Source organism: Dysidea avara, chromosome 12, assembly GCF_963678975.1.
Source record: "Dysidea avara chromosome 12, odDysAvar1.4, whole genome shotgun sequence".
Lineage (NCBI taxonomy): Eukaryota > Metazoa > Porifera > Demospongiae > Dictyoceratida > Dysideidae > Dysidea > Dysidea avara.
This window is the reverse complement of record NC_089283.1, coordinates 7,653,341-7,797,519: the sequence shown is the minus strand read 5'-3', so window position 1 is coordinate 7,797,519 and position 144,179 is coordinate 7,653,341. Positions and strand designations below refer to the sequence as shown.

The following is a 144,179-nucleotide window of genomic DNA, read 5'->3' as shown; positions in this document are numbered from 1 at the left end:
CGGATCCAGGGGGGGGGGGGCTTTGGGGGCTGAAGCCCCCCCCCCCCCCCCCTTCATATTTAGGCTTTACTTGATCAATATGCTGAGTATTATAATGAAATTTTGTCATAGCATAATTATATCTATTAATCCAAAACAGCCAGCTGTAAAAAAAGTGTGCGGCCCTCAAAAAGGCTATGGTGAAAAAAGATGTGAAATCCAAGGTGACGGCCAAGAAATGGCTGTGATGGTAGGTTAATGGTAAAAATTTTAATAACAACAATTCAGGTGAATTTTTGTGCCGCTTGGTCTTGGCAAAAAATTCATCTAAATTGCCGTTATTAAAATTTTTACCATTAACCTACCATCACAGCCATTTCTTGGCCGCCACCTTGGATTTCACATCCTTTTTCACCATAGCCTTTTTGAGGGGTGCACACTTTTTTTACAGCTGGCTGTTTTGGATTAGATTTCACTTCTTTTTGTATTTGTATACCCCAAAGCCGGCCTATCCGGCCATAGGCCGGCTTTGGGACTTTTTAAAGTAGTGTAGTTAAAGTCTAAGTAGCTAAAGTCTTTGAGCAGGCTGTAGGACCAGGTGTCCTACAGACCTTCAGCACTTGTGCTGTAAAGCATTAATAACCTGTCTTTTTTTCTTTTCCACAGGAAGAAGAAAAGATGAAGCAGATGTACTTTAAATATTTCTGATTTTATCAGTAAATGTACAAATTATATATATTTATTACAGAACTCTCCATGGTGGTTTCTTTGTGACTGAACACTCTACAAAGTGACTTCTTCTTGCTGCTCTCTCTATTGGGTGAATTGTTTGTAGCTGAACAATATACAAGTAACTTCTTCTAGTTGATCTCTCTACAGGGTGGTTTGTTGGTAGCTGAATTCTGTGCAGGTGATTTGTTTGCAGCTGAGCTCTTTACAGAATGGTTTCTTTGTAGCTGAACTCTCTACAAGGTAACTTCTTCTAACTGATCTTTCTACAGGGCAATTTGTTTGTGGCTGAATTTTCTACAGGGTGATTTCTTTGCAGCTGAACTCTCTACATGGTGGTTTCTTTGTAACTGAACTCTCTACAAGGTAATTTCTTCTAGCTGATCTCTCTACAGGGAGATTTGTTTGTAGCTGAACTCTCTACAGGTGATTTGTTTGCAGCTGAACTCTCTACATGATGGTTTCTTTGTAGCTGAACTCTCCACAAGGTAACTTCTTCTAGCTGATCTTTCTACAGGGTGATTTGTTGTAGCTGAACTCTCTACAAGGAAACTTCTTCTAGCTGATCTCTCTACATTGAGATTTGTTTGTAGCTGAGCTCTATACAGGTGATTTGTTTGCAGCTGAACTCTCTACATGATGGTTTCTTTAGTAGCTGAACTCTCCACAAAGTAACTTCTTCTAGCTGATCTTTCTACAGGGAGATTTGTTTGTAGCTGAACTCTACAGGTGATTTGTTTGCAGCTGAACTCTTTACATGATGGCTTCTTTGCAGCTGAACTCTCCACAAGGTAACTTCTTCTAGTTGATCTCTCTATAGAGAGATTTGTTTCTAGCTGAACTCTCTACAGGTGATTTGTTTGCAGCTGAACTATCTACATGATGGTTTCTTTGTAGCTGAACTCTCCACAAGGTAACTTCTTCTAGCTGATCTTTCTACAGGGTGATTTGTTTGTAGCTGAACTCTCTACAAGGAAACTTCTTCTAGCTGATCTCTCTACAGGGAGATTTGTTTGTAGCTGAACTCTATACAGGTGATTTGTTTGCAGCTGAACTCTCTACATGATGGTTTCTTTGTAGCTGAACTCTCTACAAGGTAACTTCTTCTAGCTGATCTCTCTACAGAGAGATTTGTTTGTAGCTGAACTCTCTACAGGTGATTTGTTTGCACCTTAACTCTCTACATGATGGTTTCTTTGTAGCTGAACTCTCCACAAGGTAACTTCTTCTAGCTGATCTCTCTACAGGGAGATTTGTTTGTAGCTGAACTCTATACAGGTGATCTGTTTGCAGCTGAACTCTTTACATGATGGTTTCTTTGTAGCTGAACTCTCTACAAGGTAACTTCTTCTAGCTGATCTCTCTACAGAGAGATTTGTTTGTAGCTGAACTCTATACAGGTGATTTGTTTGCAGCTGAACTCTTTACATGATGGTTTCTTTGTAGCTAAACTCTCTACAAGGTAACTTCTTCTAGCTGATCTCTCTACAGGGAGATTTGTTTGTAGCTGAACTCTCTACAGGTGATTTGTTTGCACCTTAACTCTCTACATGATGGTTTCTTTGTAGCTGAACTCTCCACAAGGTAACTTCTTCTAGCTGATCTCTCTACAGGGAGATTTGTTTGTAGCTGAACTCTATACAGGTGATCTGTTTGCAGCTGAACTCTTTACATGATGGTTTCTTTGTAGCTGAACTCTCTACAAGGTAACTTCTTCTAGCTGATCTCTCTACAGAGAGATTTGTTTGTAGCTGAACTCTATACAGGTGATTTGTTTGCAGCTGAACTCTTTACATGATGGTTTCTTTGTAGCTAAACTCTCTACAAGGTAACTTCTTCTAGCTGATCTCTCTACAGGGAGATTTGTTTGTAGCTGAACTCTATACAGGTGATTTGTTTGCAGCTGAACTCTCTACATGATGGTTCTTTGTAGCTGAACTCTCTACAAGGTGACTTCTTCTAGCTGACCTTTCTACGGGGAGATTTGTTTGTAGCTGAACTCTATACAGGTGATTTGTTTGCAGCTGAACTCTTTACATGATGGTTTCTTTGTAGCTAAACTCTCTACAAGGTAACTTCTTCTAGCTGATCTCTCTACAGGGAGATTTGTTTGTAGCTGAACTCTCTACAGGTGATTTGTTTGCACCTTAACTCTCTACATGATGGTTTCTTTGTAGCTGAACTCTCCACAAGGTAACTTCTTCTAGCTGATCTCTCTACAGGGAGATTTGTTTGTAGCTGAACTCTATACAGGTGATCTGTTTGCAGCTGAACTCTTTACATGATGGTTTCTTTGTAGCTGAACTCTCTACAAGGTAACTTCTTCTAGCTGATCTCTCTACAGAGAGATTTGTTTGTAGCTGAACTCTATACAGGTGATTTGTTTGCAGCTGAACTCTTTACATGATGGTTTCTTTGTAGCTAAACTCTCTACAAGGTAACTTCTTCTAGCTGATCTCTCTACAGGGAGATTTGTTTGTAGCTGAACTCTATACAGGTGATTTGTTTGCAGCTGAACTCTCTACATGATGGTTCTTTGTAGCTGAACTCTCTACAAGGTGACTTCTTCTAGCTGACCTTTCTACGGGGAGATTTGTTTGTAGCTGAACTCTCTACAGGGTGATTTTTTTTTGTATCTGAACCTTCTACATACAAAGTGACTTGCTCTAGCTGGTCTCTCTACAGGATGACTTGTTTCTAGCTGAACTCTACCGGGTGATCTGTTCATAGCTGAACTCTCTACAGGATGATTTGTTTACAGCTGAACTATCTACATGGTGGTTTCTTTGCAGCTGAATTCTCTACAAGGTGACTTCTTCTAGCTGAACTCTATAGGGTGATCTTCTCGTAGCTGAACTCTCTGCAGGGTGATTCGTTTGCAGCTGAACTTTCTACATGATGGTTTGTTCATAACTGAACACTCTACAAGGTAACCTCTTCTAGCTTATCTCTTTACAGGATAACTTGTTTCTAGCTGAACTCTCTACATGGTGATTTGTTGGTAGCTAAGCTCTCTACAATTCGATTTGTTTGCAGCTGAACTCTCTACATGGTGGTTTCTTTGTAGCTGAACTCTCTACAAGGTAGCTTCTTCTAGCTGATCTCTCTACAGGATGACTTGTTTCTAGCTGAACTCTCTATAGGGTGATCCTTTCGTAGCTGAACTCTCTACAGGGTGATTTGTTTGCAGCTGAAGTCTCTACATGATGGTTTGTTTGCAGCTGAACTCTCTACAAGGTAACTTCTTCTAGTTGATTTCTCTACAGGGTGACTTGTTTCTAGCTGATCTCTCTACAGGGTGATTTGTTTGTAGCTGCACTCTGTACAGTTTGATTTGTTTGCAGTTGAACTTTCTACATGGTTGTTTCTTTGTAGCTGAACTCTCTACAAGGTAACTTCTTCTAGTTGATCTCTCTACAGGATGACTTGTTTCTAGCTGAACTCTCAACAGGATGATCTGTTCATAGCTGAATTCTCTACATGGTAGTTTCTTTGTAGCTAAACTCTTTACAAGGTGACTTCTTCTAGCTGATCTCTCTATAGGGGGATTTGTTTGTAGCTGAACTATCTGCAGGGTGATTTGAACTCTCTACAAGGTGAAGTTTTCTAGTTGATCTCTCTACTCAGTCTGGATGACTTGTTTCTAGCTGAACTCTCTACAGTGTGATCTGTTAAGTTTCTACCTGATCTCTCTATAGAGTTATATCTTGTTTGTATAGCTGAACTCTTTTACATGGTGGTTTTTTGATTGGTTGCTGAACTCTCTCTCCACGGTGACTTGTTTGTACTACAGAGTGACTTGTTTGTAGCTGAACTCTCTACAGAGTGACTTACTTGTAGCTGAACATTGCATAAAGTAACTTGTTTGTAGCTGATCTAGATGAACTCTCTACTAGGTAGCTTTTTTTGTAGCTGAACCCTTTACGCAGTGACTTGTTTGTAGCTGAATTCTCTACAAGTTGACTTGTTTATAGTTGAATTCTCTTGAGTGTGACTTATAATGTTCTGAATCTCTACAGCAACATATTTGTAGCTGAACTCTCTACAGGATGACTTGCTTGTAGCTGAATTGTCTATACGATTAACTGTTTGTAGCTGAACTCCCTACAGAATAACTTGCAATGCCAAAGAAATTCTATAATGGAGTAAGTTATAAACGTAGCTGAATGCTTTATTAGGGTGACTGTTCTATTAGAGTATCTCGATCTCGCATATGCTACACGTAGTTGGCTTTGGAATCATAACTCAGTGGTTTGTAATCCGATTCTTCTGTACTACTGCAAGGACTTTCTATGATAATTATTCCAGCTACACACCGATTTTCAGCTCACTGTTCTAAGCGGTTTGGCTGGTAGGCATAAAAACTAACAGTTTTTTATTCATAAAAGTCGATCGCGTAATTGTGACATAGATTGGGTTTTGTGTCATATCTCGATGGCCTTTAACTGGATTCCTTTCAAACCACAAAAAGGCACTCCTACGATAGTTACTCCATCTACATAGCAATTTTCAGCTCATTCCTTCAAGCGGTTTACCCTGTGGGCGTGACAGACCTTCGACCTTATTTTACGCAGATAATCGGTCATAACTCCGTGAATGTTCATCGGATTCCTACCAAACTTAGTACTGAGATTCGCCTTAATGAGCCCTTTAAGTGTGCCAAATTTCAGCCCGATCCAAGTACGAATTCGTGTTTTATTGCGGATTTTGCAAAGTGTGCGAAAAGAAGAAGAAGAAGTAGAAGAAGAAGTAGAAGAAGAAAAAAACGAAGAAAAAAAACCCAAACTTTGGCCGCTCGTATCTCGGAAATGGCTGGAGCGATTTTCTTCACATTTGGTATGTGGACTCCCCTACCTCGCCGGCATTTCTGTAGCAACTTTAGTTTTAATAGGATAAGGAATCACGGAGCTACAAAGGTGTGAAAATCGCGTTTACTTTCTTCCTGTAAATATACTCACGGTGTGGCACGCCGGCTACTTGGGCCGCACGACACACTACCGTGTGTCTTGATGATCACTAATAATACAAATACTCATAAAACCACCTTATAAACATTTTCCAAGGTATTATCAGTGGATTTATACTAAAGTTTATGCAACAAGGACCCGGATCAGCATTGGAGGTGTAGAAGATCGAGATACTCTAATAGAACAGTCAGCTAACTACTCTAGTAGAACACTGTTCACTGGAAACATGTAGTTGGTTCTGTTATGGAATTTTTCCAAATCTGCCTGCACCTATACATACAATGTAGTGCATTGGTCTGTTTAAAGGGTTCCATTCATCTACTTGTGTAGTTAATATGTATGACAATACTTAATTCAGGTACACAATTTTCATTGAAAATGCTCTCAGATTCAATCTTGTATTGTTCAAATTTCAAAATTTTCCACTTTCAACATTATTATTCTAATATGCACCTATTCAGTGTTGTACAATTGTGAAAGGGGTGCATCATGTACTTGGTTGCCTGTACCTACCCAAACTTTTCCATTAGCAAAATACTTCAGAGTCAGAGAGCCATACCTATAATCTAAAGGCAGTATATAAAATATCTACAGGCAGAAAGTATTGTGAATTTTAAGTGGAAATGTCTCCAAATTGCAGTATTTTAGCATCTATTTTTCAAAATTTTCCTGGGGGGGGAGGGGGGGCACCTCTACCCAAGAGATTAGTACCTTGAGTTAGCCCCCTCCTTTTATAAATCCTAGATCCGCCTCTGCAGGGTTACTTGTTTGCAGCTGGTCTCTATAGGTTAACTTGTTTGTATAGATGAACTCTATACAGGGTAGTTTCTTTGTAGCTGAACTCTCGCCACAGTGACTTGTTTGTAGCTGAATTCTCTAGAGAGTGTAGCCAAATTCTCCACAGGGTGCATGACTTGTTTATAGCTGAACTCTCTTCAGTGTGACTTGTAATGTTCTGATCCTTCTGAATCACTACAGCGATATATCTGTAGCTGAACTCTCTATAGGGTGATTTGCTTCTTGCTGAACTGTCTATAAGATTAACTGTTTGCAGCTGAACTCCCTACAGAATAACTTGCAGTGTAATAGAATTCTATAATGGATTAAATAAATTAACTGAATGCTCTATTAGGGTGACTGTTCTATTAGAGTATCTCGATCTCGCATATGTTACACGTAGTTGGCTTTGGGATCATAACTCAGTGGTTTGTAATCCGATTCTTCTGTACTACTGCAAGGACTTTCTATGATGATTATTCCAGCTACACACCGATTTTCAGCTTACTGCTCTAAGCGGTTTGCCTAGTAGGCGTGAAAACTAATAGTTTTTTATTCATAATAATCGATGACACAGGTTGGGTTTTGTGTCATATCTCGATGGCCTTTAACTGGATTCCTTTCAAACCACAAAAAGGCACTCCTACGATAGGTACTCCATCTACATAGCAATTTTCAGCTCATTCCTTCGAGCGGTTTACCCTGTGGGCGTGACAGACCTTCGACCTTATTTTACGCAAATAATCGGTCATAACTCCGTGAACGTTTATCGGATTCCTACCAATCTTGGTACTGAGATTCGCCTTAATGAGCCCTTTAAGTGTGCCAAATTTCAGCCCGATTGGAGCACGAATTAGTGTTTTATGGCGGATTTTGCAAAGTGTGCGAAAAGAAGAAGTAGTAGAACTAGAAGAAGAAAAAAACGAAGAAAAAAACCCCAAACTTTGGCCGATCGTATGTCGGAAATGGATGGAGCGATTTTCTTCAAATTTGGAATGTGGACTCCCCTACCTAGCCGGCACTTCTGTAGCAACTTTGGTTTCAATCGGATAAGGCATCACGGAGCTACAAAGGTGTGACAATCGCGTTTACTTACTTCCTGTAAATATATTCACGGTGTGGCGCGTCGGCTTCTTGGGCCGCTATGCTACAGGTTTACTTGTTTCATATATGTAGCTAATACTGTATAGTATGTAGCCAATACTGTATAGTAGTTATCAGCATTCTTACACTAACAACTATAACCCTAACACTCTATAGGGTGGTACTAAAAGACTTGTAGCTACATGTAATTATCAAACACTGAACCAGACATAACATGTGACTGAGCCAGCATTTTGCATTCTGTTCTAATATTATAGCTAATCAGTTGTTTCAAGCAGTTTTTAGCACATTGATGTATACATGGTTGTAATACATACATCTTTTATGAAGTTATATACTACATTAAGTGCTTTTGTCTGCAGATAAATTCTGGTCTTATAAGAACATAAAATCTCATTGGCAAAAGCTGTATGGTTATGACCAATTCCAGTTCCAGTATTAGTTCCAGTACTTGATAAAGTTTCTTTATAGTTCTAGTTCCAGTCTTGAAGAAAGTAAAATTATATCCAGTCTTAAGAAAAGCAAAATTATTGTTCCAGTTCCAGTTCTAGCTCTGGAACTGGAATAAAAAGGGCAGAAACTGGAATTATTTTAGTTCCAGTACTGAGAACTGGAACAACACTAGTTCTGATACACACAAAGAACAGTGGCAGCTCATCTCGTGGTTTTGTATGTTGCATCAATCAGGGAAATATAGTTTCCATACCTAATCAGCAATTCTTGCTGCCAAGCTACCTGATGAACCCACAATAATGATTCACTGGAATTAGGATCATCTTGTGACTGTTGGTCACTACATGGCCTGAAGAAAAACTTTTCGTTCTGTTTCTCATTTCTCCATCGAGCAACCAGTTCTTGTAGATTTACCTGATCTAGCTTTGAGAATTGCAAACCAAGCCTGGCCTTGTACATGTGGTTTCGTATGTCAGTTGGTGTAGGGTAGTATGTACGGTTGGTTTTGTCAGGTAGCTGATCCCTAAATTCTGCTTTCACAAACTGGTCCAGATAGCATTGGACTTCTGCAACATCTGAATATCCTTCCTTCACTAATTCTTCAATTTTTTGCTGCTACCACTGGACTGACCTTCTGCACCACTCCTGCAATAGGTCCAATGAAATGTTTCTGCATGGTGTGCTTCATTTGTTGGTAGGGAGACATAAAACCTTCTAACACTTTCAATGTCAGTACCTTCTGCAAGTGCACTCTTAAGAGAGTGTAATTTGTCTTCCTTTACTTTCCGCATTGCCCTAGCAGACAACCCATCAAGTTCAACACAAAACTGTGGAAATACTTTAAATTCTTTTATGACTACATGTGCTGGACAACCAAACTTGCGAGTCGATTGCAAGCAAACTCTATCAGACTTGCGTTCATACTTTTTAAAATAATGCCTACCATGCTGGCAATCTAAATACTGAGTCCTCACTATTGTAAAGGGTGTATTATTAAACTCTGCAACTGTATCACCAAATTTGTGGGTCCAATAGAGCTTTGAAGGCTTCATCTGAAAATGTAAAATACAAGCATGATTATATACTCACCATAGAGTGTAACATAAATTTCATTTATGAAACCTAGTGGCTAAAATACTTCTTTTTACCACCAGCCCTAACCTGAGACTGGAATTGCATTACTTGATGAAGTGCCAAGTAACATAACTATCATACATTACAGTTATTATTACAGGACATTAAAAATATATTAATGATGATGTTTAAACACTTGGGTTTTATCAACATGCATGCTACACAGCACTATAGGACACTATGTCACATTAGTTGTCCCTGTGGGTACAAATGTTTTACAGCACATTGAAGGGAAGACTCACTGAATAATTGAGCCACATTTCTGTCAAAACCACAAACAGCTTCAGTGTTTTGCATCATTAATTTCAGTATACTTACATGATGGCACAAGTTCTTTAAAAGTAATATCATTATACATGCTACATAAAGCAGTGCTGGTATTTAATGCTTGGTCTCTGTTCCCGACATTAAAATGTGGGTCCTGCATGTAGGGCAGGTACCAATGCTAGTATGTATATAGTTTAACTTTGTCTAATTTTTACAACTAGCCCAATCATTGTTTACGACTAGCCACTAGCTTTTCAGCCCCTCATGAAATCCAGGAGCTAGGTACATAGGGGAACTGGGCCCTCACACCTCTGAAACCTGCTAACTTATTTTCCAACTCCATCACCAAGATAAAATCATGACAAATAATTCCCTACCATTGATGGGTCATTTTCCTTCTCTCCATCACCATAACTCTTGTTTGCTGCCAGCATCATTTGTACAGCCATGGGTGATTGAAGTGCGTATTCCCCATGTGGTGGTAGTAGCAATCCTATGTGATTGTAACACTGGCTCTAAACGATCCACAAATCCACTGTAGTAGTTTCCATGTTTCTTTAGCCCAATACACCACTCTATCACATTTAAACTTTGTCGCCACTAGACCTTACGTGATACCAGCAAGATTAACTCTAAGGAGAAAATGTGCAAGATTAACTCTTTTATACAAGATTATCCACAACCTAACCGAAATACCTAACAGCTACTTACCAACATTATCACCTGTCACCATTACAAGATCTAATCATGAACAAAAATTCCTACACTATCATACATCAATAGACAACTATAAATACTCATTTTTTCCAAGAACAATACCAGAATGGAATGGACTACCACAAGACATCATCAACCAACAAACTATTGACAGCTTCAAACAATTATTATACAATCACTTTTGATTTTAATGTACATTAGCACTTATGCCCCAGGCGGGCTCTGCTAATTAAACAATATAATAATAACCAGGTGCTTATGCACGATTTACAGGCGCTTGTGGTTAAGTGACGTAATGTCATGAACAGTTGTGAAAAGAGCGATTCCCGATCTAGTCTCGTACCTATATAGTTTTGATATCCATTAAAGTGCATTTTAGTGTGTCAGCTAATTACTGAGTACCTCAGATAAACTGAAGAACTATCCGAAATAGCTAGTTAAGTTGGAGAGAGAGATGGAATTAGTTTGGTGTGCAGTCTTACTGTTTGCTTTCATCTCGGCAACTTTCGATGTTGAAGCCGCAACAGTCTTGCTTGAGCGACAGGTTAGAGAGGTCTCTGTGGATACTAATGATGCCAAGAATAAAACCAAGAATGAAACGGCATGTGAACTTTCACCAAAAGAACTACAATGCTTGCGGAATGCCTCGGGATCCGCCGCTGACGATTACGGCGATTATGATGATGACTTAAGCGGAAATTATGAACCTTGGATGGATTACTACTGGTATTCCTTGTTCAATTCCAGCCTCGGTTTTGCTCACTTGTGTTCAGACTCCATCTGCTCGAATGTCATCGTTAAGGAAGTAATCCCAAAGTGTAAGGTGAATTACCATTCATTAAATGCATGGTATCATAGATATTTGTATATCATACACTGAATAATAAAACCACAATAGTGTATATATACTGGGAATTCAAAGCTACTCAGAGTAAGAAACAGGGTGTGTGGTCCGAATAATCTCACATGGTCATGAGTTTGACTTCATCAGCTATTGATGGCCTTCATATGTACGTGCAGGGCTACATAGCTATATATAATATTATAATCCTCAGTATACGTGCATCTTTCTGTGACATGCAGGTATAGTGTCCCTTGCATGCATGCATGGATATGCATAGTTAAAAGTCTGTGTGGTGTAGCCCGCGGCTACTCAAGGATTAAGCTACTTGTGAATTTGGGGTACATGTATGCATTCAGAGTAGCTATAGCTACATGCCAGTCAAGCATAAAATCCCAAATTACAAATCACACAAAGCCACACTGACACTATACTGCCTGCACATGAATCTGGTTGCAATTGTTGGGCTGTGAAATACTAATTATACTTCATATATAATAGCAAATGACTATTTGCCTTGGCAGGGACCTGGATTGACCAAAAACAGTGGTGACACTGGTTTTTACTACCTACTATTCAACCAACTCATGCAGTAATTTTTCACTAAGATTCTCCTGGGGCCCATGACCAAATTTGCTAAAGGGGTCTTTCACACACATCGAATTCTGTGAACTTGGAAGACCATAACTTAATTGGTGGTCAAGAAAGATACTAAGCTGAAATTTACACTATCCATTACCCTATGTTAGTGCCCACTACTGACCAAATTTCAAGTCAATAGCTTTTTCCAATCTTAAGTTATGAATTTTTAAAGTTCATAAATTGGATGTGTGTGGAAGACCCCTTTTTGTAAATCGGTCACATACCAACCCAATATGATGATTTGCATTATTATTATGCATGTGTATATGCATGCATCATTGAACTTGTATTAGCATGCATAATCCTACTATACACAAGTTTTATAAGTTTGTTCTTAATCTGTAATGAAGGTGATCCAAAGAAAATCTTAGCTACCCGGTAGCTAATTGATTCCCCTATTCATGGCAAACACGGTGGTGCTAATTTCTACTCCGTACGCAATTTTGTTCATACATTTTAGTGTTTAATTTATTTTCCCGATACTTGTGTCTACCTGATATGTCCACCCTCAGTCGCATAAATCATCTTTAGGGTATATACCTTGGTTGATGTACATAAATGCTTACATACATATATTGTCAAACTACAGTGTTTCTCTGATAAATTAAGCTGATGACTCTTCACACAAATAATTATGAAATGAACAAATAACATGAAACTCTGTTTCATGTTATTTATGTGAAGAGTTATCAGTTTCATTTGTCAGACAATAGCAAACAATATATGAGTATATGAATGGGATAACATACTGGTTTTCATTATGGCAATGTGTTCAACATGTGAACTCTAAAGAAGTAAGTACTTTGCATTGTTACTAGTGATTGGTTATTGTAGCTACATCACCCAGGTAACAAATGATCTTTTAACCACATGATTTACAAGAAAATTATGATACAGTTAATACTCTAGCCATTGTGTTGATATGAAGCAATACATTTAATCAAGTCATGCCAGTAGCAATGCTATAGATTACTTTACAGTACCAAGTACTATATCATGTGAATATGGTGTGTGTGTGTGTGTGTGTGTGTGTGTGTGTGTGTGTGTGTGTGTGTGTGTGTGTGTGTGTGTGTGTGTGTGTGTGTGTGTGTGTGTGTGTGTGTGTGTGTGTGTGTGTGCTTACCTATTGATGGGAGGTCTGCGTTACCCATCAATCAGTACCTGGGGTAGCAAACACCAACTAACCATGTCTTGCATAGTGGGTGAAAGTCCAAGTGAGACAATATACGGGTTTTTACTCACATTGCTTCACTCTCTATAGCCAGCTGTTAAATGGATGGGGACCTGGAGGCCTGGTGTCAACTAGGGAAGCAAAATCCCAACTGTCCTTGTCTTGTTTAGCAGTGTTGGGGTTAGTGTGAAACTTTGGGTTCTGCAGTCTCTCTTTGTGAGACTTGGACAGCCCTTCTGTGGGTTACTATTATAGTCCTGCCCCAGGAGGATTTTCCTGCACAGACTCCAGTTCTTGAGTGCATGGTGCATAGGCATCCCAGTGATGGCTTGCTGAACTAGAGCATGCGTGTGCATGTATGTAAGCACGTTATGTATGTCTATATTGCTATTATACTTACATTTATATTATATTATGACAGCTATACAAGCTACATATGACCAAATTTTGGGTAATGTAATAAACCTTGCAATAAGCATAACAAAATCTTATTGCTTGCTTTAAACCAATGGTTTGACTTTATAGTTTTAAAAGGAAATAGCTTTGGATTATTATATACCTACTAGTCTTGCAGTTATGGAACCCCTAGAGGCATATATCCACCCACTTTAGTGCACTGCATGACACATCTCACTTCAGTATGTAATGCATGAAGAAGGTTGTGTCAGAGCAAAATATTCCTGATGCCATAAAACTATACTTGCCTAAGTTATTGCATTTCTTACAACAGACTTTTATTGAGGATAGCTTAATATATGAATACAATGGCACTGACATTGGAAAACTGCTTGCTAGTGGTACTGACATTGGAAAACTGCTTGCAGTCTTCTGTACAAGGGATTCCAATGGTGCTGCATGCTACAGTCAGTTACCTGAGAATATCTTTGACATGGTAAGTGATGATTGGTTTATTTGGTGTCAATGAATTGTCCATATATACCATGTAGTTTACACTTTGTGAGAGTGTAGTGTCTGAAGGAACTTGTGGACAACATTGTGAACAGGTAATGTGTGTATTAGTGTTCAAGTGTCATTTATCATTAAATATGTTGCTTCTTTGTGCAATATTGCATGGAGCCATACATACACTACATATTATAACATTATGAATTGCCTCCTCTTGTACTATTCGTATAGCTCCAAAATTAGCCAAATTGTGTACTTTTCATATAACTATGAAACTTTCCACATACATAGTACTCCTAACAATATGTATTTCAGATGTAGTGCTATCACAGATTTGACCGTCATGGCCATTTGTACAAAAGTTTGATTGTGTGTGTATGTTTGTGTGTGTGTTTGTGCGTACATGTGTGTATTCTTGTGCTGAATGTATGTAGCTGTCTAAGATAAGCATATGACTGCATCAGATATATAGCTATGTAACACTTTCACACCTTCGATCAAAGGAGCCGCCCAGGCTACGTTTCATATGTAGCCCAGCTAGCCGGGCTACATACGAAATTTAGCCGGTCTACAACTGGGCTGTGATTATATAGACGTAGATGCCAAAATCGATTGTGGGATCGAATAATACTCACGTGATTAGGATGTGCAACTCTGATTTCGCCATGAAAACTAGTGTTTCACCGATATGCATTTTTTCACATTTGCCGATACCGATTTTTTTTTTGGGGAAGGCCATACAAAATAATAGGACATAACACACGTACATACTGAAAACTACACCATACTACGACTTATTACAAAACTATATACTTATTACTACCTACGTACTTAACTTAACCAATGTCAAAGTCAGGAAATTCGTCCTCAGCAGTAAGCGAATACTGGCGGAGTATCATTTTCGCATTGTACCTCCACAAAGTCACAGACAGTTGCTGGAGAAGTTGGCGCCTAGCAAACTTTCGAGGTAAACCGTTTCTAACAGTTGTTCTGTCAGCTATGGATCCTAGAATTGATAGGGCATATGGTGACCAAACACCAAAGGTCTCACATACAAGAGGGATAAAATCTCCTCCATTATCATTCACAATGTCCTGGTATTGGTTGTCCTTAGCTATCTCACCAACACTGCCTATTCCTGTAACCGATATGCCGATACCAATTTTACCGATATTCTTCAATTCTTCAGAACAGAGGAGGAGGAGCAGAAAATCACCTAAAGTTTATGTGTATAAACTGCATTTGTAATGATAATGTAATCAATGTAATTAATTGCGTGGGCGACTGACTTTTACAATGTTTTATACAGTTTTGCTACTATCTCCTTTCATGGAAAAGGAAGCCAAGTAGTTAGAAAACAGCTAAGCCAGCTTATCAAACAGTGTTTTTAGTGGGACTACAGACCCTTTGTTAAGAGTGATCAACTAATTGCGTGGGCGGTCGATAAATTTACACAGCCTATTATAGCCTTGCAACCATACTTGTGTAAACAAACAAGCCAAAACAGTTACAAAACAGTTATAGCAAACAACTTACTGTTACATTCACCACCTTCTTTACTTTCACCTGTTCATTGCCGTCAATTTAACGATTGATTGTGGGTTTCGGTTAATCGGCAAATTATTTCCCTTCCTAGCCCATACCCATACTTGTAAAATTAGCTAATATCGGTTGTTGCCGATAATTCAACCGATTATCGGTGCAACACTAATGAAAACCACACATGTGGAAAGCGTTTTGTTACCCTCGCCATCCTACGAGTTGAAACGTTGGGTTAAGGTGAAAACTAGTGCTATAGCTTATTCATTCGATCGTTTCCGCACGTTTTCGAATATGGACACACCCCCATTACGAAGCTACCCGGAGTAAGCACTCTACAAGCAAGCTTACCTGTCTAGGCCTTTAGTGAATTGCGTAGTTATCCCATAAACGATTTCAATAACACTGATTAAAACATTAAACTCGCGTTACGGAAATTCTCCGTAATATCTCTACCGTTTATCATAACCGAACGTAACCAGAACGTACTAGCTGCTGACCCATAATCGAAAATTTTAGGTGTGCATATATAATACATCCAGTGGCTACACTCATATTGCTTGGGTGGTTGATCACCCTGCATAGGCTATCAGCCTAAGAAGTGTTACATATTAGTTGTAACACGGGGTATTCGGGCTTTGCCTGTATGTATGCCCTCGGACATACATATCAGGCAAAGCCCTGATGCCGTGTTACAACTATTACATATAGCTTTGAATTCATTAAATTAAGTCTTTTCATGAATGAGGAGATATGTACATGTAGTGTCATCTACTGTAAGTGCTTGTACAGTGATGTGTTGCAAACATAAAAGTGCTTATTAATTACAATGGCCATGCACTTAGCTTGAGCAAGTAGTTCTTGCTGGCCAGCACATATACCATATGCAAATTTGTTTGATTGATCAATTACAGATATTCATTGATCTGGATGAGGCTTGCTTGTTGCAATTAGACAAAAAGTGCCTGTGCCTTCAATTCAATTTCATCCATTTATATATGGTAATGGTTACTCTATTGGAGAATTTGTGTTTTGAGTAGCTGTGATATATCCTGCATTATTGAGTTTGGACTTTTATTATGTTATAATTACAATATTGTGGCACAGTAATTATTGACTACCTTTGTATCCACTTGTAGGTTTTAAAGTCCAGCTCTAGTTGCTGCTTTTCAATGTTGTTATCCGTACTGCCAGAAAACATAAGGTGTGTGCATGTAGAGTTCACATTTACTCAGTTTTTTTCCTGATTTTTGTATCACTATAGATCTCAAGTGACACGATGGCGATCAGCATGCAATGTTAATGGTAGATTGTGTAATGTTGATGATGACTCTAATTCAAATGGTAAGATCAATGGTTTTTCTATGCTTGTCAATGTGTTTGGTAGCAGACTCAGTTATGGTCCTAGATTTTCATTTCAAAACCTTGTGACTTTGAGTAACAGTGATGTTATAACTGCTTCAACAAAATAATGTTAATATAATTTCTACATGGACCTTGAACATGTAATAATACAGTCCAATAGGAACATTTATGATAAATACCTGTTGTGGATTTAATCAATCAAAACTAGCTTAAGTCATGAGCTGAAACCTATACCACTGGGCTGAAAGAGTAAAATGTAATATTATGTAAATGTATACAGGTCATGCATTCATAACACTGGTAGCAAATTTTTTACATAGACCATTATGAAACTAAGGTGATAAGCAGTCATGGCTCCTGCAGAATAGCTTTTACCATTTTTGCACTGTGTAAGCGTGACACCAAAAATGTTGCAAAAATTTTACATAAATTGAAAAAAAGTATCATGGCTCCATACTATCAAGGGATGCGTGATTAGACAACAGAAATAATTGCAATAAAACCAGATTAGACTCTGATATTATTTTTATAAAGTGGATGAAACTCACTGCAAGCATGTTGTACCTGGACAATGCAGATCATCTAATCCAGTTTCATCACTGGTAGCTACATACGTAGTTGTTGTAGTTGGGTAAAATAGTAATCTCTGTGCTGTTTTTTTGCCATACATATTTCCTTTATATTCTGTCCTGCTACGTCTATAGTATTTTGCTGCTTTCTTAACATTTCTAGCTCTCCATGTCAGCCTCTTGTTAGTGTAGTGTGTTTGCTTTCTTCATGACATGTACTGTAAAGTTGGGTTGTTAAGTGCATGTGCTTATAATTTTCGGAGAAAACTTTTTGTAAAAATCATACTATCTGTTAGGTGCATATGGCTAATAAATAATTATGGTGAGTGTATCACGGAATCACTACGCTGTAATAGAGTAGTTAATAGTTTATGTTGGTAACCACGCCAGTGTGTAAGGATATTTGACTACATTTCGAAATCTTTTGTGATTATCGAGATTATCACTATCCAGATGGCTGATTTGCTGTATAAATAGCGAAGGGAGACCTCAAGGAAGACGTAAGCGCTTGAGGAGACATTAATTTTTCAGTATTTTCAGCTTTTCTTGTCGTTTTGCTGTGTGTAACTTAATTGTCACATTTGACCATGTGCGCTTATCAACCATGGTTAATTACAAGAAATGTGTATGCGCTTAACAAACAATATGTGCTTAATAGATACATGCGCTTAACAACCAGACTCTACAGTATTCAGAGTAACCTAAACACTAACTTCTAATGGAGTTGAATTGCTTTTACTAAACAAAATTTTCTATTTACTGGCTGACCAACTTACTAACTAGCTTATATTCATGGCTTAGATGAGGGATATCACTTATGCAGTGATAGTTAATGCTGCAGGCTAATTTCTTCTTGCTTTTGCCAAACTGCAGCAACAACTACAATGTACGTATGTATCATGAACTTATCTTTGTCCTTCTTTGTGATCCATTTTTTTATACAAGATAGTCACACTACTCATTACATGCAGCATAAATACTTGTTACAACTTTGATCCTCGCTATTTTGGCATTTCATTTGGCCACATTATAACTCATCAATTGTGTGACTGTATACAACAAAACCAGGCTACCACACACACATCCAATTGAGCTTAATCAACTGTGACTTGGCTACTTAATTAGTATGCTATTGAAATAAATTTTCACACTTTTTTTCCATGGTATTTTGAGTTATCAAGTCGAATTTTGTAATGGATGGCATGTTTCTTCTACATTGAGTTATGGTCTTTCACATAGTCATATAACTGGATGTGTGCGGGAGCCTACATGGTTTTGTTAAATCCAATCACAAAATAATCAACATACAATCATGCACCACCATTACTGTATATTGTATGATGCGACATGAGTTTACCCTATATATGACAAAAGAACGGAGACCAATATTCATGGTCACTACTATAATTTTTCATAAAGCAAGCCATATATCTAAACCATTCCATCCTCCTGGTGAAAAAGTGATAAGTTTATATTTTACAGTATAGTAATCATACAGTATGGTAGTACTGTATAGTAGGGATCATTAAGGTTTGGGCTTCTCTGGCCAAAAATGTCAGCCTCATGCAATTTTTCCTTCATGAATCAAAGCTTGATAGGAGTTATGACCATACCCAATAATGTCTGAAAGATCTCAAACCTTTCCAACAAGTTTCTGCAGAATTTAAGAAAACTGGATTTTCTGCTGACTGATAGGGATGCGTCCCACCATCAAAATTTTTGGCATAATAGGTGGGTAAATCGATGAGCCAAATGTTGGCATAATAGGTGCAACTTTTGTGAAGTGGACATAAAAATTGCACAAAAGATTGAGATACTCTAATAGAACAGTCACATGCGATATAATATCAACAACACATAGCTAATTGTTATGGGGAGAACAAGTGGTGATTGAGATACTCTTGTAGAAAGTCACACATGTTAAGTAATTCTAACTGGTCGCTTGCTATACACTGTAAGAGCAAGTGCAGATCGAGATGCTCTAATAGAACAGTCACTGTAAGGTGAAATTGTAAGTTGCACTCGGAAATGGCCAATTAACAAAGATCAATGTTGTGCAAAATATCTAGAAATATATAATAGGTGAAAAATGAAGGCCGGATTTGCTGGAAAGAAATTAAAAACAGGACCTGGTGGAAAAAAAGCAAATTGTCCCTACTGACTTACAGAAGTCTGCTTTTGCTGGCAAGCCCAGTGGTGAACTGTTCAAGCAGTTTGGGTCTTAATGGCCAACCTGGGGATGGCTGTATGTAGCTGTACAACTTTGTAGTGTTAAATAAAGACCTGTGCTGTAAATTTCCTTTTATTTTTGAGACCTGAATTTGGCCTACTAATCCCTACACATTCCTCTTTCAAACTTGAGTTAAAAACTATCTAAAATGCTGAGAAACACAGCTGTTGACTACTTGTACAATGTATATCCTGAAAGGTAAAGAATTGGTGTAAAACATGTTAAAATATGGTACACACGGCATTTCTTGATACTTTAAAATAGATGATAAAACCCAGTACTAGTTTTCCCAAACTAGGTCACAAATCAAGTTTAGTATCTGACCTACACTGACAGCTTCTGTGTATATAGAGAATTGTAAGAGGCAAAATAAACCATTTATCAGATAATAATCTTATATTTTGCACAGAAATCAGAAATACATCCAAATCATTGTAGCTTATTAATGTTTGTAAAACTTTTAATATCACTTTGAAGAACACATGTTCACTGACACTTGATTAAACTGAGCATGTTAAAACAAAATATAATTGGGGCAGTGAAAATTACAGCTGACTTGGGGTACCATAATTTGCTTTATTTTTGCACAAAAAAATTTGTGTAGAAATATTTTCGTACGATTTACGTGAATGACTGCTCTATTAGAGTAGTTCGATCTTAATGTAAAAAGTTTTGTGTAAGAAATTATCGTACAAGTTTTGCATACAAAATTATTTTACAGTGAAAAAAGCAAATTATGGTATATACTAGAACTAAAACTGCAGTTGACTTTGATTTGTGGGTATATTTAATGAATTTGCAGTACACATTATCCTTTTGTGAAATTAATACTACTGTAATGTATGATAAAGATTTGGTGTAGATGTATGCACTATATGTAATTTTAATTTTCTGTGCCTACACAGGTGACAGTCTCACAACTGTTATTCGCGCTGCTGCTGGTGGAGTGCTCTTGTTGGTGACTGTGATTGTGATTATAGCATTAATAGTAGTGGTAGTGATGACTAGGAAGAGATCCTATTGTAACAGGTCTAGGACACAGTGAGTATTGTGGAATGTAAATCACTATAATTATTTGGTATTGCGTCGTGTGACCCAAAAAACCAGTGTACCACACCAGTATGTTTATTAACAGCATAATGAGATGACCTGTTCATTTTGCTTTGTCTGTTACACACATATAAAAGTTGTAAACACATTGTTTGGTTTGCTTGAAACTTAGCACATGCAAGAAGCATTCTGTAAGGCTTATCTCAGTACCATAATTCTGCTTGCTTTTAGAATGGATTAGGTTAGGTAAACTGTATCTACTTCTGTATGTGCTCATCTTTAAATTAATATGCTGGTATACTGTTCAGCAAATTATCCGTACGAAGTCCAAATTGTTACATAGCAGTTAGTTAATGCAGCCTCCAGCATGATGGCTAAATCTATGAGACACTATAATTCTATGCTATTCATTGAATTATAACAAAAATGATGACCTTTTCACACAGTTTGGCTGTTTTGGTAGATATGCAAACTACCAGCTTTTGTGCTTGCTTTTACCACTTTTGCGTTTTTGATTTGATTATGATTTTAGAGTACTGTATGCATACAGGTACAGAATAGTTACAGTCAATAGTTTTGGGAGTACAGTACTGAAGGTCCACTAGCTCTGGGATAGTGCATGGCCATTATTGTTTTTTTGTTTCAATGGCTGCTAGCCTTAAGGTTAGTGGACCTATAGTACTGTACCCCCAATACCAATGATTGCAACTATATACAGTACATACTGTATCTGTATATATGCAGTTCACAATCAAATATCATTTTCTTTTTAGAGGAATAGCAGTTTTCATAACCAAGAAAAAAATATTTTGATGTATACATTTTTATTTTCTACTATAGTGAGTACTCTATTAGAGTATTTCAACCTAACATTTTAAACAACTTGCGTATCTTAGCTTTTGGGGTTGCTGTGAAGGCATATTTGGGTTTGATTATGCCTAACCAAGTTCTCATGAAGGACAGGTGAGGCTGGTTTTTTAGTGATGCTGTTGGACAAGAAAATCCAAACCTTCATGTTACCTACTACACTGTGACAATACTACCATACTGTATAGCCTTGGAAATTATAATATTTGTTTGCATGCATGTTGTGCATGCTGTAAAGGAGCTGAAGATGTGATATGGTGGTACATTGGTTATAGGATGTCGATAAAAAGAGATGACTCAGATGTCACAATACCTCTGACTGATAATGAAGATCCTGATGATTAAACCTCAAAATACAGTAACTTTTACTTGTTTTATTTCTGTATTGATACATGCACATAATTCTAGCAACTTAGAACAAAGAATTCTTTTGATGTGGCATACTTACTGTAGGTTAGTATGCTTTAAATAAAGTAAGCAAACAAGGTAATAATAAAGAAATTGTAAGTTCGATTATAGAAATAAAAAAAGGCAAAACAATATCTTCAGGTGCAGGCGACCTCTCTTGTTTCACTAAAGTTTTTAAATAGTGCTTTAAAAAGGAATCAACAAATAAAATAATAATTCCCATATAATTAGCAATACTGCAGTGGATCATTAACCTCTCTTAACATACTCCATGAGTTTAGGAAACAATAGTAAAAACTTCCATAGTATCGAGGACAAACATTTTGGCCCCAACAGGTCTGACCATACACATTTTTATCTTTGAAAAATATTTATCAAATATAGGCTGGAAAAAAAGTGCCTATTATTATAATAATAGAGAGGTACATTCCACTGTAAACTAGAATGGCTAAAATGCAGATTTTTATTTGCAATTCAGGTAATTATTCCATTTGTTGAAGCACTTACGTTTCATTGTAATAGCTTATAATTTTATCATAAATTTGTAACAGATCATCATTAGTGAACTATGATGTTGCATAACAAGAAGAATAGTGCCAGATAGAGATGCATCGATATATCAGGTATCGTATCATTTTAAGACAATATCGCTGTATCGATGCAAAGTTAAATCGTATCGATATATATCGACATATCGTGGCTTGTTAACGTGGCTGACAATCAAATTGTTGTACATTGTGGGGTTAAACTGAGTAGTATGTAATGCTTCTCAAAGAAAACTAAACCCACTTATTTCTCTTCAAAACAAAAAAAAGCAACATTAAAAAACAACATAGACCATTGCTTAGACTCCATTTTGTATTACACAACATATCACTATATCGTGATACACCAGAGGCAATATATCGATACATCTACACACTGTATCGTTGCATCTCTAGTGCCAGATATACATAAATGTATTTTTTTTATTATTATTAGCACTTTACAGTGACCAACACTGAAGGTCTGACAGCAACATGTGCTGCAGCCTTAGGATTACCTAACCTAATTTCAAGGACTTAGACCTAGTGACTTGACTTACTGACTGACAAGGTGTAACAGAAAAGGGGCCAAAGTAAGGAAAAAAATCCCTCCAACCCCAGGATTCGAACTGCAGGTCACCTACATCAAGACATGCACTCCCTATACCAAATAATAAGCTATGTCAGCCATTTCATGTTGCTTTTGACTACTGTTACACTACTACATACACAGCCCTGCACATGGAGAATAGTACATTTTTTATTTCTTATTGTGTGAACTCGCAGGATTAGTATAAAAACATACAATTAGTTATAGTCTATGAAGAAGAGGTGAGCAGATTATCTTTAAAAAATTAGGTTGTCCAGTTCAACTATTGATTGATATAATGCTTTCCATGCATTTTGATGGTTGAGGGTAGTGCTGGGCAATTAATATTTCAATATATTGTCAATATCGCGATATTGAACTACACAATATATCAAATCGAGGTAAATTATAGAGCCACAACAATATCGTGTAAACAATATAATCGCCTATATCGCCTATACTGCCTAGTTAAATCTGGCTAGTGCAAGGGCTAGTGGTTGTGTTTCTTGTTGTCTGGCACCATTTCACATTCTATGATATAATATGATGCAATAATGTGTTATGTAATGTTACTAGTCTCAGAAATTTAATTATACTCAATATTTAATCATATCGTGAATATAAGCTTGTCGATATATTGAATAGCATTATTTTCAGTATCACCCAGGACTATAGTTGAGGATAAAGCGAATTCAGATATAGGATGTTGGATAAAGGAATTGCAAAACATGAATCATGTCTATATAGTCAGTGATTGGGATGTAAAGGTTATGGAGGTCTCAGCCAGTCAATGTAATATTTTGTAGAACATTAATGCTAGCTTTAAAAAAGTTTCTACTTTGTACAGTAACCTATAAGGAACAAACATACTTTGACTGTAGTAGGCATGACATGACAATACAGATTATTTCTGTTTAATTTTTGTTCTGTAGTACAAGATGTCATTAATGTGCTACCGCAAATTGATACCTTGCTAAGTAGTAAAAAAAATTGACACAAAAAATAAATAAAAGCAAGCCCATGATGCAAGTGTTGTAATGTGGCATGTCAAAAGACACCATTGGCTAATGTGGAAAAAGCCATTAGTATATAGTATTGCGCATGTATGCAAGTTAGTCAGTTAGTCAGTCAGGATTACCACTTTATTCACATGGCACATGAATGTGAAGAGATATGTTATTTCATGTTTAGTTTTGTAAGGAATATAAAACTGGGGAGCCTACTATACACTTTTGCACATGATTTCTTACTGAAAACTAACAATGGTGATGCATATTTACATGTAGTTTTAGCCAATCTGATTCATGAGTTTTAATAGATGTAGACATTTACATGTTCTTGTGGCTCTTTGTTGAATATACTTGATGAAATAAGGTTTAACCTTATAGTACTTTGTATGCATGCTTTACCAAGGCAAAAATGGCACAGTTTATCATTGGGATTTTCTTTAAAAGCATGATGGCAGGCGGTCCTTTTACATTTTTCATTGTGAATATCATACCGATTTGCTATTATACATATGAGACATTACCTTAGACATTTAACTGCATCTACACTATAATAATACAGGTAAGCCTTGTAATCACTATTAAAACAGTGGTAGAGGAAGCCTAAGGCATGAAAAGTTGGGAGGGGAGGCTGAGTATAGCTATTGTGGCTGCGCACTACTCTCCTTCTAGGAGGTCTTGGGGCATGCCCCCCCCCCCCCCCCCCCCCCCCCCAGAAAATTTTTGAATAATAACTGCTATAAGATTGAATCTGGAGACAGTTTTAGCCAATAATCTTAATCGCAGTAATGCTACATGTATGCATAGCAAGTTATAAGCATTGCTATAATTCAGCATTAAATACTTGAGCTATTAGTCACTACAGTAACCTTGTAAGCACGCTGACAAGCATATATAGTGTTGATCACGTGATACGTCTTATGACATCATAAAACACATATGTTGGGGGGCTCTTCCCCTGCCTTTTGAAAGTTGGGGGAGCTTTAGCCCCTCTTCCACTGCCACTGTAAAATGATCTACTATGGTTACAAGCTACCACGTACTGTACTGCTAATCATGGTACATGTAATGGCAACATTAGTAATGGCAACATTATTAGTGATTCCGAGAATTTTCTTTGGAATCAGTCTCATCTTAAATGAATCCACATGCATTCTTTGAAGTTACTATTTCCTCATCCACACTTCTAATTACATGCAGTTTAAGTGTAGGATGGGTACTTTCTTTTGGCATAACACAGCCATACCCGACTCTTTTTATTAAATATTAACTTCCTACACCATTGTGACTATAAGGATATGGTGGTCATTAGGTGCAGTATAGTCATCACTCTTACTGGTGATCTTAAACATGTATAATATTAAGGGAATTCATGGACAAGTGAAACAGCTACAAATATCTATATCAACCTATACTGATTATTACATGCAGAAGTTACTTGTAGTTGTTGCATGGGGAATGTAATAGCTAAATGGTTGACCAGCAGACATTTTTTTCATGGAGCTCTGCAGTGAAGAATGCAGCTGAAATTTGATGCAGTACCACACAATACTACCAACTCAGACTCATACTGCCAGCAGCCAACACCACCGAATACCAAATGAATTATTTCTACAGAACTATTAAAGAATGGAACAATCTACCTTCCTTATGTTATAACAAAGACTTTGTAATAAATGCACACATTCTAGCTAGTTATCTGTAGTATATATATATCCCCCAACTATTTTTATATCTATCTTTTTTTTTTCATTTGATCTAATCAGCATTTTGCTGCCTTCCAATTATTACAATCATAATCAAAATCATAACACAGACTAGGCTTGCGTCGATTATGCCGGCATAATTTTTGGCATAATAGGGGATGAAAAGCATAAAGCATAATGCTGGCATAATGGAGCATAATTAAGAGCATAATGGGCAAATTTTTGTCACCCTAAGTATAACTTCTGCTATAACAGTCACAAATTCAATGGCTAACCTGTTTTGGATGGTGAAATGATCCTTGACAATGAGTAGAAAAATGCACTACAGTCATAGCTACTACAAGTTCGCACTCGACAGAATGAATGCTTTTCATTGTGGGTTTGAGTTTTATAGGACACATGTATAGTCATGTGTCAACTAGTACCAAAGCATGGCTTAGCAGTTTAGGTGAGCTTCAGTCATTGTATTTGGTATTATATAAAGCGTCTCATCGTCTGATTTTGAATAAAATGTGATATGATGATTGTGATTATTGGACTGAAGCTCAATTGGAGACAATACAATAGAAGCTCTGATAATAGTAAAGTTTAGTGAGTCAGTATAGCTAGGGAATGTCTGGACATTGAAAATAGTGAAGTCTCTGTGGTCTGCAGTGAGACTGGGGTAAATACCAAACCAGGAAAATATTTCAAAATGATAGAGATTCTCTAATAGAACAGTCAGTCAAACACTCTAATAGAACAGTCATCACATGCAACAGAGAGAATGAGAACCAATTAAAAGTGTTTGTCCCCAGGAGACTAATATGTACTTGGCATAGTGCTACAAATGCAAGTCACATATTATACTAAGCAGTTGCTGTCCTTTGAATACCAATTGCTACAAATCAGAAGATCAATCAGAAACCATGTGTAATATTTTCTGCATAATTATTTGCATACAAAGCTACAAAGATATTAGACAAGGAAATTCTTATAGCTTTTGAGGGACTGTAGATATGCTCCTGCTCTAATGTGCCTACCAACTCTGTAGTACATCCCAATTTCAAGCTAATGCGATTATTTGTATGTTGCAGTTGAATTGACACTTCTCCATTTACAATCTACCATATGAAGAATTTCTCTGCACAAAGAAAAAGCACACAAAATAAAAGTATAATGTATTTCTATAAAGCATAAAATCAAGCATAATAGGCAAAAATTTGGGGAAATGCCAAAAAGCATAATAGGCCTAGGCTAATTCTGGGAGCATAATAGACTCAAGCCTAAACAGACTTTAACTGAGGAAAATATCGTAGCTAAGTGTATGATCCAGAAGTGAATTATGAGTGGCCAAGTTGGTTTGAAATCTGCTATTAGCTAACTAGAAGAAGTTGCAGCCAATAATTAGCTAACTATATACACTGTAAATTCAGAAGCATGAAGGTCATACAAATGGTATATGCTATATGCCTATACCTGTGGTCACTTGGTATAAAAAAAGGCTCAAGGTGAGTCGAGGGACTTAGCTACATTAAGGGAGTACTTTAAAACAGTCAACTTAAAATTGCTAAAATAGTCAAGCTATTTGTATTATTTTGAGTAGCTAGCTACTAGCTATTTGACTATTCAATTTTTTTTACCACAGGCTAGATGGACTGCCCTTGCCTCCACCCCCAGCACTAGCTGTTAAAGTGCTGGACAGCTGGAAAAACCAGCATTCACTCAGGGCCGCCAGAATTAGGCATGAGGCTATTATGCTCCAAAAATTGAGCATTATGCTATTGAGCAGTGCTCAAAAAATCACCTATTATGCTTTTGAGAATTGCCCATTATTCCCAAAATTATGTCACTATAATTGGCTAATAATGCCAGTTTATTGCTGTATCAGACCATTTTCATTGATGCTTAAGCTTCAAATAGTCTTGAATTCTTTAGCTGGTTGCTGTATTAGAGTATTTCATTTCAATGTGACTGCTTTATTAGAGTAAATAATCTTCAGTGACTGTTCTATTAGAGTTTCTGACTGCTCTATTAGAGTATCTCGATCATTTTAAACGGAATTGTGCAATCTGCAGATTGTCCTACTGTTAAAGCTTTATAATCACCTCAAAATGCTAGCATAATTCCTGATTCCCACACATACCTATTATACCCGAAATTATGCCGGGATAATTGCCGCATCCCTAGCCAGAATCAAGGCAACCCTCGGAGCAGGCCAGATCTATTCAATAGAATCTGAAACAAGCTATCCAAAATAAATCATAGTCGCTAAGTTTATAAATTTGCGAAAAGGGATTTTACACACGCACGCACGCACGCACCCACGCACACACACATACAATCCATGATTTTGTAAACTTAGAAGACCATAACTTCAGTTGTGCGCAGCTAATATATAAATTTGAAATTTTCTCCATCCATTAAGATTGATTAATTGATTGATTGATTGATTGATTAATTGATCTGTTTATACTCCAAATACTCAGCCATTGGTCATTCCTCCGTACCGGAGCGTACACAAACAGGGCCGGAGCCCAGAGATTTTGAGTGGTCCGGCCATCCATGGAGGTCATACTACTTATTGATCTGATGCGATTTTTAGATCATGCGATACTCAACTGCATGTGCTAAGCACACACAGCATGCCAATTTAGGGAGATCTGGGGGCATGCTCCCCCAGGAAAATTTTAAAATATTATTATTATTATTAATGGATGGATATACAAACAGGGTTACAAAAATAAAGTTTAGGCACTAGGCCTTTGTTCATATCCATATCCTATGTCATTCCAATAATTATCAAGACTTGCTTTGAAAGTAGAGATTGTTGGTGCTGAAACAACTTCTGCTGGCAGGGAGTTCCATGTATTTGTCACTCTGTGGGTGAAAAAATTATAGATGCTCTGAAATGGCATCTTGAAGCTATTTTACTTGCAAAGCCTCTTTCTCCTTTTGTTAACATTAAGGATATATCCTGGTAATTTTGTACTACAGTACCATTTCATAGCTAATTTTACTTTCAAAATTTCTGTGAAAGCTTAGTTCTTTATGACTCACTGGAACTTTTGAGTGATTTGAGGACAATTAGCATAGATTTAATGACTTAATTAGACTAAGTAGAACAGTGGCTATTTTCTAAACCGAATGCTCTATTAGAGTATTGCGATGACTGTTCTATTAGAGTATATTATGATGACTGCTCTATTAGAGTATCTCGATCTTTTTTCAAATTAAAGTAACTGAAAAGTGGTCCGGCGGCCCTGAGATCTGCCACTATATTGTCTTGTGAAATAAAGCTTGACTCCCAGACTAATTCAAACTATAGAGGGTATCCATTTTATGTAGGGCTGCAACAAATATTCGATTCTTTCAGATATTTGTTCATTAAGGTTTTATCCGGATACTAAATTACCATTTGGATATTCGTAAATTAAAAGTGGTTGCAGTCAAATTGGTGTTGGTTACCAGCTGCTATATTTCTATAAGATGTACAATTCTGCCATTAAAATTGATTATAAAACAACCACCAATTTCAGAGAGAAAATGGCCATGTGGAAATATGTAACTGACATTTGCATTCAACATGCTACCAAGTTTAGTATTTGTTCATTAAGACATCCAATATCTGGATGCTATATTTGACATTCTGTGCAGCCCCAATTTTAAGTTATCAGGTACCATGTTTTTAAGTACTTCCCACTCAAATGTGAGAAAATGAAACTTTTTGTGAATTTGTACAGTTGAAGAAAGATGGGGGGAAATTACTATTCTTGGTGAGCATGTCCCCAAACATACTGTAGCTAAGGTGTACTTCATGACCTTAATAATAAGATCACCTCATTATGGTGACCATGTCAAGTAGGTCCCAAACAAAGCTAAGTTTGGCCAGTATGAGAAACAGGAAATCAGCTTCAGGTAGCATTATAGTCACATCACACTAAACATGAGATGGCCTTATCAGTACAAACTTTGCATGCAGAGGGTGGCAAATTCCATTATTATTATTATTAACTGCTACCCCGTCCCATGTGCACAGCTATACACAAAGTCATGTTTTTATATCTATTACACAGCTACAAGTGGGAAATCCAAGTTAAGTTTGAAGTAAAATAGTCAGATTTAGTAGCATACTTACCTGTACCCTGTGTATGATAAGAATTCAATAAAAGACAGTCACCTCATACTTATAAAATATCTGTTAATAAAATAATAGAGTTTTCTGGCTTGACTAAACACTATGCAAACAGTGGATGCATGAAAAGCAGATGTATGACTATGTGCAAAGCCTTAGGCCTTGTAATTTTCTCGAACATTATTATTTATTCAGTTATGATGTAATTTTATCTGCATTTCGTATTATTTTTAGTACTTGGTTGTATAATTATACTAGGGCTGGGTCACATACAATCAAGTACATACACCAACGTGACAACCCCTGGTACAATGGCGGATCCGGGATGGGGCATTTGGGGCAAATTCCCCTCCCCCTAACCTTGTGGAGGAGTCATGCATAGCTAGCTACTTCTGATTAAAATACTAAACTTGATGTCAGGCCAAGATCAGTTTATAAATCTCATCAAAACATGCACATTTTACTAACACTTATTACAACTTCACCCGAAACCAAAGTCAAACTAGCCACCCAGCACCTTCATATGTACTAAGCGGCTCTAAAAATAATTATCGTGTTGCTACTGTTTAACACATTCAGAGCCTTTAAAACATAAGTTAAGGCTTCACAACCATATACAAAAGGCCAAAATGGCAAAAATCAAAGTAAGAAACTACTAAGAGGTGATTATTTGCTGCTTCAAAATTTCAGCAACTAACAAGAGAATCTGGCTCTCCCCAACCACCTACAGCTTAGCCTGTTTGTACCCCTGCCCTTGCCAGCTCCTGGATCTGCCCCTGTGGTGAGGCTATGCATGCAACTAGGTGGTGAAGGAACAATCAAAATAATTACTATCTCAATATGTCACAATAGTGACAGATATGACACAATAGTGGCATCATAACTAGAGGCCACCAGTAGCTGAGTGCCGGTACATCATTGGTGTGGCAATGGCACAATGATGTGTACACAGTACATGCATACAAAACATACAGGAGAACTATGCAGTATTGTATGCAGCAATACAGTATTGGCAACATCACTGAAGATGAACAGCTATGTAGCCAATATACAGCACAGTATCAACATCAACTAGAGGTCACAGGTAGCTAAATACGGTTCATCAGTGGTGTGGCTATGGGCTTTGAGAACTATAGCTACACTCAAAGGCGGTTCATGGGGGCTAAAGCACCCCCTATAAAGTTTTACTATGTGCTAGCTAAAAGGTAGTAGAAGCACTAATCTCTTCTAGGAATCAACATGAGGGTAAAACTACTATAAAGCTTCGAAATACTCTAATAGAGCAGTCAAGATCCAAATACTCTAATAGAGCAGTCACAGTATTTAGAGAAGCAGTGTAGCAAGTTATTTAACTATAGCTATAAATAGTTGGTGGAGGGCAGCTATTGTTAGCAGGTAGGTACTTTCCTTTTTTTCATGGTCTTGCTATACAGCTAGGCCATAGCAACCACCCTTCGGAAATCCTAGATCAGCCGCTGACACATTTATTTTAATTCTTCTGCACTATTTTCCTGTAGTGCTTCCCATCCTTATTCATATGCAGTTGGCTCTTTCTCAGCTGGAGTTAGGTACACTCATTTAACTTTAGCCTCACAAATACCACATATCACCTCCCTGATGTTTCTTCAACTGATTGGTAACGATGAACTCTCTAATTCCTTGCATTTGATAGCCCCACTAGCCATAATAATGGTAACTATTCCAATAGATGCACACAGCTACATTGAAACAGAAGGGAACAACAAAACTAATTTAAAAAACGGAAGCAAACTTTCATAGGTGCTGTAATACAAGAGGATCGAACCATGGTACCACAGCTGAAAAGAGTTATATCTGCTGGCGACTGTGTCTAATTTCACTAGCTTTGTGATTTATTCTTGAATTAATCAAACGCTTAACAATTATAGAAATAACAAACAGCATGCTTATTAAAGCTTTGTTTAATAATGCACGCCATTGATTTAGCATTGCAGTATTTTTTAATTAAACAATTATTACCTATTTCATTAAATACTTTGCTATCGACGGTTGCTATGCATTGCTAAGAAAGCACATCTCAAACAAACCACAAATTACGCAAAGAAGTATTTTCTTAACTATTTCATAGTTTTTCTATAGTGTCTTCTTCCCTAGACAAAGCCTCAAGGCAGTAGTTAATTTTCGTTTGCGCACAAAGGGAACACACCCACTTTTTATTCTCGAAAAGATGCACGAAGATACACTATTCCTGGTGTCTTATACATTGATTTCAGTAGTTAAATTACTGTTTCAGAATATACATAGGCCGGCGGTTTCAATGACGGACCACACCCTCCTAAAGTCAACACGACTAACAAAACAGTGTACAGAATGCTAACTTAACTATCTCAACAAAAAACGTACCTTGTAAACAGCAGGCAGCTCTGTCCAACTTTCCCAAGTATTAAAATTTATCATCACGTGCACCTCGTAGTCGTTACTAAGCACTCGAATTGGTTGCTAGTACAACTAGGAAGACGTGGGAATCATGTGCACGCTCATTAGTGAGGCGGATATGTTCCCGGATGGAACAGTCTGGTGATAATAGGGCCACCCAATTTTTGATTCAGAAGGTTGCCATTGATGTTCAACGTGGCAATGCTGCTTCTGTAATGGCAACAATACCATCATCCCAGGACTGGGCAGAGTTTGCCTCTCTGCCCACTGTTTAAGTGTTTATTTGTATTATCATTGTCTTAGTATCTTAATAAATAATCTTCCATTATTTATCCATAAAAAATATAAAAAGGAAGGCGTTATATCTTTTTAAAGTATGGCACGGAGAGTTAATTCCTTCTTTTATTTTTTCACAAAATAAAATAAATGGACATAACACACGTACATAGTGAAAACTACACCATACTACTACTTATTACCTAACTATATACTTATTACTACCTACAGTACGTATTTTCCCTTTTGCTATCGTTGGATTCAATACCGGTGAGTGTATCTTTCTATACCTTACGGCTTACCATTTAGTCGTAAATTATTTATGACGTATCGTGACGCAACTTCTTATTATTTTTAGTACTTGGTTATATCATAGATAATACACGAACATGGATTGGAAACGCCCGTGAAATTATTTACCTATCCTAGTTACGGTGCGCCAATACATTGGAAAATTTGTTGAAATGTACTGGGCGGCTGTCTGGCTTTCTCGCTTGTTTGAAGGCTAGTTTCAACGCGTGGACATTCCTTTTACATTGTTTATTGTGTAGCGTTTTGTACTGAACATGAACACAGCTTGTCTGTGGACATTGGAGGGAATATCATTGGCGACAGGTGGATACTGGCTGCATAGATAATATACGAACATGGATTGGAAACGCCCGTATTATTTACGTAGTGACGTCATAGACCATCCTCGTTACGGTGCGCGAAAAGTTTACAGTCGTTACAGGTGGAACATTTTGCATTTCGTGTAAGCTACAAATACGTGTTTATTGGTTACAGCTGGGTTACAAAGCACCTACACTAATTGGAGGCTGGACAAGTTTGCGGAGATTTGGTCCAGCTGCACCGATTTGTTCACTATAAGTTGCACAGTTTCTATTGTACTGACACTTTGTACTTACATATCTTTTCACTCAAAAGACGAATTTCAGATTCGCAAGTACCATGAGAAAGAGCAACTCTTGACGAACAGGATGGTACCAAGTGAAGCTCAGTACACGAAAACTCCGCTCGTCATTTTCACAATAAAAGAACGAAATCATCTGCAATACATTTCCAATGGGCATTTTGGTTATTCTAATAAATTCATTCACATCTCGTGACATGCTTGGATTATCCCGGATTCGCTGCTAGATTCTTTTAGCTTATTCTTGGGCGATTCCAACAAGCCATAGTGAGCACGTATAGCGTAAACTATCACTCGTAAAAACAATATAAAAAGTTGGAGGTTAAATATGTGCGTGATTCTGAGCGAGATTATTGCTTCGATTTGGCATGGACTCCGTCTGGCTAGGTCTGAGTAGTAACGCACAGCAAGTCTTTAACTATAAATAACTCCTTAGAATTAATACAGAGCTTTAAAACGATTTTATTAAAGAAGTTCTGTATGCGTACTAAAGTTCTAATGTTCCAGTGCACCTGTCATGAATACACTATACACAGTAAAAACAAACTAGTGAACGTCACTACTAAATGTAGTGAACGTCACTATACTAATGTCTGCCACAATACTCACTATTTTTGTGTAGTGACGTTCACTACTAATTTTGTAGTGAACGTCACTACATTGACCACCAAGTAGTGACGTTCACTACAAAAAGTAGTGACGTTCACTACAAAAAGTAGTGACGTTCACTACAAAAAGTAGTGACGTTCACTACAAAAAGTAGTGAACGTCACTACTTAAAAGTAGTGAGTATTGTGGCAGAGCAATTCACTACTAAATTTTTACAGTGTACGCAAGATAGACAGTCTGTGATGACTCCTTTAAGTAGAAATCTCTCAAAACCTACAAAAGTGGAAAAAATAGCAACAGTAAAGTCTTTAATTAATGAAATATAACAAGCAAAAATAATTGCAGCTGCTAAATTGCTTTGATTATAATTAGACTTATCACCTGCAGGTGGCTTCAAACTTCCGTTTTTGAGTTAAACTTCCTGATATGTTAAAAGGTGAAGTATAGTGTTTCATAACGGTTGGGCAAATTTCCTGAAGAAATAAAAAGTGCAGCATCGTTTGTTTGCTGTTCTTAGCTTCACTTGTAGCAGGTAGAGTGGCTTTAGCTAACCAGATATCCAATGTTTCACTGTATACTCAGACTGTTAGGATAAAACAACAGAAAACAGGCACTACTTTGGGCAATTGTTTTACCGAAGTCTTTGGCTAAAAATTCATTTCAGTCTATCAAACATTTATTTGGTTGTGGCATAGAGGCTATGTTAAGATAGCTGGTAACGATGCTGCTGAAATATTTGCTAACGCGTACCTGCCAGTATCCACCTGTCGCCAATGATATTCCCTCCAATGTCCACAGACAAGCTGTGTTCATGTTCAGTACAAAACGCTACACAATAAACAATGTAAAAGGAATGTCCACGCCTTCAAACTAGCCTTCAAACAAGCGACAGAAAGCCAAACAGCCGCCCAGTACATTTCAACAAATTTTCCAATGTATTGGCGCACCGTAACTAGGATAGGTAAATAATTTCACAGGCGTTTCCAATCCATGTTAGTGTATTATCTATGCTGGCAGGTACGCGTTAGCAAATATTTCAGCAGCATCGTTACCAGCTATCTTAACATAGCCTCTATGCCACAACTTTTTTTATTATTCCGGCCCTAATGGCACTCCCATCCTCCCCGATCTCTAGCTAGAAGTTAAACCTAATTTAATTTATAAATGACAAAAAGCAGAAGAAAGAAAAAGCAGCTAAACCTACAGAGCCTACACAGGCCTACAAAAACACCGCATGGACTGCCAGCATACACACAGCAAAACCCCCGGACAGGGGCCTTAACAAGAGGGGCCTTAACAAGAAAGCCCTGCAGACTACAGACCAAACTGCAGGGAGTGGGAGCATGAAACAGAGTTCAACTCCCACAAAGGACTGCCAGGCAACAGGCTAAATAGATGTAAAAATGTCTGGGCATTGTGGCACCACATACAAACAGAGAGTTGCTCTAGCAGATGACGGTATGCTAGGCCACGAGAAATGCCACTCCTGGTGGTTGTCTTCAAAGCAATATCCTGCAAGACAGGATGACTAGCAGCAGACCACAAACCCAAGGACTCAACCACCAGGGGGACAAAAACACCTCCAGCAGCCTGTACAAGCTCATCATGGTGAGCATCCTTATCTTCTTCTCCCTTAGCAGCAGCCACACCTGCTGAAACTGCAGACCGACCCAATAGAGATTCTTGCAATGGACAACGCACAGTAACATCGAAGTACGCAGGCTTCCCATGCACAAAGTCAGGGTGAAAAACATCACCCGGGCGATCCAATTGGGAACAGGCACACCGTTGCTCTTTACGGCAACCAGTGTTGTCCTGAAGTAAAGCATGATATATCACATCACATAAAGCATCGTGCCTACGTATACGCATGGGTCCATGTCCACAGCCAAGCAGATGATCACCAAATTGATCAACAACACTACCACATGGGCAGCGAACTGGAGAAGTGGCAGAAAAGAGAGGGACACCAAGCCAGTATCGAAGAGAACATACAAATTCCTGTGAGGACATGGATAGGCCTAAAGAATCACAAGGAATGGCCCGAAGCCATGAACTGGTACAGGGGTCAGCAGAAATTGAACGAATTCTGGCTTGGTCCCGAATGGTAAGTGAATTAAGCAAAAGGGTCTGACGAGCAATATCAAGTTCATGTTGGAAAACACGCTGCCCACAAGCTGGATGGATAAGATCAGGAAGGGAATCACTGTTAATCAAGGGAAGCAGAATTGAGGTAGCAACATCCTGATCCGGGATGGAAGGAAACACGTCAGGACCCCCACTAAAAGACTGGAGCAGACGATAACACAATTCTTGGGAGCTGAAACAAGAGCCTAAAAAGGCTGCTGAAGAGGTACTGGTAGCTTCACGCAAACCCAATCCTCCCATAGAACACGGTAGAGTGGCCTGCAGCCAAGATAAGTCAGATATAGAAGATTTGCAAATACGACCTAAAGCAGATCGAAGATTATAATCAAAACGTTCAAGTTGAGAAATAACACAATTTGGGGAAATAGTACGCAAGAGATGATTAAGTTTACAAACACCCAGACAACTTCGGAGAAGATGGAGTTCAACTTGAGGGTTCCCCAAACCCCCAAGACGGTCCTGAAGAGAAGCCACCTTATCAACAGCCTTGCCAACAAATGACAAGAAATAATCAGAGGATCCCCACACAGGGGAACCAAGAAAGGCAGCTCCTTCCTCTTGCAACAACGAAATACGGGTGACAGATGATGGAAACGACTGATTACCAGAAGGCCAAAAGACCTCACATTTAGATAAATTAGGGTAGAGACCAAAACTCGGACCCCGCTGTACAAGTATTTGCAAAAAGGAGGCAAGGCTGGAGCGCGTATCCAAAAGGGTTCCGTCATCCAAGTACCATAACTGAAAAGCCAGTCCAGCTGGGAAAGTAACACTGGATAAGAAATCAATAAGGACAAGGGAAAACAGTAATGGTCCAAGGGGATCGCCCTGCTGTACGCCAGTTGAGGATGCAATCCGGTGGGAGCCAAAACGTAGTTCCCCAATGCAGCAGTAAGACCACTGCACCCAGCTAAACAATTCCGGGAGATCAGATCGACAGCGTGATAGAAAGGAATCCCGGCTACACTCATTAAATGCATTGGTCATATCCACCTTTAAGCAACATAGTTCACAATTAGAGCCCACAGTAGCAAGGATGGTACGAAGAGAATGTACAGCAGCTTCTAATCCATTACGAATACCTATGCCACAACCAAATAAATGTTTGATAGACTGAAATGAATTTTTAGCCAAAGACTTGTTCGACTTGGGTAAAACAATTGCCCAAAGTAGTGCCTGTTTTCTGTTGTTTTATCCAAACAGTTTGAGTATACAGTGAAACATTGGATATCTGGTTAGCTAAAGCCACTCTACCTGCTACAAGTGAAGCTAAGAACAGCAAACAAACGATGCTGCACTTTTTATTTCTTCAGGAAATTTGCCCAACCGTTATGAAACACTATACTTCACCTTTTAACTTGCATCTTGTTACGCTGTTGTTTGCTACTCGCCAGTGTCCATAACCAGTCCAGCCTCCAATTAGTGTAGGTGCTTTGTAACCCAGCTGTAACCAATAAACAGGTATTTGTAGCTTACACGAAATGCAAAATGCTCCACCTGTAACGACTAAACTTTTCGCGCACCGTAACTAGGATAGTCTATGACGTCACTATGTAAATAATACGGGCGTTTCCAATCCATGTTCGTGTATTATCTATGGTTATATTATAGATAATAGAGTAAAAGGGATAGGAAACGCAAGCGATTTCCGGTTTGATTTCCGTTACGCGTGACTTGAAAGGACAAGCCAGTTTTGTGCTCAAGCATGAGAATTAGTGTTCTAAGCAGCGTAATTAGTAACCCAAGTAGTTACCCAACAGACTACAGCGAGTATTTAGGCCTTTGTGAGAGATTTTGGCGAGAGAATTCAGACCGTAGATTTTGTAACAAAGCGTATCGCATTAACCGTGATTGTTACACGCCGTCATACTTTCGCTCATAGTACCTTCATGCCTCGTCCATACCGCTTCTTGTATAGCCGGTTCCATTTTCGAATCTTGTGGTAAGCTAGGCGTCACCAGTGGCGTAGCTATATACCATTGAGGCAGCTGTCTCGGTAAAAATTCTCAACAACAGGCTCATCTGAGCAGGCCTGAGTTTTGGTACCCCTGCTTTTCTACTCAAACGTTTATACTAGACAGCGTTACTGTATCACACATAATAGAATCTATGGCTGTAGTACCATGACACGGTGCTGGACCACTTTTCAGCTACTTGAATTTGTAAAAGATCGAGATACTCTAATAGAGCAGTCATCGTAATATACTCTAATAGAGCATTCAGTACAGATTAGCCACCGTTCTCATTACACTGCTTGGTCTGAATTATTTATGTTAACCGTATTAGTTTACTTTTTAAAAGTTCCAATGAGTCAACTGCATGGCATTGCATTGAGCTAATTGATCATCCAAATCAGTTACAATAAAAAATAGCCTCCACATGTCATTTCAAAGCAAATATTTTCAAAATTTTCCTTGAGGGAGCATGTCCCCAGACTCTCTATCTTAACATGCTTATAGCACATGCAGTTGATAATCACATGAAAGAGATAATCTCTGACTTAAATATCACATCAGATCAATAAAAGTATAGTGTGCACAACTATGACCTCTGTTGGAGTCCATGGATGGTCTGACCACTCAAACTATCTCTGGAGTAATTCAGTTTTTTTGTGCTGGTTGAATGCAATTAAACTAGTTTAATAAGCTGGAGCATTACTTATGACATGTAGAAAATCCATCCAACCAGAGTCAACCTGCAAATCGGTTGTAACACCCATACTTGAAAGCATTTGTTAATCAGTTGAGTCAGAAGCAGACCTTTCAATTAGGTCAATGTATAAACTTTGCCTCAGTAAAGATTTATTTCTGGCTACACCACTGTTCTTAGTACTTGGTCTCCCTTCCAACTTGACTGTATATTTAGTATAATTATTGTTTTAGCTCTCACATGTGTATGTTGTAGTAGTGGTACTGTTCATTATTATTTATAGTACTTGGTCGTATAATTACTATTGTTTACTGAGCAGTCAGCCCTGCTGGTGTGCTCAGGAATCACATAAGCACAAATACATTAGGTACAATAATATGATTGGAGTCTAGTCATAAATAGATCAGTATCTGCAATTTCAATTGTATCAGTTGGTAGTATGTTCCAGTCATTTATTTTTCTTGAGAAAAAGCTCACTGTTTTGGTATGCCGTGGTGGATGAGGTAGGTAAGTTACCTACCTCATCCACCACGGCATACCAAAACAGCACAAGATATAGTGAAGTTGATGGTATTGTCTTGTTGGTCATGTTTTTGGTAAGTAATAAGGAGGAGTTTGTAGTGATATCTATTGGTAGAGTATTTATACAATATTTGTAACCTAAATAATTTCCTACGAACTAGTATAGCAATAAGCTGCACAAACAGCAGTGTAGGTTTTCAGCTAGTTATAGCTAGATAAACACACCGTGCTCATTAACGTTTGCCTAAGGGCACATTTTATGTAGCTATGAATGCTACAGATGTGTTGAGTTGTACTACGATATGTGAACTGTAGGGGGTTACCCTTCACCCAAAATCCTTGATCCACCCCTGAAACTGACTCTATATATTATACCTGGGAAAGCAGACCTGAAATTTTAAGCAAACTGAAATGGAGAAAGCTAATAAATGACTGTTTAACACTTACAACAAAGTGCCCGGTAGTGACCAGGCTCAAGTCCATTGTTTCTTTTATACGTACGTTACAGCAAGACACACAAAGTATGCTTAATTAAATATGTACAACTACAGAAAATTGTTATTAGGTATCCCACAAGTTACAAACATCTGTCTGTTCCAGAAATAACAAAGGTGACAAAGATATAATATAGCCACCTGTATAGAATACTTTGTGGTGATGAAACTTTTGCTTCAATGCCTTATCAAATTGTATAAATTCATATGGTAATAGTCTTCGGCCACCCTCATCACATATTACCATTAAGCTTTGGAAACTTGTCAGTTTAGGAGAGTTTTCTATCAACACATTAATGCCCACAAAAGATATTGATGCTACTGACAGAACCACATGTATCAGTCCACCATGAGCTGAAACTGAGGTCATAAAGGTATCAGGGATAACTGTAGAATTTGAAGTGATAAACAACTGCTGCAAGTTAAGGTTATATGCAAGTGAGAGGGATACAAGAGAGAGATTGTGATTAACAATTCTGTAACACCTCAGCTGCTTACAACTGGCAAGAATGTCCACCACCATGGCAGAATATAGATTGTGTACTTCACAGTACCTCAGAGATGTAAAATAACTCAATGAAAGCTCACCATTCTCAATTGGTGCTTTTCTACAGCATTCGCATGAAGCACACAAGTAGTGCATTGCCAATGCCAATAACCTCGTACATTTCTGATACAAACAAACTAAGTTCTTTGTATGAACAATGTCTCTTACAGATGGTGTGATAATACAATAGTCTACTGCCAGGTGGGTAAGTGTCATTTTGCTTAGAATTTCCCACAACTGTATTTGACCTTCCACAGCTGAAACCGATATCCCTATCATGTTCAGTCCTTGTAAGTTGTGACAATAGCTAGCAACTGCATGTAGACCATGCAAGCTTGTCAAGGATTGGAAACACCCGTTAATTTTAAGTTGTTGAAGATTAGGACATGCAATGGCAATTTGTTCTAGATCATTTGGAAGTAAACGGTTGTGTTGGGCAACATCAAAGTGTGTCACACAATTAATATTATTAACAGTATTATAGAACTGTGGGAAGTAATCCAATAATGCCTTGGCCATGTATACAATCTTACTATCTCTACAGCAGTCAGTTAATTGTAAATAATCCAACCCCTGTATTCCACAATGTTTAGCTTGCACAAACGGAAGAACAACTGTTTGACCAAAATGGAGCTGAAACACTGGTGGAACTGAATAAAGATTAAGAGGTGTTTTACAACGTGAATAAATTTTTAACCAAGCAGTATGACCTGCTGGTACTTTTGAGTTCCACTGCTGCCAGTTTTCTATTAGCTTTTTTACCATTGGCATGTGATACACTGTGATGATGTTCAGCTTGGATGGCCTAAACTTTACTCCTGCCCAGTCTTTTAACAATTGAAGATACATCACTGGATTCAGATGTACTCTAACATAAAATGACAACTCTTGCAGTTTTAAACCAAGTTTCAGTAAATGATGTGCATGGGTGAACATACCAATATCTAATGTACACAAATGCTTCATGTGCTGTATAGCCTCTCCTAGTTGTGTTAGCTGGTCAGGACTCAACGTCCTTACTACTGGTAGACTGAGATGTCTTAAATTACTGCAGTATTGTAGCATTTTTGCGGGTGGTGCCCAGTATCCGGGAAAGGCTAGTCGTGTTATGTGTTCTCCACGCCTCTTCAACATATTCTTTACACAAGTCTCCTCACGGGTGTCGTAATAATCCCACACAAATTCATGCCATAGAGACGGTGTTTCGCAAACAGCTCTCAGTCTTTGTGAAACGCATAGTAGGTGTACTCTATCACGTGATGACAAGTACGAAACGATGATAACCAGTAGTTCTGTAGGAATAGTTAAGATGTGAAAGTCAATAAAGGACTGGTTTCGCTCCATCGGTAAGTATATCCTCGATCCTGTAAAACTAGTCTCACGTAGTACAGACCCCTATTTATCAACAATTAGAGATTATAGACCATGTGCGCACCAGGGCGTGGTACTTATTGGGTGGGTGTGGTAATAAACTGACAGCGGCGATTTCCGGATCACGCTGAATGCATTCTTGTGTCAGTATTCTGGTCTTATTAAACGGTGTTGCTATAGACCACGTGCGCACTAAGGCGTGGCACTTTATTACATCATCAAAATAACGCATCCGACGCATTTTATGCCTGCCAACGAAATTTTATTTTATTTTTATTTATTTATTTATTAATGCTTTATAGTACACACATACAATCATAAGCTTAGGTACACACACAGATACAAGAATTGACAATACACATGGTGTACTAAAGGACTGTAGGCTTGTTCCTACAGCCAAAAGTAGTAATTATAAAATAATAATAAAAGAACACATGATAAATTGTCTAAGACGGTGTGTAGTTAATTATTAATGCATGCTAATACGAAGGAACGTGCTAAAAGATTAGATACAGTAGTACTGGTATAAAGTAAGTTACTGGGTAAAAGTATATATATATATAGACTATATATATAATAATTATAGAGTCAACTATCAATTAACGTGCACTATGTTTTTCGAACAGCTGCCACTCACTTCATGGAAATCCAACAGCATACCACAAAGTAGCCTACACTAAGCAGCAATTATCATCCTCCAATAATCAGGTATGTAGGATTAATAGCGTGAGAGCTGCAGCCAATAGTATGCAAGGTCCGATAAATTCCTAGTTCGAACAAAACCATCCATTTACGAACATTGCCTTTTGGGAGTGTCTATTTTACGGACCGGACCGGACCGGACTGTCGGACCGGAAGTTCCTGTTTAGCAAGCTAAGTGTTTAATACGTTCAAGTCTATTTTACGGACCAGATCTAGACTAGAAATAGTCTGTGTGCCAGCCCACGAGCATTTTGCCAGCTCTGTCGTGCCCCGATGATTGTTACAGTAGCTTCGCATTGGTCTGGTCACTCTCGTACTGGGTGTACGTATCTAGCTAGCTATAGTCATGCAAAAGCCATTTTAACTACAGTAACTGTAGCTTACAGTAAATAGCAACCTCGATAGCGGGTGAAGCTTGCTCGTTCATATCAGAGACGACGGTTATCTTAGAAACCTTGCTAGCTAATGCCCTTAGCTACCTGGCAGCAGCAAACGTTTTGCTGATTATGATTATGATTATGTACTTTGTCGAGACAGCATAGCTGATAATTGACCCAGGTAATTACAAACAAAAGAAAACATTTAACACATACATGCATACATAAAATTATTTACTGTGTGATGACAAGGTGGTTGGTAAAAATTTCTGTGGATTGCTCTTCAATAAAGTTGTTAGGTAGAGTGTTCCATTCTCTTAAAGTATTCGGAAAGAAACTTTTCTGATACGATACAGTGGGACTGACTGGGATGATAAATCGATGTTGATGAAGCTGTCTAGTTGGATACTGAGTTGGTGAGAAATAAGATGGTAGCTGTATGGAAGGAGTAAGCTGATGAACAATTTTGTGAAATTGGCTTAACCTATTAATATGTCTTCTCTCTTGTAGGGTTGGCCATTCAAGGAAGTTCAACATATCTGTCACACTACTGTACCAACTAAAATCAGAAAGGACCCATCTTGCAGCACGTCGTTGGATTTTTTCTATGTCATATATTAAGTATTCATGATAAGGGTCCCAGACACAAGCTGCATACTCTATAACAATGGCCTTATAATGGTAATGTAGGCATTTTGCTTGACATTACTACTACATTTACTTAAGTTGCGCCGAAGAGAATTTAAGGATCTGCTTGCTTTAATGCACATAGCTTGAATATGATGTAACCATTGCATGCTTTCATGAAAAATAAGTCCCAGGTATCGATGTTGTTCTGTTACTTGAAGAGTTTCGTCATTTAAATTATAGTTATAATTAATGGGAGATGTTGATCTTGTACACCTTAATACTACACATTTGTCAATGTTCAATTGCATCTGACACTTTTTAGTCCAGTTAAGAATGGTACTGAGGTCTCTTTGAAGGCACAGTGAATCTTCTAAGGAATCAATTATCCTATACATAATGCAATCATCAGCAAATAGCCGAACAATTGAGGAAATATATTCATCAATGTCATTAATGTACAACAAAAACATGAGAGGTCCCAATACGGTTTCTTGTGGAACTCCAGACTTTACGGGTAGTTTATTTGACACATGATTTTCTAGAGTTACTTGTTGGTTTCTTTTAGTCAGCCATTGCTCTATCCATTTAACAAGGTTACCAGTAATTCCATAGTGCTTTAGTTTGTTTAATAGCCGTCTATGTGGCACTTTATCAAAGGCTTTGCAAAAATCTAAAAAGATCAGATCTACTTGTTTCTTTTCGTCCATAGCTTAAAGAATGTCATCGGTTAGTAGCAGTAGCTGACTTTGACTGGAATGAGAAGGCCTGAAACCGTGTTGATGCTTATTAATGATGTTACATGTATGTACACTGTGGTATTGTGCATGAATCAGACTTAGGTAATATTTAACAAGTCAAACATTTAAAAGACTTGCACACATGTCCTTTCCATCTGGTGTTACACACACATTGTGAACCATCTTGAGCTCTGCCAGAAAGCTCTTTTGTTTCATTTTGATATACCAGTATGCAATGCCGCATGGTCAGATTTCCAGTCCTCTGTGTAGAATTATACAAATCAATGTCACATGAAAATGTTACAGTATAGGTTACTGTGTAATATTACAGCAGTGTTTTATAGGCTAGCATGCTATAGCTACGTACGTAAAACACAATTGAAAATATTATAAAAAAGGCTATAGCTATTATTTTTGACTGACCAATTTTCCTTGATCTGTATCAGAAGAAAAAGTATTAATCAATGCTGGATCAGTCTGCCGTTGGTTACACACTGAAACAATGTTTTGGCTCCGGCATGCAGCAATAACTAACTGTCCTGAAAAATTTCATGCTCAACAGCTCAGTGACACCTAGCTATAGCTATAGGCAATAACTAGCAACAAATAACTACAGTGGGAGTTTACTTTCGCGGATTACACTCTTATAGGCTTAAAAAATGTGCCTCCCCAGAGACGTCACACATGGCCTTGTACACTTACTTAATTAATCTTAATTATTAGTTTAATAGAATGTACAGTATGCATGTGATTGTACCTTTTGGGGATTTTCACCCCCTGGGAAAACCAGCTGAGCTGACTTTCCAGTAGCTATCTAATCTTAAATCTACATGGCTAATCTGCAATCTCTGTCCCCGAATCACCTGCTCTCGCCTGTACTAAAGCTTTAAATTAACCAGTCTTAGACTCTACGACTTCGTGTGCGGCCACTAAATCTTCACTCTTGTCCACTTCGAAACAATGACACACTACATTATACTGAGATAGCTACTGAACTCCACTAGCTCTGATGAGGCCCGAAAACCCGCGAAAACATCAGTTCTCACAAGCTTTCAGCCTTTAGAGCTTTGCACACGGAATTTAAAAAACACGCACGATCATGGAAATATCGATCCACGTGCACGCATGCCTTCATTATAACTCTTCAGGTCTGGTCCGTAAAATAGACCTGCTAAACACCTAGCTTGCTAAGCAGAAACTTCCGGTCCGTAAAATAGACACCCCCCGTTTTACTACCAGATAGGCGCAATCTGTGAATTTGCGTAGTTTATCAATTGCGCTGCACATTTTGTGAATTCATAAAATGCGCAACAATTTATAAATTGTTGCACAATTTGTGAACTACCGTAAGCAGTAGTGGCATGATATAGGACCAAGTGCCCTTAAATACTTCCATGTATCCAGGGTATACAAGTATACACGCATATATATACTGCAGTGCTGCATTGATGTGGACAGGGTACACTAGACCAAATTAAAGTTCATACTGGTATACACGGGTATACGTGGGTATAAACAGGTATACATGGGTATACAATGACATAAACAATGTAGGTATACACTGGTATACACTGACATACTACTAGGGGTATACCTATTAGAGTAAGCCACCTATGTTTGACCACCATCGGTTCGGACGCGATTTTTCCCATGTATTGTGACTGTTCTATTAGAGTGTTTCGATCTGCCTATCGTCCTGGACATTTTGGAGAGAAACTTTTGACATTTTTAAGACAGGGAATAGTCAAACCCCATTTAAGTGGATTTGGATTGTGTATAGGGCCCCGTCGATTTCGCCAGCAAACTTTTTGGCATAATGGGTGGGTAAAAGCAATAAGCAAAATGCTGGCATAATAGGTGCAATTTTTGTGAAGTGGACATAAAATTGCTCAAAAGATCGAGATACTCTAATAGAACAGTCAGACGCGCTAATATATCGACAGTGCATAGCTAATTGTTACTGCACTGTTAAAAATGGGTTGTGCCTGACACATGCATATCGTGTGGTAGCCACACGCCCACCTGCTCACACGTATCAGTGTGACGGTCACGCGATTCAATTTTGTGTGGCTGCCACACCAGTCCGTGTGCGGTATCCAGTCTAGCGTGTGGCTGGTACACACAAGCCACAAGGTGGTGTGAACTGGAGGGATGATTCTTGACCAGTCCGAAAGTGGAGCAATCGCTGTGAGAGGTATGTTTCAATGTATGTGCTGGGTTGCACACTTTATACACATGCACTCCGGAGGCCCAGTGACTCCTTTGCGACACTCCATACCAGTTTTAGTTCCAGTACATATGAAACTATCTTCTTTATGGTAGCCTCGATGGTAGCGACTTTAAACCTTACGCAAATTTCTGTGATTGAACTGACACGCGCGCTATTTGGAATCTTGAAAGTTTTTGGAATCACATGGTCAACCTTATAATTACCACAGCTAAAGGTAGTGTATACTACATCACTGCTACACAGGCCCTAATTCCTGCTGAAGTATAGAAAATATGTACGATGATGGCTAGATATGACCTTGTGTGCACTATGCAGCAAAGCTACGGCTTCAGGTTTCACAGTGGTTTAGGGCAAAAGTATTGAGTATAAATCTTCCCTAAATGGAATAACTCACCATGGCACAAGTATGTTATGTACTTTTTACCTAAGTACTATATCTTTCAGTGATTCCTTCAATTCGTATTAGCATTAAAATATTTTTCTGAGCATATATAGAATGTATATATTCATATATAGAATGTATATATTTTTGCCCTCATAAATTGGTGGATGTATTATTTTTAATGATGTAATAAAGTGCCATGCCTTAGTGCACACAAGGTCTATAGGAGATACTGAGAAACTATAATAACAGCCTGTACTTGGGTGTTAAATTATGGGATATTATATTTTATGTTTTAAAAGATACAGGAAACGGCCCTAAAGGCATGCCCATTCAGCACACTGTAACAATATGCTAAGATATGTTCTGTTTAAAAGGTTTTGCCTATACCTACACCTACAAACAGAACCTACAGAACAGAATAGAACAATGAGAGCCTAGGTAAATTACAAACAGTGGACACCCTGGACTCAGCAAGTACGTGGTCAGCTGGAACAGGGAATGCAGGGTGTCCAGAGCTTGACATCTGGAGTCACGGATACACATGATTGAAGACTTGAGCAATAACTAACCAATTCTTCTTTGTATTAACTGTTTGGGAGGCTCCCCTACGAGTCTTTTGCGATAAAGCTCACTAAAGTCCCTAGTAAGAGAAGAGACACGCAAATAAGAGAAAATGAAAAGGACACAACCTGTGCAGGCCTGGTACACAAGGCCTATGATATATCTACAGTGTATATATTGGCTTGAAAGTGAGCCATGCAAATGGGCTGATGTACTGGTATATTGTTAATTGGTTCAAAGCAGTATCATTTAGGGAAGTTTTTGACTGAAGCTTTAAGACTACAGCTTCTCATTTTGTTGTGAGTTAAGTATAATCTATTTTCAACTTTTCTTCAAGATTATACACTATCGTAACCTCTAAAGCCTGTAACAAGCTGTAAGCTCAATTTCATTCTTATTTTTGTGTATACAGTAAGTATGCTGTAAATTTCTAGAGCAAAGTACTTCTATAGGTTCAGTAAAGCATGATATGTCGTATGCAAACCCTATTGTTGGCTTGCAAGTCAATGTTTGGCCCTTCTTAGGCTCCACCTCATTGTTGACAAGTGTAGTCCACCAGCCAGATATATTTCAACCAGGTGCATGCTATATAGCCAGCCAAATACTGGCTACATAGTGTGTTATGTATAATTATACTATAGCTAGTCCTACCCCAGGAGAATTATGCCTGCGATGACTCTCATGTAGCACACAGATGATTCCCAGTTCTGGTTAACCAGGTATAGGCATGTGGTAGCTGAAGGCATTGTCTTTTGTGTGACAGTGTGTGTGTGTGTGTGTGTGTGCGTGCGTGCATGCATGCGTTCGTGCATGCGTGCACATGTGTGTGTGTATGTGTGCGCACGCTGTGTGCACACGAGTGTGTTAGGCTTTGCTTTGTTAGTGTAGAGGCTGACTAAGAAGTTGATAGGAATGCATTCTATTACATGAATATTTTACTGATGTGGACGATCTAATTAGCCATAGTGTACCCACTGCTTTCATTGACCACTACCTATATGGCTGCGCATAGCTATGATCATTTTATCATGTCTGAGGTCATTACTCTATATAAAAATATATTTTCATGCTCATATATATACCAACTGCATGCATGCACAGATTGCCCACAATCACATTTGCTGTGTGTTTCTTCCGATTCTTCGCAGCTAACAACGAGGAAGATTGAAGGAAGCCGGCTATGACACTAGCTTAGTTAAATATTCCGCATATTGTTACTCATAAGAAAGGGGCCTAAACAGACAGAGAAAGAAAGAAGATTTTAACTTTTTCTCCATTACTGACTGCATTTTTACCGGCTATATGACTGTATGCTTCACTGGGTAGCTAGATTCTTTCTGTTGACATGTAGCTAGCACTGCAATCACCCTTGACTGCAATCCATTGTATTTCTTCGATCCAGATCTTTTGGAAAGTATAAAAACTCAATCCACTTCCTTTCGCACATAGATTAGAACAATTCACAGCACAACACTCGCCGCGTCCGGCCTAGTTTGGCATCTGGCAGAGCAGCGGTAACACGTGTCTTAAATTAGTGAGAGCTAGGCACTTAGAAATAATTACCATGCCCTCTGATAAGCACTGTAGCGATACTAACAACAGTCCGTTTATGATAACAATACTTAACACAACCAATGCAAAATATATAATTCACAAAAATATAGTCCACAAAATAAAACACTAAAATCATTGAATATACCAAATGATTTATTGAATATACCAAATACTTCATTGAACATATCAAATAATTCATTGAATATACCAAATAATTCATTGCAGATACCAAATAATTCATTGCACATACCAAATAATTCATTGCAGATACCAAATAATTCATTGCACATACCAAATAATTCATTGCACATACCAAATAATTCATTGCACATACCAAATAATTCATTGCACATACCAAATAATTCATTGCACATACCAAATAATTCATTGAACATACCAAATAATTCATTGAACATACCAAATAATTCATTGAACATATCAAAAAATCATTTAGAAACAAATTGCCTACCATAATGCTCCACATATCTGCTTTTCTTACACTCCATTAGTAAAAACAATTGTGTACTACAGTTGTAATCTTTGTGGTGAGGACTTTTACAGTTTCTTCAACTTTAATACCATATAGCCGGAAAGTTTGGAGGGGGGAAACTTTGGTGAATTTGCCAAGATAGGATTTTGGTGAGAACAAAGTTTGGTGAATTTGTTGAGCTAATACAAATTTTTATTGGACAGACGATTTGGCAGATTTTAGTTTGGCGAAACATTATTTACTCGCCAAATTCGCCAAACTTTCCGGCTATACGGTACAATCCATGTTTTTGACTTAGCACAGATGTGTGTAATATAATTATCATGATAGTACAATACAATTGTATACTACCATTATCACAATAATAATAATATTGTTATTCACTATCACAATGATCGATAGACACAACCATTGCTCAGCTCTACTGAACTCGATGGTTTTAAACACAATATGCTGTGTGGTGGGCATTAAATAGAACCTTTGAGTGAGCAATTTCTAGCATGCCTATCAAGACACACGGTAGTATGTCGTGCGGCCCAAGAAGCCGGCGCGTAACACCCGTGAGTATATTGACAGGAAGAAAGAAAACGCAATTTTCGCACCTCCATAGCTATGTTCTGCCTTGATGAAACACGACGATTTTTGCTGTGAACACTTCCTCCACCTTCAGCACTCCACATTCCAAATTTGAGCGAAATCGCTTCAAGCGTTCCCGAGATATGCGACTTCAAAAATTGGCTTAGTTTCTTCGTTTTTTTTCTTATTTTTCTTCCTCTTTTCGCACACTTACAAAAACTGCTATAAAACACGAACACCATATCCGATCGCCTTGAAATTTGGCACACAGAAGGGGGGTATAAAGGCGCATCTCTGTACCAACTTTGGCTGGAATACGATAAACAGGCAAAGAGTTATGAGCGATTATTCACGAAAAATAACACCAATATGTTGTCACACCTACAGGGTAAACCGCGTATGGGAAGAAGCTGAAAATCGGTGGGTGAATAGGTTAACTATTGAACCTCAAACCTTTTGTGGTTTGAAAGAAATCGAGCTAAAAACCAGGAAGATAAAACGAATTTTTTCACGAACAGAGTAGTTAATTTGTGGAATTCTCTTCCAGCAGATGTTATTTCTGCACCAACCGTGGCATTGTTTAAGAAGAATCTCGATGATTTATGGAGAGCAACAAGATATGGGCACTCTCAAAGGCCTGCGGCCTAGCTTGACAGTCTTGTACTGCCAAGCAATTTTTGTCCATTAATAATAATAATAATAATAATAATAATAAAACGAAAAAAACCAACAGTGTGTAACAATTATGCAATCGAGATTAGCTAATAAAAAACGACTGCTTGCCACGCCTACCAGGTAAACCGCTTGGGGTAATGCTTTGAAAATCGCTGTACAGATGGAGTTATCATCTTAGAAAGGCTCTTCAATGGTGTAGAAGAATCAGACTTAAAGCCACGGAGTTATAACACGAAATCCAACTTGGTGTAGCAAGTGCGAGATCGAGATACTCTAATAGAGCAGTCATCCTAATAGAGCAGCCATCCCAATAGAGCAATCACCCGAAGAGGATTCAAGAGATCAGCTAGAAACAAGTAACCTGTCTAGAGAAGCTGTCCCAACACTGTGTATGAAGAAATAATTATGCTGATTTAGACCAAAATCATGTGTGAAACTGTCATATTTGAGACTTTACCTAGTACTCTGAAATCATGAACCGTGCTCTGGATAACAATCAGATGTATCTTGGAGTTCCTGTGGAATGCTTACTCCTATGCAGTGGCAGAGGAAATAGTTGTTGTGAGGGGTGGTTGACCATAGCATAGAATCTCTGGAAGCAGGGAGTCTGGGGGCTGTGCCCCCCAGAAGCTGTAGCCATTGTAGCATCTACAATAACTCAAACTTCACCAGAATTAATCTATATGGGCACAATTTGAAGCTAAAACACCAGTTCTTTGTAATCAAAAGTATTTAAAACTGATTATTTGCAGTTTAGGAAATGTTGACCATAGTACAAAATAGCCTATATAAGACAACTGGAAACACTTATTGCAGTGGCAATACACCAACTCTCAAGGAAGAGGTCAGTGGTTCGATTCCCACTATATGCAAAATCTTTTTTCATTTTAAAACCACTTGTAGGAACACCTTTTTATGAAGTGTTTTGACTGCTCTATTAGGGTATTTGAGCATTTTATTAGAGTATATAAGCCTCCCCTCCACAGACCGAGGGGGCTCCAGCCCCCCCTCCACAGACCGAGGGGGCTCCAGCCCCCCTTCCACCACCTGTGTTCCTATGGATCTGCAATGCTTTCTTTTCCTGCTAAATCATCCTTTTGCCAATGCACAGTGCTATATATACTACCTCAAAAATTCACTGAGATCAGATATATGACACTGTGGTCACATAAATTGCTCTGCATGTATGGTCAATATAACACTATTTTTTGTTTCATGCACTCAAAGTTCCTTAATATCCACCATTTTAGGCAACGAACAATCTGATGCCCATATAATTTTTAAGTTTAAAATGAAGTATGGAAGTGATCAAAGTAGTGAAACAAGAGATGAACGATAGTATTACAGTATAGCTTGGTGGAAAATCCCTACATTGGCATGTTATTATAACAATGATTTTGTTCAATGCCAAAGTAGGGATTGTTCCCTATGCTGTAGTAACATCATTCATCTCTTCTTTCACTAATTGTTATCCCCCAGGCCATATCTATTTGAAAAGTTGTTGCTTGAATTCATTTATGGGTCCGTCAATAGGCAAAAAAAAACAAAAAAAACAAAACAACAACAACAACAACAATAACAACAAAAACAACAACAACAACAACAGCAGCTTCAGAAATGTAAAAATATTATATGTAAATATGTGTAGCTACTGCACTGTCTGCAGATATGTCAAATACTTTCTAGTTACAAGCTACATAGCTAGCTAGCTATTGTAAAGGGAAAGAAATGTAGCTATAGTAGCTAGCTACATGTAGCCCAATGAGTCATGGGCAAGACTGAAGTATATAGCTATAAATTATGCTATATGTTAATCAAGTAGTATAGAGGTACACTGGTTTTAAGGGAATTATAGATAACGTTACCTTTCGAGATTTTATACACTGACTGTTCTATTAGAGTATCTCAATCATTTTACACAAATTAAATTCTAGGCGTCACATGATCTTAATTTTTTTTTCTTATTTAAAATCTGTGCAAAATTTGGTCATTCAGGTCCAGAATTTTCAAATAGGAATGGCCTTATATCCCCACTTGATTTTTAAAGTAATAATTTTTAATATAGTAGTTTGTTTGGTTAGAGCATACTGCTATACACATTTTACTTTTCTATTAGGGTGACTGCTGTACTAGAGTACATCGTCATCTACCAGGGGTTGTCACTTTTCATATTATCACTACATTAGCATTATGAATTAATGCAGCTAGACCAATAACAATGGTGTGTGTCATCATGATCGAGTAGGTGTAATCTCGGTGCTTGATCATTATTAATCAACCTGCAAGATCGTGATAATAGACGTGGTCTTGAAAGTTACAGGTATCTACCGAGTGTATGTATTAAATAAGTTTGCAGCATCCAAATATGCTGTTCAAGGAAAGTGTCGATAGGGAAAATTATTGCCTCAATATGGTTTCATGTCATGAAGAAGGATGAATGATTGAAGATAAAAGGAAAGACAAGGCACAGAGGACACACACTTGTTGGAACCCCAAAGGCATATCCCACTGGTGAGTTTGTTATTGTGGCGTAAAATGGTGGCCGTGTGCTGCTCCGTTTGGCCTCCAGCACAACTGTGTTCAGGCAGGCTAGCACGCAGGCAGATGAAAATTCGAGTTTCTGTGATTTTTTTTAAAAATTCTATATCCGGCTGCCTGTAAAAATGTTTTCTTGTTTTAAATGTTAGATGGACTAATACCATTCAGTAAAGGTGATTTTTTTCACATAAGATGTCTCTAGAATGATTTTTAAAGGTGAAATTTAGGTGATGCATGTCACTCCCTACGGAAACGGTGCTACCATACTGTTTGATACACTAAGTTGCGCTCAAATTGGTGTCGATAGTTTCAAAACTAATATTCATGCATGGACACACACACACATCTGACACAATGCCACTATCATCAAAAGTTTTGAAACACAGAGAAACTTACATCTAATACATAAATAAATTCATACAAAAAGAGCCAACCTGTGAAAAAGTGCGGCCTTCAATAGCTTGGGTGACAAAAGTTGTGAAAGTAAAAATGACAGCCAAGAAATGATTGCAATGATGTTGATCATAACAAATTTTAAGTATTAACAAATTAACATTATTGCAGCAATTTCTTGGCCACCACCTTTAACTTCACAACTTTTCTACCAAGATTGCCAAGGGCCACATCCTTGTTCTACACTTGGCTATTTTGTGTGAATTTCACCTCTTTGTATTTCACAAGGCTCCTGTTTGTTTTTATCTTATAGCATTGCCTTTCTTATGTTAAATACAGTTATGTACATATACAAAAAATTAATGTAGCACTAAAAGAGTAGTCTTGAAAATGAAATAATATATATAGCAATTGGCCATGGCTTACCTCAAGCTATATTTGTCTCTTTCCCACTCCCATATATTATATGTGCACATACTATAAAATTTTAATTCATGAACTATATATACATATATTGGATTGTGTTCATTCATTTTTGGTAATCACAGCTGGTCAGAGAAGCCAAGAAATCTCACATGATGTTTCACCTAAGAAGACAAAAATTTGGTGTAATCCCATCTTCATTTACTGTTTGGTACTTCTCTCTCTTTCACTTTCATTTGCTTCATTCTTTATATGTATTCCATTAGCTAGAGAGGTAGCCAATTTGCGACTCCAAATAACTCAGGATAATATTGATTTTGTTTCTTCTGAAAATCACAGCAGTAATTTGAAGTTATTACCAGCAGGAGCTTATGAGCCAGCAGCAGGAGTACTAGCTTATGAGCAGCCAGTTCGTAAAATCTTATCACCAGCAAAAGCAAGTCATGCTAAAACTCATTACAATAAATCATTATCTAATCCAATGTTAACCGTGGACACTGATGATAACATTGCTTCAGATTGTTGTGAAGTAGCACCTGTTACCCTAAACATACCTGGCATTACTGAGAAACTGAAGCATAATGAGAGCTGGAGGAGTTCACCCTTTTATGCTTTTGAAGGAGGATATCTACTGTATGTGTCTATTAATACCACTCATGTCTATAATAAGAGCACGAGTCATATACCTCTCACTGTGCACCTCATGAAAGGTCCTCATGATGATAAATTACAGCGATTGGGTTATTGGCCTATGAGAGGAACCTTTATAATAGACTTAGTTTATGATTTCGATAACAAACACCAGGCTTATAGTTGTACACTGTGTGCCTATAAAGTCACTGGTAACAAAAGGGAAGCACATTTGAAATTGTCACAGTTTATATCCCATGAAAAGTTATTGCATCAGAATAGCTCTATCTATTTTGAAAATGACACTCTGTATTTTCATTTTTCTTTCATAACGACTAGTATTTTCCACTCAAAACACACCGAAAGCATTCTTCTATTTAAATATTTAGTACTGTATTATAATTTAGAAGTGATGAGCATGATGATAACCACCATTTTACTTTGCAAATCTTTTCTTTACCTACAAGTATTTTGTGCTTTGCTACTGGTCACTTTTAAATATGATTTTTAATCACTTAATAATCATCATCCAGCTACGTGGAGCTATCATGTTAAAGAATATAGGCAAACCACTCTTGGTAGTCTACTCCCTTCAGATAGCTGATACTATATTGCGCATGGTGAGTCACTATGCAAAGGTTGATGATACTAATATGGACATACCAATGTCACTGCATTATATGCTACGACGACTATTAATAGTTTCTGTTTGGAACTTCTTTGGAAATACTGCAAGCATTATGTTAATGATTAATCAACTGTTTTATTACTTACCTACAGGAATAAGAAATAATGGATTTGTTTGTTATGGTGATGATGAATCTAGTACATTTACTGTTCTATTCACCATGTGTATTTTGTGGAGTACAATTTATTGTGCAGACGTTTTACATTTTTGGTATTATTTGTAAACATCAAACATATCTATTAAATTGTTTTTGTTTACTGTACAATGTACATTTTTTAAATGTGTATATGTGTTACATGCCATTGGCCATGATAGCTTAGTACATGTGTAGCAAAAATCTGCAGGGAAAATATCATTGTTTCGTTTGCATACAATCTTTGCTATACAATCTTGTCAGGGACCTCTTAATCAAAGCATGAAAGTTTGGTGTGATTTATCAGCATGTGAAACAGTGTAGTAGATAAAAGTTGCCATGCAACCAATAACTGAACAATATCATACAGGGTGGTGGTACTGTATAGAATCCAAACTCATTGGACCCGGGGTAAGTTTGAAACCCATTCATTTATATACAGAACTCCATTCAAGTACTCTAATAGAACATACACCTTCATAAAATTCTCTAATAGAACAGTCATTTCCACAGCTTGGATAATCAATTACCGGATCATAGTGTAGTGGGAAATGTTTGGACTGTAATATCACTAAACAACAGTATAACCAGAAAATACTTTCGGAGTGACCCCATACCCTTCCAACAAGTTTCTGTAAAAAAATTATGTAACTTCTTGAAATTGTATTTGGTGGCAATTTTATGTTTGGCCTTATAAATACCATGTAGACAGTTTGTTGACCATGACCAGTACAAATGCTACTCACTGTGGCTATGCAACAATACAGCTGTTATTTAGAAATAAGGCCCTAATTTACTCAGGGAGGTTAGGTCCTCCAAACTTTTTTTACTTACGAAGATCATGGTACTCTAATAGGGCAGTCACATATTGAGTCCTTATGCTTAAAATTGAATTGTCTGGCACTCGTGTCATGTAAATTTATATTACTTTTCTATTTAATATTGCTTTGAGATGTTACAGTATTAATTATTCCATGATAGGTCTATAGGTCTGGTGTGACAAGAGATGTCCAGCTGGAAGCGAATAGCCTAACAATGTGGGTAATGAATTTACAGAATTATAGGCTTTGATTTCCCACCACAAATCAATCAAAACAATTATACTAGTTGACTCTTGTACAATGCAATCATAGCAGTTGGACAACATCAGCCAACTCAAAACAGTATACATGTACATGAATTACTTAATGTATATCAACTATTAGTGTAATCCAGATAACGTCATTAACTTTTTATTGCACATTGGTATTATATTGCATCCACCAATCATGGTAGTTATAATGGACCACTACACAAAATAACATACAGTAACTCAATGTAGGACTGCTTTTAACAGTGGTCCATAGTTCAGGGCATGTCCTTTAGCTACATAATGAGTGTAAAGTTTTGGCTTTTTTGACAAAGTAGTCATTTGGGAGTGTTACAACAATAATGTAGAGTTTTGCATGTACGAAAATTCATGCCATCCCACCAGTGTTATAAAACATGCATATGATCTCACACTAGATTATGTACACAGCTGATCACACTTCTTACACTAGTCATTGATTATCTTGTGTGGGGGCGTTACCACCTACCTAGCAACAGATCTTATATTATCATTATCATTATGAGAAACGTTAATTTGGTTTTGTTAATTTAATAAATTTATATCATCTACAATACAGTTATATAATATACATTCATTTCACAGTACATGGTCTTTTAAACTTGTTTTCCTTGAAATTTCTCTACATTGTATTCAGAAAGACAGTAACATATGTACACACACAAGCAATTGCAAATCCTAAGTCTTACCACCTATCCACCTTTCATACACAACAGTAATGCTGTATAGTATATCTAATCAAAAACAGCCAAGCTGTAAAAAAAGGTGCGGCCCCCAAAAAGGCCATGGTGAAAAAAGATGTGAAATCCAAGGTGGCGGCCAAGAAATGGCTGTGATGGTAGGTTAATGGTTACATTTTAATAACAACAATTCAGGTGAATTTGGTGCCAAGACCAAGCGGCACAAAATTCACCTGAATTGTCGTTATTAAAATGTAACCATTAACCTACCATCACAGCCATTTCTTGGCCGCCACCTTGGATTTCACATCTTTTTTCACCATGGCCTTTTTGGGGGCCGCACCTTTTTTTACAGCTTGGCTGTTTTTGATTAGATATCACTTCTTTTTGTATTTGTATACTGCAAAGCCAGCCTATGGCTGGCTTTGGGGCTTTTTTAACCCATGTGTTTTTTTCTTTACTACAGGAAGAAGAAAAGAACTTAAAGAAGAATTTTAGTACTTCAATTATTTTTGATTTTATTAGTAATTATACAAATTATATACATATATTTATTACATGCCCATTATTCCCCACAGGATATTTTTTTGCAGCTGATCTCTCTACTGGGTGACTTGAAATGTAGCTGAACTATATACAGGATGGTTTCTTTGTAGCTGAACTCTCTACAAGGTAACCTCTTCTAGCTGGTCTCTCTACAGGGTATTTTGTTTCTAGCTGAACTCTCTACAGGTGATTTGTTTGCAGCTAAACTCTCTACATGGTGGTGTCTTTGTAGCCGAACTCTCTACATGATGGTTTCTTTGTAGCTGAACTCTCTATAAGGTGACTTCGTCTAGCTGAACACTCTACAGGGTGATTTTTTTGTAGCTGAACTCTCTGCATGGTGATTTGTTTGCAGCTGAACTCTCTACATGATGGTTTCTTTGCAGCTGAACTCTCTACAAGGTGACTTCGTCCAGCTGATCTCTCTACGGGGTGATTTGTTTCTAGCTGAACTCTCTACAGGTGATTTGTTTGCAGCTAAACTCTCTACATGGTGGTTTCTTTGTAGCTGAACTCCCTACATGATGGTTTCTTTGTAGCTGAACTCTCTACAAGGTAACTTCTTCTCTACAGGGTGATTTGTTGTAGTTGAATTCTCTACAAGGTGGTTTGTATGAGGCTGAACTCTCTACATGGCGGTTTCTTTGTAGCTGAACTCTCTACAGAGTGATTTGTTTGCAGCTGAACTCTCTACATGATGGTTTCTTTGTAACTGAACACTCTACAAGGTGACTTCTTCTAGCTGATCTTTCTACAGGGTGAATTGTTGTAGCTGAACTATCTACAAGGTAACTTCTTCTAGCTGATCTCTATACAGGGTAATTTGTTTGTAGTTGAATTCTGTACAGGTGGTTTCTTTGTAGCTGAACTCTGTACATGATGGTTTCTTTGTAGCTGAACTCTTTACAAGGTGACTTCTTCTAGCTGAACTCTCTACGGGGTAATTTCTTTGTAGCTGAACTCTCTATATGATGGTTTCTTTGTAACTGAACTCTTTACAAGGTAACTTCTTCTAGCTGATCTTTCTACTGGGTGATTTGTTTGCAGCTGAACTCTCTACATGGTGGTTTCTTTGTTGCTGAACTCTCTACAAGGTGAATTCTTCTACCTGATCTCTCTACAGGGTGATTTGTTTGTAACTGAAGTCTGTACAAGTGCGTTTTTGTGGGTGATCTCACTGCAGGTTGATTTGTTTGTAGCTGAACTCACTAAAGGGCGATTTTGTTTGTAGCTGAACTCCTTGCATTGTATCTAGTTTCTAGCTGATCTCTCTACAGGGTGATTTGTTTGTAGCTGATCTCTCTACAAGTTGAATTGTGTGTAGCTGATCTCTCTGCAGGTTGATTTGTTTGTAGCTGATCTCTCTACAAGGTAATTTATTTGTAGCTGAACTGTCTAAAAGGTGATTTATTTGTAGCTGAACTCCTTACATTGTGTGTAGTTTCTAGCTGATCTCTGTACAGGGTGATTTGTTTGTAGTTGATCTCTCTACAAGTTGATTTGTGTGTAGCTGATCTCTCTGCAGATTGATTTATTTGTAGCCGATCTCTCTATAGGGTAATTTGTTTGTAGCTGAACTCTCTATAAGGTGATTTGTTTGTAGTTGATCTCTCTGCAGGTTGATTTGTTTTAGCTGAACTCTCTACAGGCTGATTTGTTTGTAGCCGATCTCTCTACAGGGTAATTTGTTTGTAGCTGAACTCTCTACATGGTGGTTTCTTTGTTGCTGAACTCTCTACAGGGTGTTTTGCTTGTAGCTGATCTCTCTACAGGGCAATTTGTTTGTAGCTGATCTCTCTACAGGGTGATTTTTTTGCAGCTGACCTCTCTTCAGGGTGATTTATTTCTAGCTGATCTCTCTACAGGGTAATTTTTTGTAGCTGGCCTCTCTTCGGGGTGATTTGTTTCTAGCTGATTGTTCTACAGGTTGATTTGTTTGTAGATGAACTCTCTACAGGGTAATTTACTTGTAGCTGAACTCCTTACTTTGTGTCTAGTTTGTAGCTGATCTCTCTACAGGGTAATTTGTTTGTAGCTGAATTCCTTACATTGTGTGTAGTTTCTAGCTGATCGCTCTAAAGGTTGATTTGTTGCAGCTGAACACCCTGCAAAGTGTTTTGTTTGTAGCTGATCACTCTAAAGGGTAATTTGTTTGTAGCTGAACTCTCTCCACAGTGACTTGTGTGTAGCTGAATTCTGTGTAACTGAATTCTCTAGAGAGTGACTTAATTGTAGCTGAATTCTCTACACAGTGCATGACTTTTTTATAGCTGAACTTTCTTCAGTGTGACTTGTAATATTCTGAATCTCTATAGTGATATATTTGCTTAACTCTCCACATGGTGACTGTCTTCTTGCTGAACTGTCTATAAGATTAACTGTTTGCAGCTGAACTCCCTACAGAATAACTTGTGATGTAATAAAATTCTATAATGGAGTAAATAAATTAGCCGAATGCTCTATTAGGGTGACTGTTCTATTAGAGTATCTCGATCTCGCATTTGCTACACGGAGTTGGCTTTCGAATCATAACTCAGTGGTTTGTAATCCGATTCTTCTGTACTACTGCAAGGACTTTCTATGAAGATTATTCCAGCTATACACCAATTTTCAGCTCATTGCTCTAAGCGGTTTGCCTAGTAGGCGTGAAAACTAATACTTTTTTATTCATAAAAATCGATCGCGTAATTGTGACACAGGTTGGGTTTTGTGTCATATCTCCGTGGTCTTTATCTCGATTCCTTTCAAACCACCAAAAGGCACTCCTACGATGGTTACTCCATCTACATAGCAATTTTCAACTCATTCCATGAAGCGGTTTACCCTGTAGGCGTGACAACAAATCGATCTTGTTTTACGCGAATAATCGGTCATACCTCCTGAACCATTCATCGGATTTGTACCAAATTTGATGCTAGGATTCGCCTTTGGACTCCCTTTCTGTGTGCCAAAGTTCAAGGCGATCGGAGTACGCGTTTGCTTGTTATAGCAATTTTTGCAAGTGTGCGAAAAGACGAAGAAGAAGAAGAAAAAAAACGAAGAAACAAAAAACGAAACTTTGGCAGCTCGTATCTCGGAAATGGCTGGAGCGATTTCCTTCAAATTTGGAATGTAGACTCCCTTGGCTGGCGGGCAACTGTGTAGCAAATTTGGTTCAAATCAGATAAGTGATCACCGAGATACAAAGGTGTGAAAATGACGTTTTCGTTCTTCCTGTCAATATACTCACGGTGTGGCGCGCCGGCTTCTTGGGCCGCACGACACACTACTGTGTGTCTTGATAGGGATCGTGGAGCTTAGGCCCAAAAATATGTATCACCAAAACCAGCCTCACTTTTCCTTTATGACAGCTTGGCCATATTGGTTTGGCATAGACAAGCCCAATAAATTCTACAGAATATAATTTCAGAATTGGTATAACCTGTTATGCTCACATGCAACAAACTACGACTGAAAACATGCCCAATTACTGAAATGTGGAGTAGTTATTCCACTTCACTTTCAGTTAGCTATATTCCACTTGTTACACAGTTTTCAAACAAAGAACAAATACTAAGTACCTTTGCAATCTTTACAAAAGTTAAAGCACTGCTGAAGTTATAATGTGTTACCACACATCTATACACTTATACTTACATGGTAGTGGAGGAAGAAATGGAACAGAAGGTTACAAAATTTATAAAAAAGAACTACGTCAAGGTTGGACTTAGAAGCAATTTTAATAAAAATATTGAACTATGTTTCATTTATTGAATTTTAAAGCGATTTAATAGTGTACCATAAAAAAGGTAGCTATGACTACATACTGTATGTGATCAGGCCTGCAAAAACAGCCTCAAATGCATCTTCACATAACTATTTAGAATCAGAATGGGAAAAGAAGGGTCTTTGTATAGTAATGAATTGCACTGACTGTTATTTCTAGTGGAGTTACAATGTGACCAGTACATGCTACCACAAATTGACACTTTGAGTTGTCAGCAAAGAGAAATGGGACACAAAGAAGGACAAAGGTAATTCCATAATGCATGCATTGTACATGCTGCAGTATGCCAAAAGGCATCTGTTGGGCTGAAGTGATGTCAAACATTGAAAAAAATCAAGCCAGTAGCTTAAGCCGTTATTGAATTATGCTTGTCTGAAGGTATATTAGTAGTCAACCAGCTACATGTTGTTGTTGAGTGATGTGTGATATTTTACTACTGCTGCAAGATTAAAACTAAAGAAACTCAGTACTCCGCCAGTATCCACAATCCCTCTGGACACTGGAGGGAGGTATCTATGTCTTGTCTTGTCACAGCTCAGTGTACTGTGTTGTGCTACACAAAACAATGCATAACATTCACATAGCTACACTGCAATAAAGTGTAACAATGTTCACAATCGAGTCTATAATCATTGCTCATGACTAAATTTACGGCCAATTTCTGAGTCAAGTAAGCTATCTAGTTAATACAAAATAACGCTCTCCATCTCCTGCATTGCTATTTGAGGATGAGAAACTTACAATTAAATTTAGGGGGTCTAAATTTCATAGCAACCAATTGGAAATGTTCAGGTTGCACTTTTAGGATTGGTTAATACCTAACCAATACAGCCAGGCACCATGAAGGTACTATTAGGCTGGGTATTTGTGGGAAAGTGCAAACCTCCATGATCACTAATAATTACAATATAGTACTAGTGTACTATATGATACTTCCACAACAAGTTGTCAGCAGCTTTTCACAAATATCTTGCTCAATAAATCTAACTTTTGGTGAGTCATTTTATTTGACAACGGTCTTATTTCTAGGCCTCAGCACTATCAACAGTTCACAGTGAGGAAGTAAACTTGATGGTGTGTGTAACATATACAAATCTAAGGCACAGTATGTAATCTCATGAAATTTCACTGTGTTAATTAGAATTAGTAATTGGTGTATGCATTCAAAGCAGCACCATCCAGCCAGTGTGTGAATATATATATAAACTATGTGACCGGATTTGCGAAAATGTATCTTTTCCACACATTTTATATACCAACAAACAAAATGATGTGACACTTATATTGATTAACTTGGTCTTAGTATCAAAATGCAGCCAGATACTGTAGCCACGTATACACTCATGGAAAATTTCAAGCAATGTCGTAATTAAAAAGTTGTGAAGCTTCAACATTCAAAAATGGGTCAAATTTTGTGTGTGAAATGGAACCTTTTCTCACAATTATATGCATGCAAATAATTATAAAAAATGTGACCGAATTTGACAAAACCAGGCTTCCACACGCATCCAGTTGTGTGGCTTTGGGAGATCATAACTCAACGAGTCAACATAGAAATATGCAAACAGTTTCCAATATTGACCTGTCATTTTGCAAAGTTATGGAAGCATTGTGAGAAAATTTCGAGTCAATAGCATGCTGGCAGGTCATGTTACAGTTGGTCAAATTCAAAGAATTTGATGTGTGTGGCCATGAAACCTGGTTTTGTAAACTCCGGTCACAAATGTAGTTAAAATTGGTACAAGTTCATGGATTAAACAAATCATAAAAAATTTCAAAACGTTTAGCATAAGTATATGTGAAGCAAGTTATATTGACTAACTATACATACTACAAATGTGAATCATCTTGGGAACTGACGGCAGCATAGGATGCACCTTTTCTCTTTCTTTTATAAGTTCGAGCTACATAGAAATGAGACAACAGAACATAAAAGGACAGCAAATCATACATGATAATAACTCTAAACTTAGATAAATTCCTACTCAAACAGTGTAAGAGGGATAACATTAATTTTGTGACTGGATTTTGGAAAAACATTCCAAATCGCACATTAGAAGTTTCGAGGCTAACAAAGGGGTGGCGGGGTGAGCAAGAGACAGACTGAGGAAGATCAAAATTGGAGGCCAGATACAGGGCTGTGCTGGCTTCTTAGTGCCTGATATGTAGCAAAATCAACAGAAAAAATGTCTGGCCAACATTATCATGCCATCCACCAGTAAACCACTGATTCTTGCCAAGCATACTCTTTACAAGGCCAGAAACCGCCATTTGAGCTCTCCACACCATGCAAAAAAGACATCTGTTAACACTGGCCTCGAGTAGTTTAAGTAGTACCGAGGATCAAAACTAGTAATATGATAGTGTAGCTATCCACTGGTGGTGCTATTTTGATTTTGCCTGATGTGCGATTTGGATCAGTTTTGTAAAATCTTTGTACTGTACTATAATATTTTAAACTTTTTTCACTGAAAATTTGGACACAAACACACACACACACTCACATGCACGCACTCACACAAGTAGCCATTTCCTTCAAAGCTTATCAATAGCTGGTAGCATAGATAATGTATGTCACATGGATTGGAAACGCCCGTATTATTTACATAGTGACGTCATGGGCTATCCTCGTTTCGCTGCGCGTAAACTTTGTAGCCTCGACAGGTGGAAGATTTCGCTGTTCTTGTAACCAGCAAATTAGTGTTTGTTGTTTACAGCTGGGTTAGTTGCCACCCACACTAATTGGAGGCTGGACTGGGTAGGGCCGCTGGAGAGTAGTAAACAACAGCATAAGAAAATTCAGGTTTATAGGTGAAATATGGTGTTTCAAAACAGTTGTGCAAATTTCCTGAAGAAACAGTAAGTGCAGCATTGTTTCTTTGCTGCTGTTCACACCACTTGTAGCAGGTAGAGTGTAGTAGGCTAGCTAGATATTCACTGCTTCGCTATATATTTCCACTGCTTCGATAAAACTTCAGAAAACAGGCACTACTTTGTGCTATTGTTTAGCTCAAGCTAAGCAGTACTGTAGCTTAAAATTTATTTAAATGTATCACACAATGTAAAAGGAATGTCCACGCCTTCAAACTGGCCTTCAAACAAGCGGGAGAAAGCCAAACAGTCACTCAACAAATTTCCCAATATATTGGCGCACCGTAACTAGGATAGGAAAATAATTTAACGGGCGTTTCCAATCCATTAGGAACGCATACATTATCTATGCTGGTAGTAACTGAATTCTTATTGAACTATGCTAAATGTCCAAACATCATGCTAATTTTACAATGCACAAAATTTAGAAGTTATAATAAGTGACCAGATTTTGTAAAACCAGTCTTAATGTCACGCTTGAAATACATATAATTATAGAAATCCACATCTATATGTGTCACTGTTAAAACACTTAATGACCTGATAAAATATTTTAAAGAATTTTTGTTGTAATTCATGGTACTGACTAGTGATTCTACTCACCGTAACACTAAATGGAAGCTTAGAATGCCTTTATGAATCATAAATATTCCAGTTGTAAAATGTGGCTGATTTTACAAAATCCTGTCACACTATCATGACACAACTGTTGCCCATTAACATCACAGCTAACACTTGATCCAATAAGACAATCATGAAGTCCAAGCCAGGTACAGGAATGTGTCAGTGATCATCTTAAAATAATTATAGCATAGGAGTAGCAAGATATTTTTAGATAGGGAGGCTCTAGACTCTCGTTTTGGTATAGCAGAGCAAAAACAAAGTCATTACCTGCTAAGAATGGCTGGCCTCCACCAAATATACACTGTATCACTGATAAAGCACATTAAAAATTCTACTTCATAGTTTGCTACACTGCTTCTCTGAATACTGTGACTGCTTTATTAGAGTAATTGACTGTTCTATTAGTGTATCTCAAACTTCTTGCAATTTACAATCAGAAAATTGCAGCCCCCCTCCCCCCCGGGGTTGCTACACCTATTTATAGTGGTATAGCTGGTATGGTACATGGAGTTTGCCTCTATATAATAGCCATAAACTCTCAACACACAGTTTAAGCTTATAAGCAGAGACAGAGTCAGGCAGCGTGGTCATTGTGCTATGTTTTCTATAGTGAACCAATTGCTATATGTGCACACAGCTATTTGCTCCTTTGTATGCCTTATGGTACCATAATATTCTTCAAATAATTTCGTCATCTTGTATAATATAATAATGGAAGTGTTGATGCAGAAAACTAATGCATACAGATGATGACCAGTACAAGTGAAGATTAAACTAAGGTAAAGGCAAGGTGCAGAGAGCAGACACGTAATTGAAAAAAGCACTTGTCACAGGTGAGCTTATAATTGTGGCATGAAATCATAAGTAGCTGTATATATGATACATTGTTTAGCCTCTAGTTTTCAACTGCAATCAGGAAGGGAAAAGGAAGGCAGACAGGCACTTGGGTTTTGGTGAGTTTAAAATTACTGTTGGTACTTTTGGATGCTAGATTTGATGTAGAATAAGAAATGTTTTAGTAGATACTCTTTGTTATTGGAGAATCCTACTACTACTACTACTAACTACTATACTGTATGATAAAGCTCCCATTGCATCTTATTAGCAAAGTTTGTGACATTTAGATATACATATATGGGAATATTCTAATAGAGTGTAACACTGAATAACAATCATAAATATTATGATCAGTTATAGTACAAAATTGCCTATTCAATTAGAGTATAGTCAACAACTGTACGCTCTAATAAAAAGAGATGTATGTTGTACACATGTAATTGTACAGAATTCTGTATTTATAAGCTAATGGGTACTTATCCTTACAGTTTTGATAACATACGTAGTTACCACCGTAAATGTGCAGGGAAACTGTACTGATGAAATACAGTTAATAGCATCTTGTAGTGTGACTGCCTCAGCAAACGTCCACATAGTTTGCACCAATTCACTTTTCTAAGTGAATTAAGCATGCTATAAAGAAAAATTATGCAAAGTTTTACATATGTTGGTACTCGGGGAAGCAAGCTTTAAATTCAACACTATCTTTACATAATATTATACGATATTTCTATGTTTAAAATGTGTTCATACTTGTATTAGCTAGCTAAAACTAAAACTTGTTTTTTTGTTAACTTGTCACAATGCTTTGAGCCAAATGTAATGACCTTAATTTTTTTAAATGCCTGTACTGTTTAGTCAATGTACAAATCAAGTCTCTTTGCTCTTCCTATTGTCTAGCACCATAACTTCAAAATTACTTACCACAATGAGGCAAACTTTGGTAATCCATTCCTTGGACACTGCAGATAATACAGTACTTAGACAATAAAAAGAATTTCGAAACTATGTGGGTTTTGCTGAGGTGGTTACAAATAAAAGCACTATAGATACTATGTTATACTCACCAGGTCTAATAACATAATCAGGAGGCAGTGGTGTAGCCAGGAAAAAAAATTTACCAAGGCAAAGCTTATACATTGACCAAATTGAGAGGGTCTATTTCTGACTCAACTACTTCACAAATACTTTTAAGTATGGGTGGTACAGCATTGGCAGGTTGGATGAAGGAACTGAACCGTTTCAGAAGACTCTGGGTGGGAATTTTTCTACATGTCATAAATTAATGCTCCAGCATACTACAGTATACCATGCTTCAATTATTAGACTAGTTTAATTGCATGCAATGCAACTTACTCTGGAGATATTTTGAGTGGTCAGGCCATCCATAAACTTCATCATAGTCATGCACACTACTTTTTATTGATCTGATGTGATGTTTAAGTCTGAGTTTCATGTGATGCTCAACTGCATGTACATATGCTAAGCATGTCAAGCTAGGGAGTCTGGGGGAATTCTCCCTCAAGGAAAATTTTGCATATGCTTTGAAAGGGCATGTGAAGCAGGCTATTCTTTTTTTATTGTAACTGCTAATGCATGATATGCATGATCAATTAGCTCATTGTAATGCCATGCAGTTAACTCATTGGAACTTTTGAAAAGTAATGTAAAGACAATTTACATAAATAGAAATGATCAAGCAATGTAATGAGAACAGTGGCTATAATCTGTATTAAATGCTCTATTAGAGTATATTACGATGACTGCTCTATTAGAGTGTCTCAATCTTTTACAAATTCAAGCCACACAAAATAGAATCTATGGCTGTAGTACTAAGCAGAGCTGGAGCCTATGGTGACATGGTACCTTACATGCTGGACTACTTTTCAGCTACTAGGGTACAGTACTGCTGTCTAGTAACGTCGGATCACGCGATCAAACATACAGTGTAGTGTGTGATAAGAAAGCTCGTGTTTTATTGATGATCCATAACGTCTAAGTAGAAAATCCAGGGTGCCAAAACTCAGGCCTGCTCAGCCTGTTGGTGAGCATTTTTACCGAAGCAGCTGCCTCGGTTGCCTCAATGGTAGCTATGCCACTGGGAGGTACCATAAAGAGAATAAAAACCAAATCAAACTTTGCAAAATTAAACTTTAAAATAAGTATTATGATTTTATCCTTTATTAAGATGCACTATAGCAACCAGGTGTCTATAGACTTAAAACTAACTCTATGATCCAGTGTATATAGGCTAAGGAATACCTAAAATTCCTTGGATAGACTAGTAAGGGGCTACAGTAATTAAAAGATGTACATGTAACAACTAGTAGACAAAAAAATTTGAATTTAAAAAAGGGAAGTAGGGATCTACGCCTCAAAAGCACTGAAACAAGGGTAGTCTAGCTAAAATAGTGTAGCTAAAATGATAACATCAATCCATGATCAACTAATAAGACAGATGATCCCTACTGTGGTGAAGGCGCATATCATGTTGAAACTTTGCTAGGTATTTATACATTCACCACAGTAGGAATCATCTGTCTTATTAGTTGATCATGGATTGATGTTATCATTTTAGCTACACTATTTTAGCTAGACTACCCTTGTTTCAGTGCTTTTGAGGCGTAGATCCCTACTTCCCTTTTTTAAATTCAATTTTTTTGTCTACTAGTGTGTTAACTTTTTTAGCTCAGTTATTATAGGTGGCTAGCTATGCCTACCTATAAGTGTATGTGTATCCCTGCATCTCTCAAATTAACTTGATGATTCATATTGTTATAATTTTTCTGTTTAGAGTAAGATGATATTAGCTGTGCTACTGGATAAGCCTTGATGGATCAGAAGACTGACGAGTTGCAATTAGTTAACTGAACACTTTAGTGTTGCATTATGCATTGAACTTGTGTACCATTAAATATATACCGACTACCATGCATGCATGGCAGAAATTTATACTCAATCCCCATCTATGCCTAACCTGGGGTAGGTGGGGTGTGACTTTGACAGGTGCATAATCATCAAGTGGCAACTTGACAGATAATTATACTTAAAAAAACACACTTACGTAGTTGCAGTGATGCTTAATCGAGCAACCGCATGGAATGAGCACCAACTATTCAATCCAGGGTATGGGTATTGTAACTATTTAATGCTTAGTTCTGGTGTTAAACTCAAGAAGAAAGTTCATTCAGCTTAGGAGTGGCAACTGCAACTTCAAATGCTGGTAATTCACTGAACACTCAAACAAATATTGCCAATCAGTATTGAATATTTGGACGAACAAAATGATTCCTTAGGGTCGAGTACGAGCTCTCAGTACAGTAGTCCACGTAGTATAAGAGATAACCCTGCTTCGCGGACGCTGTTTCACTGTCAACTTCCAAATATACTTGAAAGCTCGACGAACAAAGAAACTCCTTCACTGAACACTCAAACAAATATTGCCAATCAGTATTGAATATTTGGACGAACAAAATGATTCCTTAGGGTCGAGTACAAGCTCTCAGTACAGTAGTCCACGTAGAGTATAAGAGATATCCCTGCTTCGCGGACGCTGTTTCACTGTCAACTTCCAAATATACTTGAAAGCTCGATGAACAAAAAAACTCCTTCACTGAACACTCAAACAAATATTGCCAATCAGTATTGAATATTTGGACAAACAAAATGATTCCTTAGGGTCGAGTAAAAGCTCTCAGTACAGTATTCCACGTAGAGTATAAGAGATATCCCTGCTTCGCGGACGCTGTTTCACTGTCAACTTCCAAATATACTTAAATGTTCGATGAAGAAAGAAACTCCTTTTCCCGGAGTACTACCAGTCTGTATATAGACTCAAATTATTCGCTGTTTCAGCAGTTTTCAAATATATTACGTTCACGTGAGAAAACATTTGGTTTCAGTACTTCCCGTTTTTTCTTGTAAAATTATTTCTGGTTACGTCAATTATCATCAATTACACAAGAAGACGGAAAGGCCAGTACTTGATGAAAGATAAAGGGAAAGAGCATAGCGCAGTCGCTGTATACCAACCAAATGGCCAAAAGGCACATGCCACCAGTGAGTTTATTGTTGTGACGTAAAATGAAACTGGCAGAACACTTCGTTTGGGCTGTATCCTTGCGAATGTGGTCAGGCAGGCAGGCAGGCATGCAGGCTGGCAGGCAGACGAAAATTTATGTTTTAGCGATTTTTTAGAAATAGATTTTCAGCACTTTTCTGGTCATTTTCTGATATATAACGCTAGAAATAAAGTTAGAAACGTGAAGACTCTTTAGTTAAAAGTTTATTTGCTGCGTGAGATGTTTCTAGGATGATTTTTGAGCGATAGAAATTTGAGGCGCGCGCCAAATCCACCCCGATCCCTACTTAAACAGTATTATCGTACTGTTTGATAACTGGAGTGGCTAAAATATCAGTCATCAATTTGAACCATATTCATAATGTGCACAAAGTACTTTGAGAACTTGGTCTAATATTACCATACAGCTAATTTGACTTTCCTTGGCCACATGACATAATTAATCATGTTAGAGGAAACCTATTGTTGTTGCTATCAGGAACCTCTCTTATCTTGGCAATCTGGAACACACTACTGTCCAAACCTAAAAAAATGTCTGGACTCTAAGAAATGCCTGCTAATATACTAAAGTAACAAACTTGAATACAATTATTGCAATCTATGCAGTTAAGTGAGCAGAAGAGGAAGTCAACACAGAACATTTATGGTCATTCCCCTGGGGTATTAAAATGTATTATCATGTATAATAGCAATCAAGTGGTGGTTATTATTAATACTGGGATTTTCCAGTCCATTGTCCTGTTATAATCAACATGCACTAAGTACCTAGTAACTGAAGCAGGGGCATACCAAGGGGGGTTTCCAGGGGGTTCAGGAAACCCCTTTGGATTTTACACACTACTTGAAACTTTAAGAAATTGAAATTTTAGGTTTCCACAATCTTGAATCTATCATGGAACAGGACACATTGTAAACTTTTATATTAGTTAAATAATAGTTTCTCACATGATAGCAACACTTATAGCTTATGATTTTGGTGAAAAGATTGAGATACTCTAATAAAGTAGTCAGGCAATATAAACTACTCTAATATAACAGTCACTTAACTATAGTGGAAACCCCTTTTCAAAATTCCTGCATATGCCCCTACTGAAGGGCCATTCACTGGTGATACAGGAGTCACAACAACACAGTGAGTAATAGTTTCACCACAATTACAATTATCTATCGTAACAGGACACATAGTTACTTAAATTCTGCCATTTTTTTCGCACTGTCAGCGCATGTGACCAACTACAACAAACTTGAAAACCCTGGCGCAATAAACAAGCCACACCTAATAGGTAAACAGCAACCTTTAGGCTCCCCCCTTGTGCTTTCATCTTATTCCAACTTTATTATTGTCAAGCTACCTGGGATGTGCAGAGAGAGGTTCCTCAGATAAGAAGTCCTGATTACAGGAAGCAAAAATATCTGCCAAGCCATCACTGAGATATCTGTCTTCAAATTTGTCTTATTTATCGTATTTTTCTCTTTCTTCTTCAATTGCCATACCTTAATCGTGCATGCCTTCCTTGGTTTAAGGGTAGCACAAACATAGTCATATTGAAGTCAAATTTTCATCAGATGGAGAACAAAGCAGTAGTGCATGATTAATCTCAAATGAGATTAGTTGTCATGCCCACAAGGTAAACTGCTTGAAGGAAGAAATTCAAATCAGTCCATGCATGAAGTTACCATCACAATGTTAAACTTCTATGGTTCTAAAAGAAATCAACGATGTGTAACAAGTGCAACGGGGTTTCAAAAATGAAGAACTATCTGTTTTCAGTGTCATATATACCAGGCAAACTACATAAGGAAATAAGCTGAAAATAAAGATGTTTTAATCACTGTAAAAAGAGCATTTCATCAGTATAAAGGAGGTATAACATAAATAGTGCAGTTACTCTATTAACATTAGCTAATATGTAACAAGTCACCTTGGTACAGCATCATACAGTACAGTAGTACTGTACATTAGGGATCATGCAGTTTTGGACTTACTTGCCCAAAAATGTCCCCCTAAAACCAGCCTCAAATTTCCTTCACAACAGCTTGGCAGCATTGGTTAGGCATAGCCAAGCCAAAAAATGCCTTCAGAGTGACCCCAAACCCTTCCAACAAGTTTCTACGGAATTTTAAAATTTTCTATTTAACAGAATTTTATTCTGACTAACTAACTAACTAGCTGATGCCTTCAGCCAAGCAATGGGTAAGGCCATGGGCTTGGTTTTTCACTGTTCGAGGTCACTTCAACCCGAGACGTGCCTTTTCACCAGTGCAATTTTGTATGAATAGGTAAGTGTTGTTAAGTGGTGGATTGCTACTTGCAGTGCTGATTCGCAGGTAATTTATGAGATTATCAAGTTTAAGCTGCTTCAACTTTGTTGCTGTGCTAGGTGAATGCCAGCCCAGCATCATTCTCTATGAACAGAAATTACTGTATGCAGGTAGCCCCACGATGTAGCCTAGATCCCCAGTGTGGTACTCACAAGCCATCCAGTATCGATTGACTTCCAGCAGCATGTATAGATTTCTAACATCACTGCCAGCTATTTTTACCGTCTGTAGCTACACTGGTTCCTATATACATACTATAACTACCATCAAAGTTTGAGAGCAGTGTACTTGTCAAATGGCACCTTCAGATTTGGTTCAGGTATGCCAATCACTAATGTTTTCTGCTGTTGCCATCATTAGCTAGGCTTGAATGGCTGCTAGTGGCAAGAATGGAGGCGAACTATCATTAATATTACAATTATATCACCTGTGGCTTTAACAACAATGCTGGACAATGCGATTTAGTACTTTAATAATAGCTATTTATAGAATTTCTGTAACTCAAAGAAATACAAAACAAAGCTTTCCTAAGAGAGGAAAACTGTACTACTTCTAACATTTAAAGAAACTTCGGATGTATATATAACAGTAGCACGAATACGTTTCAGCTTGAAAATAAGTATTTTGTATGGAAGTGAATGGGAAGGGTGCATTATGGTTAGCAAAATTGCACACACCAGAAAAATGGAGGAAGTAATTAGGATTTGCTAAAAGGGATCTCCCACACGCATTCAATTCTCTGAAATTAAAAGACTATAATTTAGTGTTAAGAAACATAATAAGCCTCAAATTGTCACCATCCATTAAGTTGTATTGGTACTCAGCACTGACCCAATTTCAAGTAATTAGCTTTTTCAAATCTGAGTTGTCACAGATGATAAATTGGATGTGTTTGAAAGACCCCTTTCGCCAGTCACATAATTAGTTAACGAAAAGGCCTATTGCTCTCTGCTCCATGAACCATACATGTACACATAAATTTCAAGGTTGTGGATGAACTTTTGAGGCTTTATTTTGACATTCACAAGCTACCATAGAGGACTGAAAGTCAGGAAAATGTGTAATGTATGCATGGACTATAGAGATCAACATACAGTCAATTTTCTAACGTACAAGTCACCAATCATTACCTGATGTAACCACAACACGGTGCGTTCCTGTATACAATGGTATGGTACAGTGATGTCAAATGAAATGTTAGCTATAACATACTTTGTGGAGTTGATGGGACGGTACTGTCAATATGATCATCTATATACAGGGTTAACAAAATATATGATTAATATGTGATTTGGACTTTTCTCAATAATTTCTTGTACACGTGCACAATAACTACCATCACATCAACAAATACCAGTTCACCTGATAAGACACATATGGTAGTATCTGGTGATGTTATTTCTGATGGTACCATCCCATCATCAATGCGTGAATATATGGTTTCCACTATCTTATCCAGCTTGCTGGTGGCAACAGTTCTCACTTCAGAATCATTTGATGTTACTAGAATTTTAGCAATCTAAACTGTAATTCCACACATGCCACTAAAAAAATTATGTACCTGGTTCTCCATCTGCCTTACTGTGTGATACTGCATGGTAAAATACATATACCATTAAAGTCATGTAGTGTTATTCCAGGGGTAAAGCTATACATGGGTTCGACTAGACCAACTAAGAGTATGTGAATCACATTCAACATAATACGTATAAATATACTCATAAATTTCCTATGATTACTTTTTTGTAACATAATTAAATTATCATAAGTGAACTTTTATTACAACTCATGAATAGAAAAAGGCACTAGACATATAAGGCTGACAAACTACTAAAAAGCAAACAATTGTTTCTGCCTGTTTTGCCAGTGATATTACATATATGTACTACAGATGGAGAATGACGCATGCAGTCAATCTCATTATATCACCTGTTACAGTATATATATAACTGCTGTGGAGGGACAAATTTTGTGCATTAACAGCTCTACTACTATATAGCAGCTACAGTACAGTATGACAAAGGGAAAATGAATTATATCTGTAATGGTCAAGTTAACCTATTCATGACTGCAACTGCCACATGGCGAATTGCTCTAGTAAAACACCCACTGAATACAATTTTGACACACTTACTAAGCATGATAGACCTATCCTGAAATTCACACCCCCTCAGAGGTCCCGTTCCTGGGATAATCGGATCCTCCGTGCACCATTAAAAGTTTGTTTTGTAGCCTGGTAAAACTATTCTTGTATACTGAGTCAAGTTAAAGAGTTTCTTCGGTTGATACTAGTGTCCAGAAGGGATTATAACTCTTAAAGACTGAAAGGACATTTATACTAACAAACTGTTAGTTAGCTGGACATGAGTCTAAGATGGTTGGACATTGCAAGGAATGGAAGTTCTCCCAGGGAAGTCTTGGTTAGTTGCTTAGATAGGCAAATACGAATATCTAAATGACATTCAAATGCATTGATGTTTTTTTACTTCAAATAGGTGTACAAGCTGAAGTAGCACATGAGCAAAGGACTGAGAAGTGAATACACTGTTAGCTCATGCATACACCATAGTTATTTCCCCTTCCAAATAATAGTTGCACACACAAATGAAGTAATGGCACAAACATACAGACTAATAGACTACTGATTATTGCTTGCATACAACATACAGCATAATATGACAACCATGCAACCAACTAGAAAACAAAGCAATGATTAGATGATTACTGGATGCAATCCGGATATAGGCAAACAGCCTAGCTAGCCCTGGCAATGTGATTTTGCTAGCCCATCAAATAACAACAACATCAGTCATCCTAAGGCTGTGGGTGCAGCATTCCAAAGCTTGATCTGCAGCTGAGTCACTGTCTTATAAATATGCTTTGTAAACTTTTTACCTTTGTCAAAGTAGTTAGTTAATTAGTTAAGTCTGTTTTGAAAATTGCAGCATTAGTTCAGTTGCTAATTATGGCAATAAAATTGTCCGACTGTTCTATTAGAGTATTTTGATCGTTTTGTGAAATAATCCAGCAACACTACTATTCAAACAGTACAAATAAGGATATTTTGGTGACATTTAATTAGATAATGAGCTTTTACTGGCCATTTTCTATTGGTCATTTCTGTCCCACTTTCTGTTCCCGTCCGTACCTGCTTCAGTCTCGAGAATCCGGCTGTGTATTGTATAGACTATAGTTAACTACAATGGTTAGATAACTCACTAAGTATATCTAATCAAAAACAGCCAAGCTGTAAAAAAAGGTGCGGCCCCCAAGAAGGCCATGGTGAAAAAAGATGTGAAATCCAAGGTGGCGGCCAAGAAATGGCTGTGATGGTAGGTTAATGGTTACATTTTAATAACAACAATTCAGGTCAATTTGGTGCCAAGACCAAGCGGCACAAAATTCACCTGAATTGTCGTTATTAAAATGTAACCATTAACCTACCATCACAGCCATTTCTTGGCCGCCACCTTGGATTTCACATCTTTTTTCACCATGGCCTTCTTGGGGGCCGCACCTTTTTTTACAGCTTGGCTGTTTTTGATTAGATATCACTTCTTTTTGTATTTGTATACTGCAAAGTCGGCCTATGGCTGGCTTTGGGGCTTTTTTAAGTGACTTGAAATGTAGCTGAACTATATACAGGATGGTTTCTTTGTAGCTGAACTCTCTACAAGGTAACCTCTTCTAGCTGGTCTCTCTACAGGGTATTTTGTTTCTAGCTGAACTCTCTACAGGTGAATTGTTTGCAGCTAAACTCTCTACATGGTGGTGTCTTTGTAGCCAAACTCTCTACATGATGGTTTCTTTGTAGCTGAACTCTCTATAAGGTGACTTCGTCTAGCTGAACTCTCTACAGGGTGATTTTTTTGTAGCTGAACTCTCTGCAGGGTGATTTGTTTGCAGCTGAACTCTCTACATGATGGTTTCTTTGTAGCTGAACTCTCTACAAGGTGACTTCATCCAGCTGATCTCTCTACGGGGTGATTTGTTTCTAGCTGAACTATCTACAGGTGATTTGTTTGCAGCTAAACTCTCTACATGGTAGTTTCTTTGTAGCTGAACTCCCTACATGATGGTTTCTTTGTAGCTGAACTCTCTACAAGGTAACTTCTTCTCTACAGGGTGATTTGTTGTAGTTGAATTCTCTACAAGGTGGTTTGTATGAGGCTGAACTCTCTACATGGCGGTTTCTTTGTAGCTGAATTCTCTACAGAGTGATTTGTTTGCAGCTGAACTCTCTACATGATGGTTTCTTTGTAACTGAACACTCTACAAGGTGACATCTTCTAGCTGATCTTTCTACAGGATGAATTGTTGTAGCTGAACTATCTACAAGGTAACTTCTTCTAGCTGATCTCTATACAGGGTAATTTGTTTGTAGTTGAATTCTGTGCAGGTGGTTTCTTTGTAGCTGAACTCTGTACATGATGGTTTCTTTCTAGCTGAACTCTTTACAAGGTGACTTCTTCTAGCTGAACTCTCTACGGGGTAATTTCTTTGTAGCTGAACTCTCTATATGATGGTTTCTTTGTAACTGAACTCTCTACAAGGTAACTTCTTCTAGCTGATCTTTCTACTGGGTGATTTGCAGCTGAACTCTCTACATGGTGGTTTCTTTGTTGCTGAACTCTCTACAAGGTGAATTCTTCTACCTGATCTCTCTACAGGGTGATTTGTTTGTAACTGAACTCTGTACAAGTGCGTTTTTGTGGGTGATCTCAATGCAGGTTGATTTGTTTGTAGCTGAACTCACTAAAGGGTGATTTTGCTTGTAGCTGAACTCCTTGCATTGTATCTAGTTTCTAGCTGATCTCTCTACAGGGTGATTTGTTTGTAGCTGATCTCTCTACAAGTTGATTTGTGTGTATCTGATCTCTCTGCAGGTTGATTAATTTGCAGCCGATCTCTCTACAAGGTAATTTGTTTGTAGCTGAACTGTCTGTAAAGTGATTTATTTGTAGCTGATCTCTCTGCAGGTTGATTTGTTTTAGCTGAACTCTCTACAGGGTGATTTACTTGTGTAGCTGAACTCCTTACATTGTGTCTAGTTTCTAGCTGATCTCTCTACAGGGTGATTTGTTTGTAGCTGATCTCTCTACGAGTTGATTTGTGTGTAGCTGATCTTTCTACAGGGTAATTTGTTTGTAGCTGAACTCTGTACAAGGTGCTTTTTTGTAGGTGATCTCACTGCAGGTTGATTTGTTTGTAGCTGAACTCACTAAAGGGTGATTTGCTTGTAGCTGAACTCCTTATATTGTGTCTAGTTTCTAGCTGATCTCTCTACAGGGTAATTTGTTTGTAGCTGAACTCTCTATAAGGTGATTTGTTTGCAGCTGAACTCTCTACATGGTGGTTTCTTTGTTGCTGAACTCTCTACAGGGTGTTTTGCTTGTAGCTACTCTCTACAGGGTGATTTGTTTCTAGCTTATCTCTCTACAGGTTGATTTGTGTGTAACTGATCTCTCTACAAGCTGATTTGTTTGTAGCTGAATTCTCTGCAAAGTGTTTTGTTTGTAGCTGACCTCTCTTCAGGGTGATTTGTTTCTAGCTGATCTCTCTACAGGGTGATTTTTTTGTAGTTGACCTCTCTTCAGGGTGATTTGTTTCTAGCTGATATCTCTACAGGGTGATTTTTTGTAGCTGACCTCTCTTCAGGGTGATTTGTTTCTAGCTGATCACTCTACAGGTTGGTTTGTTTGTAGTTGAACTCTCTACACGGTGATTTGCTTGTAGCTGAACTCCTTACATTGTGTCTAGTTTCTAGCTGATCTCTCTACAGGGTGATTTGTTTGTAGCTGATCTCTCTACAAGTTGAATTGTGTGTAGCTGATCTCTCTGCAGGTTGAATTGTTTGTAGCCGATCTCTCTACAAGGTAATTTATTTGTAGCTGAACTGTCTAAAAGGTGATTTGTTTGTAGCTGATCTCTCTGCAGGTTGATTTGTTTTAGCTGAACTCTCTACAGGGTGATTTATTTGTAGCTGAACTCCTTACATTGTGTGTAGTTTCTAGCTGATCTCTCTACAAGTTGATTTGTGTGTAGCTGATCTCTCTGCAGGTTGATTTGTTTGCAGCCGATCTCTCTACAGGTAATCTGTTTGTAGCTGAACTCTCTATAAGGTGATTTGTTTGTAGCTGATCTCTCTACAGGTAATCTGTTTGTAGCTGAACTCTCTATAAGGTGAATTGTTTGTAGCTGATCTCTCTGCAGGTTGATTTGTTTTAGCTGAACTCTCTACAGGGTGATTGCTTGTAGCCGAACTCCTTACATTGTGTCTAGTTTCTAGCTGATGTCTCTACAGGGTGATTTTTTGTAGCTGAACTGTCTTCAGGGTGATTTGTTTCTAGCTGATCTCTCTACAGGTAGATTTGTGTTGATTTGTTCATTGCTGATCGCTCTAAAGGTTGATTTGTTGCAGCTGAACACCCTGCAAAGTGTTTTGTTTGTAGCTGATCACTCTAAAGGGTAATTTGTTTGTAGCTGAACTCTCTCCACAGTGACTTGTGTGTAGCTGAATTCTGTGTAACTGAATTCTCTAGAGAGTGACTTAATTGTAGCTGAATTCTCTACACAGTGCATGACTTGTTTATAGCTGAACTTTCTTCAGTGTGACTTGTAATGTTCTGAATCTCTATAGTGATATATTTGCTTAACTCTCCACATGGTGACTGTCTTCTTGCTGAACTGTCTATAAGATTAACTGTTTGCAGCTGAACTCCCTACAGAATAACTTGTGATGTAATAAAATTCTATAATGGAGTAAATAAATTAGCCAAATGCTCTATTAGGGTGACTGTTCTATTAGAGTATCTCGATCTCGCATTTGCTACACGGAGTTGGCTTTCGAATCATAACTCAGTGGTTTGTAATCCGATTCTTCTGTACTACTGCAAGGACTTTCTATGAAGATTATTCCAGCTATACACCGATTTTCAGCTCATTGCTCTAAGCGGTTTGCCTAGTAGGCGTGAAAACTAATACTTTTTTATTCATAAAAATCGATCGCGTAATTGTGACACAGGTTGGGTTTTGTGTCATATCTCCGTGGTCTTTATCTCGATTCCTTTCAAACCACCAAAAGGCACTCTTACGATGGTTACTCCATCTACATAGCAATTTTCAACTCATTCCATGAAGCGGTTTACCCTGTAGGCGTGACAACAAATCGATCTTGTTTTACGCGAATAATCGGTCATAACTCCTGAACCATTCATCGGATTTGTACCAAATTTGATGCTAGGATTCGCCTTTGGACTCCCTTTCTGTGTGCCAAAGTTCAAGGCGATCGGAGTACGCGTTTGCTTGTTATAGCAATTTTTGCAAGTGTGCGAAAAGACGAAGAAGAAAAAAAACGAAGAAAAAAAACGAAACTTTGGCAGCTCGTATCTCGGAAATGGCTGGAGCGATTTCCTTCAAATTTGGAATGTAGACTCCCTTGGCTGGCGGGCAACTGTGTAGCAAATTTGGTTCCAATCAGATAAGTGATCACCGAGATACAAAGGTGTGAAAATGACGTTTTCGTTCTTCCTGTCAATATACTCACGGTGTGGCGCGCCGGCTTCTTGGGCCGCACGACACACTACCGTGTGTCTTGATATTATTGCTACTGCTGTAGCTAGGTTGGTTTATAACTTCTGGAGAGTGAGGTAAGTTGTCACGTGATCGGACAATCATTGACCAACTTAAAATTTGATTGCTAGGACAAATGCCTTGTATGCTTGGGAAATGTCCATTGACCGACCGTTATAATCCCCTCTGCTAGTGTCTAAGAATACTATCAATCATTCTGATAGACTATGATAGCTGGAGAAGCATTTTTCAAGAATGTGGCATGATGTGCATGTCATATACACACAAGTAGGTTTGGTGCTAAACATTTGTAAAACCAGAACATCGCACAGTAAGCAAATGATGTAGAACTGTTTTAATGCACTCTCATTAGTGTTTTGTTTGTCCCCAACAATTTGCATCCATTGTGCTTTTTTCTCATCTTTGTGTTGTTGTGATTGTCTTGCAGTTTGTGTTATGTAAAGCAATTTAACTTAGTTTGTAAGTCCATGGAAAATATTTTGAGATGTGACTGGTTTCGCATACAGGTAGTGTTACACTAGGCAAGTCGGCAAGACCTGTGTAGTGTGCTAAAAAATTCAGCCATGAATGGGTCAACACTCTCATGATTGCTCAACAAGTATGTGTACATTTTGTGTAAGCAAAAAAATAACTACACATGTGACCATGCAGCTCAGCAAAGAATAGCCTACCAAAGAAACTATGTGATATACAACTGGCTATAAGCAATACATGAAGACACAGCTATATCAAATAAACTATACTTTACATCACGTAAGTGATGCTTGAGGATTAAATTGCTGTAGTGTTGTCTAACACTTTGATTGCATTATACCTACTAATCACAATGTACATTTTACTGCTGTTAGCTGATGTAGACAAATCATAAACAAGTAACAAAATACTTGTAGGGGTTACATATGACACAATTTCAACAATATCATTAAACATAAGAGAGTTCACCTGAAGGATCAGTTGTATCGGATGGTACTAAATGTACACAATATAATAGAAAATTATGTTAACTTTGTAACAAATATCTCACCTGATGATACAGACTTCACCACTAAACATATCCTTTTGGTAGAATTTCTGTCAGTGTCTTCAGCATCCACCAGGTTATTTGGTGAGACTAAAAAGTTGCTCGCTTATGAATTTAAGAAATGAGTCATTTAGATTTACCTGAATGGCTTCCTCTACTCTGCAGTACTAGAATAGAAATACAAATACCATTAACCCGGCAATAATACTATGAACTAATACCTGTAGCAGGTTCAATTTCACTGCTATTTAGCGACGTTAATTTGTGACATTTTCTTGTTACAAGTTGACTTAGTGGTCCTCTGTATAGACTAGTGTCAAAATGATATTCCAGAGCAGCTGTGTACAGACTAGGATCAGCCATATCTGTGGGTGAAACTTTTCTGACTAGATCAGTATTTGAAATTAATGGATAACGGATCTCTCTAAAAATGTTCTTGATAACAGCCTTTGCTACTTTCTGGTTGTGTTGTTGCCACTCATTTACTACTAAGAACAGATCTATCTCACTAACGTTGAGATCAGAACTCTTACAGAATGCAAGCACAACTTCATGTGGAAGTTTAATGAAGCCTGGGTGATGGACAACATCACTAGCATTAGCACACATGTACTTCAAACAATCGTCCAGTAACTGGCAACAGTTTCTTTCATGTGCAAAAATGACAACGGAGATGACATTACTGCTGTCTAATGAAGCTGTGGTGAATATGATTAACTTCGTCACCAATGAAGTGATCTTGAAGTGCATGGCAGCACCCAGCATATCCAGACATGTAGCAGAGTTCACAACCACCTTGCCTGTGTAGATGTAACTAACAAGACTGGAAAATGTCTCTGCATCCACTGATGGAAGTGATATCTCCATTTCTCCACTGGTGTGAACATTATCATTGAACATAGCACGGAACACTGGTGAACTAGCTGTTAGTATAGCTTTGTGACCACTCACACTACCACCATCAGATGTTACAAACATCACATCGTGTGTACTGGGGTCTTGTAGTAAACAGTTTAACACTTCACAACACCAATTCGGCTCTTCCAGTACCTCCGCATTGTCTTGCATGTCCAGTACATCACACACATCTCGCTCAACTTTAACACTACTCACTGCTTCCGTGTATGATTTACCAGCCATAAGGGTTCAAGCATTTAGTTAACAGGTTTCTTGTTTTACCACGTGGACTAGGCGCCCGACCCACTTTTTAGGGTCGGCGCCGCGAGACTACACGTGGTCACAAGCTATAATGCGGATGTAGCGCGGGGCGCACATTTATAGTACCCAACTAGTTTGGCGGCGCCTGTCCCTTCGGTTTTTATGCGAAGGGGCAGGTCCGCCAGACCATCGAAAATCTATGGCCAGAATAAAAAATTGGGGCCGCTCTATTAGAGTGCTTTTGGGGGTTAAGTGAGGTGCACGTGATTGTATCTGAATATGGCTAATCGTGCAAGCTCTCACACGGAAACAGTGAGCAGTAGTGGAGTTAAGCGAGAAGTGGCTGTCGTACCGGACACTCAGGATAATGCGGAGGTGCTAGATGAACCGAGTTGGTGTTGCGAGGTGTTAAGCTATTTACTACAAGATCCCAGTACACACAATGTGATGTTTGTAACATCTGATGGTGGTAGTGTGAGTGGTCACAAAGCTATACTAACAGCTAGTTCACCAGTGTTCCGTGCTATGTTCAATGATAATGTTCACACCAGTGGAGAAATGGAGATATCACTTCCATCAGTGGATGCAGAGACACTTTCCAGTCTTGTTAGTTACATCTACACAGGCAAGATGGTTGTGAACCCTGCTACATGTCTGGATATGCTGGGTGCTGCCATGCACTTCAAGATCACTTCATTGGTGACAAAGTTAGTCATATTCGCTACAGCTTCATTAGACAGCAGTAATGTCATCTCCGTTGCCATATTTGCATGTGCTAGAAACTGTTGCCAGTTACTGGACAATTGTTTGAAGTACATGTGTGCTAATGCTAGTGAAGTTGTCCATCACCCAGGCTTCATTAAACTTCCACATGAAGTTGTGCTTGCATTCTGTAAGAGTTCTGATCTCAACGTTAGTGAGATAGATCTGTTCTTAGTAGTAAATGAGTGGCAACAACACAACCAGAAAGTAGCAAAGGCTGTCATCAAGAACATTTTTAGAGAGATCCGTTATCCATTAATTTCCAATAATGATCTAGTCAGAAAAGTTGCACCCACTAAAATAGCTGACCCAAGTCTGTACACAACTGCTCTGGAATATCATGTTAATACAAGCAACTATAGGGGACCTTCGTGTCAACTCGTCACTAGAAAATATCACAAAGCTCCTTCCGTAAACATTCACAAAGTGGAAAGTTGTGCAGGTACGGTATGTTATGCATACATAGTGTGGTATAAAATTGTGTGTAATGATGTAACACAGTATTAGCATATAATTGAACTGTCCACTACAGTCTCATCAAGTAACCTGGTGGGTACTGAAGACAAAAGCTTCACCAATAAACTAGTGAAGTCTGTATCATCAGGTAAATATTTATTATAAAGTTATGAATAATGTCCTCCTACACATTGTAGTACTATCTGATACAAATAACACTTCAGGTAAACAATCCTATTTTTGTGTAAGACTTAGCTATGATCTTTATGACTATAATGTTTTCGTACAATAACTTCATAAAATAGCTGCTATACCATGTAGCTGGAAAGTTTGGCGAATTTGGTGAGCAAGCAGTGTTTTGCCAACTAAAATCTGCCAAATCGATTGTCTCTATTCAAAATCCTATCGCAGCAAATTTGCTAAAATTTCCTTCTACCGAACTCTCTGGCTATACAGTATATGAATGATTCTATTTACCTACTTTATTATATTACTTAAAGAACATGTTTTGAAAGACCTTAAAGAAACCCTATAAGGAATTTGTTACTTGTTTGTAATCTGTCCACACCAATGTGTCTTGTTTATCACTTTAATGTAAATTAAGGACAGTAGGTGTGAAATGTTAAAAACATGTTGGTAGTAGCCAAACAACAATGTTTAGTGGATTTGGGCAATTATGATAAAGTTATTGTCTAGTTGTCCAGATGGACAGGACAATTGCAAGTTATAGCAAGTTATATGATTAGATCTGACATAACCACGATTCCTTATTTTTAGTTCTCTTTTTTCACGTAGCCAGGTGAGTACTAGTATTATGGTGGAGTTTCATCAGCTTCATATGCCAAGAACCTTGGAAATCGCAGTGCTGCAAAATAGCTACAACAGAAAGATTGATTTGTACAGCAACTATTGGAAAAATTAGCACTGATAAAACTTACAAATGCAATGATATGGAGTTCATATTTGTACATATTTGTCATGAACAGTAGAATTCATTGCTGTGTATGTTTTTCCTGTATTTCCTTCACAAACAAAGAGAAAAAATTAATGCAACAGTATGTTACAGTATGTTATCTTTCTGATGTGATGAAACAAACCACTGCACTTCTCTTGCCAGCTGTTTTCAGTTTCATGACTAAGAAAAGTGAAGAACCTATGATCAACATATTGATGAAATAGAAAGGGAATCGTTCATACTTCTTGTGTTTTCTACTTAAGAAAGTATGAGTAAACCTACACCTGCACGTTCAGGTATCATGTGTCTCCGTGGCAGCTGTTTTACCATTGGTCAGCCTCAGAAAGATCTCCTTGGTTTCTTAATTGCAATGTGTGAGGGAAAGATTCCTCATGAAGAGCAATTGTCGGCCTGAAGGGGAGGGAAAAAAGTTGTTTAAATAATAAAAGAGGGATGAATTAGGCCGAATTATGGGGCATTCGGTGTGCTAAAATGATCAGAAACTTTTAGCACAGGTCATGCAGCCACATACAGCCATCCCCAGTTTGGCGAATAAGGTCCTAGACTGCTTGTACAGCTCGCCACTGGGCTTAAAAATAACAGCCAGCAAACACAGACCAATCAAGCCTATGTAGCTGATTTATATTGAGAAATTTGATAACTTTGTGTTCTTGGTAAGAAAAACTTGAACAGGTTTATATTGATCTTCAGTTTCAATGCTTAGGAAAAACAGAGCTAAAATTTGCATCTTATTTCTACACATTTCAAGACACACAGTAGTGTGTCGTGTGGCCCAAGAAGCCGGCGCACAACACCGTGAGTATATATATTGACAGGAAGAAAGAAAACGCGATTTTCACGCATTCATAACTCCATGCTGCCTTTATGTAACACTACGATGTTTGCTGTGGACACGCCCACCAATGTTAGTACCCCACAAACAATTTCAACAAAATCACTCTAAGCATCCCCAAGATATTAGGCCTGAGCCTATTACGCTCAAAATTTTACCTATTATTCTTTCCAGAATTTCCAAAAAAAATCTCCTGTTATTCTTTTTGTTATTCTTGTATCCAGCCTATTATTCCATAATTATTCTCATTCAGTATATATCTGTGGCCAGTCGCTTAGTTTTTAAGATGCTGCTATAAGTAGTTTTGTCCGAATTATTAATAGCCATATATGAAGCATTCCACCTTACACATCATTTTTCTATCCATAATAGTTACAGCAGGCTATCTACAGTAATAATTCAAGTGTATTTAATTATTAGTGTATTATAATAATATGCTGTAACTACTGTATAGCTACTAAGTTAGGTAGATAATAATGTTCAAAGACTTGAAGAAGATACACTGGTAGAAAGTGTACAAGTTTCAGAATTGCAGATAATCATGCAGTTAAACCCCTGATGCTGGCTGTAGATTGTTAACATGAAACGATCTGACTGCTCTATTAGAGTATTTGAGCATTCCATTAGAGTATATCGATCTTTTAGAGGCTTTTCAGCTCCTTTCAGCCAGCACTCCTGTCAGCTTTATATTATTTGTAGTAGCTTAACTCTTTCTTCTAGGTAATCAAGAAGAGATACACACCCTAATTCCACCAATTATTCCCATGGTCGTCCGATTATTCTAAAATTATGCCTGTAACTATCCTACATGTATTATTCCGGACTTATTCTCACGAAATTGGTGACCTATTATCCTCAAAGTTATGCTGGCATAATAGGCGCAGGCCTACAAGATATGAGACTTCAAAAATTAGCTTAGTTTCTTCTTCATTTTTTTCTTCGTCTTTTTGCACACTTACAAAAACTGCCATAAAACGTGAACGCAATATTCGATTGCCTTGAAATTTGGCACACAGAAAGGGGGTATGAAAGCACATATGGTATCAAGTTTGACTGGAATACGAGATAAGCAGTCAAGGAGTTATTAGTGATTATTTGCATAAAATAACACCAATATACTGTCACACCTACAGGGTAAACTGCTTAAGGGAAGAAGCTGAAAATTGGTACGTGGGTAAGTTAACTATTGAACCTCAAATTTTTTGTGGTTTAAAAAAAATTGAGTTAAAAACCACGAAGATACAATGAAAAAACCAACAGTGTCTAACAATTATGCGATCGAGATTAGCTAATAAAAAATCAATACTTTCCATGCCTACCAGACAAACCGCTCAGTGGAATAATTTGAAAATCAGTGTACAGATGGATCAACTCAGTGTAGCAATTGCGAGATCAAGATACTCTAATAGAGCAGTCACTCTAATAGAGCAGCCACCTGAAGAGAGATCAGGTAGAAACAAGTAACCTATCGATTACATTTCAAGTCACCCTGTGAAGATTTCAGCTAGAAACAAGTTACCCTGCAGAGAGATCTGTCCTGCTACAACCAGTCCCCACAAAATCAATCCCCCCGGACCACTTATGGCTGCTGTAAATGGTCCCCCCGGACCACTTGCAGTGCCACACCAGGTCCCCCTGGACTACTTACGGCACCGTGGATGGCCCCCCTCAGCCATACATGGTGTGTCCCCTGACAATAATGCGCAACTGATGCAAATTAGTGGTGGCATTCAATGTCGAGATAGTTTTCAGAAACCATTTATGATTCTATCGTAGCATCACCATAATATGTAGCTACAAGTGAGAAAAAGAATGAGAGGCTGATTTGACGCAAGTTTGATATTCCTAGACTGGTAATTAATTTTAAGTAATTTGCTAATTAGCTAGTTTAAACACTGTAAAATCATGTTTGAGACTGGCCAAGCTGGTAGCTATAGTTATTCATGATCAATGATCAATATAGTTTAATTTTTTATAGAAATTCCAGATAGCATGTTTAGGTGAACTGTAGTCAAACCCACCAGCCACACCTTCATGCACAGAAACACTGTGTAATTTTCCTTGCTTGGCACTAACAGTGCATAGTTCTTTCTTGGCCTGTAGTTGTATCCTCCAATGCTTGTGAAGGATGGCTGCTAGACAACTTAAGGTCATACATACTGTATAGCTTTTCATCCTCTGACACAACAGTATACTAGTGGTGCTATGGAGTTTCTGGCTGGCTACTTGACCGCATTTAGTAAATTTTCTGATAATTTTGGATCCAAAGTGTGGTTGTTTGGTACCTTTGTAGAAGGATGAAATGGTTTCAAATGTATTCCATGGACTTTCAACTTCTGTTTGGAATCGTTGACATCCTGAATTTGATAGAGGCCTCTTCCCATTGACTTAGCTATTTTGTATGGCCCGACCACTTGAAATCCAGTTTACCACCAGCACGCTTTTTTCATTTAATGTCTTTCCTCAAAACCTGAGCTCCAATTTTAAATACTTCTGGGTTATGACGCTTTCTGTCATATTCCCTTTTTTGTCTCTCCTGAGCTGCAACGATATTTTCCTTAACAGTTTCTGCTACCTTACAACGATACATCAGGTTGTCGTCAATGATTTTGTCCCTGTTTGCAATTGCTTGGTTCTCTGGAAGAGCATCAGTCTCTTTTTGGGGGGTGAAAATGTCTACAGGCAATATTGCCTGACGTCCAAACGTAACAGTGAATGGGCAATGTTTGGACGATTCATGTTTTGAGGTGTTATATATATGCATATGCACTTGTACTAAGAAAATCTTCCCAACACTCTTTTTTTATCAACAAACTTCACCAACATACTTTGAAGTGTACAAAGTGTATGCTTTCTGTACGCTTCAAAGTAAGTAGACATTATGCTTATATGCATAATGTCTACTTACTTGTGGATGATATGGTGTAGTTAAGCGGTGGTCAATATTCAAATTCTTCATTAGTTTTTTATTTAGTGCATTATTAAATTCACTCCCTTGGTCTGATATAATCACTTTTGGCAACCCAAACTGCATAAACAACTTAAAAACACATCACAAACTGTAGAAGCTTCTTTGTCACTACCACAAATACTTGGGTAAATTTGCTGAAATAATCCGATACTGTTAAAATGTATCGATTCCCTTGTCGGGATTTGTATTTAAGAGGTCCAATAAAGTCAATGCCAAGGTGATGCCATGTGGATACAACAGGAACAGGGTGAAGCTCTGAAGCTCCTGTATCCATTTTCTTTGTTATCCTCTGACATGTCTCACAATCCTTAACTAGAGCATATACATCTCAATTGCTACTCCTGACCACCTGTAACGTTCAGTAACACGAGCTAATATTTGCTTTGATCCCATATGACCTGATATAGCGTCTTGGTGACATCCTTGTAAGATTCGCAATCGCTCAGCTGGATCTAATATGTATCTCACCCTTGTATTGTCTTTCTTGATATGTGACCCAGTCTGAGAAAACCGGTCTAATCGCCCATGTCAGCAAATTCGATTTTTCACCCAGGACACACAGCTACATGATTAAACTATCTAATTCCTCACTTAAAATCAGCTAGACTTGAGTGGTCTGGTTTTGCTGGCTGCTTTTCCCGAGCCCAGTGGCGATCCGTACGTGTGGTGTGGGGCCTTAATGGAGCTCTGGTCAGCCTGGGAATGACTGTATGTGGCTGTACAGATCTGTGGTGTTGAATAAGTACCTCTGCTGTAAATTTCCTTTCATTTTAGCCAGTTTTGAGACTTCAATGGCTCAAAACTTGGCCTAATTCATCCCTTGGCCTTCCTATTCGATTTTTGAACACCATTTGCCCGCCTTCCAGGGCCCCCGCCTCCCACCCAATTTGCAGCTCGCCTGATACAGTCAACCTCGGTTTAAAAACTATCTAAAATGGCAGGAAACTTAGTTGTTGGCTACTTGTACAGTGGATGCTCTGGAAGGTAAGGAATTGGTGTAAAACGTGTGAAAATTTGGTACACATAGCTTCAACCATTGGCGAGCTACAACACACTAAATACTTAAAACCGGCATTTCTCGATACTTTTAAATAAGCGATAAGCCCGGTTTTGTCAGACTGGGTCACATATACAGAAGTTCACCATCCTGCAGAAGAAACTTCTTAGCTTTTCGTCGAATTGATCTCTTGTAGTTCTTTGAACAATCATTTCTATATCTATTTTCTTGTAAATAGAGTATGGCATCTTTCAGGAGCTGCTCCTGATGCTGACTGTTTTCCACAGTTTCATTTAAAGAGCCTGAAATCATAGATATGGGCTATTCACTCATTCTAAAGCTAGATATACACTCAAAACATCAAGCAGATCACCTATAAGCTATAACTTGAACTTTAACTACTGCCAGAACAGTAACCTTGAGAGATTTGAATGTTTGTCAGCCACTTCTCAAAAATCTCTCAGAGTATATATCGTATAGTAAAAACTTTGGTGGTAAAAAGTGTGACAAAACCCCCCTGTTGAAAAAATTGGCAGGAAAAACTTTGGCGACTGAAATAATATTCGCCAAACTTTTTACCGCCAAACTTTTTACTGTACGGTACGTAAGTATAAACAACAAGGTGTCAACTCATCAGTTAAGTAGTGTAGTAAGTGTAGGTAGCTAGCGTTATTTTTGTAGCAGTACTTTTGTAGCTACTGATCTAACGACGTGCTAGCAAAGGCGTGCTTTGCTATCTCCTGCGATGCCGAGAGCAACCGTATTTTACCTTTTCAGTAGCAGAGGTTATCACGTATATCAAAAGTATTTGGCCAAATCCATTGCAAGATGATGAACTAGCTAGCTGACATGCGAATGGGAAGCCGGTTAGAAATGCTATCCCAAGGAATGCTTACAACTGTGGAACACATTTCAAAGATCTCCAAAGTCAGCTCAATCTTTATTGCATGGTGGTACAAGCTGACCTTCATCTCAAGTTCTAGTTACCCAATGTGCTTGTGTGATCATCTAAAATAATTGGCAAAAAAAAACTTTGGTAAATTGAATGCTATTCGCCAAATTCGCTAAAGTTTTTTACTATACGTATGTTTCTAAGGTATCTCTCACCATTGGCTTCTCAAATAAAAATCTCTAAAATCTTAGAAAATAATTATATCTATGCATGCGCAACTTTATACCGGACTTTATACCGGAAGAGAAATGGAAAAATCAATTAGTTACGTGGACAGCTATCTAGCTTGATAATAATCTAAAGTAATCTAGGCAGCTATAGCTCTTGAAAAAGAGAACTTTAGGTTAACTAACCTGCTGGACTAACAATGTGTAGCTAGTTTTAATTTTGTTTTGTTGTGAGTGGGTTGGGGGAACTGAGAGTTCAGCTACAAACAAGTTACCCTGTAGAGAGTTCAGCTGCAAACAAGTTACCCTGTAGAGAGATCAGCTAAAAACATGTCACCCTATAGAGAGATCAGCTAGAAACTAGACACAATGTAGAGATTTCAGCTACAAGCAAATCACCCTGTAGAGTTCAACTACAAACAAGTTACCCTGTAGAGAGATCAGCTAGAAACAAGTCACCCAGTAAAGAGATCAGCTACGTACAAACAAGCTATCCTGTAGGGAAGAATTGGCATGTAATAAAATCAATATAACTATATAGAATTTGTACAATTACTGGTAAAATAGTTAAGTATTAAAAATCTGCTTCAAATCTTTTCTTCTTCCTGTGGTAAAGAAAAAACAGATAGGTTTAAAAGCCCCAAAGCCAGCCTAGGGTATACAAATACAAAAAGAAGTGATATCTAATCAAAAACAGCCAAACTGTAAAAAAAAGAGTGCAGCCCCCAAAAAAGCCATGGTGAAACAAGATTTGAAATCCAAAATGGTGGCCAAGAAATGGCTGTGATGGTAGGTTAATGGTAACAATTTTATAATGACAATTCAGGTGAAATTGGTGCCACTTCGCCAATTTTACCTGAATTGTCGCTATTAAAATATTTACCATTAACCTACCATCACAGCCATTTCTTGGCCGTCACCTTGGATTTCACATCTCTTTCCACTTTGGCTTTTTTGGGGGCTGCACTCTCTTTTTTACAGCTTGGCTGTTTTGGATTAGATTATATAGGCTACCAATATTACACAGTATATGGTATAAAACTATACCCTATCAGAGTTTTCTCCAGCAAAATAAAGTAAGGCGGTAAAAAGCTGTCAATTTGCTACCAACATCAAAGTCACTTTGTTAATTATATACATTCTTTTTACTATATACATCAAAAGAGTTTTGGGATCCTTATTCCAATTGAAAATTCCAAATTTTCCTGGAGCGCCTCAGGAAGAGAATTACTAAGTGTTTTATAGAGTATTAACTTGTTTAATGGGATAACTTGTTATGGCATCATTGGCATGAGATCCTGGAACACTGAAGCTCCACTGTGTTGTAATGTCATTTGCTGTACTATCAGGTATTTTGGTAATGTAGCTTGTAAATAAATCAATGTGTATCATACAGTACAGTAGTACTGTATAATAGGGAAACTGGAAATTTAGGTTTTCTGACCAACCCACAAACCACCTTTACAATACCATTCTGACACCTTGGCAGTAGTGGTTAGGGTATAACCAAGCCTAAAGTGACTTCAGTGTGACCCTAAATATATGTTTCCAATAGATTGCTACAAATTTTTAATAGTTTTTTTAATAGTAATTGTAAATGAATTTTTAATAGTAATTGAATTTTCTATGTGACTGACATACTGTTTGCTAGCCTGCAGCTGATGCCTTAGACAAGCGTAACTTGATAATGGATAAGGCTACAGGGTTGATTTTTTCAGCGTTTGACATCACTGGTGCTAGTTCCAATGAATATCTACATTCTGTGGTCGTCGTCTTCTTCTTCACGGGACCATACCAAAGTGTTAATTTTCCATATCGACATTTTCCTTGAAGAGTGTATTTAGATGCCAAGAAACTGTTTTGGGCACTTAAAAGACTGTAGTATTGGGTAGCAATGAAGCTGTGCTTTAAAACAATTGCCATGCCCCTTAAACAATCAGAACATGCCGTGACAATGATCTAGCTCTGTAGGAGTGCCATGCCCACTAGCTTGATCTACAATGTAGATGAGTGGCAAGATCAAGATACTCTTACTGCAGTCACAGCCACATTGTGTGTATTTCATTAGCTATGCTCTAACAAAAAAGTTTACAAACTAACAGTGCTGGTCACTGTAAAGTGTTAATAATAATACTATAATTTTAAAATGAAGTAGGGTTCCAGCGATAAAAAAAAGAGTGAATCAACAGATGGTGGTAGTTACAAGGGAAACTCCCTAGCTACTTGGCACTGTAGCAATTTTGGAAAATCCCTACTTTGGCATTACTCCTATAATGCCAAGTAGGGATTTTCCCACATTGCTACAATGCCAGGGATTTTCCCTCATAGCTACCATTTCATTCTTTTATTGCTGGAACCCTACTTCATTTTAAATTAATGAATTTTTACACTATATAATATTTTTACACTGTTTCTGTACAGCCCCTCACAGTGTTGCTGCTACTACAACAGGTACATGACTTGATAGTGTCTGTACTGTATAATCTACATAGCTACTTGTATTTAGTGGAACAGAGTGCCAGTACTAGTAGTTCATCAAGTAAGTTTTACTGATACATGACACTGATGTAATACATGATATAGAGTACAGAGTGATTTAATCAGTTGCAATAATTTGTTTTATTTTTGTGTAAAAAATTTTGTATGGTTTATACTAAAAGAAATTTTAAGCAAATGATTTTGTTTGAATGCTCTATTGGAGTATTGGTAGCTAAAGCGGTAAAGAATGTGCCACATTCTTTGATGTTTAACATGTCCAATAGCTGCAGTACTACAGTCAGTAAGCCATAATTGAACTTTGGGTAAGAATAGTTATACATTTTTTTATTTCTTTGGAAGATTAATTTTTATAAACAAAAAAAATACTTATAGGTTTTAAAGAAGTTGTTGATTATTTGTGACCAGATTTGCGAAAAGGGGTCTTCCACACTCATCCAATTCTATGAACTCAGAAGTCCATAACTCAGTGCTCAAGAAACACATTAACTTGAAACTTTTTCCATCCACTAAGCTATGTTGATGCTCACTTGTGACTAAATTTCAGGTCAATAGCCTTTTCCAATCAGACGTTATGAGTCGTCAAAGTTGATAAATTGGATGTGTGTGGAAGACTCCTTTTTGCAAATCCGGTCACATTTATGCATATAAAGTTGACTTTTCACAATGAATGGTAGAGGAGGTTATACCAGTAGCTAACTTATACCAGTGTTATTAGCTCCATGTAGAAAGAAGAGAAGACGATGCCGTAATTGTGAAGGATGTAAAGCAGCCAAGTGTGGAGTGTGCGTGTGCTGTACACAACCTAGCCGCAAGTCAGTATGCATAAAACGTATCTGCTCAAATCTCCAGTGATTGTCATTTTTTAACTACAATTAAGTGATATGTACTCTATCACAGATCTGATGGCTAAACTATGTATACATTATTGATCTCGGAATACAGTGTATTGTAATCATGTATATATCTGATGTGATTACTTTGCCACATAAGGATGAATTAAAGTGCTACAAAGGATACTGAAGGGTTGCAGTTACACAAAATGCTTCATCTAAATCTAAAGACATCGTACAATCATGTGTAACGATTAAATGTCAGTAATTACAATTCTCATGAAGGATCTTAAGACCAGGCAAACTTAATCCTCGCATGCATCATTTTCACTCTTATCGCCTCAAATTTTTCTGCTAATAATAGCAGTAGTTGTTAATATGTGCACTCCTTTTAATGCTAAGGAGGTTGGCTATTATTTTACAGCACATGTTGCAGCTCAACATAGGCAGTGACACCTTTAAGTAACACAAATAACTTATTGAAGCCACGGTTTAAAGCACAAATAATGAGATATTACCTCTCACAACATGTGCACCCAGGCATATCCCAAGAAGCTAGCCTGTACTTAATCATAGGGTATGTTATAGTTAAAGCACCATCATGCGTGTGTACAGAAAATTAAGTGTTCCCATATTAAAAAGTTCGGCTGTCATTATGGTTAGTTGTAAAATATTAATTGCAGTGGTTATTTTTAGATGATCAGTTGGAATGCTTAGTGTTGCACATGTAGTATAATGTATATAGAGATACTGTAGATGCTTTAGTCAGAGAGTATAATGTTATCTTAGGGTACAGTAGTAGGGATCATGAAGTTTTGGGCTTTTCTGACCAAAAATGTATATCACACCTCACAAAGTCACAATACCTTCATGGCACCTTGGCGGTATTAGTTAGGCCTTCAGTATGACCTGCAATGGTTCCAATAGGTTGCTACAATTTGTTTAATTCAGTTAGTGGAATTTCTACTGCTTGACTGACTGAGTGATGCTTTCAGACAAGCATAACTCAATGATGGCTAAGGCTACAGGATTGACTTTTCACCGTTTCAGCCCAACAAGCACCTTTTGGCATTCCACAGTATGTACAATACATGCTTGGACTTACAGGTATTCTCCTTTGTGTTCCATTTATCTTTGCTGACAGTACAAGGTGTCGATTCGTGGTAGCTAGCAGCATGTGATGGCTTCCCTATGTTTGACTGGATTGATTGCAGTCATTCTCATAGCAGTAATTGATAGTTGTGGCATATGCTCAGCCTGGCACCATTCTTTTATCTAATGCGGCCCAAAAGTCATATCATAAAATGTTACAAAAAAGTAAACAAACAAGTAGAGGGGAAAATCAGGTATTTTAAGTCCGATTAGGGATAGCTAAAAAATTAAAAAGTAGTAAATACAAGGGAAGTTGTCTACACCGACGTAGATATACTATAGTAGACATTTAATCCCTATTTTAGATTCTTGTACTTATATCTAATGGCACCATCCTATCATCAATATTGGTTTCTACTTGTATAGCTCGCTGGTGGTAACACTTATAGCTACATAGCTAAATTATTAGTAAAAGTGAAGTGTACAATTCTAAATAGTACATGCCATAAGTAGCAATTACCCAATTCTTTGTATGACACTAACCTGTGACACTGCACTATACAAAACATATAGAATAAATTATGCGCTATACTGTTTAGCGTTTTCCTAGAATTTGTCTAGTGCAAGCACCAAAATTGTGTGTGAAGTACAGCTATATACCAACACAGAACATACTGCTAACTTCATACGAAAATCTATAACTATTATACTTGTTATATAAGCTATAGACATAGGCAGCCATTCTACCCCAATCATTAACAAAATCAGTATACTCTAATAGAACAGTCAATCACTCAAATAAAATGTCACATTTGGGATTTCTCAGTAGCTACACAGTGAATATACCTATACTATCTCAAAGCTTCTATATTTGGGAGGGGACATGCCCAGATTACCAACGTGCCCCCCCCCCCCCCCCCCCACACACACACACACATACTCAACACTCTTTGGCTTGCTCCACCAGCTTCTCATGACTAAATTGTATTCATGCTACTATTGTACATTTAACACTCTCATGATTGTTCAAAATACAGTATAGCGTAGCCTTTAAAATTAACACTGAATATACAGCAGTACTTTATCTAATGAAGCTGTATAACTATGAACTTGAAGTGCATGGCAGAACCCAGCATATCCAGACATGTAGCAGAGTTTGCAGTCACTTTTTCTTCATTCATGTAATTTACAAGACTGAAAATGTCTCTGCATCCACTGATGGAAGCTAGCATCATCTTCATATCTCTGCTGGTGTAGCTGACATTGTCATTGAATATATAAATATAGTGTGGAATACTGACATAGTTGCTAGTATAGCCTTATACAGTATAGTTAAATGTGAAAATATGTCATCAAAATAATGTTACAAACATCACAGGGTCTTGTAGTGAAAACCTTAGCTCTTTATGGCAAGTTTAGCAACACCAATCAGCACCTCTACACACAGTATTCTGGTGGTTATGGGTGCTACTCTCTAATCTGATCCAGAATCCTCTCTAATCTGACCAAAATATCATTTAGCAACACTTTTGTATAGAAAACAATCTGACACCTCTGTACTCCGTAATCCGGCACTAAATTTGATTCCCTATACTTGGAAATACATTGTTTTTGGCCTTTGTAATCTGACAGAATAATAGCAGCATGAAAAACATTCACTGAAAATGACTTTTAAGCAACCAAACCATTCAATTGGTTGACAATCACTGTGAAAAAAGCTCAGAATAATAAGGTCTATAACAGTCTTATTATTTTAGTATTGGAATGAAATAGTACAGCATATATTATTAGATTAGGACTTTACTATAACAAGCTTATTGAATACATTTAAGACAGTCATATATTAGAGATTAAATCACTAGTATAGTGCGGTGTATTATCAGACTATACTAAGCCTATTTCAACCATATATTGGCTACTATACTACTGTACTTTTTTACATTCCTATAATCTGTGGCTACCTTAATTAAATAATTTCTATAATTATATTTGTAATGAATTTAATTCTGTAAATATGTTAAAACCACAATAAGTACAGCTAGTAAATCAATGTCTCCTTGGCCATGGCAGTATCAAATCAATTTCGTCATTTATCAGTCTTTATCCAACTGCAGCAGGTAAGACAGTAAATACAATTCACAAGTTCCATTACAAATTACCTGTATTATCATCACTATGTAGAACTCTGTGACAATCTGATAGTCGTCTCCCACAGCTCTAATACAAAGATGGTAAATATAATGTGTATTCTGGATAATCGTTGGACTTACAGTTTGCAACAATAAGAATCTCATAAAACAGAGACCTTGTCTGGAAACCTAGTATTACTATGTAGAACGGCGGCTAGGTCCCACAACTCTATTAAAGATGGTAAATATAACGCGTATACTGAACAATCACTGTACTTACAGTTTGTAACAATCTTTTAAAACTGAGACCGACAATCCATGTACATCTAAGACAAGTCTAATAAGACCAGGTCTCACAACCCTAAATGGAGGCAAACATAATTCATATTCTGGATTATTTGGTGCACTTACAGGTGTTATCAGTGAGTCTAACCAGACATAAAACAGCCATGCACTTAGTATGTGACTTTGTTGGGCTAATGTGTTACGTAAGCTCACAAGAAGCATCTGATACACTGATAACCAAGTCCAAGAATCTTGTAATCACTAAGTACAACTGAAACAAGACTAAATATAATATAATTTGCATACTTTCAGTGAACTTACTTTTGTTAGCAATACGAGCATGGTCAGTGAAATAAGGACAAACAAGATGGAACAGGTTCTTGAAAACACTCAACTCATTTACAGTACCAGACAAGGTAGCAGCCGTCAGCTGTTGATAAAAAGTAGTGAAAAACATGAAGAAATGAGACCGGTTCCCAGAAGAAATGAGACCAGTTTCCACAAACCTAAACGAAGGTAAATATAAATTGTATACTGGACACTCTCAGTGTACTTACTTACAGATGTTAGCAATAAGAAGAATCTCCTAGAACTGAGACCAAGTCTGTAATTCTACCCTATTGAAAAGAGAATGAATAAAAACACAATCAGGCTTAATGCACTTACAGCTGTAAGTAATTAGAAGATGACGTTGATCAACTCCGTGAAAAAAGAACAAAACTGTCCGCATATGGTCACTACCAGATTCTTTAAAGAAAGCAGCTGCCATTGAAGGAAACTAACACTGCAGATGTTGTACACTGACAGCCTGTAGAACTAAGAGGTCCGACAAGAAACTGTACCTCTGAAGAGATAATATACAAAATCGTAAGAGCAGACCATGTATACTCTTACCGTTGATGGCTGATGAACTGTGTCCACTCGTCATCCGCCATAAGCTGAGATAACAGGATATACAACATGTAATACGTACACAGCAACACCAAAGTTGAATCGTTTGCAGGCCATTGTCATAAATACACAATAAACAATTTAATACGGCTAAACCTATCGTACAAGCTATCATTTTAGTCTAATACTTACTCATCTAGAGCTGTTTTTGATTGCTGCCATCGAAGGAATTGTCCACTTGGCCTGGGCGCGCCACTTCACCACTACAGCCAGCAGGGATGTACAGTTGTGGTCCATAACTATCATCGTGGCTCATTGGACGATAGCGCCGATCGCGCACACTCTCTCCGCTAGATACACCGTCGTATCACTCACATTTACAACCTCTGATACAACAATAGCGACAAAGATGGCGACTTAATTGCACCTAATACGCATGCGCACACCACTGACCCCTTCAATTTTAAACAAGCATTACTACGAACTTTTGCAGGTGTGCTAACTGTGCAAGAAAATCTAGATTTTTTATGGCTCTTAGATTGAATGATTAATTTTAGTGGTATTATATGCTTTGCTATATGAAAATGTGTGTGTATGAAATTATCACAACAAACTGAAGCTAGTTAGCTAGCTATAGTGATTAACAGAAGTGTAGCTACTTATTGTAAAATCATCATGACTTTGTTTGGTACAGTAAAAAAATCTTAAGTCACATGAGATGCTTATAATGAGATGGTGAAGCTAAAAATGAGACAATAATGAGACCTGATGGTGAACCTAAAAAGTTATCACATTTAGTTAAGTAAACAAAGCCATACAAAGAATGTGTATTAAACTAAAATATAATCTGTTTCCCATAATATAAGATGGGGTTTATACTAAAGTATAAGATAGTTAGTATAATGCAAGGCTATACTGAGATTATTTGTATAGTTTAAGCCATTAGATATACCATCTTATATTCCTCTTTTTTCACAGTGAATAATAGAAAACAGTTCATGTTAAAAACTTTGTGTGGTCCATTTTACCTGTAATTTGCTGCATAATCTGACATTATTCTAGATATCGCACATGTTAGATTACAGAAGTGACTTGATAATCCAACAACCACCTTAATCCAGCAAAATGTATGGCTCCCATTGAGTGTCGGATTAGAGCAGTTTGGCTGTATATATAGATATACATATACAAGTAATATAAATAACAGATGTGATGGGAAGAGAGAGTACAAAGCCACTCCAATGGCAGTAGTGTGATTTTGGGTATGGCCATTTTCACTTCTGGTAGGGATAGCTATTAGCCATGCACTGCACTATTGGACAGGAAATGGTTGATTATATTATAGGGTTGATGTGCAGAACAGATGAATGTGAAGGATGTATGCAGGCAGATCTCAGCTTCCATTGCAGATCAAAGAATTTTCAGGGGGTGCGTGCTAACAGAGGCAATTATGGAAGGGAGGGATAAAAAAAGTGGCCACTGACTGATGCATCTAATAAAGTACACTTAGAATTAGGGACATTCCCTGTCTAGAGTGCATGTGCAAAGAACTCCTGCAATGTTCAACTAAAAGAAACCATTTCAACTCACGCATACCAACCACATTTTCATCAAAAAGCCAATTATTTTCTTGATGATGCTTTGTGGATGTGATTCAGTGCATAAAACAAGATGAGAAAAGGTTCAATTTTAACGGCTGTTTGTTCCTAATGAAATCTTGACACAGTTGCCAAAGTAGCCATTGCTTGTGAAGTGGCAAAGAAGACCATAAGATCTCTGTTTGAGCAGGCTGCTCGCATTGCTGTCTCCTGCTCATTGGCATAAAATGGCCTAAACAACCAATCTTGATGGAAATGAGATTAACAGATAAGCCAGAAAGATGAAGGTCATATTGTAAACAGCTATACCGGTCTTCCTTCCTAGCTCTAGCAGCCAAAAGATGTTGCTGGGTATTGGTGGGAATAGTTAGTTCGAACAAGCAGATGGAATTATTGGAAACTAAAACCAAGTCAGGTCTGCTAAGGGTGGAAGAAAGATTGGTTGGAATGGTGCTGGGAGGGAAGACACTAGCAAGATATCCTGGAAGGTCAGCATAGGGTTTAAAACTGTCAGGTAAGTGCTGTTGAAGTCCATGAACAAGAACCTGTAAGACTGAATCATGTCTCCAGGTATACCTTCCTTGATCAAGAGCAACAGGACATCCAGTCAAGATGTGGTTTGTTGTGGGCTGGGTAGCTTCACAAAGGACACATTTAGGGCTAGTAATGATGTTCCACCTAGCCAGGTTCACAGGAGTTGGTAGAGTATCAAACCAACGTGTAGCAAGAAGGACAGCTATTTCTCAGGGAGGCTATACAACAATCTCTTCCACAAAGGACAAGCTTGCTCAAGAGTGACAATGTCTACAAATTTGTTCTGAACAGTTAATGTCTCGAACTCTGACTCCCAATAGTCAACATGACTTACATGAGTGCGACGTAAATCATGACGTGCACGGTTCTTGAATGTAGCAGAGTGAACGTTGGCAAATGAAGCCTTAGCAGCAGATACAGATAGTTGGAGAGACATCTGGACTGTTGCCTAGAACAGGATATCGCAGCTCTACAATCAGTGGGTCAACTGACCGCTGAACAGCCAGAACACATGAAAGCTTAGCTGACTGCTTCAGATGAGGTAAAAGGGGGAGATTCAACACATCTGGGTGAAAAACAGTTCCAGGAGTGCTATTCCGGGGGAGGTTCAACCAACTCTTCACAAATTTCAATATTGATGATTGTGTTGAAGTAATAGATGACACAGTAAGCCTCTCAACAGCCAAATGAAACATAATCATGCATTACTCATCAGTACCCATAATCCATGCAGGTTCAGCTCTAGTACCCCCAATTCCACCATAGTTTTAGTTAGTATTATAGTATAGTGCCCCAGTTTTAGTTATATAGTATTAGTTCCTGTACTCTATAGCTTAAGTTAGTTATAGTATGTCCGGTTTATTACAATCAGTGCATGTTAGTGATTCTATGTCAGTCAGATTTTCAAATAATTATACTGAGAGTTTTTGTGAGTAATGGGCAAGTTTTATGTCTCATGATGAATGGTGTTGATTACTAAAATACTTTTGTGTTTAAGTCTGGCTGTAAAAGGCAAGAAAACAAAGATCCAGTAGTAATCCAGTCCAGTGATTGGATACACTCTAAATTACAGCTGTAAATTAAATTTGAATGTACTTCTTATTCCTTCACAAAAATATTTCCCGTTCAAGATTGTTGCTTGTTAAACGATTTCTTTTCTCTCTGTCATTGATCTTATCATGCCTGAAGTAGTTCCACACTCCACTTGACTTAGGTCTAGATCTTCCACCTGGTCCGGCACTAGTTTCACTTGCCACTGTGTACAAATGAACAAAACTTGAGCTTAAATAACATTAGGAATGCTAAATCAGCAGAATTAATGCTAACACATTTATGGTAGCATTTGTAGGCATCAGCACCTAGAAGAAAAGTGCTAAGCGGTTACGTAATGTACGATACCCTTTTAGTTCTTGAACTAAACATTTTAGCCAGATTTTAGAACCAAAAGTTGAAATAATTTTAGTTTAATTTACTCTAATACATTGTATAACTTCCTTCTGCTGGTCAGGCGGCATTTTATGATTGACAACTTATACAAAATAACAAATTAGACTGGAGGGATTTTGGTGTGATAGACCAGTCACCAAAATGTCACTTGATCTTACATGCCACAACCTTCTAGCAAATTACGAGAGTGCACACACACAGAAGAGATTAGAGTGGGCTTACACAGGCTGGTTATAGAAGTTAAGTAGTCTTACAGATAATCACAAGTATTCTAATGGCTGCTCTTTCACATAACTTCTTAGATGAATGCTTTATTAGAGTGTTTCATTATGTTAGTAAACTGTTCTTATAGATGGACACACGTAAGTGAAGTTATTACTCCATTCACCATAACGTAAAGGTTGAGATAACAGTTTAAGAAGAAACTGTGGTCTTACTGCATGCACATATTATCCTGTTAAAGTTGCAGTACATTCATCTATCAGTGTGCTAGCACACTCTCAACCACTAAAAATCATATCATGAGATTTCTGCCACCTCATTTAATGTTGGAGAGATGTGTCAGTGGTACTTGCAGTACACAAGCATGCTTAATAGTTTTCAGTAGCCAAAATTAGTGCTGTATCTAATTGGCCATTAATTTTACTTTTAGATTAAAGTAAAACTATAACCGATTTTACTAAAACTAAAAGGGGCCAAATTGTATAACTAAAGCAAAATATATAGTTGTGTCCATTTTTTGTCTGAGCAACACATGTATGCATATTGGTGCAAAGTTAAAGTGGTTATAGAAGTAACTACAATGACATACATTCCAGTCATACTTATGGTTGCACCCTCCTCCTCCCTTTAAGAAGGCTATAGTTGTAAAGGACATAGACTAAGTTATTTTAGTCAGATCCATAGTAGTGGGTAGCTATACTATCACCATTAAGAATGAGACTACTATTTCTTGTGAAACATATTTTGCTAGAAATTATAAACAAGATCACACAAAAAGTGCTCCATGGAGAACCATTTTCCAAGCTACATATAGTCAAAGTTGTCAATACCAATTAGAGCTGGATCATATAAGACACTCATACAATTGAGAAAATAATATATTAATGATGTTTTTTAATTTGTGGTACTCCATGGCACTTTGAAAACTGCTTCTCTGTTTCCTCCAATCAGGTTTAGTTGGTGATCACAAGTGAAGATTTTTTTGGTGGTTGGCTATAAAACCACAGTAGCCTACCATGTCTTTTGGTTCTACCATGCCTCCATGGTGGGAAATATCCATCTAATCTATATATATATCCAACTGACAAGTAAACGAAAACAGCTATCTGGTTATCTCTGCATTTTGCTTAAACTATACTTTGAGGAACGTTTCAATTTAATTACTAACTCCCAAATGTGCAAGAACAAGCAAAAACACAAATCATTTCACCATCAAACCAGTGGTACTTTGAATCTCCCTTGAAAATTAATCTTGATTGAAGCAAATGCAATAACAGTGTACAAGTGACTATATATGTGTTCTAGTGTTGTTTTAGTTCTCAGTGACTTTAAACACACATCATACAAACACACATCACACACACACACGCACATACGCACACACGCACACACTCACAACACACACAACACCCACACACGCACACACACAAACACACACAACACACACAACACCCACACACGCACACACACAAACACACACAACACACACACACAACACACACACACACACACACAACACACACAACACACACACACACACAACACACACACACACACAACACACACACACACACACACACGCACACACACGCACACACACACACACACACACAACACACACAACACACACACACACAACACACACACACACACACACACACACACACAAACACACACAACACACACAATGTTATGCTTCACACTCTCTTGCAAAGGAACATAATTATGATGAAACCCACAATGCAGAATGTACATGTAAAAAACTAAATGGCAGGTATTATGAAACATATGCATATTTTGCCCCATACATGTATGGCATGGTCCATACGTATATGTACCCCGTACGTATATGGAACAGGAGTGATTAGATTTAGTCTATAGCTATATATGCTTAAGCTTGGCCTCACTGGTTTGTTTGATGATTGCCTGCTTTGTGTCTTACATCTAAATGTAATCAGGGCCAGCTGGAGTCATACACAATCTGGCCAGTCCATCTGGCATTGGCCCAACTACTTTCAGCTACTTGAAAGTGGCGATACTCTAATACAGCAATCATTGCAGCACTCTAATACAGCATGTGGTAGAATATAGTCACTGCTCTAATTGAACTGCTTGGTCCAAGCCATTATTGTTCTGTACTTTGCAATTAAAGTATATCTGCATGGCATTGTGTTGGGCTAATTGGTCATACATGTCTTGCATTGGCAATTTCAAGAGCTACAAGAAGATACATTACTATGTTGTACAATGTGTATAGTCCATGAATGGCCTGACCACTCTTAGCTCCGGCCCTGGTCTAAACCAAGACTATTTAACAGTGCAGTTATATCACATGAAGTATTCAAAGGGGAACTACATACTACACTACAAGTGCACTCAGACTAGCTATACAGCTCCACATATCAGTATGCTGTTTGTAGCTCAATAATTTAGGACACACATTTGTAACAGAGTAGGTTGATACATGATCTCAATAGCTCAACCTCAGTATCAATACCAAATATTCTAATGTGTGAATAGGTAGTGTATCCAAGCTGAATGCTTATTCAAACAAAGGAGATATAAATGCATACTTTTGAAATGTACAGGCACATTCCAATTGAGTCTCTAAAAAGTAATTATTGAGTGTTCCATCGCCATGGGATTCATTTTATTTATTTTAGATCTGTCAGCAGACTCCAACTTGCTACTTAAAATGCTAAGCATTGGACAAATGTACATGTAGATCATTTGAAAGTAATTGTTCTTATCCAGATTCAAGTATGCAGAGCATGGCCATATTTCTATCTAATTTACACGCTTGGTTATTTTATAAACATTGTAAAGGAGGAATAATTATTTAAAATCCAAATTAAAATTAAAGACTGCATGGAGAGTGGGTACTGCATGTGATCTACTATTGGTACTCACTGTTCAAGATGCACCTACACATTCTTATTATAATAGAGGTTTCTTCCTTAGAATAGCACTCCTCTTGTCAGTGGTGCTCCTGCTGCAAGTCCACAACACTGCTTGAAGTATCTTAGTTTACTACAGTGGTATATCCCCAGTATATGGAACAGTTAATTGTTTGTTATTTTAGTAGTTTTTCAGTAAACCCGCATTACTGATGTTTTACTGAGAGTTTAAAACTTAGTAAAATAATTATGTTCCATATACTTAAGTTTACTGACACTTTACTATCAGTATAACTACAGTAAGGCATCTTAACAAATTAGTAAACTAAGAACCTTCAAGCAGTGCAAGTTAAAACTTCAGAGGGGTTTCCATAACCCCAGGAAACCCACCCTTAAACATGCCCCTCGTCCGTACTTCTATGGCAGTTGCAATAATTATATATATAGATAATCACATCATATAAGGTTACAGCATACTGTTTTGAAATCAACTATGTACATATGCATAGTCCATTCATCCAAACATAGATCAGTGTTTAAGTACAACAATACATAATTATAACTAGTAATAATGATAGTCATTGGAGATTTGAGCAGGTACGTTTTTTGCATACCTTGTGGCAAGGTTGTGTGCAGTGGGTACACTCTCCACAATTAGGTGCCTTACATCCCTCACATCTACCACATCTTTTTCTTTTATGTGCAGCTGTAACAGTACTCATTTTAAAAACAACACAGTTAGATCTAGCTATGTATAGATGAGATACTGTACTGCACTAAGATATGACATAATTACGTGCAATGATAAAATCACAATTTGCAATGTGCCAAGCCTTGTGAGATGACAGTGAGATCAAAAATTTGAAAACTGTTGATATTCACACATGAACAAGTTGGGAGATCCGTAATTTAAAGGCTTCAATCCAGAGTACTAACCATCAGAGGTGGAGGAGAAGGTAGGGGGAGGGGGCAACACAGTGGCGGATACAGGGGGGTTGCAATGGTTTCAGCTGATACCCCCTCTGAAAAGTGCACACGCCCCTAATTAATTTACAGTTCGTGTGAGTGATAAAATCACCAACAGTTATGCATGGTGTATCACATTGAGACCTTTTTTACTGGCCAAATTTCATACTTTTACCTTTGAAATCATTAAATGTGGCATTACGGCATTGAAGCGTGTTAAGCGCCTCTAAAATAATTATCGTTTTTGTACTGTTTTGCTTCAAAACTTTCTGTGAAGGCTCGGATCAACGATTTTTATGGTTCACTATAAGTCTTTGTAGCTATAGGCCACTGAGCTATAAGACTGAGTTAACAACCCCAGCTGGACTATAGCTAAGTGGTATCACAGTTATTGAAAACTTCCTGAATCTGAAACCCCCTCTGAAAATTCCTAGATCCGCTACTGCAACAGTTGTAGCCCTTGTCAAAAAAATTATGGAGGGGCTTAGCCCCCATAAAATTACCTCTAGCTGTTATTGAACAATTGTGCTGATTGTATTACACCAAAGAGCTAACTATACAAATGCTTAGCTACCTGCAAACTCCAGTGAATCAACATGATTCAAGATTGATATACCCTAATAGAGCAGTCACCCTAATACAAGAGTCAACAAATATAATATTAATGGTGGTTGCTGCAATCACTCTCAGATTAAATTTTGAGAGTATATATTCCTTGTAGGGAGGGTGGCATGCCCCCAGATACTTTTATAGGTCCACCAAATATAAATGGTTCAAGATACTCTAATAGAGCATTCATACTAACACAACAAATATTAGTAGTATTCTGATATATCACTCTCAGATTCAATCTCAGAGGGCAAATTTCCTGGGGGAGGCATGTTCCCAGACTCCCTGTGTGTTTTTAGGGTTCCACCGATACAGAAAAATACCTACTGATCCAATACCAATACCTAGCAATAAACCTTCACTGATGTAGATATACCAACACCGATAAGTGCCATACAATTTACACACCTCTCACGTTAGCTATGTGTAACTGTTCTATTAATTTTTTTTATGCAATGACTGTTCTATTAGAGTATTTCGATGGTTGGCATAGTCCATAAGGTAACTGGGCTCCATTAAAGTACCATATACCCAGGTCAGTATTATCATCAGTACCAGTAGATCCCAGTCTAGACACATGACGAGCAAGTAGATCATTCACAGTATGAGCAGTCACATATGAGTAGTCAGTTAGATAGTAAATAGTAGTTGCTTAATGTTTAACAAAGCAATTCCTGCACCTTTACTGCTCAACACTATTTCCAGCATGTTATACCCCAAGTTTTGCTAGCATAGCATCTATGATGATAGTTATGATGATGACAATTGGAATGAATGGCTATTAATCGGTATTGGAATACCTAAATAACTAATACCAATTGATACCAAAATTCCCAATATTGGCTCCGATTTGATACCAATCCGATTATCAGTGGAACACTACATGTTTTGCATGCTAGTGTGCTTCCCATACTAAGACATGTATAAGCCTAGCCCCTTTATATTATTAAGGTGTCCTGTAACTATAAGTATTTATAGAAGGCCAAAAGCTACGGGTTTGAAATTTTTACTGTGAATGCAATTTAGCCATAGAGTTTAATTAACTCATTTGTGACCCAATTTTTGAAAACCATCCTTTCTACACATGCAAAAGTTGCAGGAAAATTCATTTGAAGGTTTCAAATTAAAAAAAATATTCTTTGCACGTTTGGATAAAGTAACTATTACACCTTTTTGCTGTGAAGTTTCACACCCAAAGCTTCTTTTTCCTAGGAGATATATGCATGATTATATCAAACCATGTAGCAATTCTTATATGCGTGGGACAGGAATTAACTTACAAATTGGGTGATTTGTTCAGGTTATGGAATGGATAAAACTAAGAGTTAAGCAATGATACAAGTATAGTATTTAATTGAAGGAAAGGCCCAAGAACACCTCATTTATCTAAAAATCCCAAGAACACTTCATTTAACTATCAGAAACCTCTTTTAGATGGTGGGAATGGAAATATTTGTCAACAAAGTGATTTGTCATCATTTATCACACGCAGAACTCAATGCATCACTATAAAAAGTTAGTTTGTAATGTATTAGACAATAAATTGGCCATATCTCTGAAGATATCAAACTAAAAGTTTAACACAAGATAGATAAATACCCTGTTTCATTTTAGCTTAAAAAGAGAAAAATGACCAATGTGCAGAAAAGGACGGTTTTCCAAAATTGGGTCACACTTTGGTCCAAAGTTTTTAAGTGATTTTTTGCACAACTACTGTAAAATCAGGTTGTTAAGCATATGCACTTATAATTTTCAGAGAAAAGTTTTGTTAAAATCATACTATCTGTTAGGTGCAAATAATTATGGTGTGTTAACACAGAATTGCTACGTTGCATTGTTATAGAGGAGTTAGTAGTTCATGCCAGTCACCACGCCAGTGTGTAAGGATATTTGACTCTATTTCTGGGTGAAATCCTTCATAATGAACAAGAATATTGCAATCCAGAAGGCTGACTTGCTGTATACACAACAGGATTGTTGTAATTACTTACCAGATTTAATCATTACAATTACAATTATCCAAAATTTGGTAATTGATTACCTGTTTAACTACAATTTTTAACAGTAATTACTTGAAAAATAGTAATTAATATCACCATTACAATTACAACAAGCCTGATACACAGTGAAGGAAGACCTCAAGGGAGATGTAAGTGCTCGAGGAGACATTCATTTTCCAGTAATTCCAGCGTTTCTTCCCATGTGTAGTTTTGTCGCATCTTGAGCCTTGCATTTGACCATCAGCCATGATTAATCACAAGAAATGTGTATGCACTTAACAAGTAACATGCACTTAATAGACACATGCGCTTAACAACCCGATTTCACGGTATTACCTAAAGTTTAAGTATTAACTCTGCGGTTTAACTGCCTTTGGTACTGCAGCTATTGGACACGTTAAGCATCAAAGACTGCAAAGGGTCATTTTTTTACCACTGTAGCTACCAATACTGTAATAGAGCATTCATAGATAATCATTTGCTTAAAATATATTTCTTTCAGTGTAAATCATACGAACTATTTTACACAAAAATTAAGCAAATTATACAGACAATGTTATACATATTTACAACTGATTAGTTCACTTTGTACTCTGTCATGTATTAATAAAACTTAATACAAACAGTATCAAGTCACATACCTGTTGTAGTAGCAGCAACACTGTGAGGGGCTGTACAGAAACAGTATAACACACATTGATTAATTGACATGATTTGTCTTCTACTTCCCAATACACAATGATGCAATAATACAACAAATGACATACAGTGGAGCTTATGCCAATGATGTAATAATAATGTATTCTATTAAACAAGTTTAATGCTTTATAATACACTTGGTAATTCTCTTCCTGAGGCTCCACCATAATATATACAACAAGTTATTATATCATATCTTGTAGAGTTGATGGGATATAACTGTTAATATGATCATCTGTATACCGTAGAGTTGATTGGGTTGTTAAGCGAATGCTCTTATAATTTTCGAAGAAACTTCTGTAAAAATCATACTCTGTGTTAGGCGAATTATGCCTAATAAATAATTATGTTGCTTTTAACACGGAATCACTACATTGTAATAGTAGTTAGTAGTTTGTGCCAGTCACTATGCCCCACATACAGGTATACTGCACTGTAAAAAATGGTGTGCATTGCACACAAAAGTGTGCCCTGTGACACCAAAACGGTACACTTTGGTGCACACTACATTTTTTACAGTGTGAAGAGTATGATTCTGCAAGTAAATAAGGAGATCACAACAGTGTTGGTTTTGCCTAGTAAAGCTAGCCTTTTGTAACCGATTGATTTCTGTAGGTTTGCTCATACCTCCTAAAGTAGAGAACACAAGAAGTGTCAGCGATGCCCTTTCTATTTCATGAATACATTGTTCATAAGTTCTTCACTTTTCTTCATCATGAGTTAGAAGCAGGAGTGCAGTGGTTTGCTTCATCACATCAGAAAGACATAGCGTACGTTGATTTTTATTTCTCTTCATCTGTGGTGAATAGAGATGAGCCTATTTTGCTTTTTTCCACCTATTTTTCTTTCCAGCAATTCTTTTATTTCTTACCTATTTTGCTCAATATTTTGCTCGAAATTTTTCTATTTTGCTGAGCATCAGTAAAAATTAATTGCAGTATCTTACAAGCATGTCTGACTGCTCTATTAGAGTACCTTGATCTTTAGTCACCATTTCCTATGAGCATATGTTGTCCTAATCCTATGCGTGACTGTTCTATTACTTAACAGTAACAGTATTTCAATCTTTTTCTTACCAAGTTGTCATTCCTTGGTGCCCATTTTTCCAATTTTCCACCTATTTTTCCAGCATTTTGCTATTTGCTTTTACCAACATATTTTTCCAAAAATTTTGCCAGCAAAATCAGCACATCCCTAGTGGTAAAGAAAGAAAAACTTACTAAGCGATGGATTCTATTGTTCATGGTAAATATGATGGTACAAATATGAACTCCATATATCATTGTATTTGTAAGTCATAACCATCTTATTAAGTGCTAAGTGCCTGTAATTTATTGTCTCAATAGTTATTGTACAATTGATCTTTGTGTTGTTGCTATACTTTGCAGCACTGTAATTTCCAAGATTTTTGGCATATGAAGACTAGCACTCCCTTGGCTACGTAAATAAAGAGAATTGAAAACAAAGAATCAAAAAAAATGCACAATTGTCAGGTTTTTGCAGATCCAGTCATACATCATCTTCTTCTATATCTATATATATATATATAAAGCTGAAAATGTCTGTCTGTCTGTCTGTCTGTCTGACGGTCACGCTGCTTACTCACCAGACTTGGCGCGAATCGACATAGTCTGTGCTGATAGTGAAGCGCTCATCATCCGCCTACTCTAAGATTGTTATCACGAGTTCACGCGTGCTTCCGTTCGGTCTCTACAGCGTGTAGAAGGCCAATGTGTAGAGAAAACTTGAGCAACATTCCTTTGAAAACCACAGCACATACTGTTCAAGTGGTAGAACGCCTGACTAGCGTGTAAGAGGTCGTGGGTTCAAATCCACGTGTTGACAGATTTTTTTCTTTCTACTCAGTACCTTTTTGTGAACACCTTTTTTTAAAACACGACTTTTAGCTCATCATATCTTGGCATGCAAAGCACGTATCGAGGCGGGACTTTAGCGAAATTAAACGCCCATCATCTGGCAACTCGAGTGTTGTTGTAGCAAATCAATACGTGCTTTTGTTCGCTCTTTATAGGGCGATGAAGGCACTGGTGTAGGGAAGGATCACTGAAAAGTTGAGCTACATTCCTGTCAAAACCACTGATAAACAACTGTGGCGATTTGTGCACCCCCCTTAACCCAAGTTATTATAACCAGCCAGGGTTCAATCCCCGCCTAGGTCATAACTTTTTTTTTCACTTTTGGGACCTTTTTGATGCACCTTTTTGCTCTATCTGTTCCATGCAAGTCTTCATCTACAAACTCTTATGATCAGTTTTTCAGCACTGGCACTGAATTACCTCACATAATAGGGACTCTTATAGCACTTTTGGGACAGGGCAGACAAATTGCCAACATATTTGTCCATCTGTGTGTCGGTCCAGTGTGTTGTATTAGAGTAGGTAAAAGCTTCTTTCACCAGTATCCAGAATATCTACATCTTTGTTTTAAGCACATAGGTGTGCACTGACATGAAAAACTGTTTGTTCAGACTTACCTCAATACTGCTGTAGTAATAGGGAGCTTGCATGATTGAACAAATACTACTGTGCATCTGAAAAATGATAATACTGGAACCATGCAGATCCATAGTTTACACCGAGGAACTGCATCTGACCTGGCACAACTGTTTCACTATCCTGCTTACATGCTTTCACTCTAAAGATTCATACATTACCTTATTGGTCAATTACACTGCAGGTGTTTCAAAACTGGGTTTTTGTATGGCAAGAGGTATATGTGTCACTGCAACATCAGAACTGAAAGTGCATAGGACAAGTTCTGAACTTTTGCTTGCCATGCAGTAACTATAACTGCAAATTGTGTTGACTGTAAATTATGCTCAAGTTCATTTCTCTTTGTGACAGTCGGTAAGGTAAACATCAAAATGTAGAAACTGAAACTATACCGTGTGTACACAACCTGTATGTAATGTAGGGTATACTATATACAATTGCCTTAGCTCGCATGCAGTTTAACTAATTAGCTAGCCTTGCATGCATGCTTCACTATAAATTATTATGTACTGCATAAGGATCATGTACTTTACAGCACTATCGACATACATGCTACACAGCAAATATAGGACACTAATATTTATGCTTGGTTCCCAATATATTAATTATTGTTGCATTAGTTCTCATGTAAAGTAGCAAAGGTTTCGTTTGTTCTATACAGCACGTTGAAGTCACTGGTAGGGAAGATGCACTGAATAATTAAACTACATTCCTGTCAAAACCACAAACAATAAACTTTAGTGTTTTGCATCATTAATGACATAAGAAAACCTCATGCTCTTTAAAAAATGTGACATCACCATGTACCCTACATAGCTACATTAGCAGTGCTGGTGTTTAATGCTTAGTCCCTCTTCGTGGCATTAAAATGTTTAATGTGGAGATGGTCCTGCACATAGGGCAGGTACCAATGTGCACCTCCCTTAACCCCAAGTTATTATAACCAGCCAGAGTTCACATAACTTTTTTTTTCACTTTAGGGACCTTTTTGTTCTATCTGTTCCATGCAAGTCTTCATCTACAAACTCTTATACTCAGTTTTTCAACACTGGCACTTAACTGCCTCACATCATAGGGACTCTTATAGCACTTTTGGGATAGGGCAGGCAAATTGCCAACATATTTGTCCATCTGTGTGTTGGTCCAGTGTGTTGTATTAGAGTAGGTAAAAGCTTCTTTCACCAGTATCCAGAATATCTACATCTTTGTTTTAAGCACATAGGTGTGCACTGACATGCAAAACTGTTTGTTCAGATTTACCTCATTACTGCTGTAGTAAATAGGCAGCTTGCATGATTGGACAAATACTACTGTGCATATGAAAAATGATAATACTGGAACCATGCAGATCTATAGTTTACACCGAGGAACTGCATCAGACCTGGCACAACTGTTTCATCATAATCCTGCTTACATGCTTTCACTCTAATGATTCATACATTACCTTAATGGCCAATTACACTGCAGGTATTTCAAAACTGGGTTTTTGTGGTATATGACAACATCAGAACTGAAAGTACATAGCATAGGACAAGTTCTGAACCTTTGCTTGCCATGCAGTAACTATAACTGCAAATTGTGTTGGCTTTAAAATATACCTAAGTTCATTTCTCTTTGTGACAATTGGTAAGGTAAACATCATAATGTAGAAACTGAAACTGTACCATGTGTACACAACCTGTATGTAATGTAGGGTATATACTGTATACAATTGCCTTAGCTTGCATGCAGTTTAACTAATTAGCCTTGCATGCTCATTATTTCACTATAAATTATTATGTACTGCATAAGGATCATGTACTTTAAAGTACTATCGACATGCATGCTACACAGCAAATATAGGACACTAATATTTATGCTTGGTTCCGAATATATTAATTATTGTTGCAATAGTTGTCATGTAAAGCAGCAAAGGTTTTGTTTGTTCTATACAGCACGTTGAAGTCACTGGTAGGAAAGATGCATTGAATAATTAAACTACATTCCTGTCAAAACCACAAACAATAAACTTTAGTGTTTTGCACCATTAATGACATAAGGAAATCTCATACTCTTTAAAAAATGTGACATCACCATGTGCTCTAGATAGCTACATGAGCACTGCTGGTGTTTAATGCTTTGTCCCTCTTCCTGGCATTACAATGTTTAATGTGGAGATGGTCCTGCACGTAGGGCAGGTACCAATGCTAGTGCTATATAACTTCCAATTGCTCTTGTCCACCTGGAAAACTATAGACAATAATTTTATCAAGTTATCATAATCGCTCAAATCCCCAAAACATTGTTGTTTGGCTACCACCAACATGTTTTTGGCATTTCACACTTACTGCCCATAATAACGTCTTGCACTGATCAACAAGATACATTGGTGTGGACAGATTACAAACAAGCAACAAAGTACTTTTAGGGTTTCTTTAAGGTCTTTCAAAACATTTCTTTTAAGGTAATACAATAATGTATGTTCATTATAGAATCAGAAGTAATTGTACAAAAGCATTATGCTCACTATGTCATACACACATACAATAGGATTGTTTACCTGAAGTGTCACTTGTATCAGATGGTACTACAATGTATAGGAGAACATCACAATGATGTCATAACTTGATAATAAATATTTACCTGATGATACAGACTTCACTAGTTTGCTGGTGGAGCTTCTGTTTTCATTATTCACCAGGTTACTTGATGAGACTATAGTGGACAGTTCAACATTGAAATTGCTAATACTGTCAGTGTTACATTTTAAATTACACACACTACATGTACAACAGCCGAAAAGTTTGTTGAATTTGGCGAGTGAGTGGTGTTTTGCAAAATTAAATCTGTCAAATTGTTTGTCCAGACAAATCTGTTATTAGCTACTAAACAAATTCACCAAATTTTCTCTCACCAAAATCCTATATCATGGCAAATTCACTAAAGTTTCCTCCTGCCAAACTTTCCAGCAATATGGTATATGTAAGTACCGTACCTGCACAACTTTCCGCTTTGTCAATGTTTATGGAAGGAGCTTTGTGATATTTTCTAGTGACAAGTTGAGATGAAGGTCCCCTATAGTTGCTCATATTAACATGATATTCCAGAGCAGCTGTGTACAGACTTGGGTCAGCTATTTCAGTGGGTGAAACTTTTCTGACTAGATCAGAATTTGAAATTAATGGATAACGGATCTCTCTAAAAATGTTCTTGATGACAGCCTTTGCTACTTTCTGGTTGCGTTGTTGCCACTCATTTACTACTAAGAACAGATCTATCTCACTAACGTTGAGATCAGAACTCTTGCAGAATGCAAGCACAACTTCATGTGGAAGTTTAATGAAGCCTGAATGATGGACAACTTCACTAGCATTAGCACACATGTACTTCAAACAATTGTCCAGTAACTGGCAACAGTTTTTAGCACATGCAAATATGGCAACGGAGATGACATTACTGCTGTCTAATGAAGCTGTGGTGAATATGATTAACTTTGTCACCAACGAAATGATCTTGAAGTGCATGGCAGCACCCAGCATATCCAGACATGTAGCAGAGTTCACAACCACCTTGCCTGTGTAGATGTAACTAACAAGACTGGAAAATGTCTCTGCATCCACTGATGGAAGTGATATCTCCATTTCTCCACTGGTGTGAACATTATCATTGAACATAGCACGGAACACTGGTGAACTAGCTGTTAGTATAGCTTTGTGACCACTCACACTACCACCATCAGATGTTACAAACACCACATCTTGTGTACTGGGGTCTTGTAGTAAAGAACTTAGCACTTCACAACACCAATTTGGCTCATCTAGCACCTCCTCCGCCGAGTCCTCCGCATTATCCTGAGTGTCCGGTACGACAGCCACATCTCTCTCAGTTCCACTACTACTCACTGCTTCCGTGTGAGAGCTTGCCATAGCTGACACAAGATATTCAGAAACAATCACGTGCACTTCGCTTTATTGCACCAAAACAAAGACACTAAACAATTAAGCACTCTAATAGAACGATCAACACAACGCCCCTATAATAAAATAGCTAGTAAATAAATGGCTTACAATCATTAACAAGTAGATTTGCACTTGTTACTTGGTCATTAAATATTTTAAGTGTCGAACACGCCTATATGGTTGATTTTCCAAAATTCGGTCACGTAATCCTATATGGGTAAAGGTGCGCCCCGCGCTTAATCCGCACCAGTGGGTGTGCACGTGAACCCTGTCAACTGCTTGAATTGTTATGGGTGGTAAATCATCGTCTCTACATGGAAGCAGTGAACAGTATTAAACTTGAGCGAGATGTGCGTAATGTACTGGACATGCAAGATAACGCGGAGGTACTGGAAGAACCGAGTTGGTGTTGTGAAATGTTAAGCTGTTTACTACAAGACCCCAGTACACAAGATGTGGTGTTTGTAACATCTGATGGTGGTAGTGTGAGTGGTCACAAAGCTATACTAACAGCTAGTTCACCAGTGTTCCGTGCTATGTTCAATGATAATGTTCACACCAGTGGAGAAATGGAGATATCACTTCCATCAGTGGATGCAGAGACATTTTCCAGTCTTGTTAGTTACATCTACACAGGCAAGGTGGTTGTGAACTCTGCTACATGTCTGGATATGCTGGGTACTGCCATGCACTTCAAGATCACTTCATTGGTGACAAAGTTAGTCAAATTCACCACAGTTTCATTAGACAGCAGTAATGTCATCTCCGTTGCCATATTTGCATGTGCTAAAAACTGTTGCCAGTTACTGGACAATTGTTTGAAGTACATGTGTGCTAATGCTAGTGAAGTTGTCCATCATTCAGGCTTCATTAAACTTCCACATGAAGTTGTGCTTGCATTCTGCAAGAGTTCTGATCTCAACGTTAGTGAGATAGATCTGTTCTTAGCAGTAAATGAGTGGCAACAATACAACCAGAAAGTAGCAAAGGCTATCATCAAGAACATTTTTAGAGAGATCCGTTATCCATTAATTTCAAATACTGATCTAGTCAGAAAAGTTGCACCCACAGATATGGCTGATCCTAGTCTGTACACAGCTGCTCTGGAATATCATATTGACGCTAGTCTATACAGAGGACCACTAAGTCAACTTGTAACAAGAAAATGTCACAAAGTTACCTCGCTAAATAGCAGTAAAATTGAACCTGCTGCAGGTATTACTAGTCCAATGAAAATTATTGTAATTTTTTATTTCTATTCTAGTATTGCAAAGTACACGAGGCTATTCAGGTAAATCTAAAATGACTCGTTACTTAAATTTCATAATTGACTTTTAGTCTTACCAAGTAACCTGGTGGATGCTGAAAACAAAAGTTCTATAAAAAAGTTATATTTAGTGGTGAAGTCTGTATCATCAGGTGAGATATTTGTTACAAAGTTAACATTATTATATTAATGCGTACATTTAGTATCATCCGATACAACAGATCTAGATTCATCAGGTGAACATTCTAATGTTTTTATGCCATAATAATATATTATTGTGATAGATTGTGTTGTTACATGTATACACAAAGTTATCAAGCAAATGCAAGCCCTACAAGTATTTTGTTACTTGTTTACAATTTGTCTACATCAGCTAACAACTGTAAAATGTACATTGTGGTTAGTAGGTGTGATGCAATTAAAGTGTTAGATGATATAAGTTTCTGAGAAATCTTTTGTAAAAATCATACTACGTATATGTTCTACACGTATGATAAATAATTATGGTGTGTTTAACACGAAATCACTACGTTGTAATAGAGTAGTAAGTAGTTCATGCCGGTCACCATGCCATGATATTTGACTTCATTTCTGGGTGAAATCTTTCATGATGAACAAGAATATTGCAATCCAGAAGACTGATCTGTTGTATACATAGTGAAGGGAGATGTAAGCACTCAAGGAGACATTTACTTCCAGCTTTTCTTCCCATGTGTAGCTTTGTCACTTGTTGAGCCTCGCATTTGGACATGTGCACTGATCAGCCATGGTTAATCACAAGAAATGTGTACGCTCTTATCAAATAATATGCAATTAATAGACACATAGTTATGCTAACTCTACAGTAGTTAGCTATAGTTGTAACTTCATATAATTATGATTGAATGTGATGGTTTCTTGGTAGGCTATGCTTTTGCTGAGCTGCATGGTAACATATGTAGTTATTTTTTGCTTTCACAAAATGTATACATCCTTGTTGAGCAATCACAAGAGTGTTAGTAACCAATTCACAGCTATAAGTCTTGCCTAATTACTACCTGTATGTGAAATTACTTAGTAACCACATCTCAAAATATTTGCTATGAACTTATGAACTTAGGAAATCGTAACACAAACCGCAAAGCAATTATAACACAACAGAGATGATAAATCAATACAAACAATGGATGCAAAACATCGGTGACAAACAAAACAATCACAAGTCACTATGAGAGTCTATTAAACAATCCCATATCATTTGTTTACTGAGCGATGTTCTACTTTTATCAAGATTTATCACAAAAACATAATACATAATTATATATATGCATGCATGCACATCATGATAGTATTCCTAAACCCTATTCAAAGACACACTTTAACTCGACTCTGCTTACAAGAAAAGTTTTACCAGGTTGCGTAACAAACCTACAATGGTGTACCATATCTCGGAAATGGGACTGCTGTGTATGTGGGGGTGTGCAGCAATAGTGCACAAAGGATTCATTTATCTCAGAAATGGGACCTCTGAGGGAATGTGCATTTCAAGATAGGCGCATCATGTTAGGAAACACGATACCATTGTAAGCATGTCAAAATTGTATTCAGTGAGTGTTTTACAGAATTACAAAAGTATGACAGTTGCAGCCAATTAACCATTACAGAAAACACTGTTGAGTAATTGTTTCCAAAATATGTTTTCTCATATTGTACAGTAGCTGCCATATAGTAGTGATTGTAAAGGTTAACACATTCCCATAAAATTATTGACCTTTTTGTTGTTCCTTGGTGATATTGGCTTTCAGTGCAGCCCACTTAAAATGTTTCACTTTGTGGAACTTTTTACTGACCTACGAAATAACTTAATAATGGCTAAGGTTAGGGCTTGATTTTTTCATTATGGGTCATTCCATGTCAAATCAACAAGGAATTTAGGGTCACCTCTCGGATTTTGATGAAACTTGGTGTGTTTGTAGTACCTATGGTGCTTATCACTCATGCAAATTTTTAGCTCCATACATTCCATAGTTTCTGATTTATGACCACAAATATTTTGAATATTTCATGAAAATTTGGTCCATCTCTAGTTACAAAATCAACTGTAACTTTGTACTGTGTAAATATTTTTAAACACACTTTTCAGTGATGGAAGACTATTGATTGGCCTTTCCAGTGATCCCTAAATTATGGGATATCTACTTAATTATGGTTCAAAAGTACTTCATTGAAAACTTTAATCCCTTATATTTTGAAAAGTGCTGCTTGAAATGTTTCGAATTCTTTTGTGAATAATGATTGGGTCATAGTCTATGATTGATAAAATTTTTGTGGTGGGACCACAATGGGCTCAAGAGATATAATGAATTATGTTGTGGTATGCAGTGGAATTTGCAGTCTATTATTGCTGTATTGGAGTGTACACCTCCAATAACCACTTACAACAAGGCCATGCCAAGTTTGTCTTACAGAGTGAAGGTGTCTAGGTGCATTGCAACCTGTATTAATGACCACCTGTATTGAAAGACCATCTATAAGCTGTAGCTAATTTATACTTTAATTGGATATTAATGTATAGCACCAAAGCATCAACCCTTTCTAGCAAATCCAAAAATGGTCCTTATTAAACAGGTTGACTATAAATGAGATTATCATGCGTCCATAAACACATTAATGTTGTACCATCTCTTCAGTTATACCTTATTTATTAAGTAAAATCTTGTCGTAGTGCACTCACATACATATCCCCACTCTACACTTTTCAAGTTACGTACATGGCTGCATAGGTACAATAGACCTCCTCAAAAAGGATACCTGGGCACCTTAATAGCCTCATGATCTTACTTTATAATTGTACGTACATTTTGGGCCCAAGACAAGTCTGTGGTTTCTCAAAAATGAATACTTCATCAATGGTCCAGGGAATAGAATAGTTACACTATATACAGTAGATGAATTACTTGTACCAAGAGTTTTTATATTATTAACACTTGCTTGCACCTCAATATGTGATTTATAGTATAACTAAAATGGTTTTTCAAAGTATTTTGGGTTGACGCTTTGAAGATCAGTACAGGCAAATGTTAAGTATGTGGTCAGCATGTCCTATGTGAGTATGTGCATGAGTTTATGACTTGATCTTCAAAGTGGTCATGAATGTAAAGTAATGTAGTAATTAATTTCACATATTGAGGTACAATTAATGCATGTATGGTAAAACCCCTCCATTGTTAGGACCATAATAAAGTGCTCATATTACAGAAGCCACAGACGTATCTTGGTCTAAATGTATGTGCACCACTAGAGTGGGAGTACAGTGTATAAACAGGTGTCCTGGTTATCAAGATATCCAGGTATCCCTTCTGAGGAGTTCTGTTGTATGTATCTATGTAGCCACATACGCAACTTAAATATGGCTAAGTCCACTACAGTGGTATTCAACTTAATAAAGAGGGTATTTGTGAAGAGATAGTACATTTACATGATGTTCATGAACACATGGTGGTCAGATCAGTAATTTATAGTCAACCTGTCTAATAAGGACCATTTTTGGATTTGCTAGAAAGGGTTGATGCTTTGGTGCTATACATTAATGAAGTATAACTTAACTGCAGCACATAGATGGCCTTTCAATACAGGTGGTCATTAATACAGATTGCAATGCACCTAGACACCTTCACTCTGTAAGACAAACTTGGCATGGCCTTGTTGCGAGTGGTTATTGGAGGTGTACACTCCAATACAGCAATAATAGACGGCAAATTCCACCGCATACCACAACATAATTCATTATATCTCTTGAGCCCATTGTGGTCCCACCACAAAAATTTTATCAAACATAGACTATGACCCAATCATTATTCACAAAAGAATTCGAAAAATTTCAAGCAGCATTGTTCAAAATATAAGGGATTAAAGTTTTCAATGAAGTACTTTTGAACCATAATTAAGTAGATATCCCATAATTTAGGGATCACTGGAAAGGTCAATCAACAGTCTTCCATTACTGAAAATCAAGACTCACGGTAGTGAGTCGCGCGGCCAGTAAAGCAGAAACGCGCGCCGCAGACAATAAATGACGCGACCACTACGTGAGGATTTTACAAGAACGAACGTTGTCAAATTCGGCCTTCCTGTAATCCACCCGTCACTTACGCTATCCCTCTGAAACTCTGGAGTTGAACTCATCGTGTCACTAGTAACTACCACACAAGCAGTGAAGCAAATCCATGCCGATTGTTTCGTGATCGAGGTTGCCGACATCAAAGGGGAAGTTTCATTTTTTTTTTTTTTTTTTTATCGCATGCGGTTAGACGCAACCGCAGGTGCATGCCTTGCGTTCCTTTGTGCATTCCGAACATTGATCGCCCTGTTATCGCTTCAGTATTCACTCAATCACCTCAAGATTCACATCATCGATTTCACCATACATGATTACCCTACAGTCGTGATTTCAGCACCAAACGAAGTTTCAGTCGTCCTCAGTCGACCTAGAGGCCAAATACAAATCCCAGATTGTTGTTTTCCGCAATACTCGCTTGGCATGTAGGGCAATGTGTCTTTAAACTGTTCTGAAAGTTTCGTTCAGATTGAAACATTTGTTTTCGAGAATGGCTAGTTTGAAATATTAATTTAGTCGCCCCCACGTCATTTGCTCTCTAAGAATTGTACTCGGAATTTAAAGAATGACGCAGAGCACAACTGCGGTCACTGGGTATTGATGAACTGGCGCTCTATGTAGTTAATCAGTACATATAGCCACCAAGAAGTGTGCTGCCATAGATTATAGTCCACAGATATAATCTATGGTGCTGCATACCATCGTTCGTTATTAAATTTAGTCGCCCCCACCATGACGTAATTTGTCCTCTAAGGGCGCGGCTTAAAGAATGACACAGAGTACAACTGCGGTTACCAGTTGTTGACACAAGCTGCGAGTAATTAGCACATGTAGCTAGCCAATTGTCACCATGCATTATTGCATTTTATAGCACCCCCACACAAAATTACATATGTAATTACAACATACAGAGGAGACACATGAATACCAAACACTTTTCACAACAATAATGTAAGAATTGTACTATTATGACTGTAATATAACTGCTATGCAAATGTTTTCCAGTGGCCCGCCATGGTAGCAAGTCTCACATGACGGCATGTATATTCATCCAAACACAATGGGAGTAACGAGTAAGTATGATGACAACAAGTTGGTATGACTCCATTTGTAGAATCCAGATGAGTGGGTGTGGCTCCAGTATGTCTAAACAGTTAACAAACATTCCTGTTATAAATACGTGCTAGAGTTGCAATATAATAGTATAGTATTTAAATGCAATAATACATAGTCTCCATTGCATCACTATCAAACGACACTAAGTGGAGGATATTGTTGCATCTCTAGTATGTACACTCTATCAGTACAACCTATCTTAATGGCCACTAGTATAGAAAGACAATCACTCTTGAAAAGCCAATTCCAATTGAGAATTTATACACTGTTACCTGCTGAATGAGTGAAGGTGGCAATAAACAAGTTCCACCGTAATTTATACACATGATCTGATCCTGTATATTCTGTCAGTGGATGAGATCCACTTGGCCAGGACAAAATGTGACTCAAGTACCCTGGATGATCCATACTCAACCAACTTATGACCCAGTGGCACAATGGAACTGACTATTTATAGAGAATACAATTATATTTATTTCTAAGATGTGTGGATGTGTGGACACATTACAACACATTACATGTACATACAAGACATGCTACGTACTGTTTTAGCATTTCAAGTCACCACATTATACACGTACCAGTCAACAATGCTTCACAGTGCCCATCAGTAAACCTGAAGAAAAGTTACGAAAAATAAAAATTCACATAAGTACAATGAAACCTCATTAATATGGCAGGCTGTGGGACCAAAAAATTTGGCTTGAATAACAAGGTGGCCTTATTAATGAGGTCATAAGCAGGGCTGCCCACAGGGGGGGGGGGGCAACTGGGGCATTTTGCCCCAGGCTCCAGCCTGAAAGGGGCCCCAGGAGGCCCCATGAAGGGCCCCCTGAATACCTGCTTAAAAGACCGATATACTCTAATAGAGCAGTCAGATCTAAATACTGTAATAGAGCAGTCACAGTATTCTTCAGAGGAGCAGTATAGCAAGCTTATAGATAAGGAGATATGGTTGGTGATGGGTAGTTATTGTCATTGCCAGCAGGTTGTGACCCCTTTTTTTTTTTAAACCAGGCGCACGCCCACAGCCGGCCGAACACAGGCTGTGGGCGTGCGCCTGGTTTACTGTAATTGTTTCCGTAAAAGTGTGTGTGTGTACCTATCTATCCACCTATGTACCTATCTACCTATGTTTGTCCGTACACACCCACGTGAGCAAAATCGTTTAATAACGGTAAAAGCAGCTTTTACGTAAGAAGTAAAAGTGAAATGAAGTCTGTATTAAACTTCTGCACAGGTGAACTTTGCTCTGAGGTGGTTTCTTTTCGGCGGACTGAAATACGGGTGTGGTGACTTTCCTCAGACTACCTTCCCCTTGAGGTTTTCAGGCATTTAGCAACTGAAAAACAACGGTGCAGGCCTCGTACACTGCCAGGAATAGCCTATCGCTTCGAGTTGAAAGGGGGCGTATCCCTTACGTACGCGAACGAAAATGAAGAGCAGCTTTGAGGCTTTGTCGAGAGGATTTGTGGGAAAAAAACACGATAGTCACACTATAAAACAGTTTAGAAGATAGTTTTGTGCGTAATATGTTGGTTAAAGCGGTTTATTTAACAAACGCTTCCTTAGCAGTGCATAGCAACGTAATTGGACGAATTACGAATATTTCATGAATTACGAAATACGAGAAATAGCTAATTATATTATCAAACTACCCTATTGTAAAGTAGTAATACATAGTTGGTTAATTCATAGTAGTATATACTGTCTATAGTTATTCCAGATGAGTTAGCTAGCTGCTTGGCGCCTGGTTTTTAGAAGTAGCACAACATCAACTTGTTTTTGTTTTTTTTTGGTCTTCACCTTACAACTTGCGTCAAGGTCCCCACTTTAACTCTTAATTGCCCTGGGCCCCTTAATTTCTCTGGGCGGCCCTGGTCATAAGTAATGCTTAGCTATATTTGGGACCTACTAGAGGTGGCCAATATAATGAGGTGGTCTTATTAAAGAGGTGGCCACTAAGTGAGGTTTCACTGTACATATAATTCACAATATTGTGAACAATATTAATGGTTAACAATATACACTGAAACCTGCAGGTCACTTCTTGTGGAAGATTGCTCTCTACACAAAATGACACATTCAGAGATTGTATTTAGATGGATGATACAGTAACACATTGTCACTTCAATACTCGTGATGTGTCACTGCTAGGCAGCAACCATATACACAGCACTGCCACATCGCTTGCTCGCACACACAATTTTGCTAAAGATTTTACAAATTGATAATTAAGGGGTGTGGCAACTAGCTGTTTCGCTTGCAAGACTGTGTGGCAGCTGTTTCCCTTCTGTACAAGTGGCCACCAAGACAGGTCTACTGTGGATGAAAGCCAGGCATTAGATATTTGGTATTTCATGTGTTGAAGACATTCCAGGGCTTCTGGTAGTCTCAACTCTCACCACAGTTTAACTCAGGCAGTGTTGTGGTCACCACTAAACTACTGGAATGCTGTGTTATGTTCATCTTATGCTTGGCTACTATATTGTAGAACTGAAATGGATACTCTGAAAAATATATCCTATGGATAATGACTTCATCACTTTCTTCATCAGGAGCTTATAAGGACCAATAGTGAAACTTTTTACACTTGGGGCTGACAGTCAACTGCCTATGTCTGAAGCAGTGCTTTTGGTGCTCTAACAGATTGGCTGCCCCCTTGCTGCCAGCACTCACTGTCTCATACGCTGTCATACACTAAATCCATCTCTATAGCCAGTTAGAACAGCATGCTTCTTACCTTTTTTTAAGGCCGCATAATGCAGCCACCTCTTTAAAAGGCAAGGTTAGAAAATTTTGTCCCTACGGCCTGAATAATGACCAGTTTTCACTGTACTATTAGTGATTAGTGATAATGGGGGATTATTTATTAAGATACTAAGATATACAAACGCTACAACCTCTAAATATAGCAGTAAATTTTTTACCCTGGTCCAATGTCTCGTAATAATCGTGACTTCGTGAGAGACTCTACTGTGACAAATACATGTTTATCATGATATGTGCTAATCGCCTTTTTACAATTAAGTTTTACAACACAAATACATGTATAGTTAAACTCACCAATTGCGACTAAATCCCTTCAACACGAAAAGACAAGGAATGAGACAACCTAGGAGACAACAGCCACACAAGCCTATTCTGGTGCATTTATTTAGTAGTAATATAAATTTTAAAGGCGTTTATTTACAACAGGACATAATTACGCGCCCCTCTATTGTCTCTGTACATACTTGCCTTTTCTTTACTATTCTCATTTCATTTCACAAGATCTCTTGGCAGGGGCGTAGCTTCTTCACTTGAATTAGTCAACGCTTGAAGTAGATCGAGATACTCTAATAGAACAGTCACATTTCTACAAGTGCCATATTTTTATATTGTAAAGTCTGTAAGTAGCTAGTAATTTAAACTATACAATCCCATGCTAAGCAGAAGTTGTAACTATGCTAAATATTGATTGCTGTGTTACAGCTGTTTTGTGACTGCTCTAATAGAGTATCTTGATCGTTTCAATGCAGTACAAGATGAAAGGCAAAGTGTTGTTAAGGGTTTACTAGTTAAAATGGGTGTTAGTTGACTGCAGTTGCATGCCACTAACAGGGCCGTCCAGAGAAATTAGAGGGCCCAGGGAAAAGAGTTAAAGAGGGGCCCAGGGGCAAAGAAGGGTCTAAATCCTGACTGCTCTATTAGAGTATATCGATCTTTCTTTAAACAGGTATTCAAGTGGCCCCTTTCGGGCTGTGGTAGGGGGCAAAATACCCCAGTTACCCCCAATGTGGGTGGCCCTGGCCACTAAAATTACAGTTATATTTTAATATTCTGTCACTGTAATCTGGGGTTTCTGTCAAAACCATGGAAACTCACCTACTGTTATCAACAGTGCATTGCTTATTCTAACAAAAAGTATTGAAATCCCATCCCAAAACAGCTTATAGCTGTAAAAAAAGTGCACGTCCAAGTAAAGCAGAGTTAACTGCGACAAAAAGTAATGATATCATAATGCGGCCATGTGCGAGGTGTGCAAGTTGTAAAATTAATATTAGCTAATCAGATAATACAATGTTATTGTTAAAGTGTTAATGCGAACTATGTGATGCTGCTAGTTTTTAAGTGTGTGAGCATCTTCATAAATGCCACATAAATTTAATTCTCAATAAAGCAATGTGTATAGATTCTCTGATAGTAATAAATAGTTTGAGTTTGGCCGCCTTTCCTGTATACAGCAATGCTACGAACAAAGGAAAGGTGGCCAAACTCAAACTATTTATTACTATCAGAGAATCTATACACATTGCTTTATTGAGAATTAAATTTATGTGGCATTTATGAAGATGCTCACACACTTAAAAACTAGCAGCATCACATAGTTCGCATTAACACTTTAACAATAACATTGTATTATCTGATTAGCTAATATTAATTTTACAACTTGCACACCTCGCACATGGCCGCATTATGATATCATTACTTTTTGTCGCAGTTAACTCTGCTTTACTTGGACGCGCACTTTTTTTACAGCTATAAGCTGTTTTTGGATGGGTTGTGTTTACAAATATTTACACAGTGCAAGGTTGCAATTGATTTTGTAACAAGAGATGGACCAAATTTTCATGAAATATTCAAAATATTTGTGGTCATAAATCAGAAACTATGGAATGTATGGAGCTAAAAATTTGCATGAGTGATAAGCACCATAGGTAGTACAAACACACCAAGTTTCGTCAAAATCCGAGAGGTGACCCTAAATTCCTTGTTGATTTGACACGGAATGACCCTTATTAGACATTGCTTCAACCCAACAGATGCTTCTTGGCATATCACAGTATGTATAATACACACATCATAGACTTTGTCTTGTCCTCCTTTGTGTCCTAAATAGCTATTTCTACTCTGCAATGGAATGAATTTATGATTTAATGTACAATGGCTTCATGGTAGTGCGCTGAAATGAATAGCAATTTTTACTATTCGAATAGTTGTGAACAAAACGACCGAATATTCGATTATTCTTTAAGCATGTATTTCTGTTCAATAGGTACTGAAACCTTTGCTAGGAAGCAAGGTAAAGCCTAAGAGATATTTTTGTTTCTTCTAAAACAGAATATTTACAGCATAAACATGCCACTTTTTCAGAATCCAAAGTTTCAATACTGGCTTTATCCATCTGATTACAGTGTACAAAGTGCTAATGAATATTCGAATAGTGTCTTAACAAATCGAATAGTGTCATACCGACCGATTAGTCAAATAACCGAATATTCGTTTCAGCACTACTTCATGGCTTTCTATGGAAAGATTTCATGTGTTGCCTATATGGAATTGTCAATAAGTTTTGCACCACACCTCCATTAGTGATATAAAGAGAATGAGTGCATGCTTCATTCTCTATCTGTATTATATCACTGCGTAAAGGGCAAAACAACTATTTTGCTATTTAGTCATTAGCACAATTGTAGCTGGTACTATTTTTTTCCATTAGTGCATAATGGTAGTTATGTTACAAAAAAGCTAACGTAGGAAATTTACAAGCTAGAAAGTATCATTTTGAATGTGGGTCACATAAGTTGTTCTGGCCTCCACCTCTATACTAAAACCCATGTAGCTTATCCCCTGTAATTTATCCCCTGGAATAACACTACATAACTATAATGATATGTATTTTACCATATAGTATCACACAGTAAGGCAGATGGAGAGCCAGGTATGTAATTCTTTTAGTGGCATGTGTGGAATTACATTTTAGACTGTTAATATTCTAGTAGCACCAAATGATTCTGAAACGAGAAGTGTAGCCACCAGCAAACTGGATAAGGTAGTGGAAGCCATATACTCACAGATAGATGATGGGATGGTACCATCAGATATAACATCACCAGATACTATCATATGTGTCTTATCAGGTGAACTGGACGGTGTATGTTGATGTGATGGTAGTTATTGCATATGTGCACAGGAGAAAAGCCCAGCATGTTTTAAACTTTATATTTTGTTAACTCTCTCTACAGATGATCATTTTGACAGTACCATCCAACCAACTACACAAAGTATGTTATAACTAACATGTCATTTGACATTACTATTGTATACAGGAACACACTGTATTGTGGCTACCACATCAGGTAATGTATGTGTATATTGGTGACTTGTATCATGAATTTGTCTAAGAAGGTACCGGTATAATTATTGATAGATTTCGGCCAGTATATTAATTGTGAACCATTTGAGTATTTGGTTGATTGTATAAATATTGAGGGACCACACAAGATAATGGCAGTCTCCAGTGGTGCATGGGTAACATGTAACAACAGGTAATGATGGGTATTTCCTAACAATTCAGTGGCAGATCTAGGATTTTTAAAAGGGGGTTTCTGAAAGTTGGTATAGCTGAATAAGGCATCAGGTGACATTTCTCCAGAAATTTTTGAGATTTTAAAAGCTCTGAGATTGGATTTTAGGCTACTTTTAGTTGCAATTACAATAAATCCAATGTTTTAAACTGTAAATACTATAAGGCAAAGATGGTGACTAAAAGCTGTAGCTTTGATTGCTGTATTAGAGTAGTTACAGTGAAACCTCAGTTATCCGAATCCCTTGGGACCAGGGGTGGTCTGAAAAGTTCATATCTCTGAAACTAGCATTAAAATATTTTTTTAAATATCAATATTATCAACTACCTTAATAGAACAGTCACTACTCTAATACAGCAGTCCTTTCTATAGCTCGGTTAACTGAGAATCCGGATAAGTGGGGTCCGGATAACCAAGTACTTGACTGCTCTATTAGAGTAGTTACTTGACTGCTCTATTAGAGTATCTCGATCGTTTTTACAGCAGTGGGAGATGAAAAGTGAAGTGTTGCTGAGGATTTAATAGCTATAAATGGTGTCAGTTAAGTGCAACTGTGTCAGTGAAGTGCAACTGCATGCATGCTACTGAAATACAGTGATGTGGTATATAGTTGTTGGCTATGACAAATTGTCAGTACAACAATCTTAATGTATTTAGACCGCCACTGAGCTAAATTTAAAAGGGGGGACAGAAATCCATCTAGATCTGCCACTGCAATTGGTAACAAAGGCTAACAGGTAACAATTTGTAGCAACCAGCAACACCTAACAATTGCTAACCATGAGCGAGTACACCTTACGATTGGTAAGAATTGTTATGTATTGCCTGTGGTTTCAATTATTACCTGTTATCACCTGTTGTTACATGTTATGTAACACTTGCTACCAGTTTTTACCTGTAACCCATTCTTACCAATTGTAAGGTGTTACTCATGGTTAGCAATTGTTAGGTACATCAATCCCTGTACATGCATGCATACATTTATTGAATCAAGAGTATAATAATAATGGGAGAGGCCATTATATACTCTTGATTGAATGTATATTCCAATTTACCAACTTAACAACTCATAACTTCAGATTGGTTAAAGCTATTTATTGACTTGAAATTTGGACTGTGGTAGGCACCAATATAGCGTAATGGATGGAGACAATTGGAGGCCTATATAATATGTGTTTCTTGTACACTAGATTGTGGTCTTTTTACTTCAGAGAATCGGGTGTGTGTGGAAGAGACCCAAATCCGATTACAGTTAATTATTCCTCCCCAATGTTAGATGTAGTCTTCCTGTCGTAAGGAAGCTTTGTTCGTGTTTCAATAACCCATCTTTGAGTTGAGGCTTTTCATTGCCAGTAGCTGCCATTCAAGTCCAGATAATGATGATAAAATTGCTCTTACAATGAATGGCTTATCTGGACCAATGCTGAATGTGCTGTTTGACAAGTACATGGTCTAGTTTTATCAATGATCCTTATTTATGGGCTTGGCTATGCCTAACCAATACTGCCAAGCTGTCATGAAGAAAAATTGAGGCTGGTTTTTGGGTGACATTTTTGGGCAAGAATGTCCAAACCTCCATGATCCATACTATGCAGTACTACCATACTGTATGATGCATGTATATACACTGTGCTGTTTTCAAAAAAGTTAATTCACAAAACTTAGTGTTGTTACAGCTCCACGTAGAAAAAAGAGAAGAAGACGATGCAATAATTGTGAAGGATGTAAGGCAGACAAGTGTGGAGTGTGTGTCTGCTGTACACAACCTAGGCGCAAGACGCCATGCATAAAACGTATCTGTTCAAATCTCCAGTGATTGTCATGTTTAACTGCAATTATGTGATATGTATTCTATCACAATTCTAATGGATGCATTATGCATGTGTAAAATACTACTGATTTCAAAATACAGTGTACTGTCTTCATGTATGATGTGGTTATGTTGCAACAAGCATAAAAGTATGCAGACATGGGGTCAGGTTCATTTAAAAGTACTTAAGTAAAGTACAAGTACTTTTGAATTTTCCAAGTACAAGTACTCCTGCAGCAATCAAGATAGTACTTAAGTAAAGTACAAGTACATGCTGGAAGTACTTAAGTAAAGTACAAGTCAGCGTTGAAACCGGGTCGGGTCATCCGGGTCACATTTTCTCCGGGTCATCCGGGTCTGACCCGGTTTACAATTTATCCGGGTCTGACCCGGTTTACAATTTATCCGGGTCTGACCCGGATTGGATCACGTGAGAAACGAAATTGTTCGTTTGACGACGTGGAATTTATAAACGCTATCGCGTAGCTCTTTCGTGAGCCACACCCACTTATCGCATTACCAACATATGCTCAGCCACGCCTATTTGTTAGTAAGTGCAGTATGTAGCACGAAATTGAGGGTATCTATGGTGAGGGGTAGCTATTGTCAGTAGATAAAGACCTTTTTTTTTTTGGTCTTCAACCTACAGCTAGGCTGAAGTTGCAATATTTACTCAACACGAATCGAACGCTCAAAATGTAGACTCGTTCGCTCGCCCGAGACTAGCCGAAACACGTCTCGGCTTTAATTAATCCCGGTCAATCCGGGTCAGTGGGTCATCCGGGTCAGCAGTAGTGACCCGGTTTCAACGTTGGTACAAGTACATTTTGCTGTAGTAAAATATACATTGTATTCAGTGTATTGTAATATGTAAGTGTGCCTAGAGGGGTTGATACTTTCAGGTTTTTGTCAACCATTCTCTCAAACTCTTAAAATGTACTACCTTGAACAGCAGCATTGTTTTTGTTTGCTAGAAAGCTATGACATCATTAATCGTTGCAACATGATACATAGTATGGTTGGGAAGGCAGTAGAAGAATCGCAAGTAGTTGTAAATTGCACCTTCATACAATTTTGTTATTCTCATTGTACACCCACTGTGTACAAACTACGTACAGTGTTTGCAGTACTTAAAAGTACTCAAGTACATACAAGTACTTAGTAAAGTACTTGAGTATAAGTACAAGTACACTGCATGGGGAAATTAAGGAAGTATTTAAGTAAAGTACAAGTATTTTCAAATTTGCACTTAAGTGCCCTTAAGTATAAGTACTCATGTACTTGGCCCCATGTCTGAAAGTATGTATACACTGCAAAAATAAGATGTTGTTACAGTACACCCATTGCAAAAGGTGTTCAGCCTGTTGCATAAGCATTAGAAACATGAAGCCATCATTATGACCCCTCCTCCATCATTCACAAAATCAATATACTCTAATGGAGCAGTCAATCATGCTCTCTAATAGAAAAGTCCCATTCATTTGATGTCTCTTGCAAACTGTTAGTAGCTACATAATGAATATTATACCTATATATACTATCTCAAAGCTTCTATTTTTTTCTTGGGGGCATGCCCAAGAATGGCATTCATGTCTGGTGTGTAATCAAACTGTGTTGTGCCAAACAAACTCCCCCCCCATCCAATGATCTTGGTTTACTCCACTGTCCATGATCTGTTGTATTATCATTCCAACATTCAATTAAATGGAATGTAGTCATGCATCTATTGTTTATTAACACTCACATGATTGATTACATAAAATTTGGAGGTATCTTTAGAGAGCCTGACACCATAATATTCTCAAAGTATAACACCTATAGTGGCATTGCTTGTAACTTATTTTATTGCTTTGTAACAAGACTTTTGACACTAAACATTAGGCTTGTGCCAATTATGCTGACATGATTTTGAGCATACGTAATAGGCTAGCAAAAGCATCAAGACACGCCAGCACAACAGGACAATTTTCAAAATTTTAAATTAAATACGCAGTGTGCGTGCCAAAAATACAACAAAACATGAACACAGTATACCTTAATACTGCATTTCAAATCAAGAAAATATGAAATCAATTGTTTCTTGGCTGATTATTTACACTTCGTGGAAAAAGGATCAATATATCCTAATAGAGCAGTCATAATAGGCTGAGCACTGCTCAAAAGCATAATAAGGCCAATGAAACTTGATTACCAGTTTCTCGCTCAGATTTTTGAAATTTTGATGCGGGCGGGCGGTTATTATTCATTATTCATTATTTTTCCAAGAGCACAACAAACATCCAAACATGAAGATTTCTGCCAAAAAACAGTGAGATCTACACTGATTACTCTTGCATTAAATAGCTAAGGTACGTTACCAAGTGATTTTTCCATTAGAGTATAGCTGATTGCTCTATTAGAGTAAAAGTGACCGTTCTATTAGAGTATTTCGATCTGAAATACCAATAATGAAATTCCATGCGGGTGTATCAAAAGCATGCGGGCGATGACGCGAAACTGCTAATCAAGTTTCATTGGCCTAAAGTATAATTTGTTCAACTCCACTACACAGGCCTGTAGCCAGGGGGGGTTCGAGGGGTTCTGAAGAACCGCCCTCTTGGAAAAAAGGTCCACAATTCCAGTAAAAAGGCCCATAATTTAACCAAAAAGGTTCACAATTTTAGTATACAAGTCCAAATTTTCGTGAGCAAAAGTCCATTAGCTACAGTTTACTAGATACCACTAATAAAAAGCTAAATTAAGTGCTCCGATTAACTCATTCAGTGCTTGTGTTAAATGCATTGCAAGATCGAGATACTCTAATAGAGCAGTCAACCGCTCTAATAGAACAATCATTCTAATTACTATTATTATTATTACTAACACTTTACAGTGACCAGCACTGAAGGTCTGACAGCAACATGTGCTGCAGCCTTAGGATTACCTAACAGAACAGTCACAATTACATTTTCTTTTAAAAGCTACTTAAGTTACATGTAGATTGTCTAAACTAAGCTTGATTAAAATATAAGATTTTGGTGGACAAGTCCCAAAATCTAGCTGAACACTCTACAAAGGTAACTTCTTCTAGCTGATCTCTCTACAGGATGACTTGTATGTAGCTGAACTATCTGCAGGGTGATTTGTTAGTAACTGAACTCTATACAAGGTGATCCTTCTAGCAGATCTCTCTATAGGATGACTTGTTTCTAGCTGAACTCTCTACACAGTGATCTGTTTGTAGCTGAACTATCTAAAGGGTGATTTATTTGCAGCAGAACTCTCTACATGGTGGTTTCTTTATAGCTGATCTCTCTACACGGTGACTTGTTTCTCTACAGGATGATTTGTTTGTAGCTGAACTCTTAGTAAAAAACAACTATATCATTATTGGCAATATACACGTGTATATTCAATTCATAAGCAGCTCTAATTGTACCATGGATGGATCTGAGGGAGGTACAAAAGGTGGCCTTTTCTTCTCTTGATTCTTAGGACGCCACTGACACCAAAAACGTAGACTGGGAAGTACTCACACTATTTGGAAGTACAGAAAACCAGATAACTAATTAAAGGCTATATATATATTAGGCGTGAGGCTATTATGCTCGAAAAATTGAGCCTTTTGCTTTAGAGCAGTGCTCAAAAAATCACCCATTATGCTTTTGAGAATTACCCATTATTCCCAAAATTATTCCACCATAATTGGCTAATAATGCCAGTTAATTGTTGCATCAGGCTATTTGCATTGATGTTTAAGCTTCTTTAGCTGGTTGTTGTGTTAGAGTATATGTGACTGCTTTATTAGAGTAAATAATATTCAGTGATTATTCTATTAGAGTTTCTGACTGCTCTATTAGAGTTTCTGACTGCTCTATTAGAGTATTTCGATCTTTTAACTGAATTGCGCAATCTACAGATTTCCCTACTGTGAAAGCTTTATAATCACCTCAAAATACTGGTTCCCACACATACCTATTATGCCAGCATAATCACCGCATCCCTGATATATACACGTTTCATGTAGAAACTCAACTATGAATCAATTTGGCAAAGGAGTTTGAATATTATGTCAAGATCAAGATACTCTGATATTGCCCTTTACTAATGGTCTTAAACTAAGCCTTATCTCCCTGTATGAGTGGGAGAGAAAGACAGCATTGTAACTGAACCAATTCCTTGAGCTCACTACTACCACATAGGCTTGCTTAATTGATGACTTGATGTCACCTAGTTGCTATGACTACATGTACAGCAAATTTTATTGTTCTTACTCCAAATTTTTTGTTCTCACTTGACTGCTCTATTAGAGTATTTCATTCCACCTCTGACTGGAATAGCAGAATGGGTTGCTGGAATGGAACTGTGCATTAGAAATTTTACCGAGTCTTTGTATAAAGACCACCTTCATATAAACAACATTCTAATTTTAATGTTCAAATTGCATGATTGGCCTTGTAGGATGGTCTTATCAGTATTCCAAATTTAACTTTTCAAGAATAGCAAATAAATAAACTGAAATTAATAAATAAATAAATAGCTAAACTCTTAAGATGAGCTGCATGTAATAGCAAACTGAATGCTAACTTTCTCTTTAGCAAAATAATAAGCCACCCTCGGTAACTTGCATCACTAGTAGCTAACATAGGTATGCAAATTATTATAGTACTTATGTCTTGAGTCCTGTATCACTTGTAACGAATGTAAGTAATTAAGTAGTTAAGTATGTGTGTGGTGGAGTAAATAATTATTGCAATGTAATGTACTTTTGGCTGTTGGCACATGTTGCCAACAGACCATTAGTAATTTTCACCATAAAGTATTAATAATGTTGTACATTGATCGACTCTGACTGACACATCTATATAGGCAAAAAGTAGGTATGTGGTGCACTTTAATGGGCCTCATTAATAAGACCATCCTAACTATATGGGGGAATCATAAAATACACTATAAACAACAAGATAGTGATTTAAATGATTTGAAATGGTCTTTAAATTATTGGGTGATCATTTAAGTATTAGTTAAGTGTAGGCAAGCCCATAAAGCAACCCTAAATCCTCTTAACAAGTTTCTCTGGAATTTTAAAGGTCAATTTCCTGCTAGATAACTGACTGTCGACTATATAGCTAACTGATGCCTCCAGCCAAGTATAACTCAACTATGGTTAAGGCTACAGGCCTCACTGTTCAACATTGGTCATTGCTTTGCCCCGAGACATGCCTTTTTACCAATTGCAGTTTCTACAATGCACTGATCATTATGCCGATCATGGATTTACCTTTGTCCTCCATTGTGCAGTTCTATTTCTTTCTCCACTATGATGTAAGTGTTGGTCAGTGCTTTTGTGGATTAACTGCAGGGGTGCACTTCTCGTGCTGTTTTTCATTTGTAACACTGTATAATGGGTGGAACATAGCAGTCACAGCTGAAACTAAAGTGGAATGGCCACATCTCTTATATCGAGATAATTATTCTAATAGTGCAGCCATTCACTTAAATTATACAAAAGTATTTTTTGCATGAAAATAAAAGCTCCTAGTATTATAATAAATTATAAACACTGTTTTCTGCATGTATACTAATGACTAATCCATAAAAGTTGCAACTATTCATTTGGTACTTTTGAACAATGATTAATTCACAGCTAATTAACTCCTTGTAGGTAAATTATAGTCAAAAATTCTCGCATTGAATGCTTCCATTTGCAGCTATAAAGCTGGCAATTCTTGTGCAATTCTAGGCTGAGGAGCTGTACCCCTCCATCACATACATGCACACACACAACATTTCCCTGCTTCCAGAGCTCCTATCAATTGAAAGCTCCATATATATATACATTTTTACTTTTTCCTTCTAAAACTATATATATATATATATATATAGCACAAAATAGTGCTATCTGACTCTGGGATATGCTATTATATAAATTGCAAAGAATTTATGAATCCTATAATACATAGGTATATCGTCAAAGTCACATGTATAATGTACCTATGTACAGTATATTGGATAGTTCAATTATATTCTCTTCCATGTTACCATACAACATAAAGCATGGAACACTGGTGAACCACCTGCTATGAGCACTCACATGCACTATGTACACCATGCACCATCAGATACAAAATTAATGAGGACCATGCCCCCTCCCCATTCCCACTGCCTATGGTGTTGTTGATGATAAAATAACTTTATTTACTTCTTAAGCTTTCATGCAGCTGCCGTTGCAGTGGTAAGGTTTAATAGTGAGGAGTGATTGTGCACTATCACACAGTAACCAGACTGTTACCATGCCTTATGGTGGAACACCTTCTTGTTAGTCTGTTGGGCCCTTTTCAAAAGGCTTCTAGATCTACTACAGATATTACTTCAATTGTTTTATTTCTAGTAATTTTGTTCATGAAGATTCTGATCTGTAACTACCTCTTCCATGTTACTATTATTAAATGTCTTTTAAACAAAATCTGAAAAGTATATACCTGTATGGTGTGCTTCTGCATTATGCCTTTACAAAATCATCCAAATTTAGGAAATGGGACTTGTTTCTAAAACCTATTGGTATCAGTATGACTGAAGATGATATCAACTGCAATTCAGTTTCACTATACGCACTAACTATTATTTGGAACAGTGATTTGCTCAGCAAAGTGCTTTACCTATAAAAAGCTGATTGCAATCTGCTTTGAAGTACTACAAGGCCTATAGTGGTCCTAAAATAACTTTTTTTCTTAGAATAAGTCAAGTACACACAATGCACCATCACTTAGACTATTCAAGTATAAGTTAAAAGTTCTGTTGAGACAAACAATAATAATATAACCTGTTTAATAATCATTAGCTGGGCCTGTGTCATTGGCAGTTTATCTACCTTGGTACACAATACAGAAGTGGCATTCCACAACACATGGCATGAGTATTAAATTGATAGAAGCAATAAGCATAATGATGGTAAAATAAGAATAACAAAGTAACTGCAACATAGCATCTGCCATATAGCATGCCTCCTTGTGAAGTTTATATTTTACTAAAGACACTGTAACTATTCTAACATGCCAACCATGCAACAATATATGTCACATTGTAGACAAATCAGTAATGGCTTATATTATATATTATGGTAACTAGTGAATCACTATAATAATAATGCTAAATCCTAGTGTAACATGTAATGTTCACTCCTTTGAACCAATGATTGGTAAGTTACTTCTTTTGTATCAGTACTTGATCATTCTTGCTGTACAATGATACATAGAAATCTAATGCATCGTGACGCTTTATGGGAACTGACATAGTTTTGTCTCCTATTTTAGCAAGTATTCTTTTACGCTCATGTACCGCAAAATACCCATCGACTTCTTTTCCAATTGGAAAATCGCTGGCATCCATGCTAGCTGTGGCTGACGACTCACAATAACGAAATCCAAACTTCATCTTGGTCTTGTCACTGCAACACTTTATGAAAATCTGGAACAATGTAGGATTACCTTCTTTGGGGCATATATGAAGTTCAGCATTTCTTTCGTAATGGCTTGACTCCGCATTTGCAATCAGAGTACCCCTAGCAGTAAATACAACACGCAATTCACGGGAAGAATGAAAGTGGAAGTAGTAATCTCTTAATCGTATCTGCTCTTGAGGGCCATCATACTTACTACCATCACGATACTTCAGAGCAGCTTTGTAAAGAGCTGGATCAGCTAATGTTGTGGGGATCACCTTGTTTAGTAATTCACTCTTACAGATTAATGGGTAGCGGATTTGCTTGAAAACTGATTTGATATCATTTTCACTCAACTTTTCTTGCTGACGCTTAGACCATTCAACAACAGCAAGAAATACATTTAACTCAGAAACCTTGAGCTTATTAGAATTTGTAAAGTCAAGCATAACAGTTAGTGGCAAGGAATTAAACTCATGGGTAAACATCACCTTTTTAGCTTTTGCCTCTAAAAACTCCAGGCATTGCTTACGGAGCACATCAAACTTGTTTTCTACTGCAAATTCAGCAACATCAGAGAAATTATCAAGATCCAGAGCATCACCAATTGACTTATTACACAAGTTGACTAATGCATCCACACCAAAATATCGTGCAGCTTGTAGTAAATTACAGCACTCTTCCACACTAGCATGTATGTGGCCAGTGTATATGAAGAAAATCAAATACTCCAAAGTGGCAGTATCTATATTGGTTAGGTCAATCTCATTTTGACTACTCTCTTTCATGTCTCCATACAGCATGGCGCTGAACACTGGAGAACCAGCTGCCAGTATTGCCCTGTGAGCGCTAACAAGGTCACCGTTGGAGGTCTTGAATGCTACATCTTGCGTACTGGTGTCTTGTAGCAGTGCTGAAAATGTAGTGGAACACCAAAATAAATCAACATTTTCACAAGCCTTTTCTTTTTCTGGATCTTCAACTTCAAGTGATGATTCTGTAACAAAAAAAAACAACGATTTAGCTACATATCACATCATTAGGAAACATTTACATTAAAACTTTAGTGTTATCACCTTAATGTTGTTCTCAGACAATAGTAATAGCACTTAGATAATTGAAGCCATATAGTGCACTATTCATCAGCTTTGATATACACCTACACTTGGAATATAATAGGACCTTGATCACCCGAACAGTAGCGATGACTGGTCTAATACAGTATTTCGTCAGCAGGTGTATTTTCTATTAGAGTAGTTGAACACAGCTCTGTACATAAATGAATCGGCTTCATTTATCAACTGATTCACATGTCTGAACACATTTGTGATTGAACTGATACACAGGTATTTGGATGATAATGGAGATCCCACTGTACCATAGATGTGACATCCCTGGTTCACATTCCAGGGGTGTAGGAAGGGGGGAGGGGGGGATTTAGGAACTCCCCCTAAACCCCCTGTAAAATTTAGACTTCAGAGTTTACAGCAGGACCCTAACACATCATTTAGTGTGGCAAGACAAAATGAGCGAGTAATATAGTGTATGGCACAGCACAGCAATTGATAAAGAGCTTGAATTCATCTAGATTCTTTATCACCAAGTTTTGACAAGTTACAAGTAATGGATTTGGTTGAGAGTAACACCTTGCTTTTGGGGATTCCCACTCGAGTAATTAAATTCTATAACGGGAAATTATATGGTGCACATATTATGTTGTAATCAACAATAGATAAATGTTACTATGGTAACATTGGAGCTACCTTCAGGTGGCATCAGGGCCAGACTCCACAGTCCAGCAATGGCCAGACCACTTTTCAATTCCTCAAAATACTCTAATAGAACATTCATTGTAATACTCTAATAGAGCATTCAGTATAATCATAGCCAGTGTTCTCATTATTGCTTGGTCTAAGTTTCTACATTGTATGATGTTTCAAAAGTTACAGTGTGTCATCTGTATGGAATAATTGATCATGCAAGTCATGCATTAGCAATTACAAAATTGCCTAGAGATGCCATTTTAAAGCATATGTTGATTTGATTGATTTATTATTTTATACCCACAACAATCGGCACAATGACGTTCCTCCTTGTTGGAGTGATACAAAAACAACAACAATAACTAACTAAGCATACATCATACATGAATATACAAGATAAACACAAAGCAAGACAATAGCATACATTACACTCACCACATACAAGTACACAAATAACACTGAATTACAGGGGCAACATGCCCTCAGACACCCCTAGTTTGGTATGCTGATGCATGCTGCTTGTGCTTAGCACATGCAGTAGAGTATCACATGAAAGCAGATAACCTCTGACTTAAATATCATATCAGATCAATAAAAATATATATATGGCCCGACCAATCAAAAGCTGCTCTGGGTTGCAACCCTGGATGGCATTATATAGAGCAATTCAAGTGCTTTAATTTTGTGTTGTGTGCTATAGACATTATAGGTACTTTTTGCATTTTTGTAATAAGTACAATTTATTGTCAACAAGGTTTTTCTATCAACCAGTGACTATGTAAAGGATACAAAATTTACATGGAATTGATTTTAATTTTGCTTCTGTACATAATTCCTAAGAAATAAGGGCCCAAAATTTGATGGTGGTATTTGGTTGACAATTTCCATAGCATAATTTGGTAGTTGAGTCTTTTTATTAGCCACTGCCACCCATGGCATCATAACTCACTCATAGAATAAACTTAGCTTCGCTATTACTGTAAAGCATGTTTCATAGCAAGATGCGCTAGTACTGAAGCAGACACGCCCATAGAGGTCCCATTTCTGGGGATAACTGAATCCTTCCTGGACTAGTGTGCATTTGTTATGCAATAGCGCAAAGTGTAACCTTTTAAAATAGGCAAGTAAATCATTCGAGTTGTTTGATAACAAAGAAAGTGTTATACATTGATGGAGACAGGTAAAGTCGACAGTTGGCTGCTTTATCCCAGACGTGGCATGATGGACACGAGTGCAGATATGCTTGCGCAACTGCAAAAATGGGACAAATTACGAAGAAACCAGCTGTGAAATGGACTGCATTGGAAGTAACTGTATATATATATATAGAATAGTGTAAACACAACACACCTTTGTGAGACAAGTGTTTCAGGTATGAAGACAAGTTTGGGATTGAATGCATTATGTACCCAATTACTAACAGGTGAATCGCTCCATATTTTAGGCGGGAAATTGACATATTGTCAAATTTCACTGAAGACATTATCAGTGTCAAAATGAAATACACATATTGTATTATACCTGAATTATGATTTGATTCCAGAGTAGCATCAGTATCGCCATCCATATCACTCTCTGTCTCCTCTGATTCGGACGGCGGGTATCCAAAATATAACCCTCGTTCTTCCGACAAATCCTCCTCTTCACTACTGCTACTAGTACTTTCGCCCTCAAACAAACCTGCCATTTCGCTTAGTCCAGATATTCTGCAGCACTCTTCTTCACAGAAACATGTGAGACATCACGTGCGCGAGCATTAATGTAATTACACTACCGGTTAGTTTGGCGGCGCCCGCCCTTTACTTTTCAGTACCCTTTGAGTTTTTACTCTTTGCGAAGTGCGGGTAGTCTCGTGCCCAGACCGCTTTTTTTTCTTTTTGTGTGGGAGCAGTTTCTCCACCCCCACACAAAAAGAAAAAAAGCGGTCTGGGCACGAGACTAAAGTGCGGGAGCTGCCAGACTAGCCCGATTCCAGATCTAGACTTTTGGTGATGCCAGGGCCTATAACTAGTAAATATAGGGAAGGTGTACATGCCAGTCTATAGCTAAGAAGCGAGCTAGAAAGACTGATACGGTCTTAGCCTAGCGGCGCCCGCTTTAGCAAAGTGACTAACGAGACTAACAATCTCCCCTCCAGGCCCTGAGAGTGATTTCATCAACTTGATAGTATACAGTAGAACTGCAGTCTTGTCCATATCTCAGAAATGTCTGCATTTAAATTAATAGATGCATGCAAGCTAGTGGGCTGTAAAAGTGTAACATCACCTCAAGGCTTGCATCACCTAGCAGCCAAGTGGTATAGTTAACTTGAAACAAGCCACCTTAATAGGTAAACAGCAACCTTTATGCACCCTCTTTGTGGTCTCAACTTCATTATGGTCAATAGACTACAAGCCATATGATTACTTTGGGTTGTCCAATAGAAGGGAGGTTCCTGATTTGACTGCTATATTGGGGTGACTGCTCTATAGGGTAAGAATTTTATGGTAGCTAAGCTGCTATAAGTTATATACCTAGTCTCGTACCCAGACCGCCTTTTCCCCTTTATATTTGGGTGGGGGGAAAGCAGTCTTTTTCCCCACCCAATACAAAAGGAAAAAACTCGGCTGTCTGGGTACGAGACTAAGTGCATACCATCTAGAAAAAAATCAAGCATTATACCCTCTGTACATGTGTTACTTTATAAGACCTTTGACTCTCTAAATCATATTTTACTTCAATGATTGATTGGGTGCACTCAGTGGAGTTGGTTGGCACTATAAAAATTAATGTTACAGTTTACAAGCTACTTGTACAACCATGTTCAGTGTGTTAAGATGATTCCTACTCCACTTGGGGTAGGCTGTATACCATAAAGCAGTATAAGGCCTGTTTCTAACATGTCCTCAGATTACTACATGCAATTGCAACATGCAATGACATAGCTCTGATATGTTATGGGAGCAAATCACTGTCATGCATGCATGCAGGAAGAAGACTTGTATCTGGCAGTTGAATGCTGCATGGAACTCTTTATGTCACATGCATGGTTTAGACCTTACATGCTCCTTAATGAATCCTATATATGTAAGTCCCAGATCCAGCACTCAAAAGTACACTTGTCTAATATGGTTACATGCATGATCTGCACATATTTTTAGTCTGTAAGAAGATGTCAGTCATTAGATGAACAGTCATCAAAACATCTAGGTTTTTACCATCAGAAATCATAATTGCTTGTGATTCTTAAGTTATAACAAGATTAGCTTATTATTCTTTGCCAACTTGCTTTATTGTCCAACTATAACTTCCAGCTGTCCAACATGAACATCTGCGCATGCCTGTGCATGTGGCAGAAAATTTGATCATGTGTCTTATCATAGTGAAGAAAATTGAATTGGCTATCTGATGCATCGTTATAATTATAGTCTATCATGTGCTATGAGCCAACATACATGGACAAACCTAGATCCATGCATTGATTTATTTTGGGCAATACCATGACTATAACACCAGATGCATGCATGCATGTTTGCTGATACTTAGCTAGGCCAGTATAGCATTCTAGCTGTCATGTAGAGGATAGCTTCCACTTTTGACATGCTGGCTCGTAATAGTGGAATAAATCGCCAGGTGTAACGTCTCAACTGAACCCATGCACGTTTTGAACGTTTAATGATCTGTAATCTCAGCAGCAACTTCTTGGATAGATATAAATACTTGATATAATTATAGAGTCTTTGGCTAGGTATATAGACTGTTCCATAACAAAACTGTAGCTGGGAAAAAGATAGGTAGAGGTCTTGGATTATAGCATGCAGCGATTGTATGTAAATGAAAAGGGTGATTCTATATAGCTTGAATAGTGGGTGTACAAATTACATCAAATGCATGGGGTATCAATTTTATTGTGAATGATTTTGTACATGCATCTTCATTAGTTTTATTCGAGCAATTAGCAAGATTGCCTTGTTTGGTCTGACTTTTGTCAGTTCAGGTATACCTGCATATGATTATTCTAGTTGACATAATTATAACAATATTGCTAAGAGATTACAAACCAGCTAGATGCAGACATCATGCGGTCACTGTACACCATAGTGTAAACAAGCATTTTGAGGCAAATAGTCTAGTGTTGTTGGCTGATTGCAATTGGCTGGCAGAGACCATAAAGCTGGTCTGATATTAGTCAGATCAACACTGAAAAAATGCACCCCTGTACAAGGTTACAAATTTTTGAATGAGGTTAATGAATCTTCAATGGTCTGTAAAAATAAAATTGAATTGTAAAACAATTGTACTCAAATAGTGGAATGTAAAAGAGAAATGTTGAAGCACGCAAGATTGGAATTTGAGGCACTGTTAGTAGATGTGTATTGTACACATACATATATGTACGTTTGACTTTATACTACTGTTCTGCAGTGCAGCACACTGTGTCAGTCTGACATTTACAACTATATATTATGTCCCAGTGATCATTTACAACTATAGTCCAAATTCACTTGCAAGTATAGCTTTTCGACTACAAATATCCCCAGGTTTACGATCAACAGCAAATATTATTTTTCCTAGGCACATTATATTATCAGTTCCATGTGGCATGCTTTTTGACTACCCAGCCCACAATGACAGCATGCATGTCTCAGTGGTGCATGCCAAAGAGTGGGAGGTGGAGGGAGTGGGCAAAGCACTTCCCCTCCATGCACATTGTAACTGTATGTGTAATTTATACCTATACTCCGCAATGAACAAAAATTAGCTACTAATATTTTGAATGCATGGTACAGGAGGAAGCAATTGGACTTGGTGTGATGGAGACGTGCATGCAGGCATCTCTGCATGGAGTCACTGTATACATATTGTTGTTTTGACCTGACCCGAGCAGTTTCATTTCACTGACGAAAATATTTAAGTGTGGAGAATGTTGTGCACAAACGATTAGTATCAAAATAGGTATTGCTATAATAATGTATATAAGAGGAAAAGGAGATGATGTGTATCAGTATATGATCCTTAGCAACAAAGTTAAGATAGTGTTCAAGAATTATTCAATACAGTTAGCTATGTATACATAGTTGACAGTTGCTATAATAGTATTAGGGCTGAGATAAATAGTTTAAAACTTCAAAGCTTTGTTCAGTTTCATAACATTCGGATGCTGCTTTGCCCCACCAAAACTTCATTAC

At 37.6% G+C, this 144,179-nt stretch overlaps 8 protein-coding genes and 2 long non-coding RNA genes across 17 annotated transcripts; 4 read left to right on the top strand and 6 right to left on the bottom strand.

Moving 5' to 3' along the window:
- Nucleotides 1–10,436: 10,436 nt before the first annotated feature.
- LOC136240782 (uncharacterized) lies at nt 10,437–21,832 on the top strand. Its single transcript, XM_066031819.1, has 7 exons — nt 10,437–10,950; nt 13,512–13,673; nt 13,729–13,785; nt 16,366–16,430; nt 16,491–16,570; nt 20,296–20,431; nt 21,583–21,832. Exons 1-7 carry the CDS (start codon nt 10,582–10,584, stop codon nt 21,650–21,652), a joined length of 939 nt encoding a protein of 312 aa, XP_065887891.1. The 5' UTR covers nt 10,437–10,581; the 3' UTR covers nt 21,653–21,832.
- A 13,391-nt stretch (nt 21,833–35,223) lies between these two features.
- LOC136241212 (uncharacterized) lies at nt 35,224–37,071 on the bottom strand. Its single transcript, XM_066032395.1, has 2 exons — nt 35,449–37,071; nt 35,224–35,255 (listed from the first exon to the last, which is right to left on the bottom strand). The coding sequence occupies exons 1-2, from the start codon at nt 37,001–37,003 to the stop codon at nt 35,224–35,226; spliced, it is 1,587 nt and encodes a 528-aa protein (XP_065888467.1). The 5' UTR covers nt 37,004–37,071.
- Nucleotides 37,072–46,072: 9,001 nt separating this feature from the next.
- LOC136240827 (uncharacterized) lies at nt 46,073–55,497 on the top strand. Its single transcript, XM_066031885.1, has 2 exons — nt 46,073–46,239; nt 53,996–55,497. Exons 1-2 carry the CDS (start codon nt 46,197–46,199, stop codon nt 55,009–55,011), a joined length of 1,059 nt encoding a protein of 352 aa, XP_065887957.1. The 5' UTR covers nt 46,073–46,196; the 3' UTR covers nt 55,012–55,497.
- Nucleotides 55,498–63,168: 7,671 nt separating this feature from the next.
- Nucleotides 63,169–81,965, bottom strand: LOC136241185 (kelch-like protein 28). The gene is made up of 9 exons (XM_066032363.1): nt 80,992–81,965; nt 80,911–80,937; nt 80,774–80,860; nt 80,692–80,718; nt 73,718–73,747; nt 73,519–73,659; nt 73,369–73,407; nt 73,287–73,313; nt 63,169–63,325 (listed from the first exon to the last, which is right to left on the bottom strand). Exons 1-9 carry the CDS (start codon nt 81,908–81,910, stop codon nt 63,252–63,254), a joined length of 1,371 nt encoding a protein of 456 aa, XP_065888435.1. The 5' UTR covers nt 81,911–81,965; the 3' UTR covers nt 63,169–63,251.
- A 215-nt stretch (nt 81,966–82,180) lies between these two features.
- On the top strand, nt 82,181–93,539 carry LOC136241069 (kelch-like protein 17). Of its 2 annotated transcripts, XM_066032243.1 has the most exons (6): nt 82,181–83,132; nt 83,223–83,294; nt 83,344–83,370; nt 92,463–92,492; nt 92,548–92,580; nt 93,256–93,539. In XM_066032243.1, exons 1-6 carry the CDS (start codon nt 82,208–82,210, stop codon nt 93,390–93,392), a joined length of 1,224 nt encoding a protein of 407 aa, XP_065888315.1. In that variant the 5' UTR covers nt 82,181–82,207; the 3' UTR covers nt 93,393–93,539. The 2 variants fall into 2 exon arrangements, with proteins under 2 accessions (XP_065888315.1, XP_065888316.1); XM_066032244.1 differs by lacking the exon at nt 83,344–83,370.
- Nucleotides 93,540–96,436: 2,897 nt separating this feature from the next.
- On the bottom strand, nt 96,437–98,251 carry LOC136240584 (uncharacterized). Of its 4 annotated transcripts, none has more exons than XR_010693898.1 (10): nt 97,960–98,251; nt 97,771–97,814; nt 97,543–97,720; nt 97,438–97,493; nt 97,198–97,382; nt 97,003–97,158; nt 96,872–96,952; nt 96,733–96,820; nt 96,622–96,679; nt 96,437–96,570 (listed from the first exon to the last, which is right to left on the bottom strand). It is a non-coding gene; the product is annotated as an uncharacterized lncRNA (long non-coding RNA). The 4 variants fall into 4 exon arrangements; XR_010693897.1 differs by having other exon boundaries at nt 97,003–97,147; nt 97,434–97,493; nt 97,960–98,247; XR_010693896.1 differs by having other exon boundaries at nt 97,003–97,147; nt 97,960–98,246.
- Nucleotides 98,252–104,928: 6,677 nt separating this feature from the next.
- Nucleotides 104,929–115,192, bottom strand: LOC136241164 (kelch-like protein 20). 2 transcript variants are annotated; one of them, XM_066032338.1, is made up of 5 exons: nt 114,226–115,192; nt 113,874–113,945; nt 113,791–113,817; nt 108,681–108,710; nt 104,929–105,170 (listed from the first exon to the last, which is right to left on the bottom strand). In XM_066032338.1, the coding sequence occupies exons 1-5, from the start codon at nt 115,154–115,156 to the stop codon at nt 105,043–105,045; spliced, it is 1,188 nt and encodes a 395-aa protein (XP_065888410.1). In that variant the 5' UTR covers nt 115,157–115,192; the 3' UTR covers nt 104,929–105,042. The 2 variants fall into 2 exon arrangements, with proteins under 2 accessions (XP_065888410.1, XP_065888411.1); XM_066032339.1 differs by lacking the exon at nt 104,929–105,170 and adding an exon at nt 108,591–108,632.
- A 259-nt stretch (nt 115,193–115,451) lies between these two features.
- LOC136241368 (kelch repeat and BTB domain-containing protein 8-like) lies at nt 115,452–129,910 on the top strand. Of its 2 annotated transcripts, none has more exons than XM_066032564.1 (9): nt 115,452–116,404; nt 116,454–116,480; nt 116,528–116,608; nt 116,660–116,692; nt 127,343–127,372; nt 127,434–127,571; nt 127,677–127,715; nt 127,761–127,790; nt 129,695–129,910. In XM_066032564.1, the coding sequence occupies exons 1-9, from the start codon at nt 115,504–115,506 to the stop codon at nt 129,832–129,834; spliced, it is 1,419 nt and encodes a 472-aa protein (XP_065888636.1). In that variant the 5' UTR covers nt 115,452–115,503; the 3' UTR covers nt 129,835–129,910. The 2 variants fall into 2 exon arrangements, with proteins under 2 accessions (XP_065888636.1, XP_065888635.1); XM_066032563.1 differs by having other exon boundaries at nt 127,431–127,571.
- On the bottom strand, nt 121,417–125,310 carry LOC136240824 (uncharacterized). 2 transcript variants are annotated; one of them, XR_010693992.1, is made up of 3 exons: nt 124,735–125,310; nt 122,213–122,284; nt 121,417–121,698 (listed from the first exon to the last, which is right to left on the bottom strand). It is a non-coding gene; the product is annotated as an uncharacterized lncRNA (long non-coding RNA). The 2 variants fall into 2 exon arrangements; XR_010693991.1 differs by having other exon boundaries at nt 121,419–121,698; nt 122,250–122,284.
- A 6,940-nt stretch (nt 129,911–136,850) lies between the features above and the next one.
- On the bottom strand, nt 136,851–140,773 carry LOC136241116 (kelch-like protein 3). Its single transcript, XM_066032288.1, has 2 exons — nt 140,533–140,773; nt 136,851–138,245 (listed from the first exon to the last, which is right to left on the bottom strand). The coding sequence occupies exons 1-2, from the start codon at nt 140,696–140,698 to the stop codon at nt 137,011–137,013; spliced, it is 1,401 nt and encodes a 466-aa protein (XP_065888360.1). The 5' UTR covers nt 140,699–140,773; the 3' UTR covers nt 136,851–137,010.
- Between the last annotated feature and the right edge of the window lie 3,406 nt (nt 140,774–144,179).

What these genes read in the sequence shown, in the direction of transcription:
- LOC136240782 (XM_066031819.1), top strand. Translation starts at nt 10,582, where the DNA reads ATGGAATTAGTTTGGTGTGCAGTCTTACTGTTTGCTTTCATCTCGGCA. An exon ending in AAGTAATCCCAAAGTGTAAG is followed by an intron (nt 10,951 to 13,511) that starts GTGAATTACCAT and finishes TTCTTACAACAG; the next exon opens with ACTTTTATTGAGGATAGCTT. An exon ending in TGTAACAGGTCTAGGACACA is followed by an intron (nt 20,432 to 21,582) that starts GTGAGTATTGTG and finishes CATTGGTTATAG; the next exon opens with GATGTCGATAAAAAGAGATG.
- LOC136241212 (XM_066032395.1), bottom strand. Translation starts at nt 37,003, where the DNA reads ATGACCAATGCATTTAATGAGTGTAGCCGGGATTCCTTTCTATCACGC. An exon ending in GCTTGTACAGGCTGCTGGAG is followed by an intron (nt 35,256 to 35,448) that starts GTGTTTTTGTCC and finishes ACATCTATTTAG; the next exon opens with CCTGTTGCCTGGCAGTCCTT.
- LOC136240827 (XM_066031885.1), top strand. Translation starts at nt 46,197, where the DNA reads ATGATTCTTGACCAGTCCGAAAGTGGAGCAATCGCTGTGAGAG. An exon ending in TGGAGCAATCGCTGTGAGAG is followed by an intron (nt 46,240 to 53,995) that starts GTATGTTTCAAT and finishes TGGTAATCACAG; the next exon opens with CTGGTCAGAGAAGCCAAGAA.
- LOC136241185 (XM_066032363.1), bottom strand. Translation starts at nt 81,910, where the DNA reads ATGGCTGGTAAATCATACACGGAAGCAGTGAGTAGTGTTAAAGTTGAG. An exon ending in GAGTAGAGGAAGCCATTCAG is followed by an intron (nt 80,861 to 80,910) that starts GTAAATCTAAAT and finishes GCAACTTTTTAG; the next exon opens with TCTCACCAAATAACCTGGTG. An exon ending in CCGTGTTGTGGTTACATCAG is followed by an intron (nt 63,326 to 73,286) that starts GTAATGATTGGT and finishes ATTTCTATGTAG; the next exon opens with CTCGAACTTATAAAAGAAAG.
- LOC136241069 (XM_066032243.1), top strand. Translation starts at nt 82,208, where the DNA reads ATGGCTAATCGTGCAAGCTCTCACACGGAAACAGTGAGCAGTAGTGGA. An exon ending in AGTGAAGTCTGTATCATCAG is followed by an intron (nt 83,295 to 83,343) that starts GTAAATATTTAT and finishes TACACATTGTAG; the next exon opens with TACTATCTGATACAAATAAC. An exon ending in TGATACAAATAACACTTCAG is followed by an intron (nt 83,371 to 92,462) that starts GTAAACAATCCT and finishes GTTTCTGTACAG; the next exon opens with CCCCTCACAGTGTTGCTGCT.
- LOC136241164 (XM_066032338.1), bottom strand. Translation starts at nt 115,156, where the DNA reads ATGGCAAGCTCTCACACGGAAGCAGTGAGTAGTAGTGGAACTGAGAGA. An exon ending in CAAAGCGGAAAGTTGTGCAG is followed by an intron (nt 113,946 to 114,225) that starts GTACGGTACTTA and finishes TGTCCACTATAG; the next exon opens with TCTCATCAAGTAACCTGGTG. An exon ending in TGTTGCTGCTACTACAACAG is followed by an intron (nt 105,171 to 108,680) that starts GTATGTGACTTG and finishes GTACTGTTACAG; the next exon opens with CTGCACATAAAAGAAAAAGA.
- LOC136241368 (XM_066032563.1), top strand. Translation starts at nt 115,504, where the DNA reads ATGGAAGCAGTGAACAGTATTAAACTTGAGCGAGATGTGCGTAATGTA. An exon ending in GGTGAAGTCTGTATCATCAG is followed by an intron (nt 116,609 to 116,659) that starts GTGAGATATTTG and finishes GCGTACATTTAG; the next exon opens with TATCATCCGATACAACAGAT. An exon ending in TATCATATGTGTCTTATCAG is followed by an intron (nt 127,572 to 127,676) that starts GTGAACTGGACG and finishes CTCTCTCTACAG; the next exon opens with ATGATCATTTTGACAGTACC.
- LOC136241116 (XM_066032288.1), bottom strand. Translation starts at nt 140,698, where the DNA reads ATGGCAGGTTTGTTTGAGGGCGAAAGTACTAGTAGCAGTAGTGAAGAG. An exon ending in GGAATCAAATCATAATTCAG is followed by an intron (nt 138,246 to 140,532) that starts GTATAATACAAT and finishes TTTTTGTTACAG; the next exon opens with AATCATCACTTGAAGTTGAA.